We start from the raw sequence: 144,179 nt of genomic DNA, 5'->3' as shown, positions 1-144,179 counted from the left end.
TCACTATGCAATACGTTTTAAATTTGACTCATACCAATATCCAGGCATAGCTAGGCGTAGGTATCGCACTTTTCGAACTTTATCATTTGCAGCAGGTAATGCTATTGAAGAACGTCCTTTATTGAGATTATTACTACAAAATTTGAACTCATTAAACTAGTAAATAGTAGCACTAGACGAAACTTCTTCACCCAAAGCTATCAATCGCAACATCGACAAAAATTTTCAGAAATCATACAACGTAATTTCTTGTATCATAATGGCACTTGAACTCAATTTCTAAGTTGCTGTCTAATTGTGAAAATAAAACAACGATGTATAATGTAGGTTAAAAGATAAATAAATGGCGCTATCTTAAAATTATCTATTGATTTCATTAATAAGCTGGCTAGTTCTATGAACTTTAAGGGTTACCAACGCACAAACGTGATTGCCGTTCGACTTCGCATTCAATTCATTTACCGACGTATCCTCTTGTTTAGTTCTAAATGGTCTGTCCTAGACAATTTCGAAAACATTTCAAATTAGAATTAATTTTTCTGAGTTATGCAAATACATTTGTTTAGCTGGGAAATCTACGAATAAAAAATTCATGAGATTATTCAGCACACAAGATGCTGAAATCTGTAGAGAAAGAAATAAACCACGCATTAACTAAAACAATAATTTAGTCTGTCACATTTTACCGGTTTTACTTTTGCGATTGGAGATACATTGAGTTGTTACAATGAAAAGAAAACAAGTCATGTTTATAGATAACAGTAAACTTATTAACTATTTTAAAATTAAATATCTTTGATACTTACAACATACGATATAAATGAACATAAGTACATTACCATTCGATTCAATGATGATAAATTAAAAAAATTACTAACTTCCAAGTAAACTTATATTGTTTATTAAAACATAAACGCCACAGTAATGTATTTATTACAAAACTCACTTAAAAAGCGAACTTTATGAATACTACATGTAGATTAATTAAGTGTTATTAAGATGTTTGTCGTACTTTTACCGTTTCTCTCATACAGTGCTTTTTGAGCTGTCGACCTTGTGGACACCGTAATTCATTTACTGTAAAAGCTCTCCGAGAAATAAAAAATGTATCAGTTGAATACTCCAGTTACTTCAACATGTTGTCCAAAGTAAGTTAGATTGCGATAAAGTTCTAAAAATAAATGACATTTATTTAAGTGATATGAAATTATAAGTACCGTTTACCACAGATTGTCGCGTTAAGCGCCGTGCTGGCAGTATCTGCGGCAGGTCTCCTGTCCCAGCCACACTACTCACCTGCGGCTGCGGTCTCCTCACAAAGCATCGTGCGACACGACCAAGCTATTCACGCCGCCCCCGTTGCTCTCCACGCTGCTCCTCTAGCCTACCAAGCTGCCCCCATCGTGTCGTACGCGGCTCCCGCACGTCTTTCCGGCGGTCACGCCGTGTCCTCGCAATCGATCCTGCGTCATGACCAGCCCCGTGCCTCTTATGGCATTGCTCCAGTAGCATACGCAGCAGCCCCAGCGCATTACGCAGCAGCCCCGGCGCATTACGCTGCTCCTATTGTTAGTCACGCCGCGCCTGTCATCAGTCACGCCGCGCCTATAATCACTCACGCTGCTCCCGCTGCCAGACTTGTCGCCACGCATCAGGAGGAATACGTAAGTAGCAATATAAATATCTGTATAAATATGTTGAAAAACACTATCCAGAGAATATTATGATAATTTCTGTCCGTGTAATTCAATTCCAGGCGCACCCGCAGTACGAGTTCTCGTACTCCGTGTCGGATGCGCACACCGGAGACAACAAGTCGCAGCACGAGAGCCGCGACGGTGACGCCGTGCACGGCGAGTACTCGCTGCTGGAGGCCGACGGCTCCGTGCGCACCGTGCAGTACTCCGCCGACGACCACAGCGGCTTCAACGCGATCGTCTCCAACTCGGCGCCCTCGCATCACGCCGTCTCCGCTCCGGGACACATCCTCGCGCATCATTAATCCCAACCCGCTTTTTTCTTACTAAGCAATATTGTTTTATAAATTATCAGTTTTATACATTACTTAAAATATCTTTTCATTATTTTGATCCTTCATACAATTTACTTATTTTTACTATCGACAAGTTGTATCAATCTAGTCGGCCCCTTAAAAATATCTCACTACAGATAATCATTATATATCAACTTTATATCTCAGACCGTAATTTTACTATATTTACATAAAAGATAAAGTGTCTACATAACTCTACTAAAACAAAAACGCAATTACATTGTATTGCCAAAAAATCGCATCGAAACAAAAAATATGCATATCTTTAGCAACAACATAAAGTCTCAATTTCCTGTATTTATTGACTAAAGAAAAAAAAGCTCACTGACATTTTTGATCACCGCCATCAACGCCACTAGGTTAGAATCACCTTTAAAGTGGTAGTCTGTATTAGGTGTCTGCTTCTCTCATTCATCAAAGATTGAAGATCTGGATGGAGGGCGGCGGACCATCTCATATCGCTACATTTTTTTTCTGGGAAATGTTAACAACTTAATATTTTAATCTTGTTTTCAATATTTTGTAAATATTTCGCTGTCTGATATACTTCAAGTGCATCTGACTTGGAATACGTTACTAAAAGAAGATTTGCACTCATAAAGTAATAAAGTTTTCATTTTATCATATACGGTAAAAGATGGTTAAAGCTGCTGTCAGTTACGACTAAAATCTTAGCAAACCCGTCTATGCGTCTACATTCTTACTATGCTACATCGAGGACCAAAGCGATCTACAGCCAAAACCATTTTCTTGTGGCCGTCTCCGCTCCGGGACACATCCTCGCGCATCATTAAACCCTAACTACAGTCATAATATCGCAATGTTTTAGTTAAATTTTTATTATTTAAATCAAAACGATAACTTTAAATAAAACAGTGAAAGAAAACCCTTTTCCTTTAATTTAATTTGTCATTGTCAGCAAAAGAGAACATTTTAATTTTAGTTTTAAAGATTTTTAATAATTTTATTTTTAAGTTATGAAAAAAAAAGAAGTCAGTTATTACAAAAAAGTTAAAATCAAGTGGACGCTTAGATATTTTTACGGCTTTTAAAAATCATCAAAATTATTGAGACTGAGTTACAAATAATATTTTTGCATCTTTTGATAGAAACATAAGATCATTATATATGCAACTATACAAGATATACTTATAAATGTTTCGTAGAAGAGCAACCAACAGAGTTTTTACCACAAAGGGACTTGATCGGTAGTTATTACCTGACTAATAAGGGCACCTCTTCGGAAAGCGTTAGCGCTGGGTGAAGAAGGGGCAGAAACTCCAACAATGCTCCTTTTTGTAATAAAGATCATATTGAGGTTCGACCCTCCCTCGAGATGGAATGCTTAGCGGATATTCATCATTAATACCTATTATTTTCTACATAACATAATTTAAAGTGACCATTTATGACGATGAAAATAATGCTAAAATAGCCCAACTTAATAAAACCTAATTAAAATGTTTTTTCTGGTCACTTTTACAAAATTCTTGAGATAGTTATGAGAGCAATTCAAACCTTTATATATGTATATATATATTTAAATTAACTGCGATTTATTTTAAATTTGGCTAGTTTCGTTTTCGGCTCGTCGTCTGGAAACTCGAGAGTTTGTCTCGGTCTCAAAACAGCACTACGTTTGAATATCCTTGAAGAAAACGAGTCACTGTGAGATTCGCTTTCTCATTACACATTCATGATTCACAGTATTCCTGTTTAAAACAAATTGTAGTATAAGAAAGAAGTCGAAAGCTTTTACTCTGTTCAAATACAAAAATGCCCGTAGAAACCTGAAAAAATATAACCATATATGTCAGGTTGTACTGCATTCATAATAGATTAAAAGAAAATTTTAAGCTGGCTCTTATATAAGACTTCTATTTATTTGCATAAGTGTAGATAATCGTGTAAAAATTTGATTAAATTAAAAAGTATAAATCAAATTATTATTTTATCTATGAATAAAAACAAAATCATTACACCGATAGACTGACATAGACATTAAACCCTTTAAGTAGTGATTATAAACGTAATGAAAAGCGACGAAAATTAAAAGATTTTATTATTTTTAGAAAAATCTGATAAATTACTTCAGTACGATATCCCTATAAATTTAATAATATTTGAATCAATACTAATTGCGTCGTCGTCGTTGTTGTCGTCGCTTCAGCCCATAAACGCCTATTGAAAGGCTTAGGTAACACGTAAAAAAACTATGGAGGACATGCGACAATCGCCACGCTTGGCTAGAGATATGTTATTATGGTACGCAGAGAACGGCCCATCCTCTCGAAACTTTTTTGTAAGCAGTGGCAATCGTATAAAATGAATGCACAAAATGTGAATTATAACGATTGTATTAAGGGAATCAAATCTGCAACCTACAATCGCAAGTTTCTGCCATCTATCTCTGCAGTAACACTGCTCAATCTATTCTAATTTTTTTTTAATAGGTATTAAATCCGTGCTCAACTTGTATTAGCAGCTGTGAACAGATAAAAACACACTACTGCCAATCATATACGTAATTAATCATTTACTGGAAATCTAATTAAACTCGATGAGTGAGAGTAAAGAGCTATTATAAATTTGTTTTCACTTCTATGTTCGGCGATGCCAAACAGATTATATGAAGTTTCTGTTTTAATTATAGTTATATTAATGATTTTAGGAGATGTAATGGATTTCACATCCAGATAACAAGAGGAATGATTTAGCGATTTCTAATAAGAATTACATGTATCACGTAAATGGTTCATTGTTTTTAATTTTCGCACCAAATTGACATGTACTTTTAATTTTAAACTCAAATATTATTCAGGTAACTAATACTTTGACGAAATGACTAATTTTTTATAACCAAAACCATAAGTATAAATAAACAGTGTTCTATAAATTAAGATTTACACGAAAACGAATAAATTAAAATGCTTGAAATATTTCGCTAAATACCTTTAAAAACTTTACTTACGAACACCATTATGCAAACTTACAATACCAGATTTCTTGAAACGCGTGTATATTTTTTTGTACTTTCACCGAATATTTGATAAACTACTTTTTGACTTGACGACCTTGCTGGTATCATGTTTTATTTACTATAAAAGCCTTCCGAAAAAAAAAATATGTATCATTTACACACTCGATCTATCTGAACATGTTGTCCAAGGTAAAGTTTATAAAGAGATAGAAACAATGCTGGGTTTAGTATTATTACCTTTCAATGAATATTTATGTCTTCTAGCATAACTAACATGAAGTTTAAATGTTTTCTTATAGATTCTTGCCTTAAGCGCCGTTCTGGCAGTATCTGCGGCAGGTCTTCTGCCTCAGCCACACTACTCATCAGCTGCTGCGGTCTCCTCACAAAGCATAGTGCGAAACGACCAAGCTATTCACGCCGCACCCGTTGCTCTTCGCGCTGCTCCCCTGGCCTACCAAGCTGCCCCCATCGTGTCGTACGCGGCTCCCGCACGCCTTTCTGGCGGTCACGCCGTGTCTTCGCAATCAATTCTGCGTCATGACCAGCCCCGTGCTTCGTATGGCATTGCTCCAGTAACATACGCAGCTGCTCCAGCGCATTACGCCGCGCCAGTCATCACTCACGCCGCACCCGTTGCTCTTCGCGCTGCTCCCCTGGCCTACCAAGCCGCCCCCATCGTGTCGTACGCGACTCCCGCACGCCTTTCCGGCGGTCACGCCGTGTCCTCGCAATCGATCCTGCGTCATGATCAGCCCCGTGCTTCTTATGGAATTGCTCCAGTAGCATACGCAGCCGCTCCGGCACATTACGCTGCTCCTATCATCAGTCACGCTGCGCCTGTCATCAGCCACGCTGCCCCCACTGCCAGACTTGTCGCCGCGCACCACGAGGAATACGTAAGTAGCATATTATAAACTGATATATATGTATATATATATATATATATATATTTAAATCTTAATTTATTACATGTTGTTACAATTTCTATCTGCGTGTTTCCAGGCGCACCCGCAGTACGAGTTCTCGTACTCCGTGTCGGACGCGCACACCGGCGACAACAAGTCGCAGCACGAGAGCCGCGACGGTGACGCCGTGCACGGCGAGTACTCGCTCCTGGAGGCCGACGGCTCCGTGCGCACCGTGCAGTACTCCGCCGACGACCACAGCGGCTTCAACGCAGTTGTCTCCAACTCTGCGCCCGCGCACCACGCCGTCTCCGCTCCAGCACACATCCTCGCGCATCATTAAACCTACCCTTTAGATCCAACGCCGCTATATTCTAGTTAAATTATAACTTAAATGTGCATATTAGTTGTTAATAAAAGAAAGTATAAGACATTAGTTTAAATTTTTATTACACGTGTTTAGACAATAGGTAATATATTTATATATTTATATATATATATATATATATATATATATATATATTTATATAAATTGACACTCTGAGTTAAAAATAGTAGTAAGTCGTCGAATAAATACTTCAATCCAACCTATTATAAATACTTGACACTAACGAGACGAACAGAAAATATAATCACTGCAACAATAGACATCATTGGACGAACGACGATTGATATGGTAGATAGATCAATTACAATCTAAGCGTATCTCATCCTTTCCTATAAAATGATACCTTTATTACCATAACAGCAAATTCTTGATTATTGCTCTGACAGTTCTTTTCTTTTTTTATGATTAGAATACAAAAAGGATAACTTTAACTAAACGAAAGTTTAAACTTCAGTTTTACCGCTACTCGTGTATTACTGTAATGTTTAAAAATTAGCGTAGTTGACTAAGACTTATAAATAGCAATATATATTGATATATAACATATAATAAAATGTCTTTTGATTAATTCAATCAAGCTATACATTTTACTGCTTGCAATACCTTAGAGTGGAGAATAGAAACGTGTAAAGGCACTGTCTATATTCTATTTTCTTAAGACATTAGAAAATATACGAATTTGTTACTCAGCTACTTATAAATTATTAAGATTATAGTAACTGAATTCATAATTATAGTGCGAGAAAGCAATTTTTATTATAAAGTATTTCGACCAAAAATGACGGGATATGGAAGAAGCACGCAAAACCTTGTTGTTGTTGATGTTACAAATTTTAAAAGAAGATTTGAGACCTGTAGCCTACAATTAAATAGAAGAGTATAATCATATCAACATTTTAAGCAGTACGCAAAGAAAAAAATATTTTTACGGCTGAGCAATGTTTTTACTCAGACCTCTATAGAGGTTTTTCCATCAGCCACCAGAGTATAATGTAGAGTTTATCCGACTTTAGTGATGGTTCAGTTAGATGTTAGGTCACACAAGTACTAAGCTATATTTTATGAAAAAGATATCAAAACATAAGCACAAATGTATCATAGAAATATTCTTGAGAACCGTTTCGAATCGTTTTTTTTTTAACCGCCTGGTTTCTTAACGACACTATTTTTCCACACCAACAATGATCCTTTCAGCAACACAAGGTTGTAAGGCTTATCTACCAAGACGTAGTAAGAAAGAGAACGACGCTTCAAGCTTTATCTGAGTTGAATACTAGCTGTCATCAAACCCTGATGTTTATCGGCTGAATCATGATTTATTATTTTTGATCAATTTTAAAGAGTATGGCATGTTTTAAACATTTTGATAATTTGAAGTCGCTGAAACAATCTATAACATTGGTACTGAAGAATTTTTCTGTAAAGAGTTTAATGACTACCGGCCTCAACGTTTAAAGGTCTGCAAGATAGAGACCACTTTGAATGAAGCTCATGTATTTTTCTTATTATGTTTAAACAAAGTACTAAATATAAATGTTTAAAATAACACACAATTCTAATATTTAAATACAAATAGTACACAATAAAAACCATTTATGGCCAAACTAAGTATAGGTAAAAATATTGCAGATACTACTGATTGAGATAAACGAAAGCTGTTTTTTCTACAACATTTATTGCGTCAAATACTGGTATTGAAATTTGAAAATTGTACACAAAGCTACAAGAGTTTACGAAAGTGTGAAAATATGTTACATTCACAGCTAAATTGCTAACATTTTTATCTCATTAGTATCAGTTATTTCTCATATTTTATCTATTTACCAATATTTATTTATTTACAAAAGAAAATATTCATAGTAAAATATTCATTATGAATATAATTTAAAAAAAATATTAATCTTTTCAATCTTTATTATTCTTTGCATTTTCAGATAGATATATTAAATACAAAAATAAGAATTGATTTAGTGCCATGAGTACTCAAGGGTTTTAAGCGCTTTCACCAAAGATTTGATGTAATACTTTTAGGCCTGTCGACCTTGTAAGGCCCGTATTTCAGTAACTATAAAAGCTCTGTGTAAAACTTTATATTCATCAGTTAAGTACAGGTTGCGTGAACATGTTGTCCAAAGTAAGTTTTTCAAAAAAATATAAAAATTTCAAAGAACATATGTAAAATAATTAATACTATCCTTCGGTCATGTTGAATATCGAATATCTTTTTTACAGATCATCGCCTTAAGTGCTGTCCTGGCAGTGTCAGCCGCAGGTCTCCTGCCTCAGGCAAACTACTCACCAGCGGCTGCGGTCTCCTCACAAAGCATCGTGCGACACGACCAAGCTCTTCACGCTGCGCCTGTTTCTCTTCACGCTGCTCCCCTGGCCTACCAAGCTGGCTCCATCGCTGCATACGCGGCACCCGCACGTCTCTCCACCGGCCACGCCGTGTCCTCACAATCGATCCTGCGTCATGACCAGCCCCGTGCCTCTTATGGCATTGCTCCAGTAGCATACGCAGCAGCCCCGGCGCATTACGCAGCAGCCCCGGCGCATTACGCAGCAGCCCCGGCGCATTACGCCGCACCCATCATTAGTCACGCTGCGCCAGTCATCACTCACGCTGCGCCTATTATCAGTCACGCTGCCCCCGCTGCCAGACTCGTCGCCACGCATCAGGAGGAATACGTAAGTAGCATATTATAAAGTGATATATTGATATATTTTGAAATCTTAATTTATTACATATTGTTACAATTTCTATCTGCGTATTTCTAGGCACACCCGCGTTACGATTTCTCGTACTCCGTGTCGGACACACACACCGGCGACAACAAGTCGCAGCACGAGAGCCGCGACGGTGACGCCGTGCACGGCGAGTACTCGCTCCTGGAGGCCGACGGTTCCGTGCGCACCGTACAGTACTCCGCCGACGACCACAGCGGCTTCAACGCAGTTGTCTCCAACTCTGCGCCCGCGCACCATGCCGTCTCCGCTCCAGCACATATCCTCGCGCATCATTAAGCATTGTTAATAACCATCTGCTCCCATTATGTTAAATAAATTATTTATTTAAGCATAACAGAATTTTTACTCTTCTCTTTAATAAGATATTTTTTATTAACTGTTAAAACTTACCTTTAAAACCCTAAAACATTTATTTTATAAAAAAAATAGTGTAACAGTAAATATTTCTGTCTATTCTTTTATGTTGATATGATTAACTAAGCAAATGTACTTATTGAAGATGCACTTGGGCATAGAAAATTTATAGATATGTTTTTCTATTAATACAACACACTTTTTAAATGGCTAACATAAAATTTAAAAATTTCCATTAATACGCTAACAAATCCCGCCTCCTGCTAAGATTTTGATATTTATTGATAGAAACTTGTTTAATGTTTTGTTAAAAAAAAATAGTTTGTTACACTCATGATTTCGACTTTTACGAGTGTGAATATCCATATAACAGCATTGCACAACTGAAAACAAATACGCTATAAGTAATACGTCTAAATTTATTCATAAGTGCATAAAAACAAGATTTAAAATATTTTAGGACAATATCATTATGCGTATTAAAAGTATGCGATCTACTTTTCAACATGTTGACCTTGTAAGTAAACGGTTAAATATAAAATACGTTTCCATAAGAAAGTACATTACTTGTACAATCGATCAAAATCCAATTTTTTTACAAAACTATTTGGATTATATTATTTGGATTTAAACACTAACGAAATAAAAATGAAAAAATAGGTAATCCTTACCATTATTACTCATATTTTCTTTAATTTGTTCAGTGTAATAATAATTTCTTATTGCGAATTTTAACAACCGTGCTGGCAATGTCCGAAGCTGTTCCATAACCTTCTATACTCGCATAGGTCGACGGCAAGTCTTAGCAAACATCCAATCTAAGAATATTTTTCAAATCTACCTCGCTATTCAGACTTTACCCAAGAGCTTCCGCTACTCCTCTATCAAGCTACTCCCTCTGCTGTATTAGAACCCCTAGCCGTATTTCTGCACGCCGCGATGTGCTCTTCTAAACAATACCTGAACCATGACAGCATTGTACCTCTTATACAATTGTTCAAATAGCTTACACAGCTTAAATCATTGCGCTGCACTTCTCATCAATTACGTGGCTCTGTAACCCTGTTAGAGTCAAGGTCGTCGCCTCATGTTTTAAAGAATATTTTGCGCAGCAAATTTCGCACTGACAGTCATAAGGGTGGCATAATATATATCTTACTAGTGGTTTTAATACTATAAGTCCATAAAATATGCCTGCGATTATATTTTTGTACTAATTATATAAATTATACAAACGCCAATTATATTTTGTGGATTGACTCTGAAATTATAATTCACGCTAAGTTAATCATTTTGAAAACTAACAGTGCTAACTAAATCTTAAATCATAGTATTTGATTTATATAGCTAAAAAATTTTGGGTGCGTCAAGGTCGCCAGGCGTTAAAACAACTTTTTCAATTGTTTTACTTTTTTATCAAGATAATTTAGATCAAGATAATACAGATTAGAACAAAAAGTATTACAATAAGTGGTTTTTTATGTAGAAAATTAAATTTTTTTCGGTTTAAGATCTTTATTTAAATTAAAACCTTTACAAAAATAATATACCAAAAGAATAGTTGATGATACTAATACATCGACAAGAGAAGTAACAATTGAAACTAGAAGATAATATAACATATATTCATAGCATCTTATGATGAGTAATTATTATTATCACGTATCGACATACATCGTAAATTGTAAAACGTGTTGTTTGCCGGTTACTGACCTAGTGTGAATCATTTTATTAACATCAAAACAAGAATTTTCAAAATGAGTGAGGTTTCAGTATTAGTTTTTGTTATTTTAATTTGTAAAAATTTATCTTGAAATTTCTTATACAAATTTTTTCTTTTTCTTATGTTGTATCTGCCTGCTATTATATTGTAATAAATATGAAAGACTAATTTAATTCAACAATTATAATAGTTGTAAGTTACTAATTTTAAATAAAAATAGCAAATAATTTTAATTTGAAAACAGTGATTTATAATTTCTTAGTCTGATACAATCAAAAATGTATTAAATGGCGCCGTGAAAGTTGACGGCCGACAGACTGCTTGTCTCGCCGCACGCACATCTAAGGCGTTGTACAGGGGCACCAGTAGTAACACTATAAAAGTTCCTTATCTCTAAATATTTTTATCACTTTCTCATCCACATACCAGAGTGTAGCCTAAATGAACAAATTAGCGGGAGTAAGTAAGATTTTTATTATAAACTTTAATTGTAATGCAATTACATCATGTTTCGCTTTAGATTATTATCAATCTCGATAACACTGCCAAACTACAAGATTTCATCATATAATCACAAATAATATATTACGCCTCCGCAGACAAGTGCATGATAAAATGAAGGTGCCAAAAAAACTACTATTATCTTACCGCCGAAAAATGACCCAGTTTTAAGGTCAGGGATAACAAGCCACATATTTGGCCGGTTCACGACGGCGTTACGTTACACTTTGCATAACGTCCATTCGTTTCCCAAAAATTAAATGTTTGGTCCAATTCAAAAGAAAATTAAACTAAGGAGCGAACCGAAAAAAACGATTACATCAAAAACAGATAATGATAACGTGAAAGGCCACTTGTTTTATACTACTTAATAAATTATAATTATTATTATAGATCGAAATAGGAATGACGAATGAGATCAGTAGACGAACAAAAGTAATCGACATAGCCCAGTGGATTGACCAAGGCGCAGTGACAATGGGCGGGCCTCATAGCGCGCAGCAACTGATGGCCATTAGGTTCCGAAGTGAAGACCACGCACCAGCAAGCAGAGTTAAGCGACCACGTTAAGATCTACAAAAAACGCTAAATGATAACCTATTCTCTAAGAAATCTATAGGGGAAGCAATGGATGTGCTACGGCTGAAATGTTTTTAATTAGATTTTTGAAAATTTGGGGCTAAGATATATTTCAGAAAAAAGAAAATCGGTGCTATTGTTCGAAAACATAAATGGAAATTATTTTATTAATAAATTTCTTATTACTTGGACCACGACCATAACGCTGCAGGCATTGGCCTCCAACGGAAAACCTGAACCGGGATGTCAACAACTTATTTTTAATGACAGTCTATTTAAAAGAGATTAGTTTTCGCAATAAAATTAACTTTACTAATTTCTTACATAGTAATAACATTTATCTTAACTTTAAAACAGACAAATTACTTTTTTTCTTTATTTCAGATTAGAAGCTAGTAGCGGTTCACTTAATGCGAGTTACAGATAACTGATACAGTGAGTAAAGCACGCACGAACACGTTCGTTGGTTTTCATAGCTCATTTTAAGAAAACATAAGTAGTAATTATCAGCATCTAGATTTCATTAATAAACCTGTATTTTGCAATATTAAAACAAAGTCAAGCAAGCAATCAATATATTGAAAAGTTTTTTCTTTTATTATAACAATAATGTCATCTATGTTATCAAACAAGCTCTACAACAGTGATCTGATATTTTCTCAGTAACACTTACAAACAATGGGTTATATTGAGATAATAATGATATCACAATAGGATATGTGTGATCGAGTCAGAGCCACGGACAGATGCATCATACTTCTATTGCTTCATACAAATCAGTGAAGATCCGCTCATTGGAATGGGAACTAACTAATAATAAATATTATATACAATTGTAGTAACAAAGTATTTTTAAAAAAATTTAAATAGTGTTTTTAAACATTTAAACTATAACCTAAAGTGGCAGTGACTTGAATAACAATTATACTAAAAACATTGCATCCAATCTGTATAATTATATGAATAATTATTCATGAACTAGTCTTTATGCAGCATGTCCTACAAAGTAAGTATGCATATCAGTTAATGATGCGGTATTTATAATCTAGAGCTTGTAAAATCTTTAACTCTTAATCTGATACAATTTTTCAAATATTTACAGAAATTATTAGTGGCACTTGCGTTCATTTCAAATATTTTTGAATTAACCATTGCCTTTTCGCCGCAGACATTTAATCAAAATATGCCTTACTTCTTCAACTATGCTTCAGTCTATACATCTTCAAAGCCAGCTTTTGAATCTACTTATGAACAAGAATTTACTATTAAACCTGTTCCCGCCAACGGTCAAGAAAATAATCAATACAGTTATGGAAGCATACAATACGCGCCCTTAATTTTAAAATCCGTAGAACAAAAACTTAAAGAAAACTTAAATATAGATATAAAACCTACCGTAACCGAGTTAAATTTAAATAATTTTGTTGCTAATAAAAGTATTATAGAACCACGCTTAGAAGTCAATGAAAATTCTATTGGGGAAATAAAAACAACTGCTATTTATGGACATAATATACAAGTGCCACAATTGGATAATTTTTCCGTCGAAAAAAATCTGTTACATAAATATGGTAACTATTATGATTTGACAACGCAGGAATCTCATAATCAGGTAAATATTTATTCCAAAAAAGTTTTAAAAACTAATAATCATGGGGGATATACCATAATCGCCACGTTTAGTATGGGTTGGTTGCACACTGCGATGTGTGGTATTATGGTACTCCTGTAGACTTAATTTGTAAGCAGTGGTATTCCATATAATACATCCCATATAGTACAAAGTGTAAATTATATAAGATTGTACCCTGGGAAACGAATCCACGAACACAGTCCGTAGCGAGCTATCATGTTCGGCTTATACTGCATAGTTTGACAGTTTTCTTTTGAAAATATAACTACATGTTTTACGTTGTTAAACTTACGTTAAGATTCATCACTTACTTATCCGACTTAATCTCTATAAAAATCTTTGTTCCAAATAATGCTATTGTTTCTTGTTTTTATATCATTAGAAATTTTAATGTAAACTGCTCTGGAATTATATAGCACATTAACTTTTTTCTTTCCCAAATATTTTGAAATAAAATTATGCAATCATACACGGGCATCGAAAAATATCATATGATTGCAGGTTAGTTATGCATATCCCATAATATACTACTATGAAACTAAATATCAATCTGAACAAACTACAGAGACAACAATCTTAGACGAAACTAATTTGTTAACTAATCAAGCAATGCCAGAACCTTTACATCCTGTTTTAATGAGCCAATACCAGAATAAAGCTTTCGGGTAAGATGTACGCATGTACGTAAATAATTTTATTATTATTGAATTATTTCATAACTTAGTTTATTTTTTTCAAGCCACAACAATGAAAGGGTTTTACATGAGAAAGAATCGCCTGTCATTCAACCGCAGCTGCTCCACCCAAAACCTTATAGACTTCATCTTAACATAGCCCGTGCTTATAACATTATTCAAGTGCCACTTAAAAATATACTTATTAATAAAATATTACCACCATGTAAACATATGGAACCAACCCATCTGGATGTGCCATTTGAAAAACAAGCCAAATTATACGCGGTACATAACAATTGCATAGATCGTAAATTCTAATTACAACAAACGAAATCGCCACAAAGACTGTTTAGCCGGTAAATAAAATATTCCAGAGAAAAATGTTTTATTCATTTTGATCGATAACTTTCTACTATACTTTAACTATTTAAATAATTAAAGGTTACAAAAGGGTTTTATGAAAATATTTTATCCGCTAGCACATAAAAGTCAATGTATATCTTCGTTATAAGACGTCAAATATCTGCAACATTTTACTAAATATGAAGGAAATTAACATTATGTCATTTCCTTGGTTAGTAAAAATTTTATTTTAATTTCACTGAAAATACCAATTATCTTTATATCCGTTATTGTGACATCCGTGAAACGAATAAAAAAACGGAAATATTTAAGAAATTACTTCTTTCATTGAAAAAATTAAGTCATTCATAGATTTACAAACCGGTCAATCGAATCTTGTTTTAAAGCATGGATACACAGACCGCGGCCCGCCGGTCGAATACTGGTGGCCCGCCGACAGCAAAAACAATACTCTCGTACATTCGAAAAATATTGAATTCTATTCCAAAATAAAACCAAAAAAAATTAATTACCTGTACTTCTGGCGGCCGGCCCGCCATCAGTTCATGATTTACCCGAGTGGCCCCTAGTCTTAATAAGTCTGTGCATCCATGTTTTAAAGCAACGTAGGTTTTTCGAAGTGATTCGCTCCAACACAAGTTAATCAATAAATAACAAAACCGCCTATTTAGTGTTACAATTTTTGTTTTTGTAACCAGAATAAGTTTCTTAAGTAATTAAATGTAACGACATATTTAAGAAATGACTTCGGTTTCACTGTTATTTTGTTAAAACTAGACTCAAAAACATATCTTCGTTACAAAATTTATTACTTTCATAGAAAAAAAACTCAAAATGTCTTTATTCAAGTAATCATTAACATGTGCTTTTGAGTCATCGATTCTTTTAACATTGTTTTTTTTAATAATTCTAATTTGTATCGCTAGTGTTTTTTTTACAATATTTTTTTTGCTTTTACTCAACGCAGACAGTTGGAAATGGGTAATTTGATACTTCTTATCCCAGCTGCGAGGCACGACAGCGTTTTATAATTTTTTACTTGAATCAACTAAAAATTATTGAATTCTGTAATAAGATTTTTTTTAAGGTCGGAAGGTCTGTGACATATTATGAAACTTTATTACACATGCGTAGACCCATACGGATAAAGAATTTGTTATTTTTGAAGACGAAATTCAGACGTTACGGGTTTATTTTTATTTCTTGTGTTTATCACGTGTATGCGACTATAATTCATATAATATATTAAATTATTGCTCATAAATTATATGTTAAAAACATGTATTGCAAAGGAACCGTGTGAACACCACTTTCTTTAAAAACATTTCTCAGTAAATACTTAAATTTTAAATTTATGTAAATTAAAATTTAAGTCCGTACAGCTTTTTTATGTAAAATAAATGTAGTTATAACATCTACGGCAATGCGCCGTAATAAAATACTGTAAAGGAGAAATTATGAAAATAACTAAAATGTACAAGTCGATTTGATCATGTGTCCGTTGTCTTAAATTAAAAAAAAAAAACATTCATGGTTAATAATTTTTTTACATGCCTATCAAAATACCTAAGCGGATAGTATATCCGCATTATCCCTTTAGCTATTCAGATTAGATTTGTGTAGGTTAATATACTTTTTTCAAATGTTTTTATAATAAATGCATACTAGTTAATATCATCATCACCATAAGCCTTTACATTTTTGATTAAGTTTTCCAATTATAATAAAAATGATGATAATGTAAAAATATTTTATTAATATTTCCAATAGGACCGATAAGAATCGGCCTGCATCTAGTTAATTTTTTTTTTCTAAACTATATTAGTTTAAGAGAAAAAAAAAAGAAAGAAAGAAAAGTTAGAAATTGGTTAACAGTTTATACAGTTTATAGGCGGTATTAATAACTAATATACTTCAATAAATATCAATAAATATACAGTGCAGTGAAAGAAAGAACACGCACAAATTTTATGTTTGAGTTACTCATATTCGTCAAAACCTACCCCGGGCAAGGTCTTTGAGCTGGTTTTTAATTAACAAATCATGGAGGTGGTAGGGTATATAATCAGCAAGCTGTATCAATAGTTTATCATTACATTCACAAACAAAATAGAATCATGTTCTCCAAAGTAAGTTATTATTATAATATTAAGTAATTGATATTCTTTATAAAAATTACCACTAACAAATAAAATCTCATAAAAAATTGTTTTTTTGAAGATTGTAGCTCTGTGCGCTGTTGTGGCGATGACGCAAGCTGGACTCCTACCAGCAGCCGTACATTACTCACCCGCGGACGCCGTCTCCTCCCAAAGCATTGTGCGCCATGACCAACCCAGTGCAGTTGTCTCCAAGCTGGTAGCGGCTGCACCAGTGGCCAAGCTTGCTGTCGCCGCTCCTGTCTACCACGCCGCTCCCGTCTACCACGCCTCTCCCGTCTACCACGCCGCTCCCGCTCCCGTTGTTTACAGAGCAGCCCCCGCCCCTGTTGTATACAAAGCCGCCCCAGCTCCCGTTGTATACCAACACGCCCCAGTCCAGTACACTGCACCCATCGCTAAAGTAGTCGCTGCCCGTGAGGAAGAAAACGTAAGTTACATTATAATTTATAATGATTTATATTTTTTCTAGAGTGTATGATAGAGCTTTGCAAGAAGACAAATCATAAATTGCATATTACAATGTTAAAATAAAGAAATAAATAGTCTTGTATGTATATTAATTATATTGGTATTAAAATAGATCTCAATACATATTTGTATGTATTTCATCAATTAAGGAGTAATTAATTTACAGGCATACCCTAAATACGAGTTCTCATACTCCGTCGCTGACAGTCACACCGGAGACAACAAGTCGCAGCAAGAGTCCCGCGACGGTGATGTCGTGAAGGGATCCTACTCGTTCGTGGAGGCCGATGGCTCCGTGCGTTCCGTGGAGTACTCCGCCGATGACCACAGCGGTTTCAACGCAGTGGTGCACAACTCCGCGCCCACAGCCGCACCTGCTGTCGTCAAGGCCCCCGTGTACGCCGCTCCCGCACCAGCCTACTACTACAAACACTAATAGGATTAACTAATTGTACCAAATATAATTGCAAATGTTAGTTATTTATTTATTGTAATATATGAAATAAAATTCATTGCACTCTATTGAAAGTTCTTTATTTTTTATATAATATTAAGTAAAATTACGTGTAACAATAACATTAAATGTGCATTCGTACCGAGGGAGAACTCAAAATATGGTATAAAAAATAGATAAAGTTAACAATAACAATTTGTCCTTTTAACTACATATCTATTATCAACATGTAAATTATTAGTAAGCCCGATAGGTACAGAATCAAAGATTTGTTTACATTAAGTTGGATTGTAATGCAACGTTAAAAATAGTCACTCTTTTATCTCAAAGAGGTAAAATTGATTAATAATAGATAATTTTTGATAAGATATAGTTTTTCAACCTATTTTAAAAACGACTATGACTACAAAGAAAATGACTAAAATACCAACTACAAATATAGTAACAATAACATATTTAAATTCTAAATGTCAGAATTAGACTAAATATAAATTCAAACTAATACCAAAGTTCTAAAGAAGTTACCAGGTACTATTTGTACAGTCTATATTTCTATATTTGGAAAATATATTTTCGGTGTCCTGTAAAAACGTCAATTACATACACACGTATAAACAAGAAGCGGTATTGTTAAAAAGTGTCCCTTTAACAAAAAGCTCCAACTTAATGTTTTACATTTAAGGAAAAATTCTTGTTCAGAATGAATATCATTACCACTCGAATTGTATTGAAAACTATATACATATGTTAAAATTTGGTATCTACAGATTTTTTGTTATCAAATGAAGAAAAATGTAATTTAACACTTTAATACAGAAAACTAAACCCACAACTAGGAATATTATATACCTAAGAGTACCTAATGTCAAACTGAAATTGAAAAATAGCTTCATATTATGTCTATCTTCATAGCTAGCATATTACCAAATCACACAAAACGTACAATTAAAATTTTAATGAAATTTTAGTTACAATATTACTCGCCTAATAAATATGAATAAATAATAAAAATAATACGGTTTAAATGAGATGACATGAAGTTTTAATACTGCACGTACATATTGATATGCAGCTGCATACGGTTATTTTTCACATAATTATATAAATATAAAAATTAGTAAATAATATATGAAAATTACAAATGATTACACAAGTTTAGGATTATACACAAATATTTTAACTGTCTATATATGTTAATGTAAGTAGTTTAGTTCAGCGCAACAAGATATATATGGTATTACATATTCTAAAAAATTCAAGACGATCATATCAATAAATTATTTGAGTTTATTAAAAGTTAGAGATATGAAAACTTGGGAAACCATAATAAAAAAATCAACATTAAAACTGTTTCAACTATTATTTGTTGTGCCGTCATCGTTTCAGTACAAAGACGCACTCTGCAAGGCATAGGCCTTCCCAAAGATATCTATAAGGAGATAAATCATATTTGGCATGTTTAACAGGCGTGTTGGCGATCGCAGTGTGGTATTATTAAACGCAAAGAACGCTGCTGCCCATCGCCTGTAAACTTGTTTAATGAGCAGTAGCAATCCTAGACAATCGATTCAAAAAGTGTGAATTGCACAAATTATATTCCGGGACTTGAAACCGCGACCTACGATCGTGTGTCGCTGCCCTTCATTGTATCCTAATTGCAGAGAAAATTCAATTTCTGCCAGGGAATATATTCGAATAATAAAATTTTGTTTTTTATACTATGCTACAATTTTAGTATTATTAAGTATTATATACCATTGAGGTACCTTTTTTCACACAAAACAATTTTTTCGTACGATTATTAATTAAAACAATACCATTTAATAATTTGAGCATCAATATTTGATTGATTATCCAATCTCTAAATTATGTTTTACCTTTTTTTGAACAGAAAAGGTTTGAGGTTAAATTATTTGGAGTATTAACAGTTTAGTTATTATTACATTAACAGTTTAGTTGTTATTATACAGGTTGATTGGAAAGCACACTGTATATCCTAACGTAATCATCAGCAAATTGACATGATTAAACAAAAGATACAACGTCAAAAAATATCTACAATAAATAACAATTAGTTTCATACTATGAGCAGTGCTAACCCATCGGTAGAGTTTCAATTGTATTATATATTGTGTAAGCTATTGAAATTAACAAAATTGTTTTTTTTTTGCTTTTGTCTATATGATAGTGATGATGAAATTCCAGTCTTATTGAAGACATAAAATTTCCTATAGAGAACAGTATTCCGAGTCCATACGAATTAGCTCCCTTCTCAATTAGCCTTCTCCTTGTGATATAGGCCCATGCAATTATGGCCTTCAACAGGTGGACGTCGTACCTTCGCAACAGAAAATTTATTCTTTGAGTTTCTTTAATATTTTAGTTTTATGTGCATATAGAAACTGTCGACTACAATATACATCGTGCCGTATACTACTTAATATCTAGATTGCTACTTCTAAGCACACCGACGCAGTTTTTCCGCAGATTTCCTTATGCTTCCATTCTTTTCTGGATGTAATTTCTCCGCTAAGGTTAATGGCAGCCTCTTCTAGCTGTAGCTAGGTCTCTGGCTACTCGGAAATCACTTGGCCTCAAACAGGAATGGTTGACAGTTGGGATAATCAAACATTACTGTTCTTCCTTAACAATATTTAAATTTCCTAAGTAAAATAGTAAACAATCAAGATATACTTCAATTTAATTTACCTTTTATACCATTAAAGAAATAATGGAATTGCTGGGCATAAGACTATTCATTTACTTTTTTTTTAAATAGATCTTGTATAGGTACCAACACATTTCTTTTGAACGTTAAGCGTGCAAGCATAATGAAGTTTTTTTCTTGTAATGAAATAATAGTGACTGGATTGAAAATCGATTTCGATCCAATTGTTCACTGTGTGAACTGGTACACCATCATACTTTTCCCATAAAAGCAAGCTTACTGCAAAAGAAGCTTCATCCAATATTCTCATCTATGCAACTATTTTTCTTATAAAACAAGTGAAGTGGTAAATCAATATAAAAAAATCTTATGTAATCAAATTCTCCCCGAGGCAAGGACGTAGAACTTGTTCTAATAGCCTCTCAATTAAATAGCGTACACCAGCTATTGGTATATAACGGACAGATTTCTTCGGTATTTTATCAGTTTATTGTGAAACATAGTAAAATCATGTTCTCCAAAGTGAGTTGCTACTTTAAGGCATAAAAAATTTGTGAAAAAATAATATCTAATAAATTGTCAGAAAACTAAATACATATTGTTTTACAGATTGTTACATTGTGTGCGCTTGTGGCGGTATCCCAAGCGGGACTCCTGCCTGCAGCCGTGCATTATTCATCCGCGGATGCAGTCTCCTCCCAAAGTATTGTGCGCCATGACCAATCTAGTGCAGTTGTCTCCAAGCTGGCATTCGCCGCTCCCGTCTACCATGCCGCTCCTGCTCCCGTCTACCACGCCGCTCCTGCTCCCGTCTACCACGCCGCTCCTGCTCCCGTCTACCACGCCGCTCCTGCTCCCGTCTACCACGCCGCTCCTGCTCCCGTCTACCACGCCGCTCCCGCTCCCGTAGTTTACAAAGTGGCCCCCGCCCCTGTTGTTTACAAAGCCGCCCCAGCTCCCGTTGTGTACCAACCTGCCCCAATCAAATACGCTGTACCAGTAGCCAAGGTTGTGGCTAACCACGAAGAAGAAATCGTAAGTTATCCTTGATTACAATTTTTGATGCTGCTGTAGCATCAAAAATTGTATGAATGGAATCTCAATTTTGTGGGTAACGGGAGATTATATGTTAATCAGAGACTATGTTCACAGGCATACCCCAAGTACGAATTCTCGTACTCGGTCGCTGACGGCCTTTCCGGAGACAAAAAGTCGCAGCAAGAGTCCCGCGACGGCGATGCTGTGAAGGGATCGTACTCCTTCGTGGAGGCCGACGGCTCCGTGCGCTCCGTAGAGTACTCCGCCGATGACCACAGCGGCTTCAACGCAGTGGTGCACAACTCCGCGACCACAGCCGCGCCCGCTGTCGTCAAGGCCCCCGTGTACGCCGCTCCCGCACCAGTCTACTACTACAAACACTAATAGGATTATCTAATTGTACCAAATATAATTGCAAATGTTAGTTACTTATTTATTGTAATATATGAAATTAAATTCATTGCACTCTATTGAAAGTTCTTTATTTTTTTAATATATTAAGTAAAATTACGTGTTACAATAACATTAAATGTGCATTCGTGCCGAGGGAGAACTCAAAATATGGTGTAAAAAATAGATAAAGTTAACAATAACAATTTGTCGTTTTAACTATATAATATCTATTATCAACATGTAAATTATTAGTAAACCTGATAGGTACAGAATCAAAGGCTTTTTTACATTAAGTTCGAGTGTAATGCACCGCGGATAGACGCTCTCACTTTGTAGTTTTGTCTTCTCGTCTTTACATAATTTGTGTACGGTAGTTTAGGCAGCCTTAAAAATAGTTACCCGGCGTTTTTTCTCAAAGGAGTAAAATTGAATAATAATTAATAATTTTGGGTGAATTACAGCTTCTCAACCTATTTCAACAACGATCATTATAAAGAAAATAACTATAATGTCAACTACAAATATGGTAACAATAACATATTTATATTCTAAATGTCAGAATTAGACAAAATATAAAGTTAAACTAATACCAAAGTTCTAAAGAAGTTAAGATGCGAGAAATTTTCTAAATAACAGATACTATTTGTACAGTCTATATTTCTATATATTCGGAAAATATATTATCGGTATCCTATAAAAGCGTCTATAACACACACACATGTATAAACTGGATACGGTATTATTAAAAAGTTTCCCAATAATTAACGGTTTAAACCTCAAATGGCCGACAAATAATAACAATTAGTTTGACACTACGAGCAGTGGCAGCCCAGCAAAAGAGATTGAAAATTAACAATATTGTTTTTTTTTTTGCTTTTGTCTGCCAATTATAATGTTGATGAAATTCGATAGTCTCATCGGGATTTACCATTAAGAACGGTCTTGTGGGGTGATTTTCAGATTTTCCCCTGCCGAGTCCGATGTTAGTGCTCTTAGCTCTAAGGCTTTTACTGCTTCGTCGGTACTGAGTTCATGGAGCGGAAGGGTCCGTGAACTAGATTTAAAAACTAGAAACTAAAGCTGGTAGGGCGCCTACCAATTGCACGGGGACGCTCGCACGTTGCTAAGGCTCTTCGCGGTAGAGCTTTGACGGGGTGTGTTGCTTGCGGGTTGGGATGGCAGCGTGGACCATAGGCGAGCCGAAGCGGGATACGGATCCAACCATGGTTCGCTCACGCTGTTCAGTCCAGACGAATTAATTCCCTTCCCAAATACCCTTCTCCTCGTGATACCGGAGCGGCTGGGCTTTCTCTTCACAAATCGTTGCCATTTTAGGCCTTGTTACAATAGGTGGGTGGAGTAGCTGCGCGTTACAAAATTTCTTCTTTAAGTTTCCTTAGTATTTTTATTTTAAGTACAAATACATAGAGTGCTTTATACGGCCACTTTAATTAATACTTCTAAGCACTCAGACCCAGTTTTTTCTCAGAGTTCCTTATGCTACCATTCTTTTCTGGAGGTAATTTCCTCTCTAAAGTTAATGGCAGCCTATTCTAGCCATGGCAAGATATCTGGCTATACGAGTACCGCCATTACTTGGAAACCACTTGGCCGCCGACGTGTTTCGGCACAAACAGGAATGGTTGACTGTTGGGATAATCAAATATTACCGTTCTCCTTTTATTCCTTTTTTTACACTTTTCTAAGAAAAATAGTAAAGTATCAAGATGCACTTAAAATTTTTATACTGATTAAAAAGAATGAAATTGCTTGAATTGAGACTTTTTGTTATTTTTCTCCAAAGTTGATCTTGTCTAGACACCAACACCTTTTTAAATAACATAGTTTTGAAAGTTAAGCGCGCAAGCATATTCAAGTCAATATTATTTATCACAATAGTAGTTTACAGGATAATTGCTTATTCATTTAAAATTGCTTTCTTGTAATGGAATAACATTGATTGGTTTGAAAATCAAACTACAGACTTATGTACACTTAAAATTTCCTTATAAAGGCTTCTATTCCATCTTTTTCACCTACCCATTATCTTATTTTATATGCGTTTTTCATCTTCATCACCATTCTAGATGTTGCACATCCACTGAGAGGCACAGGCCTCTGTAATAGTTTCCAATAGAACAGGCTGGAAACAGCTGATGAGTCTTCCGACGACAAGGTAAACTTGGACAGGTTTGTTTGACCTTATTCCAGATTCTTGAACTCAATCAATTCATGCAAGAAATATCAAAAGGCTTCTTTGGGGTAGTATCTGTTGCAGGCTGAAATCTGTTCTTCCAAATTAAGTTTAAACGGCATGTAAGTAACGTTTGTACAGACACTAAAGAAGATTTCTTTGAAAAGATTTAAGAGAATGATTTTTCCCTTTTCTTTAACTTTCGGAGTGTCTTCATATTTTTCCATAGTACTGATAAACCGCATAAAAGTATCGCAGAGAGCGATTTGTAATGTATTGCTAGTTTTCGTGCGCAAGTTCCATACGGAGACGAATACAAATTGAATTTATTGGCATCAATATCATGTCATATATTAATCATATATCATATCATATATAATAATATCATATATTAATTGGCATCAATCATCCTCTCTTTATGTACTGGTACGCCTCATACTTTTCCCATTAAAGCAAGCTTACTGCAAAAGAAGCTTCATCCAAGGTTTTCATCTATACAACCATTTTTGTTAAAAAGCGAGTGAAGTGGTAAATCATAATAAAAAAATCTTATGTTATCAAATTCTCCCCGAGGCAAGGACGTAGAACTTGTTCTAATAGCCTCTCAATGAAATTACGTGCACCGGCTATTGGTATATAACGGACAGATTTCTTCGGTATTTTATCAGTTCATTGTGAAACATAGTAAAATCATGTTCTCCAAAGTGAGTTGCTACTTTAAGGCATAAAAAATTTGTGAAAAAATAATATCTAATAATTTGTCAGAAAACTAAATAAATATTGTTTTACAGATTGTTACATTGTGTGCGCTTGTGGCGGTATCCCAAGCGGGACTCCTGCCAGCAGCCGTGCATTATTCATCCGCGGATGCAGTCTCCTCCCAAAGTATTGTGCGCCATGACCAATCTAGTGCAGTTGTTTCCAAGCTGGCAGTTGCCGCTCCCGTCTACCATGCTGCACCTGCTCCCGTCTACCACGCCGCTCCTGCTCCCGTCTACCACGCCGCTCCTGCTCCCGTAGTTTACAAAGCGGCCCCCGCCCCTGTTGTTTACAAAGCCGCCCCAGCTCCCGCTGTGTACCAACCTGCTCCAATCAAATACGCTGTACCAGTAGCCAAGGTTGTGGCTAACCATGAAGAAGAAATCGTAAGTTATCCTTGATTACACAGCAGCATCATAAATTGTATAAATGGAATCTTAATTTTGTGGGTAACGATTATACAGGGTGGGCCACGGATGCGTACGAATTTAAAATCGCTATAGCGTTGGAACGGGGTAAGGGAGCGGAGTGCGGGAGGTGGGAATCTGTAGCTCGGTTCTCGGAAATTTTGTCGCGATATAGCACTTCCAGGGTGAACAGCGTGCGTTCTGTGTTAAAAATTATTACAAAAATGCCGATTCGGGCGTTATTGTTCGACGTTTATTTCGCTCTCACTATGGATTGCATGACTTAAAACAATGTCCGAGTGAAAGTTTGATTAGGGCGTGGGTCAGGAAGTTCGAGGCTACCGGTTCGACCCTCAATCAGAAACCTAAGGGGCCCAAAAGGACAACAAGGTCAGAGGAAAACATAAACGAATTCGGAGCTTCCGCCTGGGCAATCAACTCGCAAGCGATCAGCAGAGCTCTCTGTATCAAGAACGACTTTGCGTCGAATCTTGAAGAAAGATTTGAAATTGCACCTCTATAAACTTCAATTAGTGCAAGATTTGAAGCCGAATGATCACAATTTACGACGTGATTTCGTCAAAACAATGTTTGAGCGGTTTCGGCGCTTCAACAATATTCTTTTTTCAGACGAAGCCCATTTTCACTTAAATGGGCACGTAAATAAACAAAATAGTCGTTATTGGGCCTCAGACAATCCACGTTTCAAACACCAAAAGTCTTTGCATTTGCCAAAAGTGACAGTTTGGGCGGCTATTTCAGCACACGGAATCATCGGACCCTTTTTCTTTGAAGACCAGCGAGGGAATTCTGTGACAGTAAATACTGAGCGATACATAGCCATGTTACGCCATTTCTTTTTCCCGCAGCTGTCAGAATTTCAAGGGTACAATAGTGCGACATGGTTTCAACAAGATGGCGTCACATGCCATACATTTAACGAGAGTTTGGCAGTCTTAAAGGAGAAGTTCGCTGGAAAACTCGTTTCGCGCCGAGGTGACATTCCATGGCCTCCTAGGAGTCCGGATTTAACCCCACTAGACTTTTTCCTGTGGGGTTACATGAAAAGTAGAGTCTATAGTAATAGTCCGACCTCAATTGCCCAGTTGAAGGCCATGTCCACGGAGAAATGGCCGCGATTCCGCGCGCCATGTGCGAACGAGTTTTCGGCAATTTGAAGACGAGATTCAAAAAATGTTTGCAGCGGGATGGTGCGCATCTGGATGATGTTATTTTCAAAAAATGATTTTCCCAAATGTTTACTTTAATTTAAAAATAAATTTATTTTAGTATTCCTTTTTTTTTGTTTTTTATGAATTTTTCAAATTCGCAAAACTCCGAGGCCCACCCTGTATGTTAATCAGAGACTATGTTCACAGGCATACCCTAAATACGAGTTCTCATACTCCGTTGCTGACGGTCACACCGGAGACAACAAGTCGCAGCAAGAGTCCCGCGACGGTGACGCCGTGAAGGGATCGTACTCCTTCGTGGAGGCCGACGGCTCCGTGCGCTCCGTAGAGTACTCCGCCGATGACCACAGCGGCTTCAACGCGGTGGTGCACAACTCCGCACCCACAGCCGCGCCCGCTGTCATCAAGACCCCCGTATACGCCGCCCCTGCACCAGCCTACTACTACAAACACTAAGTTAACGCCAACTCAAACTTTTTATAAGTGTTAATTTATTATGTATTTCTTGCAATAAAAGAATAAGTTAAATGAAAAACGTTTTTTTTTTTCATTTAAAGTGGTTACTTTATAGTTAAACGTGCATTCTAGAATGGATTTTATAATAAAGATATCTAACGTATTAATACAAACATAAAAATAATAACCATTATAGTATAATTCGTTTTTATCCACTGTAAAACGTAAATATTAAAATTGGTTTATTTTTTACTGGTATATTTCGTAGCAGTAAACAAATTGTCTTTCTTTCTTCTGAATGGAGACCACGGCCATGAGGTGGACACCAACTCGTTAAGGTTAGGTAAGGAAGACGCTGAAAATCTATGGGGGCTGGCCACGTTTATCTATTGAATTTTTCACTTTCACACTGTAAATTAGTTTATGCAAGGTCAAGGCAAAAATGTGTCATGGCAATAATTGCTTGACCTGAAAGGTTACTCTTAAAGTTTTGCGAAAAAATAATATAAGCCCGAAAAGCTATATCGTTTATATAATTCTTCCCCAATTAAAATTTCTCTATTAATTATTTACCAGCCTTATCAAAACATTATTTCAGAAGAAAACTGTTTGTGTAAAAAAACATTTTGAGCAATATTTTGGCGACTTATAAGCTCTTCTTCTTCCCTCTCTTTTTCTTCTCTTCTTCTTGTTGTTTTCTTGTCTCATCTTGTTTTATTCTTTAATCGTCTTATTTACTTTCGTGGGCAAGACACCTTCTGAAACAATTGTACAGCGCTAGTGAAACAAGGTCCAGTGCAGTCGCTTAGCTAAGAAATAAGTGATAGCCTTTTGACTGCTGTTGCTGAAAGTAATATGCTACAAATATTAATTTAGTATAAAAAGTCGGCGAATCACATATAACGAGATGTAGTACGACTTGCAGTTATCCTATACACAAGCACCATTGCATTCAGGGTATCCCTAAACTACAACTCGCCAGCGCTCTCCTAGATCAGCGCTGGATATTTCTCAGACACCACGTCTAAAAAGCTTTTAGACCATCCACCCTTTAGCACTTTTTTAGAACAGTGTGACTCCTTTCTGTTTTCTAAAATTAAAAATCAGTTAAAGAGACACAGTATTAGATCCAAACACGCTTTTAAAATGAAAATGATATCCCCAGTCCTTTTCTAGGTTGATAAATGTGCCATCGTGTTTTACTTGTGGAAATAAGCAAGCGTTAAATGATAATTTCTACGAATTTGAAAAGGAACCAGAAAACTCTTAATCCGGGATGTTCTGACCATGATTTTTCATGTATGAAAAAATGTTCTTATTTATATTAAAAGACACGCAGCCAATATTACAAAAAAATCTCGTTTATCAATTATTCGCCCCCGGCAAAGACGTTAAACTAGTTCTAATTGACTCTTAATCAAAGTGTGTCCACAGCCTCCAACTATATAACGAACCGATTTTTTAGATATGTTATCAATTAATTTTAAAACATAATATAATCATGTTCTCCAAAGTAAGTTGTTACTTTAATACTTTCGTAAATATTTACAAAAAAATTAACCTCTAATACCAAGTACAGTAATCTCCAAGCCTGCTGTCGCTGCTCCCACCTACCATGCCGCTCCTGCTTCCGTTGTTTACAAAGCTGCCTTTGCACCCGTTGTATACCAACCCGCACCAATCAAGTACGCTGTACCAGTAGCCAAGGTTGTTGCTAACCACGAAGAAGAAATCGTAAGTTATTTATGATTACATAGGAACACGAAGAATTTCATAAATAAAATTTTATGTATGTGGGCAGCGATAGATTGTACAATAACAGAGGTTATCTTCACAGGCATACCCCAAGTACGAATTCTCGTACTCGGTCGCTGATGGCCACTGCGGGGACAAAAAGTCGCAGCAAGAGTCCCGCGACGGTGATGTTGTGAAGGGATCTTACGCGTTCATAGATGCCGATTGCTCCGTACGTTCCGTGGAGTACTCCGCTCCCGCCCACAGCTGCACCCGCTGTAGTCAAGGCACCCGTCTATGCCGCCCCTGCACCAGCCTACTACTACAATCACTAAGTCAAAGCACACAGAAAATATATTTATAAGTGTTGATTTATCACGTATTTTATGCAATAAAATAAAAAAAAATCTATGAAATTGATGCATATTCTTTTTTATTAAAGTTGGCTGAATGAAAGATTTTTCATACTTCATAATTAATCGTCATGTAACATCATCCATCACTACGTCCAAAAATCGCCCCGATAACCGGTTGCGCAGCGAGCATCCAAAAGGCGTTCGTTTTTTCACATTATGTACGGAAAATCGTTAATCAACATGAAAAGTTTGAAAAAATAACAAAGCGAACAAAATGTTGAACTAATGAGCAATACTCACATATAGTTACGTAAGATTTCCAAACACAATTTTTTTTATAAATGAACCATGGGAGAAGTAACCTAATGTTAGGACAATAATTTTACTAACAGTACCGCTCAATCATAAGCATTGAAACGTATAAAGATAAAAAATTATAAAAAATCCAGAACGATTTTGATAAATTTTAATAATTTTTGAAAAATCGCAGATTTTTTTATGTTTTTGGGCAGTAAAAGTTATATTTCTCTATTGGTAAAAACATTTTTATGTAATTGATAACATCAATAGGGTTTTATTACATTTTTTCATTTTATAAGTTAAATAACAATAATAAGACCTTGTCCGTAACTATCTTTTAAGTATTTATTATTATTAATATTTTTTTATTATTAGGACAGTCTGTTCTTCCATAAAGCTATATAAAATTATAAACATTTAAAATTTTTTTTAATATCATATTTTAATTTTACATTAAAGGACAGTCTACATTTTAAAAGTTTTAAATAGTCTCACAAGAGAAGGAGAAGTCTGGGAAAACTGTGCACTCATATCGATTTTGCGGCGCATATTACTGTAACCTTACTTACATACAACACACCTTAAATTGAATATGGTATTAAATAAAGTTTTACTTGATTGCTCCTACTGTAATGTAAACTTTTCCATTAAAGTGTTTAACAAGTTTTGATATCCTTACTAATTGAAATTTAATAAAAAAAATAGACCTTTTTATTTGATCACTGTCGAGAGTTATTATCATAGTAAGTTAATATATTTTCTTTGAAAAAAAACATAATCCGATTAAAGATTAAAAAAAACTAAACCGTGACAATTGTGCAATCAAGCAAAATGCATTACCCCTGCAGTTTGCATACTATAATAACTATTTACAAACATAAGATAAATTGCAAATATTGATCCCTGTTGTTGTAATACAAAGAATAATAATAATGCATTTTGTTCTCACTCAATTACTTAGATGTGAATTTTTCACTTTGTACCAAAACTACTACATTTAACATTAAAACATATTTTTAAAGAAATTTTTATGTATTATAATGCTAAATATGTACTACATTAAAAATATTTTTGAAAAATAAATATCGATCAAATATTTACCGAATATAGTTGGACACTTCTTTTATGATCCAACACAGACAGTTACAAAATATCGTAATCAAACACGAAATATATTGTAAAGCTAAGGAAAAGCTCCATTGTTATCAGTGGATGAGACTATACATTTTATTATAAAAGTAATTGTAACATAGATCCGATTATAAAAAAAAAGTTTATTGTGAAGTTAGTTAAATTTTTAAATCGTCGTATGCAATGGAAATAAAGTTTACCATTATTATTATACAATGTCTAAAAATAAGAATTAGAGATACATATACAAAGAATAAAATTGATTAAAAGTTATTAATTATATACATACAAATACCTCAAGATAAATGTTAGGGAAATCAAATCAATAAATGAACATTAACTACCGCACTAACGTTGAACACAACCCTCCCGTGGCGAGGCTTACTTCCACTTTTAACTTAGAGGCGGAAGATGTGTCGACATCTGCGACCATCGTGCCAGTAACCACAAGAGTTTTAGTGTGAACCACAATTACCCAAGGACAGGCTTCTCCAGAATAATACAGCGCGTGGGAATGTGACTGTGCCGAAATCCCTTAAATAGCGCAAAAGACGACAGCCAAGGGTAGAGATAAGGTATAGGATAATAAGGTTAGTAGATAGGAATGCCTCATAGCGCTGTCCGCCCCCGAGGTCGTATACCCGTAACAATAAAAACGATCTGGATATTTGTTTTATCCGAACTGCAGAAACAAACTTCGGCCTGTAACATAATTTCTATTCCGTATATATTTTTTATTATTATCTTAATGTATTTTTTTTGCTCTTTTTTAATTTATAATAGATAATAATGTGGTAAAATGCTATTCTATTTTACCACATTAAGTGACAATATTATGCACGTCTGTTATTAACATATGCACGAGCACGTAAGACGTGCTATAATGTAGGTATGTCTTTATGTTTTTTTTTTATTAAAAAAATCATAATATAAGTAATATTATGATTTTAAAAGGTAAAGCGCATTAATGTCATAAAGTCAAAATTTTGAAACAACAGTAAGTATAAAGAAGTAATATTCACAATGGCGATGTGATAAATACGATAATATACTAAAACAATTAAAATTCTTACTCGACTCTGAAATTTTTGAAATAACCGTTATACATTTGAAGATGTAAATGTGTAAATAAAAATATTTTCTATAGTAAAATTTTGTAATACAGTTGTTTGTTTTCTTACGCTCCGAATCAGATGATTGAACCAATATTTCGTATTGTGCAATTGGTTTTGTGATGTTTCATCGTCGAAAACTGCAATATTCAATACAATAAATAATACAATATCCGCATTTTCAAGTAAATATTGTACGCTGGGTGATTAGTCATAGACGTAAAAGCTTAGAAAGGATGAATGTATCGCTGATTTTTCAGCAAAAAGCTTTAAAGCTTTTAAACTAACTTCCAATCACTCTATACAAAGTGGTCACTTTGGAATATTTATTATAATGATTTATTTCTTTTTCTAACTTCTATCAGTATAACATCTACAAGGACAGGGAGTAAGCATGAATTGATTTTAATATTTAGTAATGCGATAAAAAATATCTAAAATAAATAAAAACGCAAAATCATTGATTTTTGGATAAGGTTTATGGTACATAAATCGCAAAACACCTATATATTTACTTCTTTAAAGCTTTTACTCCTTTTACTAATTATTTTTTTTACGAACGACTTTATGCCCCCAAGAAAATTAGACACTGTGAAACACAATTTTGTTCTTTCTAATCCAAACGATTTGGAAAGTGTTGACTATTAAAATATATATAATATGTTCATTACAGTCACCCCGTGGCGAGGTCACTAAACTAGTTTTTAAGATCATTGAAGCCAGCAGCCGGGTATATAATCGGCGAATTGTTTTATATCTTATCGATCAATTGAGTTACAAGTTGCAAAAATGTTCTCTAAAGTAAGATTTTTAGTATTCGTTATAGTAATAGTTTTAAATCGAACAAAGCCTTTTTGATAAGAAACCTATAACATAGCAAGGCTAAATATGAAAAATAATTTAAAAAATTCTTGTTTAATAACTGTTGTATTACTTCAAATAATTAATAATTTATTTTAAAAATATTATTTCACAGATCATAACTCTGTGCGCCGTTGTGGCGATGTCCCAAGCTGGACTTCTGCCTGCAGCCGTGCATTACTCATCCGCGGATGCCGTCTCTTCCCAAAGTATTGTCCGCCATGACCAACACAGTGCAGTTTTCTCCAAGCTGGCTGTCGCTGCTCCTGTCTACCACGCCGCTCCTGCCCCCGTTGTTTACAAAGCAGCCCCCGCCCCTGTTGTATACAAATCCGCCCCGGCTCCCGTTGTATACAAAGCCGCTCCAGCTCCTCTTGTATACCAACATGCCCCAGAACAGTACACTGCACCCATCGCTAAAGTAGTTTCCGCCCGTGAGGAAGAAATTGTAAGTGAAGCTATATTACCATCACGTAATATCCGATAAAACAGACTAATTTAAATAGTAGAAAATAAAAGACTTGTTTTTGATGATTAAATCGATAGCACATTGTTATGAATCGAATCCCATTAAAAAGAATACTTGGTTCCAGTCAGACATTAATTGTACTTACTACTTACTAGTACTATTAAACGATAATTGTACTATTAACTTTACTAGTAAACTATAAATTTTTCACAGGCATACCCTAAATACGATTTCTCGTACTCCGTTGCTGACGGTCACACCGGAGACAAAAAGTCACAGCAAGAGTCCCGCGACGGTGACGTCGTCAAGGGATCCTACACGTTCGTGGAGGCCGACGGCTCCGTGCGCTCTGTAGAGTACTCCGCCGACGACCACAGCGGCTTTAACGCGGTGGTGCACAACTCTGCATCCACGGCCGCGCCCGCCCTAGTCAAAACCCCCGTGTACGCCGCCCCCGCACCAGTCTACTACTACAAACACTAGTTACAGATCAAAAGACTTATAAAGATTAAAACGGTTATTTATTTTTCAAAATAAAGTTTTAAATTTTACTTATAGCCTTTAATTTCACATTTATAATATCAGTGTAAAACAAAGAAAATGTTTCAACTAAAAAAAATCGTTTTAAAAGAAATTTATGCCAAAACACCACGCGGGTCTGCTCGGAAATTTGTGCAAAAAAAATAAAATTATGGTATGTGACCCAAGAGGTATAATTTATTGTGAAAATTTGATTCCTTAAAAGTGAAATCCATTTTTTTCCAAAAGCTAATTGTATCTCTCCAATTTTACATATAAATTTATGGTGTATAGTTCTTTCTTGGACGAAATGCCTCAAAAACAGCTAAAGAAGGGGTGCCCGCACACTCAGCGTCTGCAAGGAGGTTCAACTTGGACTCCAAACTGTTTGGGCCACACGTGACATCTCTTTGTTTCCTAAAATTAAAAACTATTCCAAGAAAAAAAAATGCGCTAAAAATGCAGATCAGGAACAACAATCTCAGGATCCATAATTATTTAATTTCACAAATAATGCTGATTAATCTACTTTATTATATTATATTATTTTTTACCTCGATAAACAAACTGTAGTACCATCGCTCAAGAACTTAAGTGAAGCAGCCTTTTATTGATAACACGTACTCGCTTAATAATAATGTATACTTTTTTTGTCCTAATTTTGCAACGACTAACTATTTTAATTCTTTGATGTTTAATTAATGAATATAATAATTTTATTTTGCACGCGTGTAATATTAATTTGACGTGTGCCGTGTATCCCAAGATCTGATGATAAAAAGAAAACTACGAAACAACATCGTCCAATTTCTGGGCAGAGTCACAGAAAAATAGAAATTTTGAAACACTATCACTGGCCTATCTTACTCTGTGTACAAAATCTACCTATTTGGTACAAAATTAACTCTGAACATCTTCTGTATTAATGGCACTATATTTGCTAGGTATTGCCTTACAAATGGATAAGCTTAATTTATAATTACACTATGCTTCTAGTAAAGATTAATAGATGTATAATTTAGGTTAATACTGATAGCGGAGTATTATATGTATTATTTAGTGACAGTGGCGCATTACGAGTAGATACTGTAATAAACGAGAATCCGTTTATTTATTAACACTTTTTCGTACACCATGGACAATAAATAGAGGGAAAAAAGCAAAAAAATTCATATGGTACAAGTAGCGATCATATCTCTCGAAGCGATCTCTACCAGACAACCTCTGGATAGCGATGAGAGACATGAGTATGTGCATAATTAATTAATAAATATATTTGTTATGTAGTAAATTATAACTATATAATATATTATAAAACGTAGTCAGGCGTTCAACGAGTCATCTACGAGGTTGAATAAGTAATGCTGTGATATGTAGAAAAAGAACGAAAGTGTAGATATGCCAGCAGATTCGTAAGTCGAAGAAGGCATGTCGCATAGGACGTAAATCTGATAGCTGGTGGGGCCCTAATATTCCAGAATTGAGCCCATTGAGCAGCTAGCGTAGTAGTAGACGTCCTCACGTTACCGATATGTTTATGAACAAAAAGTTTCACATGGCCGGAAAACATGATTATCGCTTGGTGCCCGTTGCTAATTATATGATAAACCTTCAGACTTTCTGAGAATATCGTATCAATCATTCTGATTTCCTACTTTATTTTTAAAGAAAGTGATTATGAAGAGTTTACAGCAATAATTTTGTATCATACGCAAGATTACTTTAATTTTCAAATTTTCATAAACTTTCACGACTATGCCCACCTAACATGGATTCTGATGAAGGATCTCCTTCGCTTTCATATATAAGACAGTTCTCTTGACTATGTTGGTGTATCCTTCAAATAAACAATAATGCTTTGTTCTAAAAACAGAGATTTATTTTAAAAATGTTAAACACGGTAGTTAGGTAGTAATAATCACATGTTATATACCATTAACCTATTCCAAAATAGAGGAACAACATTTAAAGTGTCGATTCTTTTTAAAAGTTTATTCTGCAATATATTAAATTATCACTTTACATCTCAAATACCAACTGCTTTACCGACCAGCGACCGCAATGGACGCCATCATAACACCATTATTAACAGTGCGATCTATGAAGTATAACGGTTTAACAGCCACTGTTTTACCAACATTAAATAAGCTCGGCACTATACAAAAAAAAATATTAAAGAATCTAGTTTCTTAACATATATAAAAAGGTAATGTGTGCATCTTTTTTAAAAAGTAATAGTTACAATAAATTCCTGTAGTGATGGTTTAACTTTAAACCAAGATATTTTAAAAATATCAGCGAAGTTAAAAAGATGTATTAACGTAAATAAAGGTGTATGATTAACAGATACAAAACTCTTTATTTAGATGATTTTAAATTAAGTTTAGTTTTCACCTGCTTCGCACAAAAAAAACATTTCCATTATTTAATAGAATTTGCATTCAAAGCTTTGGCGAAAATAGATTAGACCCAGCCACTGATTAATTTTATTGTATTAACAAATATTAAGAAAAAAATAAAAATAAATTTAAGGTGAAAATTAAGATCGCAAAAAGGTTTATGTAGATAAGCAGTTAATAAGCAAAATATAAAACAGGACGTTCTTTCTAAAACTTAATCTTTTCATTTGTCTTATTAAAATCTTTTTTAAAAAGATATGCAACGCTAAATATTACTAATATCTTGTCACAATTTGGAAAATAATATCTGGTTCTATGAACATACGTTTAAAAAATTATCCCGCGGCGAGGTCATTGAACTGGTTTTGAATCGGCTCTCGAGATTTTGAAGGCGGCAGCCGGGTATATAAACACTGGACTATTTTCTGAAATTCATTCTATTCTTAACTAACATAGAAACATGTACTCCAAAGTAAGCTGTTGTTATATAATAAAAATATAATTTATATATAGTATAAGTATATTAACATGTATAAATCTGAATACATAAGTTGTTTACGTCTTTATAATATTGTAAATTATTGAAGTTCCTACTATTGATAAATTAGTTATACTGTTTACTTTATTCACTAAATTAATGAACATTTTACAGATCGTAACCTTGTGCGCTGTTGTGGCGATGTCCCAAGCTGGACTTCTGCCTACAGCCGTGCATTACTCATCCGCGGACGCCGTCTCCTCCCAAAGCATTGTGCGCCATGACCAACCCAGTGCAGTTGTCTCCAAGCTAGCTGTCGCCGCTCCCGTCTACCACGCCGCTCCTGCCCCCGTTGTTTACAAAGCAGCCCCTGCCCCTGTTGTATACAAATCCGCCCCAGCACCCATCGTATACAAAGCCGCCCCAGCTCCCGTTGTATACCAACACGCCCCAGTCCATTATGCTGCACCAGTCTCTAAAGTAGTCGCTGAAGAAATCGTAAGTTGTAAAATAAGTTAATTCAATATATTAAAAACAATATTTAGTTTTTCAAGCCATTAAAACTTGCGTCTCAACATATTACAATAAAGAAGTTACAAAAGTATGAAAACTAAATCCTTAAAATTTTGGTAATGTCGAGATATCAGTAATTTTTGACCCTTTTTTATTACATCGACATTAACTTAATTCTTATTTCGTGCTGACATTAAAGTAGTTCAGATTAAAATAGTTTGTAAGGTTTTGCTAGTTTTCTTTATTTTATAACTGAATTATTTTCAAAGGCATACCCTAAATACGATTTCTCGTACTCCGTCGCTGACGGTCACACCGGAGACAACAAGTCGCAGCAAGAGTCCCGCGACGGTGATGTCGTGAAGGGATCCTACTCGTTCGTGGAGGCCGATGGCTCCGTGCGTTCCGTGGAGTACTCCGCCGATGACCACAGCGGTTTCAACGCGGTGGTGCACAACTCCGCGCCCACAGCTGCGCCCGCCCTCGTCAAGACTCCCGTGTACGCCGCCCCCGCACCTGCCTACTACTACAAACACTAATAGGATCAACTAATTGTACCAAATATAATTGCAAATGTTAGTTATTTATTTATAGTATATACGAAATAAAATTCTTTGCACACCATTAAGGTCTTTACTTCTTATGTTTTTTTGCAAATAATAGTCCAGAGAAAAAGTGTATACTATATTTAATTTGGCGTTAAAATTATTTATCTTGAATATGTACATTCTATGCGTACTGGATAGATGAAGAATCAAAAATTTTATACGTTAAAGGGGACTGTGGCACAGATGGTGTAAAGCGCTGCCATTTTGTGGTCATCTTTTCTTTACATATTTTTTTTTTTCAATACAACTTTTTACTTTGAAAATCGACTACGTCCTTTTAAACGGTTAGTTGTTTAATCAGCACTCAGTCAGTTTAATCTAGTTATAACGAACATAATAACAAAAATTGAGCCTAGATTCTCACAACCAAATAGATTTGCCCGCTTTAATTAAAGTACAAATTAGGTATCATCCCGCCTATCTCTCATACCACAGTTGCGTTATAATCATGGTTATAGTGTCATTAGGATTTTTTTAGATACAATGACGCAAGAGCTTTCCCATCGATTTGACTATTATAATCAGGTGTTTAATGACCGCAACAACAATTTGAAACATGAATCTACATATCGGCATAGCGTGGTGACAAAAGCTTGGCTTCTTCTTAACTACACGTTAAAAAAATTGCTTGTCGGTTAGCCTTGATGGACTGGGAAAGGTTAAACTAGACTAAAACCAAGATTCAGCGTTACGGTGATAGAAGAAATAAGAGTGCTCATCTGACTTTGTCGCCTGGTATACGGCTGTTATAGTAACAAAATTGGAAAAAAACGATAACAAAAAGTAAAATAGTGACGACGGTAACGATATCATAGTTGATAATGCATAGGCGTCAATATTCAGTCACGTAACGTAAGGAGATTTTTAAAAATATAACACAACGAGGCGGCGAAAGGATTTTACGGTATTTTGATACTGTGCCTACGGTGACATAAGTATCTGCAGTTCGCCGGCGGATTGATTGCTCGCGAATATAATTCTGATCTCTAATACGCGAAAGGCATTAATGTAAGGAAAAGAAACATTTTACACACACGTAAAGAACCAAGAATATCAATTTCCAGACACAAACACCGACTCAAACTATGAATTTAATATCCACGTTTAGTTTGCGACGCCGACTTTACTTGTAATCTGCTAGCGAAAAATTATCAACAACATGCAGACAAGAATAAACACGCTTAATATCATCATAACGCTCGGCCCAAAGGTCAATAATAGTTCAACTAGTAAAGACATAGGTAACAGATAAAACAGTTTCCTATTGTACCAACGCGTGTGACACAAAACACTAAAGTACTTTTTTAAGGAAAATGTGTGGGTGAAAACTATACTACTTCGATCAAGTCTTTGAAAAACTAATTATAAAACTGTTTCTACCATTGACTGCCTTAAGGTTTTAGAGTGAAGACCACAGACCGGCATGTACAACATCCCCCACCACGAGAACTGACTTGTTTAAGTCTGTCCGAAGACACTGACTGCAGAAAGCTTCCAACCGGTCCTATTGCAAATTTGGCGGAAGCCTATATCCAGCAATGGATATCCTGTGTCGGTTTGATGGACCTTAATCTACTGAAGACTAAAATTATTGTCGTGGCCAAGATTAAAATTACAGAAACATTATTTAACAAAATGGGGCAAGGAGTGAGGCAGCGTAAAAGCTCTAGTATTTGCACAAAAATTAAAGAAGTTTTGAAATTTTAAAATTCTTCTTACAACTATTAGGCCTTGCTTATCAGAATCAATAGTAACTAACTATTTATTAGTATAAAAATTTGTAATTCTTTGACAAGAAAGGTAGAATTTTTATAGAGTCTCACAAACTAAATTATATAATAAAGTAATAAGTTACTTATTATTTTTAAGATAGTCCCCTTGATAATTTATGCATTGTTGCATACTATATAAAACTGTTGCAAGAAGCGGTGGACTCACTTTTGATCAGTTTTGTTTTCTCTATCTCAGTTTCTCAATAATGATCAACTTAAATAACTCTAGAAACTAGATTTTAACTTAATCTCTGTAAGGAAGGTACTTTAAAAATTTCATGATTCTCATATTAAAAAAAGTTCTTATGGCCAAGTGCGCTAATAACCCGTTGTCCTGATGGAGAACAACTCTCACGGATTCTACGGTTCTTCTTTTCTAAATATTTATAGACAATTATTTTAAAGTTTACACCAACTATAAATATTGTCACTTGGTTTCATGATCATATCAACAGATTCAAGTTTCGTAGTCAATTTTAATATCAATTATAATACAAACTTACAATATCGATCTGACACAAAGATTCCTTACGCCTAAATGATCGTACAAAAATATATTATTTATTATTATTTTTAGAGGTTGGAATGTTTTTTGAATAATTGGTATATATTTTGGGTATATTATACCAATCGTTTACTACAATAAAATTGTTTTATAACTGGGCAGTTTTAAAACTTTCAGTGTCACCAACCATTGAACATGCTTTTACAAAAGCCACCCCGGGGCGAGGTCGCTAGACTGGTTTTGAATCGGCTCTCGAGGTTTTGAAGGTAACGGTCGTGTATATAACCGCTGAACTATTTTTAATACATCATTCTAATCAGTATCAAGATAGAAACATGTTCTCCAAAGTAAGATCTTGTAATTTATAAATAGTAATATTGGTCCATTTATAAAATTAAAGTGTATAAATCTATGCAGAGATATATTGTGTACAAATTTTTTCTCATTAATATAGAATGTAAAAAATAAAATTAACTTGTGCTAATCTAAGCAAAAAATCTGTGCATTTAATAATTTAATCTGAAGATTTCATCATTACCTGTTGTAATAAAAAGTTTTCTATTAACGAAATGCTTAATTTTTAAAATGTAAAAAAATTAATTTTACTAAATTAATGAAAATTTTACAGATCGTAACCTTGTGCGCTGTTGTGGCGATGTCCCAAGCTGGACTTCTGTCTGCAGCCGTGCATTACTCATCCGCGGACGCCGTCTCCTCCCAAAGCATTGTGCGCCATGACCAACCCAGTGCTGTTGTCTCCAAGCTGGCTGTTGCCGCTCCCGTCTACCACGCCGCTCCTGCCCCCGTTGTTTACAAAGCAGCCCCTGCCCCTGTTGTATACAAATCCGCCCCAGCTCCCATCGTATACAAAGCCGCCCCAGCTCCCGTTGTATACCAACACGCCCCAGTCCATTATGCTGCACCAGTCTCTAAAGTAGTCGCTGAAGAAATCGTAAGTTGTACAATAAGTTTATTAAATGTATTAAAAACAATATTTAGTTTTCAAACCATTAAAACTTGAGTCTCAATATATTACAATAAAGAAGTTACGAAAGTATGAAAACTAAATCCTTAAAATTTTGTTAATGTCGTGATATCAGTAATTTTTGATTCTTTTTTATTACATCGACATTAACTTAGTTCTTATTTTGTGCTGACATTTAAGTAGTTCAGATTAAAATAGTTTGTAAGGTTTTGCTAGTTTTCTTTATTTTATAACTGAATCATTTTCACAGGCATACCCTAAATACGATTTCTCGTACTCCGTCGCTGACGGTCACACCGGAGACAACAAGTCGCAGCAAGAGTCCCGCGACGGTGATGTCGTGAAGGGATCCTACTCGTTCGTGGAGGCCGATGGCTCCGTGCGTTCCGTGGAGTACTCCGCCGATGACCACAGCGGTTTCAACGCGGTGGTGCACAACTCCGCGCCCACAGCCGCTCCCGCCCTCGTCAAGACCCCCGTGTACGCCGCCCCCGCACCTGCTTACTACTACAAACACTAATAGGATCAACTAATTGTACCAAATATAATTGCAAATGTTAGTTATTTATTTATTGTAATATATGAAATAAAATTCATTGCACTCTATTGAAGATTTTTACTTTTTGCGTTAGATTTTTGTATACAATTGCTAGTTTTGATGTGATATTCTTTTCGTATTGGGGACTAATCAAAAAAGATAACTAAATAATTTAAAGTTATAGACACATATCTATGAGCGACAAATGAAAATGAAAAATCAAATCGTACTGGATAATTAAAGAATCGAGGAATATATTACTTTAAGCTAGGACTATGACACTTCAAGTGGGTTTATAGAAAATGCGTTACCATTTTGAAATAATTTTACTGTGTTAAATTATTTTCATGTAGTATTACACTTGAATGAGCTATTACACTTGCATTAGCTTTAACGTTATTTTGATTTCAAACGAAGTCCCTTATCAGAAATTGTTAATTACTATTATAAAAATATCTCGAATATTGAATATGTACATCGTTAAAATTAAAAAAAAATAGAATGTCGACAGCATATATAGCATATCAGTTAGTACACTTTTTTTTATAAGTTTACCAACAACCTATTTTGGATATATGTATGATATGAGTAGAATATCTCTGGTTTCTACGTTCCTTAAAGGTATCAAAGGAAAAACAATTGCAGCTGCTTAGCAATACCTTTTCAGAAATGGCGGAGTTTAAACTGTACAGTGCATGTACTAAACAACTAGACACTAACAAAGATTTTAATGGATTTAAGTTACATACGGCAGTTACGGTTTCGGCAATTCATTGTCAATTGGTTGAGTAGACATTAAATCTTAATATCAAAATGAACATGATAGATATATCTATAATATTTTGGCAGTGTGGTCAAATTGTCTTTTTTTGGCCATAATTTTTTAATCGATCAACTATTTTAAAAGCGTAATAAGATGACAGTAAACTTGATGTACGTAAGTTAACATTGCAATTTGTTTTAATGTCACACTGAAAACTGAAGAGTACTGAAATCAGAGGTTCTATTTACAAAGCAAAGTAATATAATCTGAAGAATTAAAAAAATCTTTCGACTTCTCTCCAGGCCAGCATACAGCACCGTCAAGCTTTGTGTACTAACATCAATTGAATATATAATAATGATCAACTTTTACCCCTCTAAATTTAGATAACTACAGAAATAAAGATACATTCAGATAGGTTGGTTGGTTATGTAACAAGTACACCCGTATAAAGGCTTTAAAGGGGTAATGTTATTAATAATGCTTATTGGCTGAAAATAAATGTTCCATACTTTACTTCTACAGTTAATTTATAGAAAACAAGCTATTAATTAAACCCATTTAAAAATCAATGGTTTCAGAAATAAGACATAATGTTATCATAATAGAGTAAATAAAAGTTTTTTCGTAATTCAGATTACTATATTAATATTATTTATTGTTTTTGGTTTAGTTTATCTTTGTACTGCCAGAAGTTATTGGCCGGTCACGTTTCAAAATAAAAAAAACACACATTTCAGAATGATCACTTTACAGTTTGATTGGAGATAGGTGTAAAAGCTTTAAGCCCTTAACAAGTATAACGATAAAAATGTGATTTGTAAGCGGTAGGCTCACGGCTTACGTTGACATTTTTTTCCTTTTACGTGTGACAAATTACTTCGCTTATCTGATTTGCAACAACGATGATGAATACCCTTATTATGTTCTTATTTCATCGCTATATGACTGGGATACTGTTTTATACACCCACAGCCTCGCTAATAACGGCAGCCGGTATGACCCCAATGAAAAATATAAATCTCTTCTCTAGTCAAGGATAAATGCGCCGAAACATAGCACACCTTCCTTCTTGGTCTCTTTAACGTGGGCTCTTTTCCAAGCCCGTCTCAGTTCCTAGATGGTTGTAAAGTGTTAGGGTGTAATTAAAAGATGTTTGTAACACTTTATCAATTTATTTAACGCACGAACAAATATTTGTTAACGCTTGAGGGCGAGTAAAAAGAACGTGCATTCGCCGTGGGATCCTGGGGCGCACTGCTCTACGTCGGCACACTAGGCTCGCCCGTCGGCTCCGCTCGCCCACAAAATCTTACACCAATTATTCATCCAGACATCACATTAGCGCATCTACGACTCCCACAGTACTCCCCCGCTGAGACCGAAGGTTACTGCGGTCGATAGTGGTCTGGAAAGCGGACAGTACGTCCCGATTTGGTTTTCCTTACTGGAACGGTTTCTTCTGTCAAAGTGGGGTTGATATTTTTAGGAACGGAATTGGCTAAAGTCGGAATCTGCTCGGTTCTGGTTTGTGGTGTCGTGTTGTCATCTCTGGTCATATATGCTGGTTTTAGTCGATCTATGGTAACGGTGGACTCTCTGTCGTTAACAACTATCAAACGCAGTTTTACTTGCCCACCCTACGCCGGGCGCGCAGTTGGCTGTACTTACAGACGCATCGGATACATCGATAGGAGCAGCACTTCAGCAAAAATTTGATGACAGTTGGCAACCACTCGCTTTCTTCTCACGACGCTTAACTTCAGCACAGAAGAAATATAGTCCCTACGATCGTGAGCTGTTAGCTATATACGACGCCATCCGCCACTTTCGACATATGATAGAAGCAAGACCATTTACGGTTTATACAGATCACAAACCGTTGACATTTGTGTTTTCCCATAACCGCGAAAAATGTTCCCCCAGGCAGTTCCGGTACCTTGACTACATATCCCAGTTTACAACGGATATCCAATATGTTAAAGGAAGCCAGAATGTCGTAGCGGATGCGCTTTCTCGCATAGAAGAAATTGGAACACAAACGCTGGATTACAAAGCACTCGCCAAAGCACAAGATACAGATCCAGAACTCAAAGAACTGATACAGAGAGGTTCAGCACTCAACTTACAAAAGGTTAAAGCTCCTGATTCCGAGACGTTTGTCTTCTGCGACGTTTCTACTCTAAACCAACGTCCATATGTGACACCTGCTTACCGCAAACTGGTCTTTGACACACTACATCGACTGAGCCATCCAGGCGCAAAAGCGACAGCAAAACTGGTCACTCAAAGATTTATATGGCCGGGAGCACAAAAAGATTGTCGGCAGTGGGCCAAAGAATGCACATATTGCCAGAAAAGCAAGATATACCGGCATACCCAATCCCCTATTTCCGATTTCCCTCTTCCTTCTCAACGTTTTTCCGCCATCCACATGGATATTGTGGGCCCTTTACCAATTTCGTGTGGTTACAGGTACTGCCTTACGGTCATCGATCGCTTCACTCGTTGGCCTGAGGCATATCCACTTCCAGACATCACGGCAGAGACATGCGCCCGCACCTTCATCGCTGGCTGGGTGTCTCGCTTTGGTGTACCTCATCGCATCACTACTGATCGGGGTACACAGTTCCAGTGTGAGCTCTTCCGCAACCTGACGTCCGTCTTGGGTACACAGCATCGCCCTACTACAGCATATCATCCAGCGTGCAATGGCATGGTTGCAGCCTTCAGTTGAACTGGTCTTTGGCTAAGCCAACAACCGTTTTAAACCAGCAGCCAACAGTCCCAACGTTGCCGTATCCGCGGTGTGATCAATTTTTTTAAACACTCCTTACTGTCTGCGATAACGACTCCGCAAAAGTAGAGAACAAAACAAATAGTTCATCCCTTTATACATTCTGCACCGCAATATCTGTTAGACTAGGAAGTTGGCTCATGTAACATATTCAGAGCGGCCGCTTCAAAATAACCCGGTGACTCGGTCGGCGACGTAGATTACCGTTAAGTTGACCGTTGAAGTCCAGACCGCGGCACCGAGCCACTCGCCTTCATAAGGCGGGAACCATTATTCTCTTCAGGAAATAATTATTTTAAAATTAATATTAATAATTCAATAATGCACCAAAACGCGTAACGAAAATATATTAATTTTTTTTCTTATCGTTGACTATTACTTTATTAATTATTTTAAGTAATCCGTAAAAACGTTATGAAGTGTACAATACGTAATTCTATGGTAACCATAGTAATAACTTATAGGTTTACTTTGTTTTCCGAACAAAGTACCAAGAAAAATGCTGTTGTTTTTGGGGTGACGTTAGTCAATTCAAATAAAAATTTTAAGCTTCATGAAAACAACAAGTATTTGCCTATCAAGTTAATAAAACGTTTCGTTTGCGCCATACATTAAATGAATGGAACATGTCTAAAAACTCTTCAAAAACTTGTTGCCGCTAATATTTTTTTTTTGATCAATCGTAAAATACTTCTAAGAAGTTGTAAAAATATTATAATTCAGAAAATGATCTGTAGTTCTATGAACATGCGTTTACAAAAATCTCCCCGAGGCGAGGTCACTGAACTAGTTTTGGATCGGCTCTCGAGGTTTTGTAGGCGTCGGTAGGGTATATAACGACTGAAGTATTTCTTGATATATCATTCTATTCAGAAACTAGTTTGAAAAATGTTCTCCAAAGTAAGCATTTGTTTTAATATTGATATTGATTTACAAATAATATTAACCAGTTTAAATTAGACCACAGACACTTTGTGACGGTTGTTTTGTCTTTTCGTAGTTTTAATAATTTCATTTAAATATTAATTAAGAAGTAAAAATTATATCATAATAATTCTAATAAATCAACAAAAATTTCACAGATCGTAACCTTGTGTGCATTTGTGGCGATGTCCCAAGCTGGACTTCTGCCTACAGCCGTGCATTACTCATCCGCGGACGCCGTCTCCTCCCAAAGCATTGTGCGCCATGACCAACCCAGTGCAGTTGTCTCCAAGCTGGCTGTTGCCGCTCCCGTCTACCACGCCGCTCCTGCCCCCGTTGTTTACAAAGCAGCCCCTGCCCCTGTTGTATACAAATCCGCCCCAGCACCCATCGTATACAAAGCCGCCCCAGCTCCCGTTGTATACCAACACGCCCCAGTCCATTATGCTGCACCAGTCTCTAAAGTAGTCGCTGAAGAAATCGTAAGTTGTACAATATGTTTATTAAATATATTAAAAACAATATTTAGTTTTAAAAGCCATTAAAACTTGAGTCTCAACATATTACAATAAAGAAGTTACGAAAGTATGAAAACTAAATCCTTAAAATTTTGTTAATGTCGTGATATCAGTAATTTTTGACCCTTTTTTATTACATCGACATTAACTTAGTTCTTATTTCGTGCTGACATTTAAGTAGTTCAGATTAAAATAGTTTGTAAGGTTGTGCTAGTTTTCTTTATTTTATAACTGAATCATTTTCACAGGCATACCCTAAATACGATTTCTCGTACTCGGTCGCTGACGGTCACACCGGAGACAACAAGTCGCAGCAAGAGTCCCGCGACGGTGACGTCGTGAAGGGATCCTACTCGTTCGTGGAGGCCGATGGCTCCGTGCGTTCCGTGGAGTACTCCGCCGATGACCACAGCGGTTTCAACGCGGTGGTACACAACTCCGCGCCTACGGCCGCGCCCGCCCTCGTCAAGGCTCCCGTGTACGCCGCCCCCGCACCTGCCTACTACTACAAACACTAATAGGATCAACTAATTGTACCAAATATAATTGCAAATGTTAGTTATTTATTTATTGTAATATATGAAATAAAATTCGTTGCATACTATTGAACTTCTTTTACATTTTCTGCAAATGATAGTTTGGAGAAGTTAATTATATTTTAAAAATAAATTCATGATCATTAAATTACCAATTCCATTTGATGACTTTTTTCCATATTTTATGCTGTACTTCTCGCTTTTTTGTATCTTGATTATAAGCCAACACAATCTGAAATTTTTGGAGACTCAGAAATAGGTAAAAATCTAACTTTACAAGGTCTTATGGAAGGTGCTTTCATCACCAACATTTCAGTCGAAGGACGCCCACTCTTTCCCATAAGCCTTCTGTATAGATTTCCAATAGTACCTTTAGATTACGGCCTATACCCAGCGTTTTCTGGCGACTTTAACAAAATCACTTGTCCACTTTATAAGTGGACGTCTTGTGGCGTGTTTACAGATTCGTTGCTTCTACCCCAAAATTTTAAGGCTCAGATACATCAATCTTTCTTAAGAAAGCAATCTCGATATTCACTGAACAGTTACAGATATGCGTCTCGCGTAATCGTTGTTAAAATCTGTATCTATACTCTTAATCAATTATGCCCGTTTTAAGCTATTTCTTATTTGAATGTCATCAACTGTTGGCCTACGGACAGTGTTGTATATAGTGTTTTTATTATATTATAAGTATTGTGGCCGTAGTGGCCAGCCACTACAATACTTATAATTTTAAATCATTATTGAGAGTATTTGAATTTGGACGCCGTCAGCAATATGACCGCTGTCATTAGCATTTAGGTTGATTTTGAGGAACAAATTTATTTACTGTCGCAGTTGAAGTTAATGCTGTTAGCCCGAGGATTTTTACAGCCACATTGGAACTGAATTCACGAAGCGGAAAGGGTCTGTGAACTTAAAAATATACAAAGCTCGGTTCGCCCACGCTGTTCGCGGTTAGGGAGCAGTCGGCCGCCCCCTAAAAATTGGTATTGTGGTGTATAACACTGATGATAGGTTCTAATCGTGTATACTGACGATCTCACCCTTAAAGAGGACAGACACATGCTCGGGTGATAATACACCCCCAAGTTCATAACGCGTATATACAAATATGAATATTTGATTTCGTTCGGTTAAGCTTAAAAAATGCGGATCAGAAGCATTACACACTCACCACACACTTTTTAAAGGATTTAAGAGAATCAAAAATGTTTTGTTAACTCTTTTGTGGCATTGTACATACCAAAATTGCCCATCCTCCTTAAGTAGGCCAAAGCAAGCTTTGTCTTAAAAGTAAATTCATTTATTAATAACGTAAGGCGAATCAAACATTTTGCCATTAGATTTTATATCCTAATTTTTTATCTTTTTAATGGTCAATGTCTGTGTATCTTTGCTTACATTTTTTTTAAATACAACCACTACGTTTTGTTTGGAACGGTTCTTTATCAGATTATATCGTAACGAAACCCGCTCGCTTTTGTGAAATCGTTCGTTTAGATTTAAACTTCAGAGGAAAGTAGGCAATACTAGTAACTATCATTGAGCTATTTATTCTTAAACATGAAAATATTTAATCATATTGTACAGAATGATGGGCTTTAGTTGTAAAAGTTTTAAAATTATGAATGTACAGCTTATTTGCTGTAAAGAGTGGTACACCCTATCCTAAAATCAATGATTTCAATGATGAATAACGTAGTGATAATATAGTAAGACAAATCCGAAGCGGTAAACTAACTGTACGCCGCGGGTTCGAATACCGGGATACAATTTTATATTTTTTACACTCTCTACAATAATTATAACAGATCGGCACTGCTCAAAAGCAAGTTTCAATACGGTGAGCAGCGTCCTCTGCGTGCCATAATACCACACTGCGATCGCCAACTCGCCCGTCAAGTCTGGCAATTATGGTATACTCCTATAGATATCTTTGAGGAAGGCCAATGTCTTGCAGTGGTTGTCTATGAGCTAAGACGACAAATTGCTTACTACCTGTTCATGTAGTTTGTGCTGCCAGAAGTTATTAACCTGTCACATTAACAAATAAAATATGAAATTAACAAATTTAAAATCAATCATTCCGTAATGGTGTCTCTAATGAGATAGGTATAAAATTTAAAAGATTTTTGCTATCAAATGAGCTAACCATTCATTTGTATAAAGCTTTCACTTCTATCATATATGATTATTGTTACAAGGAAAAATCTTGTAATTTTTTATTAAATAAAACATTTATTATTATCAAGTGTTAAACATTAATATAATAAAACTATAAATATATACAGCTCATTAAAAATTATTTTCATTGGGTTTTATACAGTCCTTTAAACATTGAGGCCAGTTATTAATACAGTCACGTACTCTCTTCCTTTTTTGCCCTCCTATAATATTTCAGAGACTTCAAATTATCGTAGCTGTTAGAGCTGAAATTGACTGCTGACTAGATGACACCTGAAAAACCGATTATTTTCAGCTTTATGACGATTATTTTCGATCACCTCTTTCGTAAAAATACGGGAAGCTAAATCTCTTTCAGTCAGAAACCGAGGATGTATAATTGTACCTATAACACAACACTTATAACACTATATTGAACTAATAGGATGTTGAATTTTAAAACTTGCACTTGATTTCCATATGTGATTTGTGTGATACTATTAATGCAATTTGGATTATCATTCTTCTTCTTTTTATAGGAGCGAAAATACGATAGCGTAACAAATATTCATATAAGAATTGTAACATGAAAATTGAAATATAATGTTAGTCTTTCTTTAATTTTTACAGTATTTATTGTCATAGTAAGCTTAAACATTACTTAACACAATCTATGATCGATGACAATATATGTCATAAATAAAAGCAAATAATTTGGTAATTTTTCAAAATTTTTAAAACGCGCCCATACATGTCTAATACTTATTCCTATTCGTGCCATATCTCCCCTACATCGATAACAAATCAAGCAAAAAAGTGTTACAATATAGTATTTAGATCTTTATAAATTTTAACGATACAATTGCCTTTTTCTTGAACTAGAGACGATAATAGTATGGATAGGACATCTAGCAATTATTCCACAATAATATCTATGGTACTATTGTACTATATATTTAGTATGATGTTTTATATTTCTCGTACTATATTTTAATTTCATTTCCAGTTTGTGTTGTTCCTTGTAATTTGTATCATTTTGATTCTGAAAAACACATCATTTGGTGTATGATTTCTTTTATTTCCTGCCTAATGTATAAGAAAAAATAAACAAATAAATGAATAAACTTCACAAAATACCCTGAATGTAAAGTATTTATTTTTAATGTCACGACCGGACACGACAACACACACGACCAAGTTTAAAATATATTTTTTATTAAAGTATTAAAATCCACACTATTCTATCGTAATTACTCGTCTGATGTTACTCTTTAACAATATTATATAACGCTTTCTAGAAGTGTATATATTGGATGAAAACCGATTATTTTATAACCAGTTTTTATTACATCTTGCCGGGTGTAGACCGTCCTAAAACCATTACGGATATACGTGCAAAGGTAACCGAAAAATTAAACAATGCGCGAAATGGTTACTGCAATGTAACAAATAAAAATAAATATTTATTTAATACAAAGCTTCATTAAATAACCATAAAATTATTTTTGTAAAAATCTTCAGTATTTCTTAACTAATATTTAAAAACAAATAATGGAAAGTATTAAGGCGTAAACGTTTCGTAGCAGTATTTGTATAAGCGTTATTTTTTATATTATTTATTTATGTTGTTTTGTGTACAAAATTACTTTGTATTTAATTTCTTAAATAATTTATAATTTATAGTTTGTAATACCTTAACATCATTTATTTGACGACTAAGTCTTTTTAGGCAATGCATCCTTTTTGATGTCACACTTTGTTCTGTAACATACCTTTGATCAAATAACAACACAAAGAATTTACAATTTATCATTTACTTTTATTCTTTTTCGGAGAACTTGTAATAAAATAAATATTAAATAAAATATAACTTAAAATAAGAATCTGCTTCACAGATGCTGTTTCTCATTTTTTTCCTTGGTGCCAGTTCAGCATTATTAGTCCATACAAGTGAAGGTGATGGTACGAAATACTACTCTTCAGAGAATTATAATGGATGGCAATATTACAAACAGTATCATCCGCCAAGTTCTCAAGTTCGGTTCTTTTTGGATAGCCATGTAAGTTTCTTTAACTTTTCTTTCTTTCCAATTTTTCAATACTATTACTAAATTTATGAATACTTCAATATAATACCTCACAAATTTATCTAGGTAAATCCAAAATATGAATTCGAGTATTCAGTCTCTGATAAATTAACTGGTGACATAAAGCACCATAGAGAGACGAGCGACGGAAAAAATGTGCTCGGTGAATACAGTCTCGTCGAAGCGGATGGATCGTTAAGAAAAGTGCAATACAATGCTGATCATTACAACGGGTAATTATTACATAACTATTAAAGTAAATTAATACCAATACGCCATCATCATTTCAGCCATAGGATGCCCACTGCCGGACATAGGCTTCCCCAAAGATTTCCAAAAAGACCGGTTAGAAGCATCTATCGATAACAACATTACTTTAACAAATTAAGAACTGTTTTAAATCCAATCAATGCATATTTAAATATGTCCTAAAATTTTAATAAATTTCACTTAATAGGTCTAAAATTTTGGTAGGAGAAAAATTTCTCCTTCTTTTATACCATATTTTATATTCATATAATACATATTATATTTAAGATTAACCATTTTAAGGTATTAAGTATTGGTAACTTTGAATCTAGTATTCGCAAGTGAAAGAAATTTAGGTCTACCAATAAATTAGTACGTTAATTATTTACATACTTAATATAATGTTATACTGTGTGTGATAATACTGGTACAAACAGGCAAATTATACTTGACAATTAATTTCACTGTAGCTTTGATTAACTGAAATTATAATTATTTTCCAGCTTTAACGCTATTGTAAGTAAAAGTGTGCACAGTCACGGAGATCATGCCTTCTCCACCATTGGGCACATGCAAACGTTCCTACCAATTAAACGAGGAATTAAAACTAGTAATTTTTTTCCAAAAATAGTCCATAAGCTCTACAAAACTATTTATCTAGATGAAAATGTGGATTATAACAAAGTTGAAGAAAGAATAAATGAACCTGGACTGAAAAAACAAAATCTAACTGGTATCACCGAAAAGAGGGAAGAAATTTCTGTTGAACAGACACGAACTGAAAAGTGTGATACTAATAATAACAACGAATCTCATAGAAATAAAATCAAAACTATAAGGGATACTCTGATAAATGCACCTAGGAAATTATGTACGATTAATGATGCTCTTGAAGTTAGTACAGTAAACGCATCTCTACTTTTAGATAGTAAAAAAACGGACGAATAAATATATTGAAAGAAGACCCATCAATAGATTGACCAAACATTACAAAAGGACCATAATTCTGATTCACAAGTCCTTTCATCTTACTTTCCGTTAATTTATTTTGTTGGCTTATAGTTATGAATTAGAATATTTAAGTTAAAATATTTAAGTTTTTGTAATAAATTGTTCTGTTATACAGAATAACAAAACTTTTTTTATTTTTATGGCGACATCTACCGGTCAACTTTTGCATGCTGTACACCTTTGCACACAAAATCAAATCATTCACAGAAACGGTAACTTAACAGCATATATTATTTACTATATTCACTAGATGGCGCTATTTCAAAATTTAGATTTACTGTTACAAATAAAGCTTTTCACTTGACATATTAAACAATCTCCATATATACCCAACTATTAAATCATGCTTAAAATTGCATTGAAGTCATTATTTAATACTGTTTTATATTCTAGCACACACTGTTTTGAGTAAAAAATATGTAATTCCATAAACAAAACGCTTAAAATAAAATTAACTCTGTACAAATACAAAACTTAGCTTAATACCAAAAATACCTCTACGGTAACCCTTATATGGGGTATTGGTGTTAACTGAAAGTGCTAGTACACATCGCAGCCATATATAGTACTCTTCTTTGAAATCAGAGATGGCTACTCTATATATTATTACTGTTAGTATCAGCCCCGAAGTAGTTCGCTTGATAAGAATTTGGAACTAAAACATAGGAACGTAAATGGCTCTTTAACTTCTGGCGAATATATCCTAACAATAATGACGTTGGAGGGGGATAAACAAATTACATAAATGACCAAAGCAGCAACATGCAGAAGATGGAAAGGCCGGATCGTATGGAATACTAAGATCAGATTTTTTGTGATTAATTTTTGTGTACTAAATATATTTGTACGGCTCAAAATGATGGTTGATATGTTCATTCGACCTAAAGAATATCATCGATCTTATAATATTAAAATATGGTTTTCTTTACTAACGTTTATTTTTCCATACCGAAGACAACAATAACAATCAACAATTATTAAACCTACAACTAGACTATTACAGTGAGGCGGTAGCTAGCGGATTTGTTAACGAAGATATTGGACCGTCACTGGTAATGTAATATTTAAAAAAAAATAACAGCAAACATCTATATCATTCATATTTATATCATTTTCTTCAATATGCTAATGTGTCATGCATCGTACAGTTAACAGTTAATAAAATTGACGTCATATATTTGTTTTCCTCTTTGTAGGCCCCTTGTAAACTATTCTTTACTACCACGGTACACGAATTAATCGTTATACCTTCTGATCATTCAGTGAAAAGCCTCTTAATATGAAGAACATTAAGGAGCAATACCGAAAAAACCTTAACGACTAGTTATCTTTTGGTAACAAAAATTTTTTTATAAAATATCACTATCAAAAGGTTTATTGAAATGAATTGTGTACATTTTTATACCCGTTGTAATAGGAAGGCCTCCTTACTTATAGATGTTATTAACCTTGATCACTACATTATTTTTAGCTACAAAACATATAATAATGATACATACATTTCCTGACAATTATAACTTCGAAGTATTAAAGCTAAGAGTGAATAGGTTTCTTTTAAGCAAGCATGTGCCATAGTAGACCTGGTCATCGCTTGACATCAGACGAGACAGAGGTCAAATACTTCGCCTATAAAGTGTAAAACTCTATACCATACTCAATACACTTTTTCGGGCTATACGACCTACCTTTAAATGATGTATTGGCATATGTAGCACATATGCCCGTCTACAAAATATAATTTTTGGGACAGTGGTCACAAAGCTTAACTAACATAAAATTTGAAATTTAATAAAGCTAAAATATACCTATAAAAGTAACTCTCAATGTACTTCCTTTGGTCAGGCAGTTGTTGAAATATTGCGTAAACTACGTACAGATAGAATCAACCAGAGAATATAATAATATTTATTAAGCCGTATTAATTTTTGTAATAAAGAGATAAGGATGAAATGTAGGATGGGATTAAAAAGATCAATTCCATGATTAAATTCACAAAAAGCTTCGTCTTCATTTATTTTATTTATCGAGTTTTAATCGTTTCAGTTAGTCTATATTTATATAAAATATTAGAACAGAGTAGTGGTATTTACACAAAACTCAAGAACGATGGGACTTATCTCTTCCGTAATAGTTAAACTACTATTAAATATTTTATTCATCACTAATTTTTTTTTATTTAAATTACATATTTTTAAAATGTATTTACATTTTACATGTAAAAAAATCATATCCTATGTTTACTCTGCTGGTTTTTTTTTATAAATTTTGTGTATGCTTTTGTTAATTGACTGTCACGCGGATCGAACTTCTCCGAATCTTCAATCGAAGTTGTTAGGCCATTACACATTTGTTAATTAAATTAATTTCATAGTTTTAACTACAATGAAAAATACTTCTTAGGAGTATCCTTGTAACAGTTTCAGTGTGACGTAAGCAAGCGTAGTTTCAAAATTAAACAGATTCATGTCGCTTCTGTGTAATCAGTACTTACCGTAAGGTTGGTAATAATTTGTTCTCTGTAGTATTCGAATCGCTACTCCGCTGGTACTACGCAACCGCTCTTTGAAAGTGCCGACTTTTTATTAACATAATCGAGAAATAACTTCATTTACTATGCATTAAAATTTCTTTTATTATTTCTTACTGAAATTATCTTACATAAATATCCACTTTATAACCTACATTCTATCGCAAACAGATGTTTCATTTCAGATATGGAATTTAACATCTTACCGATAACGTGATAAGCCATATGCGACGAAAATAATTATACCAATTAATTTCGGTAAGGGTAACACTATAATACATATATATTACACTCAAATGATATCATATATGTGTTAAATTACTAAGTAAATATAAGATCATTGTACCGTTTTGATTCCGAGAGGCAGAAAATATAGTGCTAAATTCTAAAATACTTTGGTTTCACTATGAAAAAAAGTACACCGTTGAAAAACTTTTTGTCCACGGAAGAGTACATATCTAAAGAGCAGAAGGTCGCACAGCTGTGCGATTGACGGGTCGAGTAAGAGCCCTTATGAAACCTCCTCCAAGTTTATTTATGCGAAGTACCAGAACCTCGTCTCCTATACCAAGGGATTAGGCGCCCTTTTCTCACGACGTGATTTTTTTTTCAGTACGAAGGTTTCCATTATCTTTGACATAATGTGACAAATCACTCATGTTTCCGTGTATAAAATTTTAATACTAACGACGCATGAAACGACGTGAAAAAATAAATTAATAATAATTATCTTATCATCTTCACCATTTTAGGACGTCTACTCCTGGAAATAGGCCTCCCTCATAGATTTTCAAGAATACTGGTTTTACAAAGTCTGTATGCGACGTCATAATACGACCTTAACAAGTTTATCCGTCCACTTTTTGTATGAAAAGCCTACGCTGCACTTACCGGTCCATGGTTTCTCCTCCAGAACCTTAAGGCCTGAGCTGCAATCAATTCAGCGCTCTACTTAATACGTATTCGCATCTTAGATTTAATTACAATTTTTTAATTTAAAAAATAGTGTGCCCCTTGACGAGAATATAACTAGTAATTGATATAAAGTTAAAATAGTTTATTTAAAACGAAATTTATCGAATACAGGGTTTGTAATACAACAGTCACGTATTAACACAATCAAGATAATTTTATTCCTATTACTTCTTGAATTATCGAAGAAATTTCCTGTGCCAGAATTCAAATACTGTATGCAAAATAATATATATATCTGCATACTTTTAACCGAAATTTTTTCTCGTGAATTCAATATTGCAAACATCAACTAATTTTTAAATAAAGAAATATCTCTCCTGTAATTAAACATGAGAATGTTACGAAATTTGGTGTAACGTCATTATCTAAAAGAACATAAACTTTCTATAATGATTCCGATTGGTATCCAAAACGAAGAATCGTTCGCTTGAAACGTTTATCATTTAAACAATGCATGTATCTGTACATTCGCTGCATCATTCAACGCTATTCCGGTAGGACGTGTTGAGTAACAAATAAACTATCGCACCAGTTTATATCTTATAACACATTCAAGGCGTTTATAAGGCTTTACGTAAGGGATTTGATAACAAGATCAAATGCGGGTTTAGTACACCACAGAATGCACTATTTCATGTGACATAATGCGAGTAGCCTGTGGTCACCTACTAACAAATTTAAATGCAACAGCTAAAACAACAGTTAATTTTTATTACTTTACCTTACGAAAACTCATTTGTGTTTTTAAAGAGGTACATCTAAAATGTATATGAGTAATCAAACGTCTTTTATATCCTCCTAGTTGTCTTCCACCACTTTAGTATGGGCTATCGCCCTTTGTATGTGAAATTTCATAAAATGCATTCTTGTTAATTTATACCATGCCAAAAATATATATTCCGGTCAAACTTAATACCAAAAAAAGCTATGGTTTGAATACATGCGTTTTTTAATGAACGTCCCATTCCTTCCCCTTATATTCCCACACGTAGACAGAGTTTTGCAAAATCCAATCTTTGGCGATCTTTGCTTGATAAAATAATATTTAACCAAATTTTAAGTAACTAATCCCTATAGTTCCAAACATATCGTGATAAGTCTGGTGGATCCCGCATTACCACATATCGAAAATTTCTTTTGGAAAGTACTACTATATTTTAAAAAAATAAGTTTACTTATAAGGATTCTTGCTTAATACTGATTAACAATTGTTTATTTTAATCTAGTTTATTTTACTACGCAATTCATATCCTACTTAAAGTATTTATAAATTTAAAGCAATCATATTGATAAACACGAAGATTTTTAATAAATCTTATAAATATTTAATAACAGGCTGACTGCATGCATACGTTAATTCTTAATGTTGGTCTACAATCTAACGAAGTATTTAAACTTGGTTTTGTTTAAACATGTGTATTACAACGTTAGTAATTTAAAAATAGTCCGTTGCTTATTTATTATATGTACCACTTGCTACTAAATGCCATCACTTCATTTAATTTTACAACAATCTCGCAACTTAACATTATTTCTTTTATGTTTTGCATTGATTATATAATCTCATCTCCATAGTGTTTTTTTTACTTTAAAAACGTCATATACGACGGTAACAAAAAATGTAACAGTGTTAGCCTCTCACTTAATGTATATTTTCTTTACATACTGTGGTTATACTAAAGGTTGCGACACTCAATAAAGTGAGCAGATTGGCAACGCTGCAATTACTGTGATCCGATCGGATATCGTCAGGAATAGACCCCCACTATATGGCTTATATTTTGTTTGTTATATAAAAAGAGTGCACTATCAAAGCTACACCAGTTTAGTTAAAGCGTTTGATACTAAAGCAAAATGTTTTCCAAAGTAAGACCAATTTCTCTGCTTTAGATATAAGATGTAGAGTAATTTATTTTAGAATCGTTTGTGATTGAAATAATTATCGTTAATTTTTATTATTACTTTAGTTGCTGTTACGTCACAACCTTTTCGATTAAAGAGTTTTTTTTATGCAGATTATAATCGCATGTGCTGTAATGACAGCCTGCCAAGCGGGTCTGTTGCACCATGCGCCAGCAATATCGTCGACGCATAACATCGTTCACCACGAGCAGAGCATTCAACACCAAGTGCCGGTTCACTACGCCGCGGTCCACTCTGCCTCAGCTCCAATCGCTTCCCACGGTTACCATGCCGCCCCCGCTGTGCATGCCGTCGCTGCCCAAGAAGACCACTACGTTGATGAATACGTTAGTTTCACTCCACCATAACAGATTAACTTCAAACAGATTACATTTAGCTGTAAACTTGTAAATTTTATGATCATATATCGTCTTAGGTACTTGCATATAGAACTAAATTATAATTTATGATTAACAAGATTTTAATAATAAATATACTTCTTCGCAGTAATTAAAAATGTTTAGTGACAATCGTCCAAATATACATGACAGTGCAATAAATTTTCGACACACCCATTTCCGACAAAGTTAAAAATATAATCATCATCATCATTATTTCAGCTACAGGACGTCCACTGCTAGACGTGTTTACAGTTTTCCACTGGTAGGAAGCGGCCACATTCACAAAAAAAGGATATTTTTATAATAATATACAGTTTTTTTCGCGTCGTCTAAGTGCCTAATACCAAACGATTGAGTTTTTCTTATATGTAGAAAGGGCAGAGGTAACAGTGGCTAAAAATTGTGTTGCAGGCTCATCCCAAATATGGGTACTCGTACTCTGTGGAAGACCCTCATACCGGCGATCATAAGTCCCAGCATGAGGAACGTGATGGCGATGTTGTGAAAGGGGAATATTCTCTTCTCCAACCCGATGGCTCCTTCCGTAAAGTCACCTACACGGCTGACCACCATAATGGGTAAGAACATATACAACCTTACAACTTTCTTTGGTAAAAAATTTAGTCCATAGTACGGAGAGACAGGTTCGTCTTTAACTTGTAAGAGAAAAACAAAGTATACAATAAAACACAAACATAATTCATTTACAAAGTGTGTTCTAAAGTATTGATCAGTAATATTGCAGAGTCATATTTTTCTATATATATGATATAATATTTTTAATATTCTCACAAAAAATACTATTGCAAATTAACAGATATTATTTAAATATATAAATTTAAAGATCCAATAATTTTTTTAATATTTAACTTGTACGACCTATTTTACTTCATATTTTTCTTTACTCGTATGACAGGTTAAATTTTCTCAACTTTTTGGCAATTTGTCAACTTGTCGAGTTTGTTGTTTACTACGTAATATTCTTACGAACAGCGGATTATTCATATCCACGTAAAGAAGTAAAAGTTATTATTAACGAATAATAAGATTCAAAAAATCGAATTAACAATTGTTACCCATATAAAATTTTCGTTCGTAAAAATGGTGGATGACCGTTTTGCTAACTTGTCTGGGTGAATACTTTCCCTCCGCTTTTTTGTAGAAGTTGTTTTCCTTTCTTTTGAAGTGAGGTCAAGAAAACATTGGGTTACGTATTAATTTTTGCTATATAGAATGAGAAAATTGTGTTAATAAAACGAACACATTAACTATGTATGCTAAATATCATTTTACAAAACTTTGCGAAGCAAATAAATCAATCTGTCCACACATTCCTACTTCTCACCGTTTTCTGTTAAAAGAAATCTCTGGATGTTATAATATTATATTAAAACTAATGCCTAGTAAAACGTTTTCTCTAAAATTGGGATGTTCATAAGTAAGTCTAGGTTTTAATCCACAGCAATTAGCACGGAGATATTTCTCATAGATTGACACAATTTCCTCATGACGTTGATATTAAATAGGTAATAACATACGTTGTTTTCTCGTATAATTATTTCATTTAAAATCACTTAACCTTATTTTCTCAACAGATTCAACGCCGTTGTACACAACTCTCCACCAGTGATTCATCATCATTAAAACGTGCAAGCCAATCCTGTGATACTAGACTTAATCTCCGATAGTTCTCCTATGTTCGTTTCTTTGTTTCATTACATAAGATCTCTGTACTCTGTTAGTGTGTGTGTAATTTAAAGAAAGACTAATAAAATGTGATATGATAATGGAACTTTTTGACTATTAATACATTTACTAAATAATTTACTTAATTGAGTTTATTGCAATTCATTCGAATAATTATTTTATTCTCAATATTAGACATTTAAATTTTACTATTTTATGTAAATTATTTTGGACAATATATGATCGAAAAAAGTTAGGTTTACATATAACTGCTTTATTTAACAAGATAAGACAATACGGAGGAATCAAATGATACCTCAGTTAAAGATTAAATTTTCCTACAAAAATTAACTTATAAATATACTATACTTTCGTCATATATCTTAAACAAAATTTGTACATCCATAGTACAATTAAAATTATCTTTATTTTGTTGAATTGCTTAAGCGGACGTTTTGAAATGTGAAGCACAATTGAAAATTTTCATGTGGCCGTAATTAAATACGTAAGAAATCTTCGCAACATCTACGCAAACCGCCTCAGATGTGTCAATTAGAACAAAAACGTAACTGTAGAAGGACGTGAGAACGTTTGTAACGCATTTGCGTGATGAAAATGATCTAAATAATAATAAACTTCCACAAATAATTTCCCATTCTCCATTTCATATTAAAACAACCCGGCAATAATTTTTGTTAAATTATATCTATCTTGATCTAGCGGTAGTATAAATTAATGATTGGTTTGCAAATCAAAACGTACAACGTAACCAATGATCTACTTCTTAATCCACGCGATAACTTAATGTATCAATCGAATTTACCAATTGCATAATGTTTCAGAAGCCCACACGAATATTGTATTTATATATTTCTTCTTAGACGCGAATAATGATTGTAGACAGAGTTTTTATTCATAAATGGATAATAATATACTTCTGTCAAAGAAGACTTATTAATGATGTAAATTAAGCTTTTATCAATTCTATTTCAATTCTTTTAAAAATGCAGCTCATTTTAAAAATATTGTTTAGAAAACTTATCAATGATGTAAAATACTGACAACTACGACAGCTATAAAATTAAATAAACATAAATTATATTTTACTTCTTTATCAAAAAGTGTATAAATGCTTATCATGTTGTTTCATGCGCTGATGTTTTAAAGATCATTTTTATTTTAAAACAGCATAAAATATTCATAGAGAGAAATTTGTTAAGTCATAATCACATAACAAGTGATTGTTGTTAATATTCACCATATTAATTGGGTAAATGTTTGGTGGGCTTTAAAAGAGAACTATAATAGTTTACAACAGTTGTTACCTCAAGCTTCTTATGTAAATAGTTTCTTGAATAGTTTATATATTGAATATTTATGCTGCAAGGCATATCAAAGATATCTATTGGAGGTATGTACCATAATCGCCACGCTTGGCAGGTAGTTGGTTAACGCAGTGTGGTATTATGGTACGAAGAGAATCCTGCTGCCCATCTTCAGGAAAATTGTTTATGAGCAGAGGAAATCCTGTATAAATTGTACAAATCATTGTATCCGGAGAATCGAGTATAATTACACTACTTTACAATACCAAAATTACGCTAGTTTTTGCAAAGTATAGAACCGTCACAGATATTAACGCCCACCTTCGTATTTCGAAAGCGACAGTGTGTTTTCCTTAATATGAACACGTTGTCAAATAGAAAAATTATAAAAGGACTTAATAGAAAAATAAAGACGTGTGTGTGTGTCCCATTGGTGTATTAACAAAATAGCTTTTATGAAGCAGCCATTTTGTAATAAAAAATTACATTTATGCGAAGACAGGGAAACACATTTTACTATGTTGATATTAAGAATACGTTTGTATATCAGAGAATTACTAAATGACTTTATTCTTATTGAGTAAAATGACAGACAAAAATATTTTTTTATTTATTGTTCCACTTTATTATGCACGAGCTAGATCTAGTCAATACATTAAAAGTTAATGAGTGTTTGCATAAATAATTTCTTTTAAACATATTCTTATGCAAATATTATAATAATTAACCGTATATAATATTAATAATAGTAATATTATAGTACTTGCTCTTTTAACATCAATAACTATAAGTCTTTACATCAGATCATTTTTAATGAAAAAAAAAAACTTTTTAGTGTCACCATTCCGAGGACGACATTGAAAGAAAACGAGTTTTCGCATCTGCAATAGGTCACTCTCACCTTCGCGAACTTAAACGATTCCATGCAAAACTTATGTCTGCAATTATTAATGGTCATCTCCCCGTTTCGTTTTTTTTTAAATCGATGGCATCATGTATCGTAATCGATCGATGCCAATCCTCGGTTTCACAACATTTTTTATACTTAAACATCATCTGAATTTCGATACCATTGTAAACTTTTTCTTATATTTATAATCACTTTACAATGCCAAAATTGCCAAAAACCAACATAGAATGGTTCGTGTGGTAATGAGTTCAACTATCAAAATTATAATTACATGAAGAGACTACGGTTTTTTTTAATAAATTAATAAAAATATCATACACTTTATCAATATGTGTGGTCCATTTTAAAATATATAAAAAAACTAATCCATAATTGAATGTAACGTATGTTATTGGTGTTGTAAAAAACCATATTCATAACGATAAAAGTACACAGTTCATGTAACACTATCTATACAATTATTATTATCAATTGTCTGGTGTGAATTATCTGGTACAGATGTTTTAAAACGGACTGATTTTGAGATTCGAAACAGTCACAGTTATTGTATTGTCAACTGTTGATAATGAATCATCAGGTAAGTTTTAATTTAATTCATCAACAACAATTTATGTATTTTATGTTATTACTATATTAGCATAAGTTTCTTCTAATAATAAAATTACGAACCAGCACTTGTTATTGTCATTGAAAATTTGTTCAGGAATAAACGCCTTATATTTTTAAATATGGAAAGAAGATATTTTACGAGTATTTTAATAAAATAACTAATACTTACAATATTTTGTATTTTAAGTCTATTTTTATTTTATTGTTTCAGTGATTATATTATTTTTACTACTGAATGTGTTCATGGTTTATAGAGATTCTAATTGATAGTTTCAAATGTAACTCAAGTTAATAATTTTCTTAATCAAAATATGTTGCATTCCTTTACTCCGGTAAAAGCATAAAATAGTGCTTTACTTCAATGGAATCAATGGAAATTATAAAGTATTCATTAATTTTAAAACATTATTTTAAATAATGATGTAAAATAATAATAATGGAGTAAATTGTGGTATGGTCGGTATTTAATATGGAAGTAATAAGGTATAAATGACCGAGTTATTCTATTTTTATTAGTAATTACATCACTCTATTCAAAAACATGCATTATTTAATAACTAAATTTCATTAATAGGAGGAGCATATGATATTCCAATAATGAAGCGCGCACGCGGCCTTTGTTAGAAATATATAAATAGTTAGCAGGCGTATTTACGTAAGGTTGAAGACTGGCTCTAAATTCTTACAACTTTACATCAAATTATCACATAGTACGGTATAGGTGGCAGTGAAGAGTGGCCTCTCACTCTGGGCCTTATTGACAAGCTCACAGTTGCTTAACGACCCATGAAGAAGAATGCTCGGGATTGCTCTAAGAGATCAACTTAGCAGTGAGGAGATCACAGAGTAACACACAGACAGGGCAGGCGACATAACGCGCATGATAGATGGTCGCTGGGGCTTTAAGGCTTGGAATGGAAATCAACGACCGGCAAGAGCAACGAAGAACGACAAACGACCTTATTTAGATAGTCAAAAGACGTATGCTAGATAAATGGATGCAGGCAATTTCCTACCAGCCCCGTTGTAAAGCGATGGGAGAAATCTAGTAGAGGATGACGAACAGCTAAAACGATGATATAACGCTTAATGATTATTATTATCATATGTGGTACTTAACTTTTTGCAAAGGAACGTAACTGAAAACAATACTCGTTAAATGTTTTTGTCCAATTTAATGCTTTTTATCTCTTTTTTACTTTAATGACACTTTATGGCTGTTAAAGGATTAAATTTAGTGTCTGTGTATTACTGTGTATTTTCACGGAAAAAAGATTCAAATGTATAGTTTAATCAGAAGAAACCTCTTTTTCCCCATAGCTGTTTCTTTAATAGAACAATAGAAAAATCATGTCGTTATCATATGAGCTAAAATCTCAGTATTGTCTAAAGTAGGTATTTTTAAATCAACAATATAAACCCAATGTTGAAAATTCGTTATATCTTTTAGTCTAATTAACACAAGAAAACAGTATCAAACTGGCAATTTAACTTCGTAAACCACTGTACCGTCAACCACTATCATGCTATTATTTATTTTTATATGCTATCACTGAAATTGATAGAACATTTTAATATTTATTCTACTGAAGCCACACCATGTTATAAGAAAATTTCTATCATTCATTATTAGAACAAACATTCGCTCTCTTCAATTTTTATGTAAAAACACGCGAAAAAAAAAAGGAAACGATTATATCTGCTTGATTGGATATGCCCATACTAACATAAAGGAATACGCTATAACTGGTTTCTTCATACTAGCAATTTAATCAAAATTAACGGATGTTATTTTGGTGGTTGCCTACCCGAGGTGTTTTTTTTTTATTATAGAAAGTGATACGAACTTATAACAGTGCGGTGCTTACATAGAATTTTATTATATTTACTATTACTCATATGCCTGACATTTGTCCGAATATTTACAGCCTGATAATTAAAATAGCTAGAGCGACCACGCCCTTATAAAACCAGAAAAAAGAACATTAGCGACGCCCCCACAAGCACTGAACTGCAGTTCCGGTTGCACTACACCAACATTTTACTCTTAAATATGCAGTAACCTGTAACCGTCTTTGGGCATTAAATAGATAGAGTTTTAAAAAGCCATGCTCTTGCCTGTTCTTACTGGTTTTACAATTCATGCCTTCTTATGTAAGAAAAATTTAAATGGTATTTAAGAAAGGTAAATTTTAATAAAAAAATTGGGAATTTAGAAAACTGGTAACGGGTTTTAATGTTATAGTAAAACTAAGTGCTTAAAAAATAATTAATCAAGTAATTATGCGGATGGCACACACCCAGACAGACTTTGGCTAATGTCTTTATATCTTTAAAAGTGATAGCGTGAGTTTAATGGAATATGTTAAAGGGAGGTCTTTCAACGACGAAGGATATTGGTATCTCGCTTTGGATATCTGCACTCAAAAAATATTGATATTAAACTAATGGGAGAGGCATATGTCCTATAACTAAAATGATGTTTATAATGATTAAACCAAGTCTAGATATGTATGGAGCAGTATGTTGGACCGACCGCAGACTGTACGCGACTTATTTTAAATCTATAGTGGAGGCTAATGTCCAGAGGCGGACTTTAGAATGAAAAAAAATAATAATGAAATCCTAGGCGAAAGCTATCGATGGTAAATAATCATAAAAATGGTGATTTATTTAACAAAGAGTGTCACGAGTTATGACTGTTGCGCAACAATTTACTGGAGCACTCGCTGCAACCCAGTACACTACTTTCTTACGGCCGCATACGGCGTGCAGACACACAGTCGATGATGTAGAATTTATGTAACCGGTTTATTGCCGCTGGATGAACATTTTATGTAGAACAACCCAATGTATTAAATAAGTGTTATAAATTAATTCTTTTTTTTTATCATTTTATTTAAAACACTTATACGAACGATAATTTTACAGAAAAGATTTTTATGAGTGTCTTAGCTTATAAATGAAAACAGGCAAGAAATTACTAGGCTAATATATGACTAAGATAAATCCGAATTATTAGAATTTTTTAGTTTTTTTTTGTGGTCAACTGTAATTGTTATTAAATTAGTTATTGTTATTTTCAATTCCTTATTAATAATAGAAATAATTTCAGAGACTAATTTTGCTCTCGTAGCTTATGCCTAATGATAAAATAAATAATAAGCATTATAGTTAACATTGTAGAAAAAATGTAAAAAGTATTATAAAAAAATAAAAAATCGTATGTTCTTCGAATTATAGTCTTTTGCAGATATTTGGTAAAAGAATTTGACATTAAAGTACATTTTCATCTCATTAATTTTTATTTAATTTAATGCGGTGTCGACACATGAGTACATTCCTTCATTACCTTTATCACATCCTTCTGTTGCGCTCAACAGTAAGAGAGTCAATCGGCACAAAATTGTATATTTATAAATTTTGATACTAACGTTTCACATGCATATTCTTTATTCATCAATTATATTATCAATACACGCAGAATATAACACGTTAGAAAACATAATTTTACTGTATAGTAAAATGTGTCATTATAAAAAAACCTGTGTATACTGGCGTATAAAACAAATAACGTAATTTTATCCTTCGTTGTCTACCGCTGCAAATCTATACCTACCTCAAAAAATATCAATAGGGGAATAAACCATAATCGCCACGCTTAGCTGGCAGTGTGTCGCAGTGTAGTGTTATGGTTCGCAGAAGACCCTGCTGCCCATCCTTTGGAAACTTATTTCTTAGCAGTGGCAACCCTATATAAAAATTCACAAATTGTGAACTATACAAGATTGTATGCCGGGAATCGAGCCCGGAACCTACGACAGCAAATCTCAGTCCTTTACTGTTAGCTGGACTACCGTTGCTCAATTTTATCTTTATAACTGTGTTAATTAACAAAACACTGTTACCTTATTTATAATATTCAAAAATCATTTTAACGTAAATAAATAAAAATATACAAATACCGTAATTACTTTACCCAACTTGCATATAAGTATAATATAACATCTGTAACTCAATAATAATGTATGACGTTATTGTACTTATACAAGTATTTAAAATTTGTCTACAGGTAGTGACTACATTTAGGATAAAAATGGGTTGAAACTTTAAAATTATTTGCATAAACTGTGTCAAATGAAGATACCAACAAGAAAATCCATATACGATCCACGACAGTTGGTTATCAATTTATCGTAACCGACGGGCATGGGTTTAAATGCTATTAAAGGAAAGTTTTTATTAAAACAGAGAGTAACCTTGAAGACTTCCCAAAAAGCATTAACAGTATGATGTAACGCCTGAAGCGTCGTACGCACCCGTGTCATATTCCCAGCCGGTTTTGCCAGATCGGATGACACACGCATTGCTTCCTCTAAAGTATAAAAAGTACAGCCCATCAGGGCTTCTTATCAATCGTGTTCCACACTCCCATTCAACATGTACTTTAAAGTAAGATTACTTTACTGGCTAATCCACAGCATTCGTTAACAATATGAATATAAACCGACTAAATTAATTCAGATAGACGTAAAATTCACTTATAGAATTTTTCTTTGACACAGTAACCTTTATTTAATTCCAAGTATACAAACTATATGTAAAGTAGTAAACAAACACTAGAGAAAAATTAGTTTAATTCAGTCCAAGAGTGAGATTTAAAATGACGTCACATTTAAATTTATATTATTACAATCATTTTTCAGATTACAGTAGTCAGCATCCTTGTAGCCCTATGCCAAGGAGGGCTTATTGAGGATGGACACAACCAAGCAGTATCGTCACAAAGCATCGTCCGTCATGACCAACCGGCTTCTAACGTGGCAGCCGGTCCCATTGTTCAGCATTCTGCGCCACTACTTCAGCAGTCAGCCATTTTACAGCACAGCGCCCCCATCGTCCATGCAGCAATCCATGCCCCTGTAGCCCTAGCACGGGCAGAACAATATGAAGAGAGTGTAAGTCTAAATTATTTAAATGACGCGAATTAGAGATCAGCCGTACGATTTCCGATTTTATAACCTAACACAACGGAAGGTGTTATATAATTTAATTAAGGCTTTAAAATTTTAAGACGCTTATTCTATCCATTAAACGTCGGATATTCTTGCTTTATTTAAATAACTTACGATAGCAGTCATGTTTTCTGTTTCGCAATAATTTAGTAGATATTGACTTGTAAATGGCAATTGTTTTACACACGCATAATGCAAATTTTGAATGTGATTTCAACATGTTCATTTACGGGTTGAATTAATTGTTTGAATCTTTATTTTGGAATTTATTCATGGTTATTTGTAATTAGTTTTTGTAATACATCGATTATTTGTCCCTTAAAATTATTTGAGAAAACTTCAAAAATAGTAAAGAATGGTGTAATTCTTTGACAGGCTCCTGCGCATTATGAGTTCTCTTATTCAGTTGAAGATCCTCATACTGGCGATCATAAATCACAACACGAGACCCGTGAAGGTGATGTTGTAAAGGGAGAATACTCGCTTTTGCAACCTGATGGCTCTGTCAGGCGGGTAGAGTACAGCGCTGATGATCATTCTGGGTAAGATAATTTTCTGGTGTTAAAAATCACTCTTTAAATTTATATATTTTCATAACATTTTACTTTATTTTTTTGGTTTCGGAAACAAGCAGTACAATACACACAATATATATATTTAATGACATGATGCCAGAAAACTTTCCAACATATATTTCATTTGTGTAATTTTCTCATATAGGATTAGGTCTATTAAAATATGTAGAACTTTTTATTTTCTACTCATTATTGTTATACAATTTTATGGTTTTTTCAATCCAATGTATGCATTAATACGTACATGACTTTTTAAATTTATATACATAAAGTCAGCTATAAACCTTTGTTAGAAGGATGCCAAAAGTTGCGCAACAAATCTTCCGAGTACTTATTGTCTGAATTGTAAAACAACAAAGAACATCCAAGCAAGCGAGACTAACAACTTTTAGATAATCTCAGAACACAGTAAATTATGGATCTCCTGATCGCAGTACAACTGTTGTTTCGGTCGATAACTTCGATAAAATCGACTAGTTTCATACTTACTTTAGTACTTGTACCTATAACGAAGTGTTGGCCGCATTTATTATATAACGTATATTGATGTTCATATTTCATCGCAAGTTTTAATTGAAGCTATTATCCGTTAATGAGCGTATTAATAAATAACAACCAACTTCGATAATCTGAAATATTTGTATTAGGCTATCTTTCAGAAATTTGCTACTTAATCCTCTCAGCTAGATACTACAATTTTCAATCTACGATACTGGCCCTATGCGAATTATCGATTACTCGTATTGGTTTCGATCTTATGATCTTTAATTAGTGTGGTGTGGTTGGACCGAGGATATAGTCAGTCATTGCGGTGATTTTTGGAGGAGGCCTTTAACTTGAACTTGGCGTCTGGTGTAGGAATTGTTTTCTCAGGATGTTATCCCTTCATGACTGTTAACATCTGTACAGAATCGATGTAACATAATTTGAAAATGTGGAAACTTGCTGAGAATGAAACTCACGCTGACGATGTAATTACGGTTCGTAACCCCCAGGCTACCAACGACCAACACTTGCTCTGTAAATGCAAATGAAATATCTTCATCGTTCTAGATATAGTCTAGTAATCGATTCTTTGTTATTGCAGATTTAATGCCATCGTTCACAACTCGGCTCCATCGGAGCATGCTGCCCCACCGGCTCCGATAGTCCAAGCGGCACCTATAGCTCACGCTCCCATTGTCCACGCTGCCCCCGTAGTCCACGCTACACCCGTTGTCCACGCCGGACCCATCGTCCACGCGGCTCCCTTAGTCCACGCGGCGCCTATTGTTCACGCTGCTCATTTATTTGCACATCACTAAGACTAATAAACCCTCAGTTTCATAATATTATACTAAAATTAATTAAATAAATCAAATATTAAACATACTTTGATTTTTATTCATAATATTGAATAAGCAAGTATTAAGATATTGTAAATTTGACCTTACGTTTTAAATAGTAATAAATATTAATAGATTTTTTTGGTTCTGAATTAAGAAGTACTTGACATATTAATACGTTTCCTCTTAAAAACGTTTCTAAACTTACGTTTCTTCTTTCAAAGATAGTATATTAAATAATTACGAATAATAAAGTATAAGTTAAAATGGTTAACATACACTTTAACCATTTTAACATTTATTACTTACAATAAATCCGAATAATCATAAATATTATAAGCAAAATCAACATTATATCCTTACAAGAAACCGAGGATAATTATTTTTTACTATATCTTAGCGTTATTTTCGAACGACCTAGTTACACATTATATTAATTTTATACATGTCGACAAAATGCTCAGTGAACTGCATCGTCATCGGTGTCCATCGGCATCTTTAACGTGAACGCTTTCCGTCTGATCTCTGTCGGTCTCGCGACAATTTTTTTTTTTTTATATTCTTTATTGTAGACGATACTTGTGAATGGTTTTACAAAATTAATAACGGGGTTTTATAAAACCGTTTCATTTTTAAAATAAATAAGTTTTAGTTGAAGATTTTGTCCCTGTGAAACTAATAAAAACAAATAACCTTAGACTATTTTATATCCTATAAATACTACGTTTCCGAAAAAGAATACAAATTACTTTATACCTTTCGAAATATTAAACTGTACATGTTAATTCCTAAATACTTTATTTAAAAATTTAGAAGGTAATTATTATTCTCTAATTATTTATTAACCATTTATTAACTATTTTTATAGTTTTCAAAATCTCCAAAAAACATCATATGTTCGTAAACATTGCATTTAGTGAGGGATGGGACAATGTTTTCTCACATTGGTGCGACAGAGATTAGCTAATATAAAAATAAAAATTATATACGTTGTTTATAAAAATAGCTAGAAAAGAATAACAGCTAGAAGAATCGTTTTAAATATGCTAAACAAATTTTATGCTCTACAATCTAGTACCCAATTCATAAATTAACAATATCACAAATGTGTTTATCCTTTTGATTACGTAATCATCTGATACTGTCAATATTAATGTATACAGTATTTTTGATATAGTTTATTATAATACAGATTAATAGTCAGTAAGAACAAGGGCATAATTGATCATGACCATTTTTGGAAAGTTGTTGCACTCTATATTACGAGTTTGTATATGTGCCTATCTTCGGAGATGTGTATTTCTTCGGCTTTTTTGGAATCGAGCTCGTTTTGCAGCTGATCGGACCAGCCCACAAGGCTATAGCCTCATCGACGCCTTCCATTAATTTTCTAGTGATCGAAAGATTTTTTAAGATTGTTTAAGCGCTTTTTCTGGCTTTGACGGAAATAATTAAAAATCCGCTTTGTGCATATATAGGAAAGTCGTGTGGACACTCAGAGATCCATTAGTATCGATGATTTAATTTATAATAAATCACATTAAAAACCTATAGAATCATAATTACAAATGCATCAACAAACGCAAAATTACACATTTTAAGTAATTCGAAGTTAGTATTGAATAATAAATTGTGTGTATATATGTGCATATTTATATAATTCCGCTGATAGAAACAAAACCTTGATACAAAAGAATTCATTTACGGATGCGCAAAGTTGAGTAACGTAAATTACGATTTGCTGTTAATTTTAACAGCTTCTATTGCACAAGATTTTGAAAGATTTTAAATTTGGAACAGGTCTACAAATTGAAACAGATTAAAAAAACTCAACTTTTTCATTTTCTTTAGATTAGATAGTAAACTTAGGTTCTTTTAAATAAATAAGTTCTTTTTGGTAACTAATCAAACCGAAAATGTTCATTTATATTTATATCCTCGAATGTTGTAATTCGACTGTTAAAAAGTATTTTGTCTTATTTTTTATGATGTCTTTGTAACCAGTCAATATTAAGCTCAGACTCAGTCGACAATAAGATTACTTTAAAAAACGAGATGCAAGTATATATAAATAAATGCAATATTTTAAGACATACATATTAGCTGCCTAAACTGAATTTAAAAATGTAGTGGATTAAAGGAATCAATCTAGGTGTTATCTTATAAACTATACGCAAAATGTCTTTTTTAAAAATTATCTTGGGTGATTAATTTCTTTTTACCCCAATGATGAATAACAAATATTTTAAAAAACAAGTGACAAACATGTATTCAATTTTAATTCGATGGTTTCGAAAATCACTACAAGTTCCTTATGTCGTTTCGTGCAACATCCGCCTAACAAAATGACAATGATTAGAGCGCGACTATTTATCATAATCATCATCACCAATTCACCCCTAGAACTTTCACAGCTGAACACAAGCTTCTGTTATAGATTTCAAATAGAACCAGTTGGAAATGGCTTGCATCCAGACTTAACGCAACCATTAATCGTTCGAAGATATTCCTTGAGTTATATCAAAATTTATTTGTAAAAGGAAAGTGTTTTTCTACTTGAATAAAATGATTCTAAGAACCAATTATGAAATCGATTTGTATATATTTTTTAAACTGGGATCATGGAAAACAGACTAAATTATCCTTTCTATGAAAATTGTTTAAATGAACATTATTACAATTATAACAATTTCATTTTACATTTATGTACATCCAATAGTTCCAACTAAAAATCGCTCGTCTTTAAAAACAAGAAATTTTAAAAAAAAATTAAAGAGTTTACGTTTGTACAATTACCAAAAATACTCTTACTGGCTCTCTGGCACTTACTCTTTTATTGAAATATCATCACCTACAGTGATAGGACCCGGAAATTCTAATTTTTTTATTAATCAAAACAATCTATTAATAATTAGTCTGCCTTTAGACTATACATTGCGTCACCGCAGTCACAGAAACGCTCTAGTTCCTTAGTAGTGTGTAATTTTATCCGTACTAGACTTTGTACGAACAAGAACAGAATGTGCTTTGTCTAAAATGTTATCAACCTAGTTAGGACAAATAAAGTGAAGTCTAAAAATATAACATTTTTTATACTAAACTTGGTGAACGGAGCAAGGCATTTACCTGACGGATATAAAAATGTACCTAAATGTAATGCTAAAAATGTAATTTATTTTTCGATAAACATTTACGAACGTTCAAAACGTTTATGACGCACTATAATAAATTTTTAATATACGAAATAAAAAACACACCGATCTTATTAGTACACAATAGTATTTTTTAATATCCTTTGTCTCTCTTGGCAGACAACTAGAATCACGTCTTATGACATTACAGAGTCAGTAACACATCGGAGAAAACACTCGTAAAACGTGATCAAGATTTATTTGATCAAATAATACATGCATAACTGTACCACTAGTTGATAGAACGTTTAGTAACGTTTAAATTATTCCAAACAGCATTTCCCTTATTCCAATTTTAATAGAAAGGAGGCAATCTAGTCAGGGCATTGTTTCTGACGCAATCTAGAGCGGCGCAATGGTATAGTCATCATTAATGATCAATTTTTTTAAATAAATTGTCTCGACACGCACTCGAATTATTTACCTTGATCCACGTGCTATAAATTTATGTAATTGCTATATCATTATCAAACTGCTGTACTCTTGCGTGGGCGCCCCGTAGAGCGTCACATCTCCCGGGCATAGTAATATAAAAGTCAGCGGTTTCGCTTTTAGGCATCAGTCGTGTGTGGTCGTTCAATCGAAGCAAATCTAACGAACAGAAAATGTTCACCAAAGTAAGTGCAGTAAATGCCTTCAACTATATACATGAAGTATAGAGAAAGGACTATCTGCAAATTCGTTCACCACTATTATCCAGGAAAAGAAATATTTTTAACGCCAAACTGCTTGGTCCTGTAACGTAATAGTTATTTATTTATTGGATAAATTAGCTGTTGTTTGTTATAATATAAATTTATTATAACTATCAACAGTTATTGATAGTAATAATAAAAAAAATTAAGTTTCAAAAAATATATTTTCATTCTAGTTCCAAATACCATGATTGATTAGCCATTTTATAATTCTATAAATATTATAACCTCACAGGTTTTTTTTATTATCGTACCAAAAACTTTGTACAGAGCTTAAACAAGGTATTTTAAATTAAAATTTATTTATCTCAACCCTATTGTTAAGAAATTTATTTTTGTTAAAAAGTACTTATGAAGTTGTTTATTTTCTTTATCTAATACATAAATTTATTTATGGTATTTCTTTTACAGATTGCAGTGGTCCTGTCCCTTGTGGCGATTGCGACAGCTGGAGTAGTCCAACTTGGGTACGGAGGAGAATCCTACGGCCACGAGTCGTCCGGTTATGCTCCGGTGGCGTATGAGGGGCACGGTGACCAACATGTTGATTATCACGTAAGGAGTTAATATATTTCCTATACATTGCAACTTCATATTTAAACTTAAAAGCTTAAGTGCGTAGTTAAACACCATAGCAGCACTGTCGAATAGCAAGACGTATTTTAGTTAGTATAGAAAAGAAATGATTTGAAAAAATGGTTTCAAGTTAACTAAAACCCGGAAAGAAACTGAATGCCAATGATTTTAACCCGTAGGCTATTATTGTCGTTTTAGAATAATCGCGTATTAATTATAATAATCAAAAAGATTCTTAGCCATATATACCAATATTTTCAAAAACATTTGCAAAAAAAATTGAAGTGAAAACGAAGAATAGTTCTGTTAAAATATAGTTTAGTAAGTGTAATGTATAGTAATATATAGATACCTAGTAATACAATTTTGTTCCGCTCAAAAACAATAAAATGAAACCAAACAACAACCTTCAAATAACGTTTATAACTAACGCGGAATGAGAGCATGAAGGAGTCGAAACCATCACAAACCTTATTACTATTACGAAACTCTCTCATTGTCTCGGAAGAACACAACTTACTCGTAATGCACTGAAAATTAAAAAGTATGCGGTCAAGAACATTTGTAACGACTATTTCAAAAGGAGACAAGTGAATTGCATAAGCTTTATAGAATTGCAAGATATAATAAAAGACGTAAAGTCATTAAGTACAGTAAAATTATTTTACTAAGTCGCGGCGATGGCGTAATACAATAGCAAGTTACTAATTGATCGGTTGCGTAAAACGAACGTGTTGTTCGACCGATCCAACTCGACCAACGGTTTCCTGGATACGATACCTATCTACACAATCCGGCAACTAGCTTTATGTAAGTAAGTTTCATCACCGCGACTATTTAATAATCCCTACAAATTAAATTGATGCAAATGTTTTAGTTTAACATAAACATAACACGAGTTTGTAAGTCAACAGACATTCATATACAAGACCGATTTTATTCCATTTTGTAGTCAAATTGTATGGATGGCACTTAATGTATTATATAGATAAGTTTATTAAATTTAACAATAGCAATATTTTCACGAACGTTCCAACTTATTAGTTTTTCTTAAGCGGTCCTTATAAATCTCTTGTCTTTCGCTTATCTTACAGTAATGTCACAAATCTTCCGCAGCGAGCTGCAATTTGATATAATCTGTTTTCTATTATGTAACTGTTTTCCATATCTAACTGTTGAGTAAATTCCTATTCGTGACTGTTGAGGTGCTAGTAGAGTGCCATTCCCAGGACTCTTACGAAATTCGCGCCTACCGGCCGTTGGATGGGGATATAATGACTGTCATGATACACGAGGAGAAATGGAGCGTAGTTTGCATAAACCGGCGCGTGCTCTCACGCTCGCTTTAATAGTCTGTCTGGGTTATTAACAACCGACGAAGTCCTGTCAGCGTTACGTAACCTGTTTCAATAACCTAGAGTGATTTATATTAGATAATAGTTATTGTATGTTTTATCTCATTCATGCACATATTTATATCATTTACTCATTTTCAATAATTTATCACTTATTTTTTTCATTTGTGTACGTCAAGAGAAGAAAATCAGAAGTGCTAAATTTTATTATTACTAGTTTTTAATTGAAGTCGTTTATAATGGAGTTAAAATTAAGCCTTTGAGATTCAAAACACATTCTGGTCTGAGAAATACACGCAACAAACTCAGTCGTGCTTATATTCATTTAGGGTTCACTTTCGCATCCTTAATATATTAGTTAAAGCAGTTCATTCCCGAGATATATTATGTGATTGGATTGACATGGATTATACTTTTTTAATTAATCTAAATTATATTTGTCAACAGGCTCATCCCAAATACGATTACTCTTACTCGGTGTCTGACCCTCACACCGGCGACCACAAGACTCAGCATGAGGCTCGCGACGGTGATGTTGTGAAGGGAGAATATTCGCTGCTACAACCTGATGGTTCTTTCCGCAAAGTTACCTATACCGCTGACGATCACTCCGGGTAATTTACTCTTATTTTTTAACAAAATAGTACGCTTCCATTGACAAACGTAATCTAACCACAATCGAATTTTTAGTGCTATATCGACTCAAAGATTTTTTTCAGAAGGAAGGTTCAAAAGTCACGTTTCATTTACGCTTTAAATTAACACCATCAACGTCTTTCTTTACTACTGGATCTACTTTTCTCACTGTTTTTTACCAATATAAATATTTATTTTCAGTTTCAACGCAATCGTTCACAACACGGCGCCCGCACATCCTGAATACCATCATTAAACTTCGCTGGCTCAACGCCACTGCTTCCATGTGATATTATTATGTACCTTAAATACTTATGTAGATAGTCTTTAGTCGGAATTAACTTTTATTTTAAGACTGCAGCGAAAATAAACTATTAAATTAAAAAAAATGTTTTACTATTTCTATTATAAGCAATTTTTTACAGGAAACTTCAAAATGACACTGATATCTTTCGACACATAAATCAGCGTTTTCTTTAAAATAACCAGAAGATCGCTGATTGCATAATTTATTAAGATTTTATTTAAACGGCGATTTCCAAAGGGGAATGGTAAAGATTCTTCAAAAGTTATCTTTCGATCTATAGAAGATCAATACGTCAATATACGTAAATAAAAATCGATCAAATGTTAGTAAAGCACGATTAGCCCATTTTAGTTATTTTCACAGGGTTTCTTTTACGGGTCACTTTTAACTTTTCGTGCACTCTACTTATGTATTTGCTTATGTATATCTACGTATGTATAATACAAGAGCTTTCTTAGAGGAGTCTCTTGATAAAAACATGTTAATATTTGTTTTAACCTTATATGTGTAGTAAAGAATGTTAACAAATATAAATTATATAGCGAAATACATAAAGTTAGCACCAGAAATTAAAAAATATTACCACTTCTCCATTCACTTCAATATTATTAAATTTGTTGAGAACTGTGTACGTTTCTACAATAAACTTCCGTACAATTCCTCTGAATTATCACTTAACAAATATAAAAGTTTTTTTTTAACAGAAATTTATAAAAAATCTCGTATAGTGGATTTTTAAATAATAATAAAGTAAAACCGATAATGCTTTATCACCATCATCATCATTTCAGAAATAGGTCGTCCCCTACTGTCCAATAGGTTTCACCCTTTAATTTATAATAGGACAGGTAGGGAGCGGCCTGTATACAGCGTCTTCCGACGACCTTGACCAGGTTGTCAGTCGAACAGGACAGACTGGATTCCCGGGATACAATCTTATGTAATTCACCCTTTGTGCATTCATTATATAGGATTTACACAGTTCATAAATAAGCTTTTGCATCTTCTGCGTAACATGATACCCCATTGCGGTCACCAACCCTTTACGAAACGACTTCAAGCGTGGCAATAGGATATATCTCCCCTTAGATATCTTTCGGGAACGCTATGCCTTGCACTGGGCTTCTATGGGCTAAAACGGGGACAAAGACGTGAAAGATATCTATAAAAGTGCACATCTATGAATAACTGTGTTTTTTGTAGGGTCTTCTCCAACCACAACGCGTTTTTAGCGGAACTCAAGTTCGGTTAAAGATTTCAAGTTGGACTCTCCTGATATCGTTTTCATAACTGACGCAAGTGATCACTATAGATGATCTACTATAGATGAAAAAAGGGTAAAAATATGGCACAATGAATAATTATTTCTTTTTTCCGGTGGCAATTTATACCTCCAAATAATGCTCATCTGAGCCTCATGATTTTCACAGTCGAATAATGACGTCTTCTCCATGAATGCATACATCTGTAGAGCAGCAAGAACTTGGCTTGTTTGTAGTTTTAGCTTATACTTTCGCATAGCGTGTCTAAAATAACATAAAAGCCTCCGAGTGACCAATCAAGCTAAACTGCTAATCCAAGCCCACGAAGACAAATTCTCGTAAATATGAGATGTGTCTAAGCAAGCAAAAACTTTCTCAAAACTTATCAACGACAAATAGAAACCCTAAGCTACAACTATTTAAATTGCATTAGTATATTACGTCAGCTATTTTATTTATTGATGGTTATCGTTAATAAGAAAATTTTTTGATTGATTACTATATTATTCGTATTTATTTCGGCATCGGTAGAAACCCCACTACGCAGACCGATGACATAGTTAAGTTCGCGGGATGCTGGCATCGCAAGACTAAATCATCAATCAAATCATCGTGATGATCTTTGCGAATGGCCTATGCCGTGCAGTGACCGTCTACCGGTTGAAAAGTAGAAGACAACAAAAAAATAATATTTTTAAGGACAGAGAGCCGTTGCAATATTATGACTAGATAATAATTGCAAAAAAATTAATTTCATTTACACTCCTACATGACCATTTCGCCAAAATTCATCTATAAATAATACTGTTCCGTTTTAAGGAGCACTGTAATTAGGTATGATATCAGGTTAATGAATCTAATCATAAAATTTTGTATTTCAAAATAATTTACAGACGTTTAATTGGCAGGTTTTATAATTAATCATAAGATGAGAGCCTTATGTTTCTCGGTAAGTTTTACACTTGAAACTAGTTCTTGTTTATAAAGTTCAAAAAACATTAATGATATGAATAATAAAACACAGCCTGAATAGATCAAGAAAGTATCAAAATATTTACTTAACACATTTTTAAAATAGATGTGTAATGCCTTCCTTAAACACAAAGCCCGTTTAGCTGCAGTGATTTATAGCAATTATATTTGTGAAGGCGCTTTACTACATATTATTAGATAAATTAGCTCATAACCTAATTGTTTTATATATCTGAAAATATTTGTTATTAAAAACATGAATTGAACTTTGGATAAGTTATAATCGATGTTTGTCTAAACTTACATTTTTCTTAATTTGCAAAACTTTTGATTTGCAATTGAAATATATCGAATAGCTAAACAACTATTTCCATCGTTTCTACGAATCTTTTGCAATATGGTATTCGCAGTCAAAATTTTTAGTGCTGTATTTAAAATCTGTATAATGTTCTTAATAAACAAACAAAAAAAATATTTTACATTTTAAATTATTTTGACCGCAATTGACACAATTGGCAGTGCGCAAGAACAAAGACAATATTCCAGACAAACTACAGCCAGTCAAACTGTATGTTGTAGAAAAACCGATTAATTAGTTCCGGAACAAACAGGTTCATGTTTTTGTAATGTGAAGAGAATTTAAAAGACGGACCTCTATTTATATTGAATACAATTTAAAGGTAGCATCTTAAATTCTGCTTAAATTATTTAATTCGCCGCTTGTCTTATAATTACTTGCAATTCACATATATTTGATAGAACGGCATTCTACAGCTTTTTACAGTAAAACAAAACTACTTTACAAAAAGTCGATATAGCCGAAAGAATGTTAAAATAAGGATTCAAGTAATTATGAGTAAACGAATTAAGTACGATGGAAATAGTGTTTTGAAACACAAATGGTAATAAGGAACAACCATCAAAATCTTTTGAGCGGTAGATAAACCAAATACAATTATTAAGCAGGCGCACAACATCAACGTACCTTTCAATTTTACGATAGCCAATTTAATCTTTCCTCTAAATTTTTTGTACGGAAATGTGAACAAAATTTTTATTCGATATAAATACAACAGCACATTCGTTACTTTTTTACTGCGTTCAAGGACTCGCGGACGCCAACTAAGCGAATTGTCTAACGTTAGCCCAAGGTCTTTGAGTTTAGTTGCCGTTTAAAGGCAGACTACTTAAATCTAAATTTCTTTAACAACTTGGTCCCTAATATAATTTTCATTTACTATTGTAATTAACTGATGTGTCGGTTTTATGCTTATCTAACAGATTCAGGCGTTACCTTGCGGAAGTCCATCCTAACTAAGAACGGGACCAATATATAGCTACTTGGTGGAATATTTCACTTAAATTCTTAAGAACCCTCTAATAATAATACTTTGCATTTACTTCGGTTTATGTAGACGTCCGCCAGCCCGCTAATAAATGCGCGTATGGTAAACAATGCGAAACACAACTACCACCGTTAATTTACTCTACACGTGTTTCACCTCTCCACGGAACATCCTCAGGAGATGTTACACCGACCAGTGCCAAACACCGAGTGCTCGGTGCACTTCATTAACTACTACTGCTGTATAGCGGAAGTAGCTATATATTAGTCCCTTTCTTGGTTTTATACTTGTCAATCCAAAATCACACTATCATCAAATATTGCAAAAAAGTTAATAAAATTTATTATATTTCTCACGTCTACATAAACCGAAGTAAAGGCAAAGTATTATTATTAGAGGGTTCTAAAGAATTTAACTAAAATATTCCACCAAGTCTTAAAATAGAATTTATTTGAAAGGAGCAAAAAAAATACAAATCTGATTATCTGAAACTATCGCAGTAACGAAAAAAATTGAAGCAAATACCTAACTATTTCAGACGTTTCCGTTAATTTTTAATCGTGATCTTCATTACACTGGAAAATTCTTTCGTCCTAAAATCGACTTAATTTTTAATTGCTACCACAGATGAAATATAAACGTTCTAATTACTCAACATTCGCTTGATAACTTGATACGAAATCTATAGCCACAAATTTCAGCACATGGTCCTATTCTAACTAAGATAAAATTACATTATTGTTTCGCCTTTCACAAACACAAGTTTACTTGTAATAATTTGTACTAAATTGATACCCTAACTGGAACTAATAATAGTTGTTTTAAGAACTTAAAACAGTTTTCTGTTGTCACCTCGTTTTTTGCTTTATTTATTTATGAGATAGATCCGGCAGTGTGATTAATCGCGCTTCAAAACTTTTCTATAAATAACCGGCATAGCTCAGCGAATTGAAAAATTAAATGGGTAGCGGAAGATCACATAGCTTACAGGGTTAAGATTCTGAAATGAAGACCACAGACCGACATGTGCAGCGCAGGATGTCTACCCACATGCGTTTTTCAAATTTATAGTGGAGGCCAATGTCCGGCTGTGCAAGTCCTCCGGCTAATGATGATGACTTTAAAACGTTTCTTATACAAACAGTTTTTTTTAACACCAGGTTTGGCACTAGCATAGAAACTATATGTTAACGATTGTATCGTTAACATAAAGCGCATGAACAATGATATATCCGTGCGTTCTATAAAGAATCACTAATTTTATTAAATATAAAAAAAATGATAGTATAGCAACAGTAATGAAAAACTTTAACAAATAGCTGAATAAAATAACTTCTGTTTGCGTACGTTGACCCAATATCCAAATATCGTAACATAAAGCAAAATCTGGATAATAATAAAATGAAAGGTAACGTAAAACTTGAAATTGTGTTAGCTTTGTAATATCATGTATTGCAGTTATGAAAAATGTGTTATATGTGTCAGTGATAATTAAAGGTGGCACTGTATATAGGTTACAATATAATGCATGTAGAGTTACATAATATAAGTATACAATAATTCAGTTATTTGGCACAAAGTCAAATGTCACGGTATAATGGGCATCATTGTAAGTTTCGCGTTCTGAATATGGGAGAAGCAAACTGCGGACGCTGTGTTAAATGCCTATTAACATTTTTATTGTTTACCTCTTTTGAAAAGTTGTACGACATTGATGCTTTGTTTTTTGTGTTAGCGAGAAGAATATTTATGTATAACAGCAGAGCCTTTTAAAAGTCGAAGGATCTCTCTAAAGACATCAGTTGTCAACCACAAACCAAACAGAAACATGATTCCCAAAGTAAGTTTTTGTGCATAATACTTTATTTAATCGTTTCAAGAATCAAAAGAAGGTGCTTAATCGTATTCTTATTTTTTAGAACACCATCGCAATACTGTCGCTATTTTCCTTGATATTTTTAAGGGAAATAAGTGGAGCTTCTTATTCAAATGTTTACGTTCAGAGCAAACCAGTAGAATACTTTAAATACGGCCCAGCTGCATCAGTTGTTGGGGAAGAAATAGCGCAAATATCTGCAGCTCCTCTCGAAAATGTAATACCTCTAGAAGCGGTGCAAGGTCTTATTTCACCATGTGTGTCGCCATGTGTAATACCTGGAGCTCCAATAGCTGCAATACCGCCACAAACTAGAGCAAGTATAATAACCTACAAATCTCCTATTGCTAATGTTCCTGTTGTACTAGCGTCCAAAGATGTGAGTAGTAATAATTTTCTTTTAAGCTATATTAAGAGATTTTCGTCAACACATACCATTTAAGGAACGAACAAAATGCTATTTTAGTTGTAAATGCCAGAGTCCTCATTGCACGGGACAAACAATATTTTTACATTTCTGCAGAAAATACCATTACTAAGTAATATTTAACCTCTGTTTCTAACTTTCTAACTTGTATCATCTAATATGTACAACATATATATGCTTGAAAATCTTTGGCTTAGGGATAAGCCGTTTTATTGTAATGTATTTATCAGTTTGCTTATGTTACGGTCCAAAAATTGTTGAGCGACACGTGGCATCTTTTGTTCCTTTAGCAAGAAACCATTTAGGTTGAAATTAATTTGATTCATTTTTGATACCAGATTGTAATAAGAAAATCCTGTAGTTGGAGCAATTATTGGGATATAGGTACATAACATGAAATGAAATCTATGCGACTCCCAATTTCCATTATACCCTAAAATATCGACAACTCGATTATCTTTTTCCATAATATTACAGGATGCGACAAGCTACCAATACTCATATGCTGTATATGATGAAAATACAGGAGACCAAAAATCACAAAGCGAGCATAGCGATGGTTCAGTAGTTCAAGGACAGTACTCACTTATTGAACCAAATGGATCGCGACGTGAAGTAACTTATACCGCTGATGATTTGAAAGGGTAATTTGTTTACTGTTTAATATGTTTCAATGTATAAAATGATTTGTAATATAAATAAAAACTATTTGTTTTTGTTGTATATATGTTTTCCAGATTTAATGCAGTTGTACGCAATATATTGCCTGAAATTAAAACAAATGTTCCAAATGAATCAGACAAAAAAGAGCCCACGCCACCTTGTAATGACATAAAGAATGAACAACTAAAAGAAGAACCTAAAAATGATAGTGAAGTTAGTGAATATTCAAAATCAGAAATTGCAGACGAGATAGAAACTACAACAAAAGAAGATAAAAAAATAGATGAAATAACAACAGAACCAACGAAGAACGAATTTCCAAAAGGAGCAGATTCCGAATTGTCAGAAAACAATGATGTAGTCAATTACAACGATATTATTAAATGTCTCCATGCCAAGATTCGTCAGACAAATACAAAAAATAACGTTGATACTAATCTGTCCCCATTGACATATATTCTTTTACCAACTATTGGTACGAAACCTTGTTAAATTTCTATTTAAGGCATCATATCTAGTCCGAACAATGAAATTTAATCGTAACTTTGAAATGTTAAACGGTCATTTTAAATATTATACTTATTCATAACTTGGAACCAATTTATGTTCTTGATGCAAATAAACAATGCAAACATTATCTGATGAATTTTACTAATTTAATTTATTTCCCCAGCCATCTTAAATAAAAAGTATCTCTACATGTACAAAGACATAATAGTTTTCACGACTACTTAAATAATAACTAATGTTTTTTTAATCATCATTTCTTATCGAAAGTCTTCCTAAGTTCTCGTTTTCTGAACAGAAGTCTTTTCGAGTACTAACTATTTTCTGATAGATCTGACTCATTTGTGACCCTCCGAATTTAAAAACGTAAACGCTCCACCACCACATACATAAAACACATTTGCACAGAATTTTTGATATGAAAGTTATTTGAAATTATTTTCTAAGCAGCGAATTCGCTCATAAAGGTTCAAGGTTAGACTAAAAAATGTACACGTAGTTTATTACTCATCTGTTGAAACATATACGTGCAATATACATATTTAAAATTCTTTGTAATTATCTGAACACAAAACAGTACATTTGCATTATTTCTAAACGAGGCAAAAATATTGCGATACATCACATTACCTTTTAATTTATATGATACATTTCTTCCTGTACAACTTTATTCATTAGCAATTATAATTCTTGTTATTATTTGCAAATAAGACCAGCTAGTTGAAATGGAGCAATCGAGTATTCAGTACACTTGATTAAAATGGTCATCACCGTCATCATCACGTCCACCGACAGACGCCTAGTGCAAGGCATAGGCTTCTTTTAAAGAAGATCGCCACAAATAAAAAGAAAAAATTAATGTATTATAAATATATCAAAATACTAAAAAACTATTAGAACTATTTATCTCGTTTCTGCTAAAATATTAAGGTTATTAACTTTGATCATCTTGTAAAATCACAATGCATTCGCCTTTCTATCAAACCATTATTGGGTCAGTTATTCCGAATAAATGATAATAAGATAAATTCAGACTCTGCGAGACAAGTGGGTATGAATAATTTCGAAAGCTCTCAAATATCAATTGTTATTATTTATTTATTGAAAGCCACTGTGATAGTAGATCGCATGATCTACTCCCAGCAACTTATGTTTACATAATTATGAGGATATACTTGATCATTTCCATTTAAATTCTCTCAACGCAATGTGGGAGATACGACTTTTTTACTAAAATTAGTAAGTGGCATTAACAGCCTTGATTTTATAATAAAAACTTATTGTGCTGTGCCTCATTCTAATAGCATAAATAACAGTGTAAGTTTCGACCTACACGGAGAAGTAATTATGCCGGAGTGGGACACACGAAACTATATGAAAACATGGTTAAAGAAATAAATGTGTGTAATGTCAAAATACATCAAATTATATATCTAGATATAATTGCTTTTATAAATAATGTGAGATTGTTAGTCATCCTATAAGATAGTCTGTTTTACTATTCATGCATTTAATGTTCACCTCCAGAAAGTTATATAGTATACCTGGTTTATTTTTAAATGTATTTTATTTACAACTTGTAGTATGTGTAATCGACTAGTTAGGTGAACGAAATAAAAAACAACTGCATAATTTAAAATCACTATTTTATTGAAACGATAATAGAAAAAATCTTTACCATTTCTGAGAAATATTCGTTTCGACTTTGGCATAAACTAAAAATCTGAATGACTGGTAACATTCACCAATCCCCAACTCCGTGAACAGTGAAACATTATCTTTTGTTTGATTTCCAGACGGAGGTAGAGAGAATGAATATTCATGCACTTATTTACCAAGTTTCTTTCATTCAATTAATCATTTAACCATTATGGATCATTTATAATAACTACTTGCGTACGTCATGAGGAAAACGCCTGAAAAACCCAAGTTCATAACACCTAAAAAAAATTGTGTGTCTATATAATAAAATCGTTCACTACGAAGGCTCCAAAAGCCACTATATTAAAAGGTACTCAAAACAAAGCCAAGACTAATTATTTTTACCTTCATGATTTTCTCAAATATTTATGTTGTCATTCAGATCGAAATTTAAGTCGATTAGATAAAATCAAGAGTTGTTGCTTTAAAAAACTCACGCATCTCTAATTGTTATTATTGAGCGAATGAAGTTTTGTATAACTCATTACATTAACGACTTGTTGAATTTTTAGTTTATACTACTTTATATTAATTTTGATTCTTGGTAATAATACCATTATATACTTGATATTAGGCTTTATGCTTTGACCAAAACTATACATTAAACTGATTTAGCATTATTTATACAGGTCTATTTATAAGAATACAAAGTCATTTACGAGCTTTACAGTTGACCCGTATGTCTTAATTGTAAGTTTCATTTACAAGATATCCGTCTTGATAGATGGTACTTCATAAAAGTAGCACAAGGTTAATATCACAAATACAGGTACACATTTTTTTTTCAAAATTTTGTACAACCGTTTATAGTTCAGCAGTATTTCGGTACGTAGATGTCTTATTCGAATATCCCGTAATACCATTTAGTTAAAACAAAACGAATAATTTAGTTTTACAAATTTTCGTATATATACGCTCGATTGCTTTTCAGTTATATTCGTACATGTTTTTATGATACGAAATAAATTCATTTTGGATTAAAAATCTGTTCTTAATAACTAATCTAATAATAGCCGATAATTAAAAATAAAGATCCTATTAGCAGTTTTATTTAACTGAAAACAATGCTCATTATAAAACGTTGCAAAATTCTTAGTTGTCAAGAATGTTCCCGCGCTTCTTTGTTATTGCAGTAGACAATTTTCAAATATTTAAAACTGGAACGTAAGAAGCCTAATTGCTTAAATAAATATTTTTAAATAAAATGATTATAATTATGTTATTAATCATAAAAAATGTGGGCGTCGACACGATGTAAACTTTTGTAATCAGATTAAAACAATTACTACTTAGCACGACTTAACACGCAATTATTTGATAATAGGATATAAAATAGGAAATCACGATAACAATCACCATCTTACACGGTTGAACCGACGTAACAATAATGATTAGTGATCAACGAATTCAAATATAGACAGAGTTACCTTGAAGTCATGTTACTGTTACAGAGTCAAGGCATTGCACGCATTTCTCCGCCCCACCCGAATCAAAGAGCCAGTCGACCTGCACATATAAAACCATTATACCCAACCGTTGACATCAATCAACTCTTGGTAGCTAGACCATTCACACAAAATGTTCAGCAAAGTAAGATTTAATATTATTAAAGTAAAACATTACACTAATTCTAAAAAAATCCTTTTTTTATTTAAATATTATTATAATTAAATATTATTTATATGTTTACGAAACTTATAAGAATTTTTTCTTTATAGATCGTAGCTTTCGGTGCTCTGGTAGCAGCAGCCAGTGCTGGTCTCATTCACGGACATGGAGCTTCTGTGGCTTCAGAGAGCGTAGTCCACCACGGCGGAAGCTACGCCGCTGCTCCTCTCGCTTACGCAGCTGCGCCTGCTCATGCTGTCCAGTACGCACCGGTGGCCAGTTACGCCGCGCCTGCTGCTTCCTATGATGGTCATGATTATTATGTAAGATTTTTGTAGCATCCTTACTACGCTGTAAGTAATGGTAGAGAAAGTTCTACCAAATGATTAGTTTGGAATGAAGACTGCTTCAAAATTAGGTTGATCTTATATCATCGAATATTCCAGAAATCGTCAATGGTTATCAGATTAAAATAGTTTCGAAAGTTAGAAGCAAATAACATCCAACTGTTAGAAAAAGGTGAAAATTAAAAACCTAAGAATATTCTGGTCTTAACTTTAACTGTCAAATGCAGCATTGATATTTATTTATATGTAAAAGATAATCATTTGGTGAATATCTACTCTTCTCTCAGAGAAAACGCACAGTTCGTAATTTACCACAGCTGCACAACGTAAATGAGTGTAAATCTATCTATTAGATATTTAGACATAGATTATGTCGTAAACGGCAGTAGAAATTATTGATTACCTCAGGATCCCTGGTAAAACCGACCAAACAAGTCGACTTTTGACTCTGGCGCACTAGGGTCTAAATGCAAATGTAACAGCCTAAGTTCATGCCTATAGGAGGCACTTGAATCTATTCCCGTGATCTAGAACCAATCCGATGAAACTGTAGAATATAGGGGCCGGAATTGTGTTTAGAAGTAAAAAAAATCAAGGGTGTCTTCAAACTTCGTTTGTTAAAAGAGGTTTTATGCTAAGCACTCTCTGCGCTACGACAACTCAGAATCCAATCTACTTTCTAAGATTGTGGATCGCGATCAAGTAACCTTTTGTACTTTTACATTAATAAAGTATTATTTTTGGATTTAAAAAGGTAACGATTACGTAAAGTTTTTATTTTTTAATTCATTTAATATATTTCGTTTAAATATTTTTCTAAAACAGGCTCACCCTAAATACGACTACAGCTACTCAGTAGCAGACCCTCATACCGGTGACCACAAGTCACAGCACGAGATCCGTGACGGAGACGCGGTACATGGATCCTACACTCTGCTTCAACCCGATGGCTCCGTCCGCACTGTAGACTACACCGCCGATGACCACACTGGGTAATATTTTAATACTAATTTCATTCTAAATATGTCCCACATTCAACTTAAAGTTCAACGTATTTAAAGAGGAAGGCTTTTAGTCACAAATTATTAATATCATCATCGTTTCTGCCACTAGACGTCTATTGCCGGATATAGGCTTCCGCCATAGAATTCAAATAGGATCTATTGGAAGTGGCCTATGTCCGGAGTCTAGACTATCTTAGCAAGGGCATCTGTCCCCCTTATGAGCGAAAGCCCATTTGCTGTCTTGTCCACTTGAACTTGCCAATCCGCTAGGTTATATCGGTTACTAATGTACATTTTTTTACAGATTCAACGCCGTAGTTCATAACACCGCACCCGCCGTTCACCCCGAACCCGCTCATGGCTACCACCATTACTAAACTGTTTAATAGTTTGAAAATGTTTGTCTATATTTAACTTATTATAAACATTTGTGCAATGTTTGTGAGTACTGTAAATAGATATAAAATTTTATAATAGAATCTCTTTTTTATTTCATTTTTTATTCCATTTCTTGCTGTGTGGTACAGTCTACACGAAAATCAATGATTTTATAAATAATAAATAACGTAATGACAGCAAATTATGACGAGCTGTTCTAAAAATTCGCTTTACTACATATTAAAATTAGTTATCAGTTGTAGTATCGCTGCAGAGTTTCTTCTGTCAGAGGTTCTTCGACTGCTGCCTTCCAGTAGTGTTTCAGAATGATCACTTTATACATAGCGATTAGATATAAGTTTAAAATATTTAAAGCTTTTTCTGACAAAGAGTTGTTTATAAATACTTGTAAAGCTTGTGTACCTATAACTAATCAACCTACAGAAAAACCATTTAAGAGTGGTTTCAACGGACTTATTTAGACGACTCATCAATCTCAACACACGAATCAGTCTGTATACAATCAACATGAAGAAAAATTTATATAATTGTATCACCTACAACATAACTGATAGATGAATTTGCGTCCAGATTGCCCAACTTAAAATATAATCGCAACCATGTCGACAACCCAACATAATTCGATATCCATATCTGATTCTAATGCCGGATAATGAAAGGCTAAGCAAATTACTTTTAATTACATGGCATAAAACAGAAATGGTTTCAATATTTCGAGTAAATTTATATATACATATATAAATAAAGATTTATATATATATAAATAATATATATATATATATATATGATTTATATACATATATATATATATATATATATTTAATGGCATAAAAATAGCTCGATTGAGGCCGTACAAAGAATTATCATTAATATTTAAAACGATACTATAATTCAACTTAAAAAAAAAAATTTAAAAAGTATCAAAATAATTGTTTGATTTAACTCTTGTCAAAATCAAAACTAAACATAATAATAATAACGTTAAGCTGCCCAGCTAATTGTTACATTGCAAACATGTAACTCTGCTTTATATTTAAGTTTTATACATTATACTAGAGCCTCTTCGAACTTAATGAACGACTTATCAACCCCTTGCATATAGAACTTCGTGACCTCTACTAGTCGAAGGGAATATTCTTACCAAATTCCAAGTCTCTATATAAGTCTCCTATAGTTCCAGAAATATCGTGATCAGTTAGTACATAGAAGTCTCCCTCGAATGATCCTGCTAAATGACGCACAAGTCGACATCGTACTCACAAATAATTTTAACAGTTTATGATACAACTATTGTTAAACACTACCAATTGAATTTTAATAATAAATAAATAAATGTATAGCATCATATATGCAGGTATTAAGGGTAAAAAATGGCAATAAATATTTCTCCTTTCTTTTTTATCCTTTGTTATTGTTTTCAAACTATATTTTGTGTTATGTCAGTTAAACGCCTGCGCATGTACTAAGCCTAAGATTAAGAAGTCCTTAAGAGTTTAAAGAACTCTTGTCTGAATCTATATAGAAGTAATTGTAACGGAAATAAAAAAAATTAAAACTTTCGTAAAACTTATTTGTTATAAATTATAAATTTTATAAGTGTAGTTGATAATTGACACCAGAATAAGTAATGAAACTGTATTAAAAAGTCACGACCGCACAATTAATCATACTAAACTAAGTTTTGCAAGTTGAAGTGGGCAGGCTACAGCGCGCAGAACTCACTGGTTACTGAGGCCATAAAGTTCCGGAGTGGAGTCCACGAAGTGGCAACCTTATCGCAGGACATCTACAATGCTTGATACAATAAATAAAATAAACTCGTAACGCCTACATTTCGCCTTTAAAAAATTTTAAAATCCTTATTGGCCGAAGTATACGAATACATAATAAAGTTTTCGAAGATATTTTTATATTCTCGATGTTTCTTTTCTTAATTTAAAATATAAATTATGAAATCCGTTAAATAGGTTTTATTAAAGTATTCAACAGTTTTTAATTTATCGGAATATATAGAAGTTGGTTTGTTGACTCGTTTACAAGGTTTATATTATAACACATACATCAAACATAGTTAAATTTAAATAATAAACAGCTGCAATTTATTTTCCAGCCGGCTCCTCTCGACAGATTAGCAATCCGATCTGGTGAGCTTACTCATGGTCAGACTACACAAACCTTTTCATAATTTTTAAAATAATGATGATTGAAAAGTTCGTGTTAATGCCTACTCAAATGAAGATATATAAAACACAAATATGCACTACTTCTAGTTCTTATGATTTATAGATCCTCTAAGTGGACAATCCACTTATAGGAATGTAGTGTACAGTCCTTCTAGCGGTATCTGAATGAACGTAGATTGAAATTTCCTATTAGTATACACTTGGTAGAACCGATTAACATTTGTTGAACAGTAAAACATGCCTTTGGCCTACCCATGACGTTTTTTGTTTTCTTTCCTTATAATTATTTTATAATGTTTTATTTGTGACAACCAAAAATCTTCATAAACTTATTTTAAATAAACTAGACTAGACTCAATGTCTAACCATAAATAAATAAAAAATATTGTTCAGTACCAAAACATTCTTTTTAAAGTTGATGTGAGCATCGCTAGTAGGTGCTTCTGATCCACATTTAGTTCTGGCTGCAAAGGGCACACAAGGATCACGCATCAAGTTTCCTCCTTTACTCGACATTAGCACGAAAAACCGGCAAGACGTGAACCTAATTTTGATTTGTGCTATAGTTAATATAACGTCGCATTAATTACAAGCGCATCTTGCGAAACTAGTATAAGAATTATCATATAAAATACTTAATGTCATAACTACAATCAGTTTTGTAATTAAACGTTTCATATTTAATTGTCATTGAATTGTTTTAATTTACATATATATACATGACATTTATACATATATTTAAACAAAGCCTTATGCACAATAAGATTACTAAAAAGTATATTAAAGCCTGTCGCACCAACACGTTTAACGAAGCATACACATTTGCAATAGGCCCATATAAAGAATTTGTGATTACGAACTTCAGAAAAGATTTAGTACCTTGAATAGCAATAACACAATCAAGGTGTTTGCGTACATTTCTCTGCCCCACTCAACTCAAAGCACGCACCGCTGTCCAACATGTATAAAACCATTATTTCCTACAGTTGACAGCAATCAAGTCTTAGTAGCTAGAGCATACACATACAAAATGTTCAGCAAAGTGAGTCTCTTAGTAAAATAATATAGTTAAAAAATATAATATAATAATATTTATCGACATAGTAATACTTACAGATATTTATTGTATTAAAATTTATGAACAATATAAATTTTTTTTTAAATATCTTGTTCATCGTTTAATCCTTGCATACGGTAAATGTGAATATATATCAATGAACTTTCAGATTTTTGCACTCGGTGCTCTAGTCGCGGCCGCCAACGCTGGCCTGCTCCATGGACATGGCGCTGCTGTGTCCTCTCAGAGCATAGTACGTCACGACGCAGGGTACGGAGGCAGCGCAGGTTATGCAGGCTACGCAGCTGCTCCTCTTGCCCATGCTGCTATTCCTGTTGCGCATGCTGTGCAGTACGCCCCCGTGGCCCAGTACGCTGCCCCAGCTGCTTCTTACGAAGGCCATGATTACTATGTAAGTAATTTACAAATCTTTCTAGCACCTATGTTATTAACAGGAAACATATCAATATGTAAAACCTTATGAAGACATAAGTAACAAAACATTAATTTATTGCAGGCTCACCCAAAATACGACTACACGTACTCTGTTGCGGATCCCCACACTGGTGATCACAAGTCACAGCACGAGATCCGTGATGGTGATGCCGTACATGGTTCCTACTCACTCCTTCAACCCGATGGCTCCGTACGCACTGTCGACTACACCGCTGACGACCACACCGGGTAAAACTGATCATCTATTACAAAATTACATATAAATCATCCCTTTAAAGTTATTTTTGTGATCAATTTTAAGTTACGGACTATGAAATGTTAATTTAAAAGGGTTAACTTCGCGTGACTGTTTTGCTATGTTCCACATATCAATTTATTTATAAATTTAATTCTATTTTTCACAGATTTAACGCCGTAGTCCACAACTCAGCACCTGCGGTACACCCGGCACCAGCTCCGTCGCATGGCTACCACCATTATTAATTTCACCAGCAAACAAGACGTTTATGTATATTTGAGTTATTTATTTATACTTTTTGTACAATGATTGTGATTAATTTTAATATACGAAGTTGTGACATGTAACACAGTTTTTTCTACTTTAATATTGCACCTCCATGTACATTTATTCGCACATTTAAATAAGAAAATAAGTTCAGAAAATACATCAAGTCGACAAATGCGTTAAAATAATGCATATTTATTAAATAAAGCCAAATATTCATGCGGAATGTACTAATACATACAACTTTCATGTTACGGCATATTAAAAATAATATACAAAAGATAGTTGTTTCTAATGTGATTGGCGACGTTAATCGATTTGGTGATTGAAAAATTTAGTAATATTCAAAATAAAAAGTAAGTTCAATATTTTTAAGTTTATTGTCACATAAAAGTTAGATACAATATATTTTTAATATAGATTGATGTTATTGTAAATACAGTGTAACCAAAACTAATACATTCAGGTGACAAGGATCGAATATAATCAATACACAAGTCATATGAAATTGAGGAAAAGCGGCGAAAATATATCTGTATTCGCTACTGTGAGCAAATAGCGGTAGCAACGTAACTTTTGATCTGACACCTGTTATGATTGGCGACCACTGCAAGTATTTAAATTTTGAGCAATCTCGGGCTATGAAAGGCATGTTTAACTATAAGTGTAGGCTTGTTAGTTTTGTATAACAATCATTACTTCACACGCGGGGCCTTCAGACCACCCAATATTTCAAATACTAGCGTGTTACGTTCAAAATGGTAAAGGTATAAAAAAGGTCCATGCAACAACTGTTTTATCTACTAGAATGACATAACAATATTGGATCACACAAGCCAATATTTCATCTAAGATCGAAGGCCACAATTTTTTTCTGTATATAGTATATATTAGTTCTATATATAGTCAGCTACTTTATACATAATAAACTATGGCCACCTTTCTTTCAGCCAAAGAGGTACATAGAATAGTGCCTGTAAAAAACAACTTGCTTGAATTGTCTTAAGCTTCTCTGTAAAATATTTTTATATGAGTTTATGAATTAGTTTAAAACTATAAAAAAGTTATATAGTACTTAAACAAATAAATAAAATACGATTAATTACGAGTATATTGAAATTACGTGATAAATGAACATAACTTTTGTAATGACGATTTGAAATCTTATTAAAAGAAGAGACCGACGAGCTTTAGTATCTTAATTAAAAAGAGACTTAGTATCTTAATTAAAAAGCTTTGTTACAGTAATTATACTGGTGTTCTTCCAACTATAAGCAACGTAGAGTCCGTGAGCCAGAATTACGTCTTCGAATGTTTTAGAGATATATTTTAAGGCGCATCGTGCCCTTAGTAATACAAACTGGCTTTTTCTTAGTTTGTCTGTTCATCGGCATTCATCATCTGATGATCATTGTGATGTTCATAATCAACCACAGGCTGTTCTATGATTATACTTAACTCTTTTTATGGCAAAAATCTGGCTGCTTTATTTGTACAATATAAAATTAGGTGAATAACACATTATACCAGAAATTTAAATTTTGAACAAATTAATTTTTTTTTAAATATAATAAAAATTGATACATAGTTTGTCACACAAGCTGTTCAAAAATAACAAAAATACTGAGTGTATTAAATTTTCAATTAATGTGCATTTCATCATCTTTTTGTGAATCAAACAAATATTCAAAATCATCACACAAACATCACACAAAACTTATTTATATTATATTATAATATTGCTTAATAATTTATGAAAAAATATTAAAGTAACGAACTTTAGATCATTGCGTAGGTTATTTCACGTCACCTTAACAAAATAGAATTAGGAATGTGTAGATCCATACACGCACGATTGTACGAGTATACGACATACGACATAGATCAGCGAGATGGCAAATTGAAGTGGCATTGGGTAGGCCACATAGCGCGCAGAATAAAAGGTGTGGGTAGGGTCATGAGTTTCTGGAGTGGAGACATAGAACGGCAAAGGCAGCGAAGGACATCCGCCCACAAAGTAGACACACGACTTTGTTATGGTCGTCGGAAGACGGTAGATCTAGGTCGCTTCTAACTGCTCCTTTTTTTAAACCTATGTCAAGTAGTGGACATCCTGCGACTGAAATGACGATTATGATGAAATTTGTCACTTCTTTCGGTTAGCACCTGTATAATCATTTAAAAACTTTACTGATTGTCCAAGCATACTGCCAGAGCTATTATTGTTTTGCTAGGAACACATCGCAATAATTTCTTCGTAAAATATGAAATCCAAAATTATGTAGAAGAAGTGTACGTACAATGTTTTTTTACTAAGAAAATAAAAATATTAATAGGACATTATTAAAATATAATATTTCTCTTAACTTAATGCGGAATTAATTTGAGATTTTTGAGCTTTCATTTTCCTTGCAAATAAAACAGAAGGAAATACGTGGACAGGCGGTTTCTCAACGCCGCCTGCAAATATAAGGTACATTTAACGTATTTGAGTTCTGAACTAGTTAGTGCAGAAGACCTCTCAAAAATTTTACAAGAATTACACCAGATAAAACGTCTACTATGAGATAGTATACGTGGTATAGTTACCGTAACTCAGTTTTATCATTGAAACATATCTTACACAATGCAAATCATTTAAATAAAGTGTAGTTACGAGCCGCGTCTATGGCCTTGGCGTGCTTAGGGTAAAATCAAACATGCGAGTTTTGTTAATTAACATATATACACGTCTCCTGATGCATAAAGCAATTTCCTATCCAAACAAAGTATAGATTACGTTATTTTAAATTCAATGTGTGGCAGAAAATTCAACCTATAATAGTTCATTAATATAGAGAGATAAGGCATCAACATTACACCATTTTAGCCTTAAGGTTCTAGAGTGAAAACCAGGACCTGGCAATAACAGCGCAGGACTTCCACCAGAAAGGAGAATAGACAGGTGGACAAAGAATTTTCTTAAAGCTGTCGAAAAACACTTAATACGGGCCAACCGATACTTTTGGAATTTTTTTATGGTAGCCTATTTCCAGCAGTAAAAGCAGTACGTCTAAAATGATGACGTTGATAAGAGCAGGGATTTTAGGTTATACTTATATTTACTACGAAACTATGAATCTAATAGTGTGGGGAGTTATGGTCATGCTAGCAAATAAACTCACGATGTTAAATAATTTTAATAAATGGTATATCTAATGGTATGAAATTCTCAATTTATTTAAAACTTGATATGATAAAGTAAGTAAATAATGATATTACTCTAACATAATGCTATCGATTTGTAATAAGATAAATTATCGGCAATGTAACTTAACTGCCAAGGTATTAAACTACACCTTTAAAATACAGAAGGATACCTTGCGGTCTGTATTATAAAAGGATATATCCTATAATATTATAGTTTTATAAAGAAGAACATTCTTGCTACTAATTTATCACGTGATTTGTGTTCGGTATAATGGACCTGCCAAGTACAGAGTACAGAGTCATTGTTTCAGGTGATACTTGTATCCCGTTAGAGGGCACATAACAAAAATAATACAATATGAATCAAACGATTGTGTTTGCGTTACTATCTGGAATATGAACTCGGTTAAATAAATAAACATAATTACCCAAAACCCAACCTTTTGGTAAGTATTGGTAAGTAACTATTATTGGTAAGTATTTAATCACACTGATGATTTAATTTAATGCTGCTTCAATCGCCACTACTTTGCACGTGAATCAAGTTATTAATTATAAATTACCATATACCAGATGTATCAATAACATTACAATGAAGAAAGACAATTGGTAATTATTGTGTGCCGTTATTAGTTGCACTAGCCAATTTACAATTTCAATTAGGTAAATCGCTTGAATCGGGTGAAACCTTCGGCATATTAGCTAGAGAACTTAATTTAGAACCAAGGTCTATACGCTTTTCTTTACCCCACTTCAATGAACTGTTTAATGTACTATAAAACTATAGAGCTGCAGAAATAATATTAATCTGTTTCAAACTCCTAAAGAACACAAAATGTTTTGCAAAGTGAGATCATTTAATTCTAAATATTTTTTTTATTTTTGATGTTTGTTATATATTTCTTTTAATTGCAGATAGTTGCTTTCGGTGCTATGTTGGCGGCAGTCAACGCTGGCCTATATCACAGTCACGCGGTATCATCGCAAAGCATTCGGCGTCATGACATTGACTATTCCGCACCTCTAGCCTACCACAAAAGCTATAATGTTGCTCCTATAGCATATTACGGAGGACACGACTATTATGTAAGTTTTTATGACATCCTAAACCTTCCTTTCGATATGAACATCATTTAACTGATGGGTATCCTCTGCCAAACGTGGGATGTACTACTTGGAAGGACCGTGAGCTAAAGATCTTCTACCGCTTGAGTCTAGTGACTCCTATCAAAATCTAAATATTCTTTATTTAAATAAGCTATAACATACACTTTAGAAATGTCAATCAACATAAAATATCAGCGTTATTAGCCCTACAGGAAGCTACCGCTGGCAGTTCTGATTAGAAGAGCCGGCCAAAAACTTAACAGTTTCTCTTTACAAATACAGTTTTATAAAGAGTCCTTGACGATAATTAGTTTCCTGAGGGAGCATCAACGATATAGGCTTCGCTTGCCTTATCGAATCCCTTGTCAAAAATACAATCGGAAAATTCGTAATATATAAAATCCAACCGTTTCATGTTTCGACGTTTTTTGACACGCTTGAACAAGTTGGCACAACTCATAACAGTCTACCCCGGAGTTTTTAAAAGACCTTGCACCCAGACATTTCAAGTAGTTTTCGCCAAAGCAAGCGTTGAACATGTTCTGAATACAACAGGAGACATAATTGTGGCCCGAGCAGGGAATCCCGAGGTAGCTCTTAAACTTTGACGTAAAGATTTGCAACCAAGTGCCCTCAACACTTGCCTGTTCGAAACTATTAACGCCAATGAGCACATAGTGTTAGGTTGAAAAAAGTTTTCTATATTTACATCATTGAATTGATGTAAGCTACATTACATACAATCGGTGTTATTGGAAATCAATGGAGGTGGTCTATATCCAGCAACGAACTGCTAATGATAGATCATAGGCATGGGAATGCCTGATATAATGATTATATCTACAATATTCACTAAGAAGTGAAAATATATTTAACTGAACTAAACACTTTCAGTGCAACGTTAGCCACTGTAAATATTAATTTTTCAGGCTTATCCCAAGTACGACTTTTCTTACTCGGTATCGGACCCACACACCGGTGACCATAAATCACAGCACGAAATCCGTGACGGTGATGCCGTTCATGGATCTTACTCGCTGCTGCAGCCCGACGGCTCCGTGCGCACCGTGCACTACAGTGCTGATGATCACAATGGGTACCAGAATTTTCATAACATTCATTATTTACTTATTTCATAATTATATACAAGATTCGTTCAAAATGAAACAGGTTTACGACAACCATATTTAGTTGGTCCTATGTACTTTTATTATTTATTTATTTAGATATTTTGTAGCCAAAAGATATGGTTTTAATTTTTCCTAAGGTTGTCGGGAAAAAAATGTGACCGTCCATTAAGCCCATCTGACACACATGTTTTTATGCAAAAAAAGGTTTTTGAATAGTGACCACAGGCCGGAAGCCGCGGCGAGAGTAGGCCCTCCAATAAGTGACCGAGGGAAGACACTAGATGCGAGCAGCTAAAGACCGGTCATGATGTTGATGAAATATCGCCTACTTTTCGTTTTCGATCATTATTTTGTAAACGCAAATGCCAAAGAAATATCTGGATTATGAAAACCTCAAGACAGTTCTTCAAAACATGTCATAACGACAGTTAACTTTGAACAAAACGAAACACGTCAAGTCTAAATTTCATAAAATGTACCAAGATAAAGGACTAACGTATTATTAATGATAATACTATTTTAAATATCTTTGCTTGTATTGTTCTAGATTCAACGCCAAAGTACACAACTCCGCTCCCTCCGTGCACTATGCTCCAATCGCTACGTACTATCATCACTAAACAATTTTATTAATATTTTATTGTTTGGTTTTGATTGAACATAACTTGTAGACAAGTGATAATATTTATAATTAAAAGTTTAATTTATTAAATAATTATTTTCTTTAAGCCTTCCAAGAATTTTTACTTTTTGATGACTTCGATTCATTACTAACAAAATTATTTCTAGTAGTTTATTATTTTCATCTTGGACTCGCTTACGAGTGTAAAAAACATAGTGAAGAAAATTCTATTCTGATTATTAAGGGCAGCACAAAATAATATTTTCATCATCATTTAACCCACAGAACGTCCACCGCTGGACATAGGTTACACAACTATATATACGTTCAAATAATAAAGATTTTTTTTTCAAATTCCTCTGATGTCTTTTACACTATACATGATTTTTCAGAAATGATGTAAATTATGTCAATACGTTTAGTAGCAGCGTAGCGCTAAATGAATATAGATTTCTCAATTTAGTATTTACTTAATACACTTTCGTGTTGAAATAAAAATTTCTTAAAAAATATCCTACGATTTAAAAAAAATTAAAATTAAACAGTGAAGGTCAAAATGTTCTCGCGTTATTCAAATTTATGTGCAATTAATTTGAATCAATTTAAGTTTTCAATGTCAAAGATATAAAATCAATAACCTAGCTAAAAATTCGTCACACTGACACTCCACACGCTACTGTTTTTATGAATAAAATACGAGTTGAAAATTTATCTTCCTTTTTGTTTGCCTTTTCCGCTTCATTTTCACTTTCATTCAATTTGATTAATTTTAACGACAACAGTTAAAAGAAATTGAATTATAATTTTTTTTAAATATTTATATTAAATAAAAAGATGCTTCGATCTAAATATAAATAAAATAGTTTTTTTTATTGTTATTTTATAATTATAAGAAAGTTGAAGCGATGACATATATCGTCCATGCGCATTTACATTATTACTGCCGGCGAAAGAATTACAGATGAAACGTTTCCTTTTTAGTATAACTGTTGCATTAATAATGTACTATTCCACAATACCACTGTTCTAATAAATATATGATTGTACTGTAGTAGGTTACAGCTGCAGTTTCTGGTCGTTGGAGAGTGATCCGGTGGTCCAGATGTTGATAAGCTCTAAAATCTGTATCTATGTTGTAAACTAATCATCACATCTGGTTACTTAAATATTGTCTTTGTTTCATCATTAACATTACCTAATTTTTTTCTAACACTCTGAAATTATAATCTTAAAATTAAATAATTAGTTTGATAAAATATTATATCAACAATTAACTAAAAATAGCAATAATAATAATAATAGCAATCTTGAAAATTATTTCTCGTTAAGAATAATTTCGCGTCCTTAGCTTCACAAACAACTATAATGCTGCCGAAAACTCTATAATGGTGTGGAGGAATATTGACTACTCCGTTATGGGCATTCATAACGGAGACTTCTTCGTCGGTCCCACCTCACCGCGAAAGTTCCTAGTGCGCGGTACAGCAGTTCGGAAGCACTATAAAATGTATTTTATAGCCTTATGAATATTCCACTACAATGACATAAACCTTCTCTCAAAGGCTGATATCGATTTGCTGAAAATTACATACGCTTAAAATAAGTCTGGGATTTTACTGTTTCCTTACGCTGTCATCTTTTTGTTAGTAAACAGTGTTTTTATGATACATAATCTAATCACAGTGTGCCGAGGAATCTCTCCCACGACCTGCGATCATCAAAAGCATTCATTAACGAATAGTTCACTAATGCACAAACAATAAAAACGTTTTCTAATTAGAATCAATTCAAACCATACTAGTATGAGTCATATATTACATAGCGCATAATAGAGCTATATAATTCAAAAGTCAAGGTATAAGTTCGTATAACCATTTCTAGTACAGTGACTGTGACCAATTATTATTAAGATCATGCTACTTCGCTAAGCTTCAAGGTACTTGAGACATGTGATTCGTAATCACGCAGGGGTCTATTTTATAGATCATAGTTATTATTTGACTTAAACTCCAACCTTTATACAAATAATGTTTAAAACTAAGCTATTTAAGGGGTACGTGATGCATAGGAAATGTTACTCGAAATCGACTTTGTAAACGATTTTTTTTAAAAATGGACAGGAATAATGTACATTGTATTCACCTTTTTCAGCGTTAAACAAAAATAAAACGGCTTTAACAAGATCGTCTGCCTGTCTTCTGCGTAGAGGTCCGACGCTGCGCTTACTAATCGGTGGCCTCCACTCCAGAACCTTATAACCGGCCTATTTTGCAGCCATGTAGCTCACATAGCTCTATCTACCCGCTAGGCTATGCCTGTAAGTTTCCTAATGACGTCCGAAGTGAAAGACCTCATTTCACTGTCATAAGTCATCACTTGTAACACATTTGACATAGACCTTCGTCTTGACGCACTAAGGGATATCGGACGAGTAGATGTTTCTTAGTTTCCCGAAAAAAGTCTAGTAGAATTTCATTCGATCAATGGCCTCTTTCTAATAGTAAGAAATACCTAATTTGACTTTTTGCCAAGTCCAACCTGAGAACAGAGTTTTCGTCTTCTCCATGTCTTGCCAAGAATTTTATTTCAATTTTCAATAAAATACGTCAAGATTTCTTTTAACGCTGTCAAACGTTTTATGCTCAATTAGTTTTTATCGTTTCATCATTATTAAAAACATTTGTAATATTAGGAACTAAAAGTGAACAACATCGCCTTATTATTTCTTTTAGCTATTGATTTCTTAAGAAGTGTTCATTAAATAAATTGATTCTAGAATGTAAATTTTAATGTAATTGACACCATTAAAAGTATTAACAACTTAGATCATGTGTGACAAAGGACAATTAAATTTGTAAACTCTGGCATTACACTAATAATAGGAACGTACCTTGAATTACAAGTCATGGATCGAAGGTATATGAAGGCCGTACTTCGCCTGACAGCAAGTCATTTGGGCATACACTTCGTTTTATAAATACATTACGATCATACCAATTTAAATCAATCGGATATTGTGTATAACACAAAACATGAATTATATCGAGTTAAAACAATTTAAATAAATTAAACAATGAAATTGTTATAGTTTTTTGTCTAATAAATTTCTGAATATATGTTTCGTCATATACTTATTGTAGATTTATAAGCCGAATTCTTTACGTGAATTTCGCAATACGTTTATCTCAACATAACTAATACAGCGCTACTAATTCAAAACGATTGTTAGCTGTTATTTGAGAAACTCGAGTATGCCGTGTCTAATACGTACTGCTCCAATGATGATAAATTTGTAAGTTGTTAATATTTGTTTTGTTTTTGTAATCAGCCTTGTAATGTTCCAGCTGCAGGTACTACCTCTCAAGGACAAGGAATGTACGAACGATGATCCACAATGTGTGCCTTGTATAAAATGGTGGTGTCGCGCATTATACTAAATTAAATTATACACCCTTACTCTTTGCGAGCTTTGCTGATATGTATTGATTTTTTTACTTTAATTTTAACTCCGAAATATTAATAAATCTTATGTATGTCATGAGAATGTCAGTAGATACCAAATTAATAGAAACTGGAATGAATTTGAGATTCTCTAAAATCCTTCTTTAGTAGATGATGCGTGGCTACAGTAGTTACAAACACGGCCTGATATTTAAAGAGCTCACAACAAACTCAGTACGGTTTTTTTGTAAGCTCTTTTACAAATTTCCTTATTACAGTAAAATTATTGCAATCCATTGCATTAATTTTACGTGATACAGCCTGGCTGCAATATGCATAAATAATTTGAGCAGATATAGTTTGATAACTTTCTAAAATTTATTATATTAAGATTAGAAACTTCACAATGGAATTTATAGGAAAAGCGTATACAACTGCTATTTTTAATTTAAAAAGCTGCGATTTTAAGGTAGAATTTGACCCCGGTGACGTGCTACAGTCCGATAAATTTTTAACACTACGTTATTGGTTCCAACCATAAACTTTTATTTGTATGATTTCAAAATAAATTTATTTCACAGGCCGTCGAGGAGCGTGACGTCGCGAACGCACCCACCACCTAATGCACCTACAAAGATTCGTCAAAAAGCATCGATGTCTAGTCGAACAAGAATTTTATTTGCCGAAATAACCCGACGCTTTCGCCCTTATGATCGAATGTAAAAGTCTAACAAAATTCTTTTGTAATTTTAACTTGTTTTAAGTTGTTACAACGTTCTACTTATAATATTATTTTTACACGACATGTACTAATAATAAGCATTTCGAACTTAAAATAAATCTTAGCAATATTTTTAAATTTATCTTGATTTGTTATCGAGGTTGTTAATTAAAACACGTCAGTTAACTTAATATATTAAGGACTATAATTATAAAACCTTAAAAACAATGTTTAATAACAGACATGGTATGAAATATTATATAATTCTTTAAATTATACAATTACGTACAATAATTTTCATTAGGTCATGTATTCATTATGAACAAAACATCTGCGTTAGTATTATTAGTGATGTAACATTTTTAAACTTAAAAACTGTTAAAATTAATTAAATTTGCTAATAAAAATGAGAAGAGAGAGAATAGGCACCTTCAAAAAGTCGACCCATTTATATTATACTAAAAAAAATATGTTTTTTTATCTATAGACTACTGCGAGCTTCGGGACGTTAACTCTAATTAGGAAAAACATAGCAAGAAACTCGATAGTTACATTTTCAAAGCATTTGCACATTTTTTACTTTCATAAATTATCTATTTGTTACGTGAACATCAACATGATACTAATGCTATGCACGCTTATATTCTATAACAACAAACTGAACATTTTAGTTTCAACCCATCACGGCAATCGTGTACATGTAAAACGTTAAAGCAAGTTATTCTCTTTGTCGAATGTAGGTGCAGACTCTAAGAATTATCGCAGTGACCTTGATAGACCAAAAGTTATGGACATTGACCGATTCAAGGTGCGTGAACACATTTCTTTGGTATACCGCAAGCGCATACCAGTCGTGTTCTATAAAACCAATATGCATGACCATTGACATCAATCAAATAATGCTGGTTAAACAACAGAGACAAACCTTTTTTTTAAAGTATCTTTTCGAAGTACTGCCATACAAAAGAGCACATAAAGAATAAAACATGCGATTCGAAGATACTACAATAATAATACTTTTTAAGGCTAAAGTAGCGTTTTTTTTAATCCAACCTGTCACGATTTAGTTTTCGTTAAGACAGTAGTAATCGATATACTTAACAAATATGTATTTGAAAGGTGAAAATGTTTTTAATAATGTGATCTATGTACATAAGAATATTTATAAATATAACTAAAAAGACTTTCATCAGTTAAGTACTAATAATAAAAATCAGCTTTTACACCTTTCCCTAAACTTTATAAAATTTGTAGTAACTCTTTTATGGGTAACTCGACACTTTACAGTTATTTTATAATATTATTTTCTAACGCAATAGAATATTAAATTTATTTAGTCACTATTAAATATGTTTTAAAAAATAACTACTTTTATAATTCTTTTTTTATTGTGTTATTGCTCCGAAAATATTACTAAGAAACATTGTTTAAGTCAATGACATGTTATTCGTACTTTTTTCTCATTGTCAACTCTGTACGATAGTATAATATACTCCCTTATATCGTAACACAATTGTTATGAATTAAATTTATGAATTTTACCCAACAAAAACTTGTTTAAAGATCCAAATAATATAATAGGAACATTTAGACGGTAACTCTTGGGAAGGACTACGTGTACTTTGCTCTTTAACTTGCTTTGCTTTTGTATTAGGGATATTGTGAAACGTATAATAAAAAAAACTGGGTTACGTTCATTGTGATAATACTTTGTCGATTAGAATTATCGTAGGTTTAAGTTGGAGGATTCAATTATAGGAGGCTAAACCTGATTATAGTTTCTATTAAATTGAGTTCTTCTGACATTCGCCTTATGACGGAAACAATTGGTTACTGTAAATGGTGCCAAGTGAATAAAAGTATGATTAAATGAAATAAATAAAGGAACATAATATATTCTCAAATTGAATAGTAAAATCATTAAAATTTTAATATTTCATTAAAGTTGCCTATTTACCTTAATACCGTTGATCGTAACAAAATTTTGCAATATTTTCATCGACAGCAAAATAGGAAATATTATTGATTTGGTATTTTTAAGTTAACCATACCGTTATTAATAAGCTTCATAGCTATTCATAAAATCAATTTTAGTTATTTTTAATTTTGGCAACATAGTTACCATCCATTTCCTTTTCCTCTACTTCTATAACTGATGTCTATTAAATATCACTAAGTATATTTTGGTACGGAACGAAAAAAAACCATCTATAGCATCGTTTTAAGGACATCTAGTATTATTATTAATAAGCAAAAATCTGGGTTCTCGTTTTATTTAGTTCATCACACTGATTTAATCAAAGAAGTAAAACTATTTCTTAAGCGAATCGTTTAATATGAAAAGCAAAATAACCTATATTTTACTTCCGCTAGACTGTCAAGCAAAATTTAGACTCTATTATTATATTAGGCATTCCGATTTGTGTTCAAGAAAAATGTTGCTTCAAATAAATAAATTTAAATATCGCCGAGATTCCCAGCGACTTTTATCTTCGCTTGAGTTACTGATGAGAACGAAACTAACCGGGAAGGAGATCAAACCTAAATGTAGCAACGCATATATGAGCTTGCAGGTACATGTGCAAGCAAAAGAGGTAGCGAGGGCGGCAGCCTTGGAGACGAAGACTAAGCCAATCTATGACAGGGTGCCCCTCTCGCATGCTTAGAGCCTGCATGTGCAATGGACATTGGAGGGCTGGCAGGAGCATTACTCGGAGGACAAAATCGCCAAAGTAAAGTAGGCGTGCCTGCCTTATGTTCGGATGACCTACAGTGCTAGTGCGCGATTATCCAATCACACTACTTCAAAGATACATCACATGCTCACCGGGCACGAAGGCCCAGGGCTTGCGCTCCCGAGGAGGACAGAGAGCCGTTACACTTATTACTAGACTATCCGAAGTACGAACGGCGCAGGGGTGACTTGAAGTCAGAAATTGTGAGAAGGTTAGATCATGGCCAGCTGTCGAAGACCATCGCTGAGGAAAAACTTAGAGCGCCACTTCTCGCTTTCAAAGAGCGTATAATGAAAAATGTTCTGGCCAGGAACGGGAGCACGAGGATTCCTGGTGGAAGTAAGGCGCCGGCTGCTGCCGGATCATCAGGAGCTGCTAAATAAGTTTGAATAATATAAATAAGAAAGTTAAAATCAATATAACTTAAATAGATAATAAAGTAGTAAACAAGATAGTAAGTTAATTTTATATAAAATAGTATCTGAATTAATTTGCTACGCTATCACGCTAAATGACTTATGATAATTATGGTATCAAAATTAAGGTTTATATAAAACGATGACAAGAGTTAAAATTAAGGGTATTTGATAAAGGAATAAGGAATATAAGAAAGAAAAAAAATGTGAGATAATATAGGTCTCTGCCGTTTAAAAATAAAGGCGACCAATAATAAAAAAAAATCAAGTAAAAAGTTTAAATATTGTTTTCTTTTGTTTTTATATTGTATAAGGAAGCAAATATAAATACTTCGTGCAAATCTGAACAAATCTGAAAAATAAAAAAGAAAAAAAAATCTGAGTGAACCGGTTTTTTTTGGGTGGGCGCGTACCACCTTAGTCTTCATCGACACTTTCCATCTGGTGAGATAAAAGCCATTACATCTACGTAAAAAAATTACCAATAACATGTTATATTTTTACTACTCTCTTAATACATTATATAGAATAATTTCACGTTCTTGACATGTGTGACAAAAATCAATTATACAAAGTCAAGGTTTACTTACGCCCCACCGTACAATAGCGCTTGCTAATTTCTATATAAAAGTATATCACCCGACTGTTGACAACAATTCGAAAACTAGCTACGTCGAGTTACCATTCATAATGTTCGCCACTGTAAGTACCACCATAAATTTGAATTTAGAATACAAACGAAGTATTTGCTGAAGAGATTTCATGTATATGCAGGATGATTAATTATAATTATCAAAGCTTAAAAGGCGTGAATGTATAACTTTACGAATTATCCAAAAATCAATGATTTGGAAAATAATAATGTAAACATAATGTTAATAAAGAAAGATAAAATGTTTTAAAATTTCGTCTTAGTACATATTAAAATATATTATGGTTTACTATCTATCCCTACAGACTTTGTGTAACCAGAGGTTATTAACCCGTCAGAAACCAATACTAAAGTACTTAATTTAAAGTGATGACTTTAAACGGAGTGAATAGAAATAGAATTAACATTTTTAAAACTTTCAGATGTATTTTGAATCACCACGTGTAATTACAATAATATGTAAATAAGTATAACATTGGTTTTAATTTATTGACAAACAATCCAAAAATACCGCTTGTTAACAAAAATCATATTTTTTAGATCGTAACCCTTGGAGTTCTTTTGGCGACCGCCAATGCAGGTTATTATGGGCACGGACACGCCGTATCTTCACAAAGTATTGTAAGACATGATGCAAGTTATCCTACGATCCATGCTGCTCCACTAGCTTATGCTGGACATTATGTCCCTGAACACTACAATGGACATAACGAACATGTAAGTATCATCATCATTTCAGCCATAGGAAATTTACCGCAGGACTTTGGCCATCCACATAGATTTCCAATAAGGCCCTTAAAAAGCTGCCTATGTCTTTCATTTTACGTCGACCTTAGCAATGTCATCTGTACAGTATCTTTTATTTCAGTTTCATTGTGAATATGGTCATTTACAATAAAAATTTGTTCCACTTTATACCCTCGCATTTAATATATATGAATAAAATCTTTATCTTCTTAATTAAAAATTTATCAACGTGCATACAACATATTTAAAACCTTAAGATTACTAAACAAGATAAACGTTAAATTTTTCTGTAAGATTGAATCTATACTACTATAAACCATCATTGACTGAAACCCATGGGCGGGTGGAATCTCACAGTGTTTAACCGAAAAGTTATACTATAAATTTTGACAAAAGGTAACAATGCAGTCTATGAAGAGTAACTTATATAAGTAATTTAATTACAGGCGTATCCCAAGTACGACTTTGCATACTCTGTGGCAGACCCACACACCGGAGACCACAAGTCACAGCATGAGAGTCGTGACGGAGATGCCGTACATGGTTCTTACTCTTTGGTACAACCTGACGGTTCCGTTCGCACGGTAGACTACAGCGCCGACGATCACAGCGGGTATTTATATTTACTTTTCATACATTTTTTTTCCAAATTATTTTGGTTTTCATTTATAAAATAATTGTTTACAGATTCAATGCCGTCGTTCACAACACAGCACCACTTGTCCACGCTATCCCAGCATATCATCATTATTAAGCAGATGCTTCATAAATGTTTATATTCATAAAATACCTTTTATTTATTTAAACTTTATTTAAAAATCTGTAGAATAAAATTATAAAGTAAATTGACACAATTTTGTCTTAATTTAAACTGCGTCTAAAAAAAATCTGCAATGCAAATTTGATGTAAAAATACTATGATCCTTATGTGTAGTCCTTATAGTGCTGTTGCACAAAAGATTTAATTTGAATATAGAAACATAGCTCGAAGTCGTGTTTCGCACTTAAATCAATAGCCTATCTTATGAAGCTTAACGCCGGAGCTTTAGAAACGAGCTTGTTATCACACGTCTCTCGTACAAGATGATTGGTTGTAGGTTTAAAAGCAAAAAAAAAAAGTCAATTTGTAATTATAACATGTTAGCAAATAGCTTTAAAGCTTCTACATCTACATCTAAACAAATATAAGTACAGTTTTTATACAGAAATGAATAAGAAAGTTACAATGATTTATTTTTTCTATTCGAATGTATCACGCTAGTAACTTCTGGCAGTACTAACATATTTCATTAAAGAAGTTTTCAATTTCAATTTGTACAAATTCTACTGGGTCGGACTGTAAACAATAATTATTTATAAAATGTAGTAATTCAAATTTTACAAACTCTTTTTCTTAATTATTATTACACTGTTTATTATTTCTGACTAATTAATAGCTTATTATGGTACACACAAAGGTTACAGTGTTAGTACAACTCTTTCTTTTTATCACTAAATTTAAGATACAAAAAAAATACAATATTTCCCTTGTCCTAACAACGTTCTTAACTTGCAAAAGGAATTTTCATACGGATTTATATTGGAGATTGCCTTAAGGCAACATGATATTACAGAAGCGTTCTTATAAAAAGTAATCATTTTAGATTTTTGCTACGTATACTTGTTTACAATTTTAAGGCCACGTTATCATGTTAGCAGCGATGACACTTGATAAAAACGTATTTCTTCTTTATCTTTTCAACGATAGACGTCTGCTGTAAGGTATAGGCTTCTCCCAAAGATATCCCGCAACCTTAACTATGTCGCCACTGTGTGATATTTGCAACAAATTTTAACCTCAACTTAAAATATAACTATTACCAGTAAGGAAACTATATCGGCAGTTTAAGTTTACTTGTATGTTACCAATGTAATATCGGACAATTGCCTTCATATTGTTAAATTATTTACTAAGTACAGGAAATAAAAATTATAACACATTTTACAACATTCTTTGGCCATGTGTTAAATAAGGAAATCAGTTACAACTTCCATTGTACTTTAAGAATGTTAGATTATATTTCTGGTGTTTGTTAAGGAATTGCAAAAATTTTCACATTAAAACCAAATATCCTTTACACCACACACCTATGTCTGCGTGAAAAACGTAATCTATTTTCAAAAGACTACTAAAAGCTTCTCTGCTAGTTACTGAAGATAAAATACTAATTTTATCTTCAAAATTTTATTATGTACATATCGTGTTTAACTATTTAAATTATATATTATTCATAGTTATTATGATATGATACATTTACTTAGTTAAGTGTTTTGTAGTTTAATATAAGTGAATGAAACAGATTTCAAAACTTAACTAAAAACTTAATAATCGCCCGCTCTATTTTCCTTGCTGTAGAAGTCTATCCAATGGTCATATAGAAAAAATGTTCCGGTGATAAGATCGCCGTTTATACTGCTTATTTTAACCTATTTTGTGTGTTTCGTCATCGTCGATTCAGCCCATAGACGGCTACTGCAAGGCAAAAACCTTGCCCAAATATATCATTAGAGGGAATGCTGTGTGGTAAAATTGTACGTCGAGGATGCAACTGCCCATCCTCGGGGAATTTCTTTGTTAGCAGTTGCAATCATATATGATAATTGCACAGAGTGTGAAATATATAAGGCGTGCCATTGAAAGGAACAAAACGCAATAAATAAATAGAAAATAGATAAAAAAATAAAAAAGGATAAAATAGACCCAAAGTAATAAAACTGTGATAGAGAATAATTATAGGATAAGTAATAATAATGTAAAATAAAAATGTATAATAAAAAAATGTAAAATGAAAAATGTAATAACAAAAGAGGAAAGAATGAAAGATTGAACAGAGCAAAAGAGAAAGATAGAAGAACTGTAGCATGAAAGCTAGATAATAGACCGAAAGAGACAATAAAGTACGAAAGAAGAGAAAGAAAATAAAAAACTATGTGAAAAAATAAATTGCAAATAAAGTCCCTGTCCCACCATAAATAGAGGGGTACGAGAGGCCCCCAATAGCGGGGGTCATCAAAAAAAATAAGGCTGTATCCCAGGAAACGAACTGACCTCTACCGCTGGGCTATCACTGGTTACTGCTCAAATCTTTATGTGGTTAAAATAATTGAGTTAAAATCATCGAAGAGATGTAAAAAATATTTTGTAAATGATTAGTTAACAAAGTAATAAAGACAAACAAATAAGTAATTTAAAGTAATAAGACACATGTCTAGGATATTTAAGATGCGTTTCAGTTTTTAAACATTACGTTAGAGAACAAAAATAGGTAAAATATAATCATTTTTTTATGGCAGAAAATCGATAAGAAATCAAATACGGACGAGCCCTTATATTTCATCCACCGTGTATTCTAATGTTTTTCTTATTTCATAGTACGCGCATATCATTGTAATATTGTTACAGATGTTTTCATCTTTTAAACAATTATTATTGAGGTTATGTATTCGAGCAGTTATATCACACAAATGTAAATTGTAACTATAGTTTGTTAAAACACGTAAAGTTTACCGTGTTCACTTTTCACATGTTAATACGATATTACCGAGTCATCTATTAGTTGATTTCTAAAATCGTCGCAATCACTGCTTCAAAAATATCAAAGCAACGACTCTGCCGAGAACTCGATTCCACGCCCAACGTTATACCTTATTAACTCACATAACTGTTAGGTTATAAATTACAGTAAAAAGAACATCTGGTAAAGAAACAATAGCTTTGATTCAGTTTGAAGGCGATCCCTCTAAAACCCATATTTATTCATTATTATTCTACATATTTATTATTGTTTCTTCTCAATATGTGGAACATTTAGAACTAACGGAAACTTAATTTTATGCTGTCGAATATAAATGGCTGAATGTATCCTTTAATAAACTACTCCTTTAATAAACTATTTTGACTTTGTCTGTCCCACTGCTGCGAATCGCACTTTTGATATTCCTTTCGCTTGCAATACAAATCACTGTTCTATTTTATACGTAGACTCCGACCCTATGTACATGGTTTTTTAGTTATTTATATTGTTTTCGTCTGTTTAATTTATTAATCAATAACTGGTGGTAATTAATCCAGAAATAAAATAAGCGCAATCAAATTAAAGCAAATTACGTTACTTCTTTTAACGGAGAAAGATAATTCGTGATCGAAGCAAAGGACCATTTATTAATTAAATACAATAAATAGGTTAAGTACAATATATCCACAACTTCAGTTTTTAATGTAATAATAATATTAATTTCCATGATAACAAAATCAATTACAAATGTGAACTTAAATTACATACTTTAACATTACGTACATTTAACACAGAAATTAATGTAAATTAATTGGCTTTATCGCAATGAACATTAAGAAGATTCTTATTACAAGATTTCTTAGAAATGCATGTTTTTGTTACCACTTCCCTTACTTCTGTCGCAAATCCGAGTATGTCACTATTAATGCATTGGGTGTCGAAATTAGCTACTAAAAAGAGATTTCCTATTGCCAAAATCTCGTCATAGAAATAAATAAAGATGTAAGCGAAGTAAATACATGTAAAAATACGTACATCAAAGACAAAATGAAAGACAGTTTATATTTATGTTTATTATATAAACTGTCGTGCAGTATTTATGTATATGTAGCATTTATGTTATTTTTATGTTATAATATTTAAGAATCTCTCAGAACAAATCTGATGTCAAATATGATCTTAAGTTAATGTAACGTTAACTGTGTCTCTACACTTGTTTTTTTCGCCACTGAAAAAAATAAAGGATACGATATATTTTTACGGTAATTTTTTTTTACGAGTTAAAGGACTCGTTTAGGAACAAACATTTACGGTACTATGTGTATAACCTGATACAAAAGGTACACAAAAATGTTTTAGCTACATAACATAAATAGTTGATAGTTTCGTTTTACACGCACCACAAAAATTACAATCATGGTTAAAGGTAATAGAGATCAATACCGTGACACATATTACGTCGCCTAACGGGGTTAATCACGTTTGTCTACAGTCATTGTTATACCGAGGTCCATGGTTCGCCGTCAGCCCCACTTGTTCCAATTGGGTGTTAACTCATATAAAAACCACGGTCAGTTTCGGTTGACATCAATCAACTGACAACTTTAAAGTACAAGCAAGCAAAATGTTCGGCAAAGTGAGTTCATCTTTTGACATATTACATTTGTATACGATGTAGTGTCTGTAATAAAATTTGTTTAAATTCCACATCGTCATCTGACATGATACTATTGCGAAAAATTAATTATGTAAAAATTTGTGTGTGAAAAAAATTACATAATTTTATTTATTTTTAGGTATTAACTCTTGGTGCGATACTGGCAGTCGCCAAAGCCGGCCTTTACCATGGCTTAGGACACGCAGTTTCATCACAAAGTATAATTCGACACGACGGGCACGCCACCCCAGTTCTCCAAGCTCATTATTCTCCGTTAGAATATTCTGGTCATTACACCGGCCCTGCCTCGTACGATGACCACGATTATTACGTACGTATTCCACCGACATTTTCGGTGATTTACCATCGTTCATTTTAGCCATAAGACATCCTCTGCTAGACATGCTGCACTCCTAAATTTCCACATTTATACTTATGTCAATAAACTGACCATGTTATTTTTAAATCTATTTTTAAATTCTTTCGTAGTATGTATCTAACAAAGTAACATTTCACAGGTTTTAATCTGTCGATTACAATACATCTTAATTTCGAAATTACTCTCTCTGTCTGTGCAGATTGATTATCAAATTTTCGAGTAGGACAGGAGAGAAATGGTCTACAACCAGCGTCTGTGCAGATTGGTTGATATAATTACGTAAATTATGCCGAATTATGGATATTTTCTTAATAAAATTTAGACATCAATTAGGCAGTTATCTCCCTTATAGTCTACCAAGTCATACATATTCTGTTGCCTGTGCTACTGTATAAGTACGTACTACGACACCCTTAATTAAGAAATGTAAATAATAATTCATAATAATACCGTTCACATTTAAGAGAAATAAAAAGTACACCGATAAAAATAATAGATATAAAGAATTTTGAAATTTAAAGCATAGGCATAATAAAAAATTGACAATAGTAAACACATTCAAATATTTATTTTTCAAACAAGAAATCTGCAATTAAAAATTTTCACTAATTACTACAGGCACATCCGAAATACGATTTCGCTTATTCTGTGGCTGATCCTCATACCGGTGACCACAAGTCCCAGCACGAAAGTCGTGACGGCGACGCCGTGCATGGCTACTATTCATTGGTACAACCTGACGGATCAGTTCGCAAAGTCGTTTACTCCGCCGACGACCACACTGGGTAAGTTAACACCGCCGGTTTTTTATATTTATTTTATAAATAAATCGGTCAATAAAATCTCGCGGTTTATTTTGATACCAATAAATATATAAGAGCCTAAAAGAGACAAAAATATTTTTTTGTCAAAAGAATCTTAACTTGAGAGCTTATTATTATTTATGATATGATTATCAGTTTACACACGAAAAACAATTTATGAACTAATTTTTAATTGTAATAAACTTAGTTTATAATTCTGTCCGTAAATACATTACTGTAGCCTATACAAAGCTAAATATATATGCTTTTAAAATATATATGTTGAGTGCTATTATTATTATTATTCACAAACTTAATACTATACAATATATTTCTTTAACTCTATTATTTTTCAGATTTAATGCTGTTGTTCACAACTCTGTGCCTTCCGTGCATCCCCTGCAGGCTTATCATCATTACTAATCAATTCAAAGTAATATAAATAATTTATTAAACAATATGTAAATATAGACATATCTTTTAATTCTTAACCCACAATCAACATTCGTAAAAAATCGTAACAACCGAATCGAGTGGATCTGTTTTAACAACATTTCAACTCTCAAAAGCAGTTACAGTAAAACATAAATAATCACATAACATATCAATGATTTTTTTATGTGTATAATGATTGTCTAGTGACAAGTAAAGAATTTCCCTATCGCTTTCATAGCAATAATATATTAACGAAATTAAATAAAAAAGTTTCCAAAAAAAAAGACAACAAATAAAAAGTAAAATAGGAAAAAGTAAAAAAAAACTATTTGAGCGTCAATTTCTTGGATGGTCCTTTCTTATTGTAAATATACAAGCAATGGACTCATAATTAACAAATATGAGTTATTTAACAAAATTTTCTTTTGTTAAATAATTATAATAATTAAGCTACAAAAAAATCAGGCTGTAAAAATTACAGACTTAAACAAAAGATTTGAGGCACGACTCAGACATAAATCACTTGAAAGCAGGCTCGGTGTATTTGTAACAGTAAACAAACAAATATAGTTCCTTTAACGCACGATTAGTTCCAATAATTTGCCGCTTTAGAGTTAATGCTTTTGAATAAAACAGCTACAAAATAAGGGCCAAGATTACCAGCGTTTATTTGCTTTACGCCTGTTAAAATAATTGGCGCCTGTTAATTGATTGTTTGTGTGAAAAAAAATTTTCACACGTCGTTATTTTTAGTTACAACATATTATTACATAGTATACAGTAGATGCAAAATAAATACAACGTTTCAAAATCGTGCGAAAGTATAAACTTGTGTGTAAAAAGATGTAATATATATGAATTTCTACTGATGTATTTTTAATAAAAATCAAACTATCCGGATTTCCTAACTGACAGTATATGAAACGATATTTAAAACAGTCTGATTAATAACAGTTTTATGCAGGAATTTCCTCTCCGAATTCTTTGTTCATCTACAAAAATCTACTCCCAACACCTTGGGACATGGAATTAGTCAACAGGCCACGTTTGGTTAACTGTAAGTTATATACGATATTAAATACCTATTACTATTAGTAAATACTAAACAAAGAAAAAAATTACTCACGTTCACACATATATATCTTTTTATTTCTAAAATTTACTAACATTTTTACTAGAATTGTCGTAGTTACAGTAAACATTTTAAAAAGGAATAAACATCTAAAGTCACAAAAAGTTTTTATAAGTTATTTACAAAACGGGTCGAGAGCTAATACAGAAATTGGGTCTGTATTGAATAAATTTGAATTTAGGCTCCCTTATAGATATAGCCGAAATCCAGCGCTTTTCGACAACGTCAACTAGGTTGGCAGTCCACCTTTCAGGTAAGCGCGTCTACCGATCCATGGACTCATCATCACTAATGCGACTTATGTAACCTGCCTACTGCCGAATCACATTCTTGATTCTATCTTGTTCCCAATTAATACTATTTCAATAAGAATTGTGATTACAATTATGATTACAATTAACAAAAGAAGACCAATAAACCATTTTGCTGACTTATTTTATTAAACTGTTAGAACGTTCTAACTCTGCCGAGTAACCTTTTTAGATACATTTAAGTCAGCTAATAATGCGTAAAAGGCCAGTAATTCGTTATGCGGTTAACTAAGAAATATCACGAACTCGTTTCCTTAGCTCAGTCGCTGTCAATATTCAATATTTTTTAAATGATGAGTTAACCACTTTTTGACTATACTTTTTGTTAACTATAATATTACGTAAAATTTTCAAAATAATTGAAATACATTATTAATTAAAATAAACGTATAATAAATACTCGCTCAATTTAAGGTTCACAAATGGTGTAACATCATACAATTTTTAATGTAATATTGTTTTTATTGGTTATATTTGTCATATTTGTAAGTGAAATTAATGTTTAACCATAATAATTTTAATAATGAATAAGTCCAATTATTTTGTTCTTTATAACATATTTATTTTTTTATAATAAGTACGACTTACACTTCACTGATAACAGTATTCTAACTTTCAACCACAAGGACAGTTGTAATACTTATCATTTAATAAAAAATAGTTTTAAGTGTGGATTAGATTTTTATGTATTCTTTTTAAAAGTCTCTAGAAATTATAAAAAAAATGATCACTACAAAGGTTTTTTCACGCTTTTAGTATAGAAAAAATCTTAAGTATTGAAATAAAATGATAAAGAAAATATGAAAGATGAAAAAACTATATCGTGCTCCCAGACAACTGCTCATAATGAGTGGTCTTTAAGGTATAATATCTTCAACTTGAACAAATCTCAAAATCAAAAGTTTCAAGATCTTTAACACGCACTGCGAAATACAACAGTTAAAGCAATAATAACATCTTATCATGGACCTCATTGACCTACAATAGAGAAAAGTAGTATGAGCGGTTCGCAGAGTGTTATTGTTAAGTAACAATCATTAACTTGATAATGTGTAACGCGAGATTGTGAACACAAAGAATGGTGACCTTGTGAGCGAGGGACGCATCGCTTATCGTTTTTGGCGCCCCACCGGATTCACTATTACAATACTTATAAAACCCACGGATGATAACCAAGAGTATCATAGTCACTTCTTACATTCCAACGAAAAAAATGTTTACAAAAGTAAGAAAAAGTTACTCTATTTATAATTATTATAATAGAAAATGTTAACTTCAGCATATTTTATTTAAAAAATGCTTAATATTTTTTCACAGATCCTCACTTTCGCCGCTGCGATTGCGATTGGAGAGGCTGGCCTATTAAATGGTGATCATGCTGTATACGCATCATATGGCGCTGGTCAATATACCCATGCTAATCAATTAGCTCTTGGCGGTGGACTTACTCATGGAAGTCCTTCTATCACCTCAGCAGCTGTCGCCCATGTAGCACCTGTGGGACATGCTAGCCAATCGTCACTTGCTGCTAATATTGCCAATGTTGCACCCGTGTCTTTTGCTGCTCCTTTGGCCCACGCTGCTCAAATAGCATACCCTGGTTCATTCGCCCACGGAGCTCATGCCCAAGCAGGTCCTTTAGTACATGCTACATCTCTGGTCCAAGCAACTCCCGTAATCAACCCAGGTCATCTTGGCCATGCCACAAGACCTCTTAATTATGCTGCCCCACTTGCTCAAGTCGGTCCAGTAGCGCATGGTCTATTAGCCCACTCTCCAGCACTCGCCCAAAATGCTCGCATAGCACATGCAGCTCCCTTATCGCATGGTGCTTCTCCAGCATATGTCGGTGCATACGCTGGCGCTGTTGGTCATCTTGGAAGTTACTCTGGATATGGAAATCGCGGAAGCTACAACGACTACTACGTAGGTTTAACTTTAATAATTATTTAATATTTAATAGATGATGATAGTTCCTGCCTGTATATATTTTAATGGATCAAGTACAACTAAAATTGCAACTATTATAAGTAATACGCATGTATATCCATTGTCCTTGTATATCGATTGATAAGCGCCCGCTTTACTTTTGCTTATTGACCAAGTCCTTCATCCTATGGTTGTCCGAAAGAAAACGCAGTTTGTGATGAGACCGTTTTATCCACTAATTTCTTGTATAATTTATCTTTTTATATTCTGTGTGGAAATACTATAAATAGGTAATGAAAAAAAAATATGCTATAAACTTGTTTCACTAGCGCTAGACCCAACATAATTAACAGATATTTTAGTGACATATGATTTTTGTTACAGTCTCATCCTAAATACCAATACTCCTACTCCGTGGAAGACCCGCATACCGGAGACCATAAAGCCCAGCATGAAACTCGCGATGGCGACGTCGTTAAAGGCGAATATTCACTCTTGCAACCCGATGGCACCTTCAGAAAAGTCCAATACTCTGCTGATGACCACAGCGGGTAATTACTATTAATATGATAAAACATTAATTAATTCAGGACAAGTTTTAAAAAGATAAGTCTATATAACGTGATATTTTTGTCCATAATACATTTTTTCTTTTTGATTTTACATGATTTTGTAAATAAATAATAAATTCGTAAGTTACATGAATGCCGCAAAGAATCATGTGGTGAACCAACCGGTTATTCTGATCGTGTTCCGGTCTCATATGAGTAATGAACTCATTTGACCTTTGAACACGTTTGACTCTGGTTGCATTCATGTGGATAAACAGGTGCTATATTTACAAACTCGTTTCAAACAAGTTCTTATAATGTATACAAACATCATGACTAATGCATGTGACGTTTCGTTGCAGATTCAATGCAGTAGTACACAACTCGGGTCCCAGCTACCACGTGTACTCTTCACAACAGCATCACCATTAGAATTTATTTTCCAGTAAAACTTCAAGTTCGTTGTTTTTTAGGATGCTATTGAATAAATACCTCTCTAGTACAAATTTAACGTATTATTTCTCACCAGTATGCTTTAGTGTTCGACTATTTCTGATTTAATAATGTATCAAAAATATATCAGAGTTATATATATCTGTGCTGAATAATCACAATATCTTTAAAACATTAAGGGTTGAAATTTGGTAGGAATATTCCATTGGTCAAGTATAGATCTAATAAGAACGTTGTTAATTAAAAGATGCACCTTTATAAAGTTAATCTCTACATATTTTTCTACTAACATTTTTTTGCATGTTAAAATTGCCAAGAATAGAATTTATGAAATTACACTAATGAAATGCGAGCCACAAGAAGTGAGTGGAGGGCAGCTAGCTGTTTATACACAAGTTATATCTCCGCATTATTTATTAAGAACAATAAAGCTTATTTAGTTTTAAAGGACGAAATTTTTAATAAACAAACTACAACTATTTACGCCCGCAAACGCATTTTAATTAAAACTACAAAAACGAGCTTGATGTAGTTTAATTTAGGTACATAGTTCCAACAGCGCCATGCGTTTCGAAAGTTTGTAATACAAATATGCATTAAATGACGAAAGCAATGCAAACATGGTAATTTATAACGACATTGTAACCGTCGGCCAAATTACGTACAGCGCTGATTTTGTTGCTGAGAACAGACGCATTACGATAACAATCAACCTTTACTATTCGACATTTTTTTTAACTTTCATTTAAGCTTGACCCCTAAAACTATTATGTACAAAGGAAATTGACTTCTGAATGCTCTCATTTTTCTTTTTTTTTTTGTGAATAAAGTATTTAAAATAAGTATGAACTTGATTAATCTTATCCATTATATTAATCCTTTACGAACTACATAGGATTCCGTGCAGACTTTAAGTTCACAATAAAACTTAATGTATATTTCTTTAACAGTCTGTACATTAGCGTTCCGACCTTGATAACTCTTTGATTCGATTATCTCGAATAGGTATCAAAACCATGTACTAATACACGAACGACGAGAGCTATAACAAATTCAACTTATAATGTATTTTACCACAATAATACGTAAAATTAACGAAATGCAAAAATAGGTTTTTAAATAAATTTGATTTATAGTTCGAATAATAAACTATTTATCAATTTTTATTTTCAATCATTATTGTTACTTGTCATTACATTACAAACCCTTCAAAATGTCTTTACTTTAAATTTCCAGGGTATATGAAGAGTACGTGAAGACGTACTCTCCACATACCTTGGGATGGAATCTTCATTAATATGGCATGTACTTTGAACGGACTCGGTCCATCATTCATTAAGCCCAGCATATAATTTACATGGTAACGTTAATTCTCTACTCGTTAAGAAATAAATCTTTATATTTTTACAAAAAGTATCTGAACAAACAAATAAGAAAATATGATTTGTATTTATAATAAACATATCTGAAGCTATTGCTTATATATTTTATATCTAACTTATATAGTGACTGATTGAGCCTTTTAACGCTCTAAAGTATTGAGAAAGAACATAAGTAGAACTTTCCTTGGCGCCCGTTTAGCTCTTGCTGCCCTTGTTTAATAGAAAACTTGTTTGGCCAACTGCAGTTGCGATGTCATAAGCGATTTAAATAATACATTACAACGTTTCATTACTACGTTGCCTAATTCGGTGTTAAGCACACCATTTTTACATTTACTTTTACATTCTTTACTTGCAGATACTTTCAATGCATTCGAATAAAGTAAATAATTAAAAAGGACGATCTACTCAACCCTAATTTTAAAGGTTTTTTAAGCGTTTGAGTCGAATTAAGTTTTTAGTTTTATTTTTCCTTTTATTCTTATTTTTTTAACAATTTATGTTTAAAGTGTCATTACAAATTAATAACAATTTTGACCTTTTTGATTTTAGACAGTTATTCAATTATCAAACAAATAGTTTATATAATAAAATAAAAAGTGCCAAAGCGTTAACGCATCAAATTTCTAAACAAACAATGATATTTCCTTACTGATAGCTCAATGGTAACAACAAAATATGATTTCATGTATCACGAGACAAACTAACAAAATGAATATTGCATTAAACGAAATACTCAAAAAAAATTTTTTTATATATATATATGTCTTTATAAATTTCATAATCATAAAAATAAATTATGAAATGTTTTATGCATATGCACAATGCATATTTCCTACATTTTGTATTATTGCTAATTATTTTTAATTTAGCATAAAAACCTAAGGTACTTTTAAATTTCGTATGAACTACTGTTTAATATTCTCGAAAAAAAAAACTAAATTAATACTGTCTTAGACTCATCAATTTTCAATTTAGTGTATGCAATCTACTAAGATATTGACATCAGATAGTTTATCATTCTTTAGCATGTGGGATATCATTACCTTACGAAATAATGCAGCGACGGTGTGCAACTATAAGACGTTTCTAACAACAAAACGGTGTTTTATTATGAATTCATATGAAAAATTATATGTCGCTATTGTTTTTTAATTGATTATTAAAGACCCCGTGTCTTGAATAACCAAACTTAATAGTATTTACAACAATGCGTGTTAATTAAAATTAATAGCTTTTACGAAATCATAGTCACTGAATATGGAATAAAATTATTCCAAATCATTTCAATACGACGATCTTGATTCTAAACTAAGTATGACACAAATATTTTCAAAGAACTTTTGCTGCTTACTCAAACTATAGAATACAATTTCAACCAATTTTATCAATCTCTTATAATCGTTGAGCCGATCACGATAAAATTGTTAGCAATGCCAAATGCCAAGAATTCGTGTAAGATTTTTGTTAACGTCACGAACAATAGATTATATTTAGCCTTTATTCAGTGAAATAAAGGAAATAAATTTTAATTAATAATATTACGGTCCATTCGTTATGAAAATAGACCAATGCGAATTGTCACACGTATTTTTATCAGTTATATTACTTTTGTTGCTATCGCTACTCTTATAAAGTTCAAAACTCAAATCAAGTTTTTGTCTTCTATGTCACCTAATAAGCGGACCATTACTTTGGAATGAGCGCAGTAGTTATGCAAATTACTTCTCATCATACAAAGTAAACCAAGCGAAAGAGGCTGTGGGATAGTATCTAACAATGTGCTACTACTGCAAAGACTGTTACCTTATTCTTAAAACAAATTTGAATTATGTTTAAAATACCTGGAATTCATAAATAAAATTTAAAGAATGTAAAAAATTAATACTGCTTATCAAAACGTGTGTGAAAATGTTTTGTATGTCTATAAAAACATTATTAATTTTCCCAGGAAGAGTCATATATACAATGTACTTGTACATCGTTCGTCGCTTCAGCCCATAGACGTTCACCACTCTTGGCAGACGCGTTGGTGGTCGCAATGTGGTATGGTATGCAAAGGATGCCGCTGCGCATCCTTTAGAAACTTGTTTGTAAACAGTGACAATTCTTTACAATGAATGTACAAAGTGTGAATTATATATAAGACTGTATCCCGAGAATCCAACCCGCGACGTGCGATCAAAAGTCTCACACCTATACTTCTAGCTTACCACTTCTCTAAGTACTCGGTAATACCAGAAACAAAAATAAACTTTTCTACCTAAAATACTAATTTATTAATTTAGTTTAACTTTCTGTGAGAGATGTATATATGTATATGTTTATACAATAATATCGCAGAAAAAGAAGAAGAAGAAGAAAAAGAAGCTATTACTGGCTTTTAAAAGCCTCTATTACTGGATTTAAATATTAAAATATCAAAGACCGTTTTGTGCTAAGGGTTACACTGTAAATACTATAACCTTGTAGATGAAAGAAGAATTTTTGAATTTGAATTTGACATTCATTTTAAATACATTATAGTGATTTTTTTTTTCAATACAATGTCAGAAAGAAAAATTGGTACCAGTATCTACATTTCTATTATTCTTTACCTGAATTAGTGTGCCATTTTTTTTAATTTCTAATACCTACTTACTCCCATAGATCGCATTACGTACACGGGATAAGAAATCAAATACCAGATATCACCGTGGACCGTCGACCGCTGTGTGGTTTAAGTCATAGTGCACTTATATTGCTGTTTTGCAATCGTATATTGTAATAACGTGGTAATACGAAGTCAATAATGTTGGCAACCACATGTCAATAAACTGTCAAATTTATCTACTGTTTATAGTTCATTTTAAACGGCTCCAAGGCCAAACCTTCGGTAATTACCTTACCATTATTGGCAGACAAATTTGGTCTTATATAAACACGTCATTAAGTTGGATAGTAAGTTGAGAAAAGAGACTATAAATTATTAATTCAACACACGAAAAACATAACGAAAGCAATTATATAAGATTTTCGCATAGCCGGTATGATTCTAACAATAAAATACAGCTTCCGCGAGCCCCATATCCGACCAAGCTGTAACAACCCCTCAAGGCACATAACAGACGCAAGAAAAGCTAGATATGTTTTCTATTAATATTTTGGTTTTCATGTAATTTAAAAAGGATTAGTTAATTATTTCAATGATTGTTTCGACAAGTTTCATTTTAGTTACAATGGTAAGTCAAAGTATAGTTTTTAAACATACTGGAAAAATAAATATAACTCCCATTTCTCTTAAAAAATAAATCAGTTACTTAAATAAATATATAATTCTCTTTCATTCTAACTTACTTTCAAAGAAAGTTAACTAATAGGCTAAATTGTCGTTGTAAATCCACCCAATAGCGTGTTTGCTGCTAGAAGCATAAATTAATAGTGTTTACGTATACCATATCTTGCATTTTTTCAAAGAAGACACGAAATTTACTACTGCAAACGGTTATTTTATCGTACCGATTAATCAACCATTCCCTGCCATTTTGACTCAGAAAGAAAAAAACGAACAATAATCAAGTATGCATGTCTAGTTCCAAACTTTAAAAAGGACAATTTTTTGTCCTTTGTCGGTCAACTTACAATATTTCTTTTCGCAACCATCTCTAATCCTTATCGGAACTAAACTTACTCGTGACTGCAATCGAAAGCCATGGGCCTTAACCAATTATCATAACTGAAAATACTCCAAGTTAGTAAGCGAATAACAACATAATACTTTTAACCACGAATTCGTCGTTCGAATAAAAAGAACAATAAACAAGTCACTCCTGCAAAAGTACTAATAAATTGAGTTTTTAAAGGTGCCGAAACCTTTACAGGTCTTGATTTGCATCTAAGACGTCATTAGCGTCAAGAGTAAAATGTCAAAAATAATTCCAACAAAATTAATCTTCGAGTTATCACAAGCGGCCATTGAAGGGCGAAAGCGCCGACGGCTAGTGTGAGATTAATTAATAATTATTATACTGTACACGCAAGCCGTGAGCGACCTCGCGGTGTCAAAGTTACGGAACTGAAATGACCGCATGCCCCACCACTGCCAGGACTGTAGCTCCGTTTTGCTTTTCATATAAAAGTCACACTCCGGTCCAATAATGATATCAGTCACTTGCTCTGATTAACAACCGCAAAATGTTCTCCAAAGTAATTGCAATAGCATTTTTATTTATTAGTTAAAAGTTATTTTTAAATTGGTTCAAATTTAATAATAAATTTTGCACTTTTTCAGGTAGTCGTCCTTGGCACAATGTTGGCTGCTGCCAGCGCTGGTCTGTTGCCAATTCACCACTCTGCGGTATCATCGCAGAGCATAGTGCGACACGACTCGCCGATCCATTACGCCCCGGCCCATTATGCCGAATCTCTAGTGCACGCTGCGCCCATTGTCCACGCTGCACCCATCGTCCACGCTGCACCCATCGTCCACGCTGCCCCTCTTGCTTTGGCTCATGGTCACGAATACGTAAGTAACATTTAGTCTTAAGTCTATGTCTAGCATTGGACGTCTCACAACTGAAATTATGGTGATTTCGTAGATGACATTTAGTCTTTAGTTAGGACAACATATAAAACCTTTGTGGATGTGTAATTTCTTGTATAAATAAATTTAATTTTTAATCCAAAAATCGAAAAAGTATTAATATAATTGAAGGTTTACTTCGTAAAATCTAACAATCACTATTTTAGGGTTTTTTTAATCATGAAAATTCATTTTTTTACAGTCACATCCCCGTTATGACTACTCTTATTCCGTGGCTGACCCACACACCGGCGATCACAAATCCCAGCACGAGAGCCGCGACGGTGGCGCTGTCCATGGGTCATACTCTCTCGTAGAACCCGACGGTTCCGTTCGCAAAGTTGAATACACCGCTGATGACCACAATGGGTAACTTTAGTTTTATTTTTATTTCATAGAATTTTTATTTTTTATTTTGAGAAATATACAATGATAAATGTAAAGTTATAATAAAAAAATAATAACTATACAGTAATACCATGTCCCTGCCTACATAAAAAGAGAATGTAACAGAAAAACTTTGCTTTGAAATTTAAGAAATATAAATATTTAGTGTGAAAAGCACACATACTACATATAGTATTTATCCTATTATCAAACAGCTGGGGTATCTAATACTTTTTCAGTATCTTTTTGAAAATATAAGAATTTTATAATGCTAATAAGCTTCAAATGACAATACAAATTTTTCATTGACAAAAAAATAAAAATAATTAAATTAATTGATATAAACAGTAACAAAAGAAAATCTGAGACTATCAGAAATTAATAGCATTGCTTTTCTTGCAGTTTCAACGCAGTAGTTCACAAAACCGCCGGTCATCACCCAGCGCCCGTGGTACACGCTGCCCCCGTAGTCCACGCCGCCCCTATTGTCCACGCCGCCCCCCTTGCGCACATCGCAGTCGCTCCTCTCTCTCTCGGGCATCATGGTCTCCTCCATCATTAAACAACTAGATAATGCTAACTTGTAATCAAGACGCATGATTGATGTATGTGATATTTATGTGTATATGAAAATGATGATTGTTTTAATACTCATTTGTAAATAAATTCAATTGCTGATCAGTAATTCTCCTCTTATTTTCAATTTGATTATCCCTGCGGACATTATAATAAAATTTAAACATTCACATGTTTAAATAATAGCCTATATACTTTTTTTCTATTATTCTTCTTCTTGCGTTTCCAAACGCCGATTTGAATTCGCACTCTATCAGTGATGTAGTCGCCGCCATTGCATTCGGACCGAAATTGTACATTATAAGTAGTCTATATATGTGTAAATAAAGACCTCACATTTAAGGAACAAATACGTACTCGGACTGTAACTCACCACGACCCGCTAATGCATACGCATTAGCGGTCATCAGTGTTCACTGGTGAAGGAACAGATACGTGCACGGGTGATTATTCACCTCCACCAGCTAATCGCCTATATATTTACTTTACTTCTTTCCGTAACGATACAGTTTTTTTTATGTTTTCACACTCTAAAGCAAATTGTTTATTATTGAATTTAAAAATAAGAGTACATTATTGGTTTTATCAGAACAAAATTACAAAATTACAGCTTATGTTATCGTAAATCATCTCACGAACGCTACAATATAGTAATTATTTGAAAAGATATAGTTATAAAATACATTTTGTATAAGAAATCGATTTGTACGATGTTGATAGTTAGGTGATTTCAACAAAAGTCTATTTAATAAAGAAGATTATTTATTAAGTTCGTCGAGTGAAGGTAAATAAACAGATGCCATTAGTAGGTAAAGTCGTCACATATAAATTGCTACAATTTCCTGTGAAGCGGCAATAAAGGCTACGTTACGAAATGTGGACATTACCTGCCTCAAGTGTGAACGCCTTGTTGTAAATTACCAGTGACAAATGGCAATTTACTTGACCTGCAAAACGAGTTACTTCTAGAAAACATCCGGCGACTTCAACTCGGTAAATGGTAAACACAAAAATATATCTTTGCGACACATTGTGTAAATCGCTAAACTCTCGACTATTACGTTAATACACAAAAATACTATTTTAATACAACTTGCTATGTTCAATAAGTACATTGAATTGATACACACAAATTTACGTTGATAACAATAAAAGTTAGTTGCTGGTTAGCTGGCTAGTTCAAAAATTATTTAAAACAATCGGAATAGAAATCGTCGGAAATTTTCACGTACATTAAATCATTATTTCATCTATTTTCACATATTGCCGGCTTCTTAAAAAAATATCATTGTATGTCATTTTACAATTTTTGTTGCGGTTTCAGACTTTACAACTTGTTTAACGAAATCGAACGTGTTCGTACTTAGTATGTATTTGATGATATGCGCGGTATGTCCTTCATCCCTAATATCAATTACTGAAATTAACGCAGAAGTTGAGCGGCAAAAGATAGAGTTACCTTAAGCATAATTATTAGACAAATTCAAAATATTTTACATAATAGGTGTTATCACGCCTTTTGCTGGGCTAACCTCATATTTTGACCAAAGCTCAAAAACACTGTCGCATGGATTGGTGCTGTGAAATTATATTGAAATTTCAACGGTGGTACCTTGAATGGTGTTTTAGACATTGTACGAGTATTAGACAGGTGACGAAACTTGTTGATCTATTGTCATGTTCCTGAAACCATGAAACCATCTTTAAAGTGAAAGTTTGCTTACAAAGATTTGCCTACAAAGTTACTGTATAAGAAGCGTAGAGAAAAACTGATGGCCTCGTTCTTTGAGGTTTTAACATACCAAAACAACAGTAAATTCGTTCGAAAACGCCGTGAAATAGCTCTCCAAAGAAGAAAAGCCAATCTGCTTTTCACATTTCACCTTTAACTAAAATTTACGATTGTCAAAGGGGTTATTTCGAAAAATAATAATTAGTTGATAGTAGTTTATTAGATAAATAATTATTTAGTTCTTACTTAAACAATATTTACGTTGTATGTCAATTAGTTAAATAATTATTTATTATAATAATTTATCAATTGATACTCTGTTTATTTTTTTATGTTCCAAGAGCTTTCAGTGTCACCTTTGGTATTGTTATAGCTAATAAAATAAATAGTAAGGTCGGGAAGAAACTTTTATTGTGTCTAACAAATTTATTATTAGTACGTTTATTATTACAAATTAAGTAAAGAAATTGCCACATTGTATTTGGCTGTTGGAAATACCATTAAATAGATGAAATTCGGAAAATATGTTATAATAGATATTTCAATTTCCCGTCGTTTTTCTGTCCGTATATAAGTAAATCCGTAAATTAAAAGTAAGACTTTGTATAACTGATACTAAGCAGTGATACTGCCTTAGCCGGCAAAACTAAACACACCTGCTTGGTAGTAGCGTATATACTTATCTTTATAGTAAACTATTCAATTTCATTAAATTCTATGTATGGATGGTTTAGACATAATATTACACCAATTTTTATTATTTTGCCACGATGTTATGAATTGCACACTTCCTTTTTTTTATAACTAATTCAAGTTAAATTATCTTTCTAATCTGTTATTATTTTCGTGTTGCTTACACACTTGTACTCAATTTCTACGAGGTCGACTTGCCGGCGACGGTGGTACAATTAGGAATCATAATTGCCACTGGCTCTTTAAACGTAATATTGCTACATATACTTTTTAAAACACAGTTTATCTTTATATGGCAGTTTATTTCACTAATAAATTAGTTCATTAAAAATTTAAATAAAATAAAACGTCGCATTGATATGATATTTCAATGTACAAAATTAATTATTTTTACCGAAATTTATTAAAATAACTAGGTTAAAGTGCTAAAATTTGCTTGTAAGGATACATAAATTACCAACAATTACTGTCGGTAGTCACAGTACGGTCTCCGAAGTTAATTTTAGGCGACTTCCTCAAGTCTAGGTTGATGGATTTTTTAAATGAAGCGATAAAAACAATTCCCAAAATTTTACTTTCATGGGAACTTCTACGGCGATTTCCTTATGACGAATGCCCACTGCAATTGTTCTTTTGCTTCTTGTTTTCTTTGCTGTCGCCAGTTACATCTAACTTTCCAAATCCCAGTTCGATTAACTTTAGCGAATTCGGGATACGATTAATATTGGGGTTAATTACCACATCTCTGAATTTTGGGCTAAACATAAACAGCTTCCTGTACGCCTTCAGCGGAGAACTTGAACTTTATTTTTATTAGAGTGTGCTATTGTTTTTCCTTTTTCACCTTCTTATCTAAAAAACCGTTTCCTGGGTAACACTCACAATCAATGTTTACAATTTTAAAAGAATCTTGATTTAAAAATTCCGAAGCATGCAAGTAAATTGAATTGGTAGTGTCGTTAAGAAAGGGCATATTTCTATATATTTTCACACAGCTAGTAAAGATTCAACACTTGTCACTATTCACTGCTTATCTTATTACTGTACATTATTATTAATATGCAATTATTTTTAAGGATTCATAAATGTCAAATATTCAGTATTTTAATATTTGTGTATATTGTATTTCCAGCCACCTTCTATCACTTCTTGACCGCCCATTCCTTAGTAAATAGGTCTATCTAACGGTTATCTGGAAAAAATCGCCGTTAGCAAATATAAAGCCTCTTGTACTGCTTTCCTCTATTTTATATAATTTATTGCCTTCTCTTATGTCTTTTATATAATAAAGAGTAAAATGATTAAATTAATATCTATTATTTACTTTGTAAATCTTTATAATTACAATTTTTTTACTAGCAGTCTTAAAAAATATCAAACCATCTTTAATCTCCGATCTAATTCGTGAAACATTTTTGATCTCAGCAGATAGTTTAAAATAAGGTCATTTTCTATGACACTATTGCATTTCATCAAACAATGGGCGTACAGATATACAGCCCATTGTAAAGCTTTTTATTTGACATTATACACACATACACACTAGCATAATTAGATTACGATGTATGTTGAGTAACCGGGCCGAGTAGGCGCGTTGAATTTTTGTTGCTTTGACATGATCATACTTGATACTAACAACATGTAGTTTTACATAATTCACGCAATTAAGTGACATTTTAAACTACGGTCACTTACAAATGTAGCAGTTTACGCACTCTACCATGACATGAATTGCCATGTTACCCGTTGGTAGCATTTACATGTTTACATTCTTGTTACATACGTGTTAATAATCTAGATAAAATAGTAGAGCTATTATTTTAAACATAACCAAAGGAACTATTAGGCAACAATTATGAAGAAATTATATTAAATGTTCACGAATAACAAATTACATGAAAAACGACGATTACTTGTAATATAAAATAAAATAACTACAGTTTATTATTTAAAACATAATATGAAGATTTGAAATAAGGTTCATGATTCTGTTCTCATAAGAATAGAGGATTTAATGAATGAATAATTCCACAGAGTGTTTAATTTTTTTTGAATGCAATCGAGCATAGATAATTATTAACCTTTAGTTGCCTTAAGTTTCTTTCATCCTGGTATAAAGTGTTTTTTTTGAGTTTCTGTCATTTATTATTATTATCTTTCCAGCCATGGGAAATCCACAGCTAGACAAAGGCAAATCGTAAGGATTTCCAACAATACTGATAGAAAGCGACCTACATCCGGCGTCTTAAGGCGACGTTAAAAAGGACGTCTGTCTCTTTTGTAAATGTGTTAAATCAAATCCTTAACCATTTCATAATTATTACTAAAATATTTTTTTTGCTAAACGATTATGTAATACTAAATAATTACCTGCTAGTTTTAGCCGACTCCGTTTCTTTTAACTATTATTTAAAATCAAAGCGGTAAAAATGTAATTTTAATTTTATTTTATATTTATAGCTTAAAAATGCTGATATTGTTTCCGATCAATGTGACAGAGCAACGTTGTACCCGGTAAATGTTCAAACGAACTATAAAAGCCTTTTCACACAAGAGCAAAAGAACCGTCGCAATAGACGTTAAGGCACGATGTTGTAAAGTCTAAGAAATAGATCAATAAATTTTTTCCTCAATAATTCCCACAATTATATATGTCTCTATATAACATCGAGACTGAGTAAAATTAATTCACTATTGGTAAAGTTAAGAATAACGACAGCATAGATCTGGAAACTGTTCTAATTTTTAAGAAAAATGCAATTCAAAGTAAGTTTTATTCCTTTAATACTAAATCTGTGTGTATGGTAACAAAAAAATTATCTTAATTTAAACTTTTAATACCTTCCTTCACATTTTTATACCTAGTTTTATAACGTTTTTCTTTAATTAAAATTATTAAATAATAACAAACGTTACGTAACAGAGATGATATAATTTCATCATCATCATCATTACAGTTGAAAGGCTTGCACTGCTGGACAAACTACCCCCAGAGATTTCCAATAGGACTAATTGGAAGCAGCTTGCATCTCACTGGATCGCTTCCAACGACCTGAATATCTGTCTATTTTGTTCAATTAAAAATCAAATTAAATTGTCCAAGATATATTAATTGAATGTTTTTTTAGTAAATAAGTTCCTTATTAATGTGCAAATTATTCTGTATAGACTATTGAAACTATATGAATCAACTTTAAAATATATTCTTTCCGCTTACAAAATGTATTAATAATTTTACCATTACAGATTGTATCATTTTATATTTTGGTGTCAACTTGTCAAGCCTTATACCCGTTTCATCATCACCATGAACATCATGTAGCTGTTTCGCATCAAGAGATTCAAAAGCACGATGGTCCTCACCACCCCGTCATAATTCCTCATGCTCCAGTGCATCACATTCCAATACATGCGCCTATTCACCACGCTCCACTAGTGCATCATGTGCCAGTACCTCACGCTATTCATCACGACCATTACGTTAGTATCTTTTTAATTCTAATATTTTCATAGATTTTCTAAACAACCCCAGCAATCAATGAGCAAATTAAAAAAGAGACTACATAACTAACATGAACAGACAATTTAGATCAAGTCCTCACAATTTAAAAAGTATGACTCAAACTCGTTTAATAAATCTTACTAAGTACATTCTTTTGTGTTTAATCGTAGTCACAAATAACTTACTAAGTACGATATATCTTTGTAATGATAACAAAATTATAAATAATAGCAACACTGTTTTTAGGTTTTCATTATTTTTATTTCATTATTATATGCCAAAGTATGTATATGTATTATTTATCTTTAATTAGTTTAAATTCTCTTTAATTTATAAAAATGCGTGACTACGAAAATTTACTGATTTATGTCCCTTTTCATGTGTTAATATCAATAATTACAATAATCTGTTACCTTTTATTTTAACAAATATCACAGATAATATTTTGTTTCATCTCGTTATCAAATCCAGAGCTCCTAACTAAAAGCCGCTTTGTCTAACCACCAGGGTATACAATCATCAACTTGTATATATATATATATATATAATAAATATCAAATATCGAGTTTTATCCCCTTGCTAAGCTTGTATCAATTTTCCTGCAATTTTTTTTCCTAAAAAATAGCACCCAGAAATAGATCGTGTAATAATATGTGCTAATTTATCTCTAAATGCTCCTTAATATTAATCTTGTATTTCTTTTTTAAAAGTATTAATTATTAATTTTCTTTTCTTCTCAGAATTGTAATATTCTTTCACTAATTACTATTACTTATTTGTTTGTCTAAAAGTATAATACAATGTCATTATAAAATGATAACAAGTCTTAGTACAATAGTTAAAACTGTAATAATATTTCCATGCATAATTTTTTTTTATTTTCCGAAAATTTCAGGCGTTCCCCGAATACAACTTTGCATACTCGGTTCACGACCACCATACTGGCGACGTAAAATCTCAACATGAGTTCCGTCATGGGGACGTTGTAAAAGGAGGCTATGAACTCGTTGAGCCCGACGGCCGCTACAGGAAAGTTGAATACAAAGCTGATGATCATACCGGGTAAGACGTGTACATATGGGAAAAAAAAATTCATGGCAAGTAAGGGTTAGGAGGGTAGGTCCCCCACTTGGGAGAATGACGACATAGTCAAGGTCGCAGAAAGTCGCTGGATGTAGGCAGCGCAAGACTGATCATCGTGGCCATCGTTTGGAGAGGCTTATGCTTTGCAGTGAGCGTCTATCAACTGATAAACAGTGATAAACGAAATGAATGAAAAGTACAAACAGTACTTACAAAGTTAATTATTATTCAACTGACATGGCTTCTTAACTATTTATTATAAAGCGACGCTTAAGAGACAATTTAATATTATATAAAACTCTGTCTTCTCTTAATTTTACTTATTTCCACAGAAAAGACATCTACCATATTTCCGCTCATACAATATGGTAGTACGTTTTTCCACTAACGGAAGCATCGTGTTTGTACGTAACCATGCTTTGTGCGCTTTATTATCGCAAGTGATAACAGTAGAGTAAGGAAAATAAAGCTAATATAAAAATAACTACTATATTCAATTTGAAATTTCAACAACATGAAAAAAAATTGGAATAAAACCTCCACATAATAAAAATATAATCCTAAGGAAGAAAAGAAACTTATAGAAAAAAATATGTCTCGGAGAGTCAATCACAAAAGTTTTGTGACTTTTATTACTTTATAAATTAATATAAAAATTTCATTATTAATGTTGATTCCGTGAATACTTTGAAACTTTAACGCATGAACAAAAAATTAAAACATGAAAAAAAAATGGAGATAACCGATGTTTACATGTGATGGATACGATTTTTTAAACTTCCGACGTTCTTCAAAAATTCAGTATCGATTTATTTTTATTTCTTGTTGATGGTAAATTGACTATTGGGGAAATTCCATATTTTACTTGTGTTTGTATATTTCAGCTTTAACGCAATAGTGCATCACTCGTCACCGCATCATCACGTTCATTTATCACAACATCATTATTAAATTATTATATTTCTCTACAACGCCGAGTGACAACAGCTGTACCCGATTTTTAGTTGCCTATAAATTTATTGTATTCTCTTGTAAAATAAATCCATTCAATTCATCACTTTATTTATTTTAATACTTTAGTTACTTCTTGACTGAACAGTATTGACTGTGACGTGTTTATTATATAAAGCAAAACGAATATTTGTTCGGTAGGATCAGTAATAAAAGGACTGAAATTAATTTCAATTTTATTAAAAATGTATACATTTTGTTCTAGAGCAGTTATTTTCTTATGAACTTATTATTTATTGTAAATCATACTTATATAATTTTTGCTATGAATATTTTTTGTTAATCAGTTTCACAGCTACTTCGATTTTTTTAAGTATCGGACATAAATAAACTTTTTTTTTTCAACTACCAACATATTTTCACTTTTCAGATTGTTATTAAAAAATTTTCTTGACATTTAAATATGTACAAATTATATTATTAATCACAGAAGTTATTCGATAGCTTCTCTTATTAATAATCAAAGCTTAAAGTGTCGATCTTATGGTTAAGGTAATAAATAATATTAATGGATATCAAACGACCGTGGTTTATGATTTAAGCCGAACATTTGCACATGTACATATTCGACGGTTTCAGTATGCCTTTGTTAGTAAAATTAGAAAACAAGAAAACTTAGCGTTTCGAGTTATGAAGTAAGCTGTGCTTTAAGCAAAATATCAGTTAATATAAAGATACGAAGCAAATCACTTAGCAAATCGAATTAAATATTTGTATCTTAAAATACGAAACTCAATTCTCGATTTTCACAAACGACCATCGATAAATTATCAACAACATATAGAACTTTTATAGGTCACTTAAGTAAGAACTCCGTTCTCTTTCCGATGCAGTTTACCCTACCGACTAGGTGTCCGCCTTAATGATGAAATAATTCAATCAAAATTACCTACGATTGTCACTGTCTTTGGCAATTGGTAGCCCAATACTCCAGTAATTCGTACCTCCAGTAGATCATACCAAAGATCTAAAAATGTTCCCAATTTAATTTAATATTCAGAAATAAGAAATGCTTGACCATTTTCTAAATAAAATATCCATTGTCGTTAGTTATCTTAAAAAAGAAACAATAGAGCTACAAAATCTTCATCTCTTTAAGTGTGTCTAGTATTAAAACAATTCTGTCTTTATTACATGTATTGTTTTAAAATCTTACTCCACGATATGGAGCCAAATAAGCATGATTTATAAATATTACTTCAAACTTTCAACATCGTGCGTATTCTTAAGTTTTACGCGCCTATTATAAAAGTATAGTTTATTAATGTCAAACAAGACATTGCTCTTAATTTATCAAAGGCTACTATAAAATTGTTTAATTAAATAAAAAAAAAGTTTTTTTTTTTAATTAATTCACGACTTATTAAAATTTTAGAACAATAAAAGAACAATTTGACTAGTGACTATTAAGAAGATATACCTTTATATATGCCGTAACCTCAAATGCCATTTAAAAATATTTTCATATTTTGTAAATTAGTGCGATAAAGTGCTTATGAAATTGTCGAAATCGGGAAACCTGTATAGTGTAAAAAGGTTGGTAAAGGTATTGGTAAATATACAATTCTTTTAAGGCCAAATATAACGTGACTGTACAAAATTATTTAATATCAGATTTTTAAAAAAGAGTTTAGCTAAAATCGTGTGCTGATTCATAAGTAGCATTATAGCAAGTGTGCATAGCAATATCAGTGATTTTCTATGGTTAAAAAATTACATAGAAAAAATGACCAATTATTAATGAACACCTTTTGATCACACTAAGTGAAGAACAATCTTTTTCTTGCACTACACCAAACAGTTGAGAGTTTATACTCGTATATGCTGTTATTTACCACAAAATTTGCTCTCATATTTATTGAAACATCTAACATCCCACTATATTGTTATAATCGATGTAATTACTCATACCTAATCTAGTCTATTACAAAATGAAACTTTAATGTTAAAAGGCCGATGTTTAACGTTTAATTTTAACAGTTGTGTATGAATTCGCCCCTGAACATATAATTTGAGAAACTGAAGATAATGGCAATCGCATGGATAGGAAATACGATACTTAAAGGTAATAATGATATTATCTTCTGAATAAAAACAATATGAACTAAAATTTGACATCAGTTGAAGACTGAACTGCAAGAAATCAACCGAAGATGATTTGGAAGGTATTTTTTGCTTTTACTACTTAGTTTTATTGTTTTTTATAAGTAATTAAGTTATATTAATTAATTAGGAACATTAAACTAATACAATTTGTAATAAAAAATACATCTGCTCACGCTTTGCTACAATTCTGTTAGTAGTAGTTAAATGAAAAAGGTAAAAAACTCGCAATATTTCTATTAATATTAAATCAAGAATTTTTGTTTCTTAAAATAAGTCAAGTAACCATTGCACCGTGCGTTATTACGGAGTTTAAAAAATAGTCAACAATGACTAGGTACAGCCAAAAGTTTTTTTTCTTTTCTTGAGATGAAAATAATATTAAGGCAAGATTAAAGATTTTGGACAGTAATAGACATTCACACATTTTTGTGAGTAGATGATAAGAGTGTCTTTTGCAATGCGAAGCTAACTTGGGATTTTAATAATCGTCGTGTGATATGTGGTTATTTTCAGTTAATTAAATAAATGCATGAAGATTTTGTAGATAGTCCTTTTATATTTAGTATGATGTGTATTCCAGATTTGCACTTTGTACGGCTTTATGGTCGTCGTATTAGGCAAAGATCATCCTCCCATATCTGAATACAAGGTCGAAGTGCACCATCCCGTACACTATAGTTACCACGGTGAGCTTTCACACGTAGGATCTCACGTTCCAGAACATCATGACGAATATGTAAGTAATAAATATAAGTACACTATTTAATTATATTGTAATATACAATTATAAATATTCGGATAATTACAGTTAATATAGTTGACACATTGTGGCACCATTAAATCTCAAAAGATAATTCGGCATAGATTTGAAACCTTCTCATTATATAATCAATTGTGTGTTAATGTTTAGTCGAAGCACGTTTGTGGAAATATATAATTTACCCTCTGTCGTAATTGTTTAATAATATGAACCAAACATAAACATGTTTACCGATGAAAGCTTGTAAAAAATTTTATATTCCAAAGATGTAGTTTGGAATTTTGGAAATTTGCAAGTATTGCATATGAATGTAAACAAATGTTTCCAAACCTGGATCCATGCTTTTACTCGACTCTATGCAGTTTTTCTTTTCACCATTATTGTAATTCGCCTAAAGTGTACAACAACCGGTTAAACATTGTCGTAAAATGTCTTTAGTTAAAGTTTTTCACTACTATGCTACCACTGTATATCAATCTTATCACATATACAATATTTAATACAATATACAAATCAAGATAGCTGAAACTATTTTAATTCTAGCAACTATGTTTACTTACATATCGTATTGCTATACTTTCAATGAGACCTTAATACCTGTCGATAATAATGAGGTAATAAAGCTAGTAGTATTAATATTTGTGTATTCCTACACCTGGATGTTTTGAGCAAATAATTTCGCCCGTTGCCAGTAATTAATAACTTTTCGTTAGTAAATTATTCCCATCTGTTGTCACATAAAAAGTTGCTATCAATATTTATGTATGTTCTAAAAATTATTTATGTTTTTTCAGGCTTGGACTTATCCGTCGTACGAATACTCGTATCATGTTGACGATCCACACACTCATGATCAAAAAGGTCAACACGAGTCTAGACATGGTGACAAAGTAAAGGGAATGTACTGGCTCATCCAGCCAGATGGTCGTAAAAGGACCGTCAGATACTACGTAGATAAACATAGCGGGTAAAAAATATACTATTAGATAAACAGAAAACTTGCTTTAGTCTTAAGTTTTAAATATATTTTAAATAATTGTAATTTAGTTTTAAATAAACATCCAATATTTTTTCAAATACAAATAAAAAATTGTCTTAAGGTAACAAAAAAGTTTGGGAAACACTGCTTTACATCATAAAATTATTATACTTAAACAATTAACACAGAAATTTAAGTCGATTGTATTATATGTATTAAAACAATTTTCTGATTTCAGATTTAAGGCCGACGTTGAATACTCAGACCCGATTTATCACCACCACCATGAAACACATGAAGACAAACATTACAAAAAACCTATATCTGAGCAGCACGTTGCTATTTATCATGACGATCATCATCCGGAGGAAAAACATGAAGAAATTAAAGAAGAGGAACATAAAGAACCAGAGCATCACGAACCAGAGCATCACGAACCAGAACACCATGAACCAAAATACTATGAACATAAACACGAAGAACCAAAACATCATGAACCAGAAGATTATAAGCTAAAATACTATAAACATAAATATCATGAAGAAAAACATTATGATCCAGAAGATCACAAGCCGAAACACTATGAACATAAATACCATGAAGAAAAACATTATGAAAATGAACATCATGAACCGAAACACTACGAACGTAAATACCATGAAGAAAAACATTATGAAAATGAACATCATGAACCGAAACACTACGAACTTAAATACCATGAAGACAAACATTATGAACCTAAACACCATGTAGACGACCATGACCATCACGAACACGAGTATTATGTTCACGAAGAACATGAACCAAAACTCACACATGATGATGATTATTATCATCACAAAAGTGATGATCACCATGAGGATGAACACTACCATGATAAAGATCGTATTTATCATAAATATCACATATATATTGATCATAAACCTAAGCATGATCATCATTATGATGATCATTACCACGGCCATGGTCATTAATATGGTCATAAAAATGTTTAACTTAATTTTCTCCGCCAAGTTGTACGCTATGTTAAAATTTATAGAATTGTTCCAACAAAAGAGTAATGAAGGTGTTCACTTAAAACGATGTTACACTTTATCTGTTATCCATAAGGATATTGTTTTAAAATTATTCGATAATATTTGAACAATTTACAATCAAAATAACTTATTACAATATGGGAAAATAAAATTTCATGTTTCATTTTTATAATCCTATTTCATTATATGATTTATTGTCGGAATCACGTCACTAATCACCAGAGATCCGACAAGTGCATGCATAATTGCCTAAAGTAATTTTTAGTACTGAGTAATTTAAAACTGCCGAGACTGCTTCAATTAATTACTAACTAATAACTAATAAATTGCAAATAAATAACCTTCGGAATCTACAAACGCACGCATTTACTTGGGGTGATGTTTGGCGACTTAGTCATACATGTAAGTATTGTGATCCGTTTCACTTGCCCATTCACAAAACCCTTAGACAATTAAATGATATATATTTGCTTACACAGTGTATAAAATAATTAATTGACTTTATAAAAGCGCTTTCCAGGTTAAGCTCTTGCTTCACCTTAAGTTAAAAATGGTTTATAACATTAAAACGGAAAATAACTAGTGATTACAATAAATACTCTTGAAAGATATAAAGCAAAGAAACCTACTACGCGGATTGTCAGCTCCGCACATCGTAATCGACCTCTAGCGTTGAATCGCGATGGTTCCGGAAGTCGCGTGGTGAATTCATGGAATACAAAGATGCTGTCTCTTTTACAATCTTCTCTTTTAAATAATCTGCATATTCGACATGGCTAGACTAAGCGAATAATATTAAACGAACAAGAGGAAGACTGAAATGAATAGATGATTTTAATTCTAATTTAGTAATATGGGCATAATTAAAGATGTCAAGCGAGAAATTCAGAGGCAACTTCTAGAACACATGTCTTTTGTTATAAAACTCGAAAAAAATTACACAAAAAAAAACACAAAAACACCTAATGTTTATAAATTTAAAAACTAGAGATGGGCTCGATCAATTCATCCATAATTTTTTCATTATTGTTTAAGAATCCCCTAGAGGTTTTTTCAAAAGAAAATAACGAGTAAAATCGAAAAGTAACACTTTTATTTTCTTCAAAAACATAGTAAGTTCAAAAACCTGTCCCTTGAGAGATATAAAAAAAAACAAACAAATAATATCGTTTACCATAAAGTGTTACAAAGAGGATATATATGTAATTATATTAAACGGGTATAAACGTGTAATGAAACAGGAAACTTATTTTTGGAAATTTTCATCATAGCTCGTTAAAACAATTAATAAAGTGATCACTTCGAAACATGCTTTATTTGTTTATTTTCCTACTGAAATACGACAGGCAAACAGCTTTAGTCAATACAAAATTTATATGGTCAACGAGTATATAATGAAACTAAAAGCGTGAGTCGAAACTTTTTAAACTAAAGAAAACAAGTTGGCTGCAGGTCTCTCGTACTTTACATTATTTGAATACATTACATCTGCCACCAAATCATAATATATAAAAATTTTATGCAGTCGCTTTAATTGAGGTACACTACGTAACATCTTACATCTAAAGGTATACATATAGGGTATGGTATAAATAAATAAATGTATATATATTTATAAATATTTATGTATATTTATATGTATTTATAAAAATATAGATAAATATATCTATACATACACCTAAATGTATGCATATATGTATACAGAGGATATATGTAGGTATATTATATATTAACTTTAGTATTAATTGATAATAAAAAATATTACGTAAACCCAATTAACTCTTTATTACCTAGGCTTTTCAAACAAATCTTGCCATCTTTGCCCTTGCAACACAACATTAAGTACTAAATATTGTGTCATGGACTCCACGGATGAAACTAGGACTTCTCTCTACGGTAGATACACATCGGCGAGTGCTACAATGACCAGGAGAATGCTAGAGAATGTAGAGAGATCTTTTGAAAAAGAACACTCGTTGCGTAGGGGCATATATTGGACAGAAATAAAGTAGTTGTATCGTATACACTTAGTCTTCATCGAACACACCACACTGAATATATATCAACATGCAACGGATGTTCTTATTTTTAATGGACAAACTTGTATTGGTCGTTCTTTATGAAAATGTTCGAAGAAGAACTAATAGTCGAAGTTAAACGATTGTATTGCCCAGCTGGAAATTCCAATCTTAATCCAAAAAATTACGTCTGGGACATTCTCACAACAGAATAAAGATCTGTAGACAATCCAAAAACTAAAGAACGGGAAAAGCACGGAGTGGGAATGTATTTCGAAGGAAGCCTTGAGGGCTCGCCAGCATGCTCAGACGAATATAAGCTGTGATTTCAGCAAAATATAGCCACACCACATTCTGTTAGTTCATCTACATGGTTGATAGTATAACGTATACACGAAACATTGTTAAATTTCATTAAAAACAAAAGCTGCCACTACTGTTCAACTGTTCCTGTCCAACTCTTCTCAACAGATCAGCAATCCGAGCTGGTGGTAGCTAACTACTGTGTAATACTACTATATAACTGTGTAAACGCCTACTACAATAAAGACATTTTTGAATTTGAATTTAGTGATAATAAGTAACACTACTTTAAATTTTAAAATTGTTACTAAATAATTTATTCGAAATGTTACTTTGCATTAATTGTTTTTATTTAAAATTTCATATTTTATTAAAAGTATAATACAATTTATAAAATAATTAATTATTTGCCGACTTGCTTATTATAAAAGAAAAAAACAGTTAGTAGTTAAGTAGGCAAAACATTTATGAAATGAAAATAAAACTTTAAAAATACTGTGGCTTATCATTTATTAATATTTAAAACACTGCGTATAGTAAATACAAAACAAAAAAAATGAAAAAACAAACAGAAAACCTCTGATATATATTCATATTTATTTCTAAAAATGTATCATAAATCGAATTGAGGTAAAGATTCACATTATTAAGCATTCAATTTACATCTAATTATCTAACAATAAGCACATCATAGTTACAAAATTTCCGGTGCGAAAATTACTCTTGTTGTATATAACGTATAATATGCTCGTTTTTGATCATTTGCGGTTAGTCGTGTTTTGTGTTCAATATCTAATAATATGCGTTATGTAAGTAAAGTATGAATGCAATTCATATAAAAATATAGAAAACACACGTGTGTATTAATTTCTCTTCGTTTAATGTACTTTAATGCATTATTTTATAGCTATTCCTCATAGCAGCCGCGGCTGCTTCGGTTACCTTCGCAAAAAATGAACAGAGGAAGGCTGAGTCTTCAAATCCTTATCACCTCTATAATAACGAGTACCACCATTTGAAGGACGACCATCATGAAGAACTTCCAGGGCCTCTCGTTTTACGCTCCCCCCACTCTCATGACTTCGCCAAAGCTGATGTAATATAGTCAATTTATCAACTCGTTTATTTATTAACGAATATTTATCTTATTTAATAACAATTTATTTATTTATCAGAATTACTACACTGTAACATTAAGAACATACGTAAAATACATATCTTTTTCACATGTCACATTTTTATAGTTTTAATATTTTTATCTCTCTTTTATTATTACAGGATTATGGTCCTGGGGTGAAGGAACAAAATTCGTAAGTATTATTAGAGATGTTATATTTATTTCATGTTACAGTTATTCTAAAATCCTTTTATAAAGACATGAACATGTTTTATAAAAGTTATTTGTTTACCAAGATCCGATAATATAAACTGTATTCATACATAGTAGGTTTACCATGTACGTATCTATAGGAAAAAGAGAATATAATTCTTTCACACTATTTGTGGTACAGCGCGTTTTATACTAACGATCAACTTTATTATATGATCACTCATTCTCATATAAAGGTGTATAGAGTAAAATTGTAAAAACCGAACTTACTCATTACTATTATAATAAAATTGTTTACATTAAAGATAAATCAATGCAGATGTTTTTTAAGAATTCGTTCGGCTTCTCGCTAGAGATTTTGTATAGACCAGTGATTACATAATGAAATAATAAAATATCCGTACATATTTATAATTAATATAGAATATACAGTAATATAAGAACACAAATAATATAAGAAACTGCGCTCAATGCGAGAACAATTATAAAATCGATAATGACTATTTATTTTTTGTACTTGGGACCGTCGACAGACAACACTGTAAGTATATGTACACCTTTGATAACAGATGGACCAAAAATAAGTAAATTATATCTTAACTAGCTGACCCCTGCTCAGTTCGCATGGTGTAAGTATAGGAGCTATAGTTTGAAAATATGCATTTCTTTTGATAAACGCCCGCTCAACCCTTCTTGCGGGTGAAATATACTAGAATTCTTCGGTAATCTCTACTCGCAGATAGGAAGATTCATACCTAACTTTAAGTCTTAGGTTTAGAACCTCCTTAAAGCTTTAAAGTGATGAATGTATAGCACAATTGTCGGCACAAAGCTTTTACACCTATAATATACGTGTACATATTAAGTTAACATCTAGGTAATTGGAGAATGTGCGAGAATTGTTGGTCAACAAATTCAGTCTACCGAATTGCCGGCATATGTGTTGTGTAATTTTACTATCCGTGTAATAGCTGCATATTAACTATTCTATAATTTATAATTTGTTTTATAGGATTATTCGAAAAACATATGACCCTGATTACTACGAACCAACGATCGTTTTGGACTACAGATATCTAAAAACTGGAGGTCGAGACTACACGCGAGGTCCAGGTGGTCAATACCTAATTTTACCGAAAGGCGTCCATTCCAACGAACCGAAAGAATTTGAGAACTATGACATGTTTTTAGAGCACCTGCGTGTTAAAAACTTGGCTGAAAACGGATATAAACGTTATCATGGCGGCAAACACTAATGAAGATGATAAATGAATAAACATACTCGTACACACGGAACATGCCATGTTTACTTTACATTAAACAGCTGATTAGAAAAATAATTTGCAATGTCCATAAAACTTACACCGTAGTGAATTCAATAAAATTGTACATTTTTTCTTTATTGTATAAAAATTTTATTTACTCATTTTATTATTACCAAACTTTTTAAAATTTTAATTAAATTTTCTTGGCAAAAAAAAAATATTAAACACACACACTCCCTTCACAGTATTCATTTATTTTATTCGAATACATATCCTTGACAGCCATAATGAAAAACATTTTCTTATTTAGATAACGTCCATAGCGAATACCTATTTTTATTGCACAATATTTATCCTTATTAAATCCATAATATATATTTCATAAACCTATCAATAATTTTTGAATTATATTAACGAAATGTACAATATTTATTATGTAAATTTACAAGAAGCCATTGTTAAAATGAAATAAGTATAATATCTATAAAACCTTACTCAACCACGGATATTTATTTGTAAAAAATAGAATATCATAAACCGTCAAAGAAAACATGTTTCTTAAAATTATAATCGTGGTCTCGTGCATGTTATTTGGTAATAAATTTTAAGATTTAATAATGAGTTACAAGTGCTTCGTCTAATTACCATCTAAAAAAAATATTTACACGAATTGCAAAAAGCCTATATGCAATATCATTGATCATGTGCAATAAGCCGTAACGCGCTCGTCCTTC

General features: G+C 32.9%; 20 protein-coding genes across 20 annotated transcripts; all 20 read left to right on the top strand.

Annotated features, from left to right (window-relative positions):
- The first annotated feature begins 1,136 nt into the window (after positions 1–1,136).
- Positions 1,137–2,002, top strand: LOC137931192 (cuticle protein 19-like). Its single transcript, XM_068774601.1, has 3 exons — positions 1,137–1,148; positions 1,230–1,664; positions 1,757–2,002. The coding sequence occupies exons 1-3, from the start codon at positions 1,137–1,139 to the stop codon at positions 2,000–2,002; spliced, it is 693 nt and encodes a 230-aa protein (XP_068630702.1).
- A 3,208-nt stretch (positions 2,003–5,210) lies between these two features.
- On the top strand, positions 5,211–6,284 carry LOC137931055 (larval cuticle protein A1A-like). The gene is made up of 3 exons (XM_068774455.1): positions 5,211–5,222; positions 5,333–5,932; positions 6,039–6,284. Exons 1-3 carry the CDS (start codon positions 5,211–5,213, stop codon positions 6,282–6,284), a joined length of 858 nt encoding a protein of 285 aa, XP_068630556.1.
- Positions 6,285–8,451: 2,167 nt separating this feature from the next.
- LOC137931191 (uncharacterized) lies at positions 8,452–22,081 on the top strand. The gene is given in 8 exon segments (XM_068774600.1): positions 8,452–8,463; positions 8,562–9,383; positions 17,128–17,352; positions 17,449–17,496; positions 17,704–17,933; positions 21,163–21,181; positions 21,269–21,694; positions 21,812–22,081. Coding segments are annotated over 8 exon segments (2,052 nt in total).
- Positions 22,082–24,976: 2,895 nt separating this feature from the next.
- LOC137931190 (cuticle protein 19.8-like) lies at positions 24,977–29,168 on the top strand. The gene is given in 6 exon segments (XM_068774599.1): positions 24,977–24,988; positions 25,076–25,429; positions 26,830–27,083; positions 28,683–28,833; positions 28,937–29,088; positions 29,090–29,168. Coding segments are annotated over 6 exon segments (1,002 nt in total).
- A 3,534-nt stretch (positions 29,169–32,702) lies between these two features.
- On the top strand, positions 32,703–33,545 carry LOC137931078 (cuticle protein 8-like; the record flags this gene model as incomplete). Its single annotated transcript, XM_068774477.1, has 2 exons — positions 32,703–33,041; positions 33,276–33,545. Coding segments are annotated over 2 exons (609 nt in total), but the record flags the coding sequence as incomplete, so codon positions are not given.
- Positions 33,546–36,434: 2,889 nt separating this feature from the next.
- On the top strand, positions 36,435–37,519 carry LOC137931060 (cuticle protein 8-like). The gene is made up of 3 exons (XM_068774461.1): positions 36,435–36,452; positions 36,633–36,956; positions 37,241–37,519. The coding sequence occupies exons 1-3, from the start codon at positions 36,441–36,443 to the stop codon at positions 37,508–37,510; spliced, it is 606 nt and encodes a 201-aa protein (XP_068630562.1). The 5' UTR covers positions 36,435–36,440; the 3' UTR covers positions 37,511–37,519.
- Positions 37,520–40,191: 2,672 nt separating this feature from the next.
- LOC137931188 (uncharacterized) lies at positions 40,192–46,899 on the top strand. The gene is made up of 7 exons (XM_068774597.1): positions 40,192–40,203; positions 40,485–40,808; positions 41,092–41,357; positions 44,069–44,299; positions 44,618–44,861; positions 46,022–46,345; positions 46,630–46,899. Exons 1-7 carry the CDS (start codon positions 40,192–40,194, stop codon positions 46,897–46,899), a joined length of 1,671 nt encoding a protein of 556 aa, XP_068630698.1.
- Positions 46,900–57,763: 10,864 nt separating this feature from the next.
- LOC137931067 (larval cuticle protein A2B-like) lies at positions 57,764–59,922 on the top strand. Its single transcript, XM_068774467.1, has 4 exons — positions 57,764–57,801; positions 57,951–58,184; positions 58,650–58,816; positions 59,834–59,922. Exons 1-4 carry the CDS (start codon positions 57,790–57,792, stop codon positions 59,880–59,882), a joined length of 462 nt encoding a protein of 153 aa, XP_068630568.1. The 5' UTR covers positions 57,764–57,789; the 3' UTR covers positions 59,883–59,922.
- Positions 59,923–62,724: 2,802 nt separating this feature from the next.
- LOC137931187 (cuticle protein 7-like) lies at positions 62,725–69,668 on the top strand. The gene is made up of 4 exons (XM_068774596.1): positions 62,725–62,736; positions 67,475–67,726; positions 68,159–68,325; positions 69,446–69,668. The coding sequence occupies exons 1-4, from the start codon at positions 62,725–62,727 to the stop codon at positions 69,660–69,662; spliced, it is 648 nt and encodes a 215-aa protein (XP_068630697.1). The 3' UTR covers positions 69,663–69,668.
- A 3,760-nt stretch (positions 69,669–73,428) lies between these two features.
- LOC137931074 (cuticle protein 7-like) lies at positions 73,429–76,500 on the top strand. Its single transcript, XM_068774474.1, has 4 exons — positions 73,429–73,491; positions 73,981–74,124; positions 75,948–76,114; positions 76,338–76,500. Exons 1-4 carry the CDS (start codon positions 73,480–73,482, stop codon positions 76,390–76,392), a joined length of 378 nt encoding a protein of 125 aa, XP_068630575.1. The 5' UTR covers positions 73,429–73,479; the 3' UTR covers positions 76,393–76,500.
- Positions 76,501–81,851: 5,351 nt separating this feature from the next.
- LOC137931186 (uncharacterized) lies at positions 81,852–83,481 on the top strand. The gene is made up of 4 exons (XM_068774594.1): positions 81,852–81,863; positions 81,943–82,278; positions 82,804–82,970; positions 83,064–83,481. Exons 1-4 carry the CDS (start codon positions 81,852–81,854, stop codon positions 83,479–83,481), a joined length of 933 nt encoding a protein of 310 aa, XP_068630695.1.
- A 3,246-nt stretch (positions 83,482–86,727) lies between these two features.
- LOC137931066 (cuticle protein 7-like) lies at positions 86,728–88,645 on the top strand. Its single transcript, XM_068774466.1, has 4 exons — positions 86,728–86,787; positions 86,916–87,128; positions 87,978–88,144; positions 88,461–88,645. The coding sequence occupies exons 1-4, from the start codon at positions 86,776–86,778 to the stop codon at positions 88,531–88,533; spliced, it is 465 nt and encodes a 154-aa protein (XP_068630567.1). The 5' UTR covers positions 86,728–86,775; the 3' UTR covers positions 88,534–88,645.
- A 3,103-nt stretch (positions 88,646–91,748) lies between these two features.
- Positions 91,749–92,823, top strand: LOC137931063 (cuticle protein 7-like). The gene is made up of 4 exons (XM_068774464.1): positions 91,749–91,780; positions 91,965–92,207; positions 92,313–92,479; positions 92,656–92,823. Exons 1-4 carry the CDS (start codon positions 91,769–91,771, stop codon positions 92,732–92,734), a joined length of 501 nt encoding a protein of 166 aa, XP_068630565.1. The 5' UTR covers positions 91,749–91,768; the 3' UTR covers positions 92,735–92,823.
- Positions 92,824–96,769: 3,946 nt separating this feature from the next.
- Positions 96,770–98,878, top strand: LOC137931070 (cuticle protein 19-like). Its single transcript, XM_068774471.1, has 4 exons — positions 96,770–96,792; positions 96,861–97,031; positions 97,982–98,148; positions 98,730–98,878. The coding sequence occupies exons 1-4, from the start codon at positions 96,781–96,783 to the stop codon at positions 98,800–98,802; spliced, it is 423 nt and encodes a 140-aa protein (XP_068630572.1). The 5' UTR covers positions 96,770–96,780; the 3' UTR covers positions 98,803–98,878.
- A 7,906-nt stretch (positions 98,879–106,784) lies between these two features.
- Positions 106,785–108,357, top strand: LOC137931069 (cuticle protein 7-like). The gene is made up of 4 exons (XM_068774470.1): positions 106,785–106,819; positions 107,310–107,486; positions 107,963–108,129; positions 108,204–108,357. The coding sequence occupies exons 1-4, from the start codon at positions 106,808–106,810 to the stop codon at positions 108,268–108,270; spliced, it is 423 nt and encodes a 140-aa protein (XP_068630571.1). The 5' UTR covers positions 106,785–106,807; the 3' UTR covers positions 108,271–108,357.
- Positions 108,358–112,673: 4,316 nt separating this feature from the next.
- LOC137931068 (cuticle protein 7-like) lies at positions 112,674–114,353 on the top strand. Its single transcript, XM_068774469.1, has 4 exons — positions 112,674–112,706; positions 112,867–113,058; positions 113,725–113,891; positions 114,266–114,353. Exons 1-4 carry the CDS (start codon positions 112,695–112,697, stop codon positions 114,330–114,332), a joined length of 438 nt encoding a protein of 145 aa, XP_068630570.1. The 5' UTR covers positions 112,674–112,694; the 3' UTR covers positions 114,333–114,353.
- A 2,523-nt stretch (positions 114,354–116,876) lies between these two features.
- Positions 116,877–118,761, top strand: LOC137931052 (uncharacterized). Its single transcript, XM_068774453.1, has 4 exons — positions 116,877–117,012; positions 117,105–117,713; positions 118,101–118,267; positions 118,630–118,761. Exons 1-4 carry the CDS (start codon positions 116,953–116,955, stop codon positions 118,697–118,699), a joined length of 906 nt encoding a protein of 301 aa, XP_068630554.1. The 5' UTR covers positions 116,877–116,952; the 3' UTR covers positions 118,700–118,761.
- A 5,496-nt stretch (positions 118,762–124,257) lies between these two features.
- On the top strand, positions 124,258–125,731 carry LOC137931061 (cuticle protein 7-like). Its single transcript, XM_068774462.1, has 4 exons — positions 124,258–124,287; positions 124,373–124,606; positions 124,866–125,032; positions 125,453–125,731. The coding sequence occupies exons 1-4, from the start codon at positions 124,276–124,278 to the stop codon at positions 125,610–125,612; spliced, it is 573 nt and encodes a 190-aa protein (XP_068630563.1). The 5' UTR covers positions 124,258–124,275; the 3' UTR covers positions 125,613–125,731.
- A 5,554-nt stretch (positions 125,732–131,285) lies between these two features.
- LOC137931184 (cuticle protein 8-like) lies at positions 131,286–133,587 on the top strand (the record flags this gene model as incomplete). The annotated part of the gene is made up of 3 exons (XM_068774592.1): positions 131,286–131,531; positions 132,449–132,615; positions 133,521–133,587. Coding segments are annotated over 3 exons (480 nt in total), but the record flags the coding sequence as incomplete, so codon positions are not given.
- Positions 133,588–135,800: 2,213 nt separating this feature from the next.
- On the top strand, positions 135,801–138,466 carry LOC137931183 (histidine-rich glycoprotein-like). Its single transcript, XM_068774591.1, has 4 exons — positions 135,801–135,812; positions 136,334–136,489; positions 137,308–137,480; positions 137,731–138,466. The coding sequence occupies exons 1-4, from the start codon at positions 135,801–135,803 to the stop codon at positions 138,464–138,466; spliced, it is 1,077 nt and encodes a 358-aa protein (XP_068630692.1).
- The last annotated feature ends 5,713 nt before the right edge of the window (positions 138,467–144,179 follow it).

Source organism: Battus philenor, unplaced genomic scaffold (assembly GCF_028537555.1).
Source record: "Battus philenor isolate CCGP_79_NKW_IND1 unplaced genomic scaffold, ilBatPhil1.0.hap1 SCAF_7, whole genome shotgun sequence".
In the NCBI taxonomy this organism is placed as follows: Eukaryota; Metazoa; Arthropoda; class Insecta; order Lepidoptera; family Papilionidae; genus Battus; species Battus philenor.
The sequence above is the reverse complement of the archived record's forward strand: the minus strand, read 5'-3'. Positions and strand labels throughout refer to the sequence as shown.

Bases quoted from the DNA above. Each gene is read 5' to 3' on its own strand.
- LOC137931192 (XM_068774601.1), top strand. The intron at 1,665-1,756 runs GTAAGTAGCAAT...ATTCAATTCCAG, and splicing joins CCACGCATCAGGAGGAATAC to GCGCACCCGCAGTACGAGTT.
- LOC137931055 (XM_068774455.1), top strand. The intron at 5,933-6,038 runs GTAAGTAGCATA...GCGTGTTTCCAG, and splicing joins CCGCGCACCACGAGGAATAC to GCGCACCCGCAGTACGAGTT.
- LOC137931060 (XM_068774461.1), top strand. The intron at 36,957-37,240 runs GTAAGTTGTAAA...TTATTTTCAAAG, and splicing joins AAGTAGTCGCTGAAGAAATC to GCATACCCTAAATACGATTT.
- LOC137931188 (XM_068774597.1), top strand. The intron at 44,300-44,617 runs GTTTGTCTTCTG...GTGTGGTTACAG, and splicing joins AAAGCTCCTGATTCCGAGAC to GTACTGCCTTACGGTCATCG. The intron at 44,862-46,021 runs GTTGCAGCCTTC...AAAATTTCACAG, and splicing joins ATCCAGCGTGCAATGGCATG to ATCGTAACCTTGTGTGCATT.
- LOC137931067 (XM_068774467.1), top strand. The intron at 58,185-58,649 runs GTTAGTTTCACT...ATTGTGTTGCAG, and splicing joins ACCACTACGTTGATGAATAC to GCTCATCCCAAATATGGGTA. The intron at 58,817-59,833 runs GTAAGAACATAT...TTTTCTCAACAG, and splicing joins ACGGCTGACCACCATAATGG to ATTCAACGCCGTTGTACACA.
- LOC137931187 (XM_068774596.1), top strand. The intron at 67,727-68,158 runs GTAAGTCTAAAT...ATTCTTTGACAG, and splicing joins CAGAACAATATGAAGAGAGT to GCTCCTGCGCATTATGAGTT. The intron at 68,326-69,445 runs GTAAGATAATTT...TTGTTATTGCAG, and splicing joins AGCGCTGATGATCATTCTGG to ATTTAATGCCATCGTTCACA.
- LOC137931074 (XM_068774474.1), top strand. The intron at 74,125-75,947 runs GTAAGGAGTTAA...ATTTGTCAACAG, and splicing joins ACCAACATGTTGATTATCAC to GCTCATCCCAAATACGATTA. The intron at 76,115-76,337 runs GTAATTTACTCT...ATTTATTTTCAG, and splicing joins ACCGCTGACGATCACTCCGG to TTTCAACGCAATCGTTCACA.
- LOC137931186 (XM_068774594.1), top strand. The intron at 82,279-82,803 runs GTGAGTAGTAAT...ATAATATTACAG, and splicing joins TTGTACTAGCGTCCAAAGAT to GATGCGACAAGCTACCAATA. The intron at 82,971-83,063 runs GTAATTTGTTTA...TATGTTTTCCAG, and splicing joins ACCGCTGATGATTTGAAAGG to ATTTAATGCAGTTGTACGCA.
- LOC137931066 (XM_068774466.1), top strand. The intron at 87,129-87,977 runs GTAAGATTTTTG...TTTCTAAAACAG, and splicing joins ATGATGGTCATGATTATTAT to GCTCACCCTAAATACGACTA. The intron at 88,145-88,460 runs GTAATATTTTAA...ATTTTTTTACAG, and splicing joins ACCGCCGATGACCACACTGG to ATTCAACGCCGTAGTTCATA.
- LOC137931063 (XM_068774464.1), top strand. The intron at 92,208-92,312 runs GTAAGTAATTTA...AATTTATTGCAG, and splicing joins ACGAAGGCCATGATTACTAT to GCTCACCCAAAATACGACTA. The intron at 92,480-92,655 runs GTAAAACTGATC...TATTTTTCACAG, and splicing joins ACCGCTGACGACCACACCGG to ATTTAACGCCGTAGTCCACA.
- LOC137931070 (XM_068774471.1), top strand. The intron at 97,032-97,981 runs GTAAGTTTTTAT...TTAATTTTTCAG, and splicing joins ACGGAGGACACGACTATTAT to GCTTATCCCAAGTACGACTT. The intron at 98,149-98,729 runs GTACCAGAATTT...GTATTGTTCTAG, and splicing joins AGTGCTGATGATCACAATGG to ATTCAACGCCAAAGTACACA.
- LOC137931069 (XM_068774470.1), top strand. The intron at 107,487-107,962 runs GTAAGTATCATC...ATTTAATTACAG, and splicing joins ACAATGGACATAACGAACAT to GCGTATCCCAAGTACGACTT. The intron at 108,130-108,203 runs GTATTTATATTT...AATTGTTTACAG, and splicing joins AGCGCCGACGATCACAGCGG to ATTCAATGCCGTCGTTCACA.
- LOC137931068 (XM_068774469.1), top strand. The intron at 113,059-113,724 runs GTACGTATTCCA...TAATTACTACAG, and splicing joins ACGATGACCACGATTATTAC to GCACATCCGAAATACGATTT. The intron at 113,892-114,265 runs GTAAGTTAACAC...ATTATTTTTCAG, and splicing joins TCCGCCGACGACCACACTGG to ATTTAATGCTGTTGTTCACA.
- LOC137931052 (XM_068774453.1), top strand. From the start codon at position 116,953: ATGATAACCAAGAGTATCATAGTCACTTCTTACATTCCAACGAAAAAA. The intron at 117,013-117,104 runs GTAAGAAAAAGT...ATTTTTTCACAG, and splicing joins CGAAAAAAATGTTTACAAAA to ATCCTCACTTTCGCCGCTGC. The intron at 118,268-118,629 runs GTAATTACTATT...GTTTCGTTGCAG, and splicing joins TCTGCTGATGACCACAGCGG to ATTCAATGCAGTAGTACACA.
- LOC137931061 (XM_068774462.1), top strand. The intron at 124,607-124,865 runs GTAAGTAACATT...ATTTTTTTACAG, and splicing joins TGGCTCATGGTCACGAATAC to TCACATCCCCGTTATGACTA. The intron at 125,033-125,452 runs GTAACTTTAGTT...CTTTTCTTGCAG, and splicing joins ACCGCTGATGACCACAATGG to TTTCAACGCAGTAGTTCACA.
- LOC137931183 (XM_068774591.1), top strand. The intron at 136,490-137,307 runs GTAAGTAATAAA...ATGTTTTTTCAG, and splicing joins CAGAACATCATGACGAATAT to GCTTGGACTTATCCGTCGTA. The intron at 137,481-137,730 runs GTAAAAAATATA...TTCTGATTTCAG, and splicing joins TACGTAGATAAACATAGCGG to ATTTAAGGCCGACGTTGAAT.